Source organism: Schistocerca piceifrons, chromosome 2 (assembly GCF_021461385.2).
Source record: "Schistocerca piceifrons isolate TAMUIC-IGC-003096 chromosome 2, iqSchPice1.1, whole genome shotgun sequence".
Classification (NCBI taxonomy): domain Eukaryota; kingdom Metazoa; phylum Arthropoda; class Insecta; order Orthoptera; family Acrididae; genus Schistocerca; species Schistocerca piceifrons.
Window position 1 is genome coordinate 737960416 of NC_060139.1, and position 144179 is coordinate 738104594.

Genomic DNA, 144179 nt, shown 5'->3' on the forward strand with positions numbered 1-144179 from the left:
CTAGGTACTGACACAGATTGAGGTTGTTCATCAGGTGTCATTTCTATTATATTCACATTCGGATATTGCCTATTATGATCTCCAAACTTTTGCGGTTGTTGTTGCTGTTGCGCATTATAACTTACCTGTCGGTCGTAAGGTATGCTCCAATTTTGACCTGGTGGCTGCTGTGGTAAAGCAGAGTTTGAATGAAAGTACTGATCGTTACGAGTCCAACCTTGATGCTGTCTTGGCTCGTAGTTATTATTATTTCTATTTCTGTTTGTGTTTTTGTTATTACCTTTGTATCCGTTGTTACCGTTGTAGTTATTACCGCGGTGCCTTTTGTATGGATTGCCGCATGAAATGTTATTACTGTTGTAACTATTGTTTGTATTGGAATACGCGTGTTGATTTTGATTTCCGTACTGAGACGGCATGTGAGTTTGCTGTTTTTGTTGTACCGCGTATCCAACTGTGGGCGCGCCAGAATTGTGTTGGCAAGCCTGCATGTTTTGCATACCACTAGTGTAAACATTGTGGCTGCTGTTTTGCTGCGCGAAGCGCTGATCTTCAAGTAACATGTCAACCGAATCTAAAGCTGTTAAAAAATAATCTGAATCGTCATCCGGGATATGTAGGAGTTTTTCTTTAATGTTGAAAGGCAATTTGGCCTTCAACGCACGGAGTATATCACGCGTTGCGACTGGTTCGTCTAAAAAGTGTCCCATGTTCAAGTATTTTTCAAAATATCTGCGTAAGTTACCATTTTTACTGTTAAAAGTTTCAGGTTCTAAAATTTGTCTTCTGAGTCGCTCCTGGACGGATTGCGACCAGAATTTGTTCAGAAAAGCACGCCCAAACTCACTGTACGTGGTACATACGTCAGCTTGACTGTATGCCCAGACAGCTGCATCGCCTTGGATGTAACCGACAATATATGAAATCCTTTTCCGGTCACTCCAAGTGCGTGGAAATGCGTTACTAAAAGATTTAAGAAAAATCACCGGATGAATGGTTCGTTTTTCTGGGATAAAAATCTGAAATTGCCTGTGTTTCATTAAGCTTTCATCTTCCTTCACATTGTGATATGGATTTATTCCACTGCAATTACTGGTATGTTCAGCTGGCGAGTAATTACGATAATGTTGCTGTGGTTTACCATGATAATAGCTTGTGTTTGTGTTTGCACATCGTGGTATGTGTTGTAGTCGTGGTGTGTTTTGTTCTTGTGTATTTGTCGTGTGCGGAATGTGTGTATCATACTCGAATGTATATTGGTTTCTGAACTGTACATTTTGACTGATATTTTCGTTACATTCAGACTGTAGTTGATCGGTGAATTGTCTCATGGGTGCAGTGACGGATTGTACTGCGTCACTGATCAGCTGTTTGTTATTAATGAAATTCTTTATTAATATTTTGAAAATGAGCTGTGGCATCTGATTGTAAGATGTCAATCAGGTGTTGTTCAACATCGTCAAATTTATTCTGCACGTCAGTAATTCGTCTTTCTAGGTTGTCATGTACTGAAGGATATGTTTGAATTTGTTCAGTAAGAACTTCACACGTGACATTAAGGTTTTTTTACTTGTGTCTGTAAAAGTGCTACGTCAGTTGTAGTCTTTTCTTGTCTCGTATTAAGCTGGGAAAATTTAGTACTGAGTTCGGTCATCTGTTTGGTCAGTGTGGCGTCTGTAAGTTCCACACGTTTACACAATGTGTCACTACCTATCTTGATTGCCATGAGATCAGATTTGATTTCGTCATTTTGTGTTTTTAACTGTTCATTTTGTGTCTGTAATTGTGCCTTTAAGGTTGCCATGTTTTCGGCGTTCTCTTTCCTTATGGTTGCCATATTTTCTGCGTTTTGTTTCATTAGCATTTGTAACATGTCGGCAATGTTTACCGTTTGCAAGGTCTCTGCCCCCGCCGCGTCATTAGACGTGACGTCATGCATTAACATGGGCTCTGATTGAGATTTTGAAATTTTTGTAGTGGACGGCCTATTGTCAAAATTTTCGTCAACACTTGCGTCAATGTTTGATGAATCGTCACTACCGGTTGCTGTCGTAAAGTCATTTTCTAACACTTGTCTCACGTCCGAGTCGGATTGCGTCTGAATAGTACGTCCTTGCTGTTCCATTTTTGCGTATTGTTTTCTAGTTATTACCATGCCACACGTGATATATGTTTCAAGAAAATTTTTGACACTGATTTTAAAATAAAATGTAGTTGAGCATGAATCGCTCGTAGCAACAATGGCTGTCTGTTAATTTAAAAATATAAACTGAATTTGAGATTATTGGTAATGGCTGCTGGCCATGTTACATGATATCGTACAGAAGTCGGCCATATTGTACACTCGTGTATTGGTATTGTTGCATACGTTATTGTTTAGGGAAAAGTACTGAGAATGAAATTTATCACTGAAACTGTTATGCGGAAAAGAAACACTACAGAATTTACTGAAAAGCTAATACACTGAATTATACGTCTGGTCAAGCCTACCAATGCAAAGATGCTGCGTCTTACCTTATTTTGCTGGAAGTTTCATTGCGTCTTCCCGCAAAATTTCAGAATTGGAAAATATCTTCAGATTTTGTTATCTCTCATACATTGACGTCCAGATCCAGAAAGTTGATTTTTTACATGAAACAAAGAGAACAATGTAACAAATGACAAAATAACAAGTCCTGTCACGGTCGCCAATATAAAATAAATAAAATATTGTTATTTAAATATTAATTATTCTATCTGTATGATGGTGATTGGGATTGCAATTGTATTTGCTTATCTGGAACGTGGACGTTTAATTATTCGGTATCAGACGCTTGACAATGGCTTTTTCGTAAAGGCAATGTTACTTGTAGTTGACCGTGAAATAAAACTGAATAATCGGACTTCGTAATTAAATCGTTTCCAAAGACTGCTGCGGTAGGTGCGGACTCATAATCTAAATCTCAATATTACAATAATTTGCCAGCCATGCCAATACGTCGTACAGAGGTGATTGTCTACTAAACATAAAAAAGTTACACAGTTAGTTAAATCAGATATATTCAATGAATAAGCCTACAGTTCATAATCCTACTTACTTTTATAAATATAAATTCTTTACAGAATCGAGTGCCTAGTGTGGTTGCAACTCGCAGTATTCTTCTATAACATGAAATATGGCGGTGTGCCAGACAATAAAATAAAATACGTGCTTCTCGCACCACTTCAACCAGAGCTCTCCTTTCTTAATCAAACATAAGAGTAACGTAATTGTGCTTTTGTTTTATCAGCGACACAGCGCTGCAGTTGTGTGCCATAGGCTTTATTTATTTGTCACTGATTATTTATTTAATTAGTATTTCGTGTTTCCGCGGAAACTCACGCTCGGCATGCAAATGTGCCTTTATAGTTGGGTAACCAACCCCAGCGGGAAACTGGGTCAGCGAGCCGACTGGATGTGGAGGACAGTGGAAGGCAACGGGAAACCACCACTGGAATTACTTCCCTAGACGTTCATGGGATGGACCTCTTTGTACAATATTCTGGAGGTAAAGCTTCCCCTCAATCGGATCTCCGGGAGGGGAATACAACAAGGACTCCAGAGATTAGGGCAAATGGAAAAGGAAGGAAGGAGAAGAAGAAGGAAGACTTATTGAGGATTGGGACTTGGAATGTTTTAACCCTTCTCCAGGAAGGGAAATTAGAAAACGCCAAACATGAAATGGCAAGAAACAAATTGGTTGTACTAGGAATGTGTGAGGTGAGATGGGGGTGGTTGTGGAGAACTAGAAAGTGACGACTTCCGATTGTACTATTCAGATGAAGATAAAAATGTAATGTATGGGGTTGGAATTTTGGTAGGTAAAAGACTGAAGGACAAGGTTATCAAGGTTGAATATGTTAGAGGAAGAATAATGATGATGTGACTGAAAGGGGGAAAGAAAGACTTAGTTATCATCCGGGTATATATGCCAACAAATAATCATTTAGATGAAGGGATAGAAGAATGTTATGAGACGATAGAAAACTTAGTAGAGAGAGAGAGAGAAATGAAATTCATGTATTGTTATAATAGGTAATTGGTATGCCGTAGTTGGCGAAGGACCAGAAGGAAAAGCTATGAGGAAATTTGGACTGGGAAATGAGAGAGGGCAAAGATTGTTGGAATACTGCAATGACAATTTCATAGTAGTTGGAAATATTCTATTTGATATCCACAAAAGACGACGGAATACTTGGATATCTCGATTTGACAACAAAAGATATCAAATTGATTACATAATGATACAACAAAGATACCGATATTGGCTAAAGAATGTCAAAAGCTATCCAGAGGCAGATATTTATTCGGATCATATATTAGTAATAGCTGAGGTTCTAGTTAAATTGAAAAGAACCTGGAAAGACAGAAGAGAGAGCACATTAACTTTGAGAAACTGAAGGACAAAGGAAATTGTGAAAAATTAGAGAATACATATCCTGAATACATGATGAAAGGACAGGAAACGGAATGCACAGAAGGAAGATGGGATCGTTTTAAAAACGGGATAAAAAAAAACAGCTAAGGAAACGTTGGGAGTCAAGTAGAGGAAGAAAGTAAAGAAAGAATGGGTATCACCAGATATGATTACCAAGGTAGATGATCATAGGAAATGGAAAACTTTAAACACAGAAGAAGGGAAGCGCAACTACAGGAGGTTAAATAATGAACTATGAAGGGAGACCGAAAAAGCAAAGGAGAAATGGCTGACAGAAAAGTGTGACAAAATAGAGAATTTAGAGAAAGAAGGAAAATATGATTTAATGTACAAAGAAGGAATGGATTTGACATTCAGGGAAAAGAGAAACAACGATGGACTAAAGGAAGTAGAGGCAGCAGACGGTAAAATGGTGAGTGAAACCCAAGAAATAATGAGAAGATGGGAAGAATATATAGGACGGCTATACGCTGCAGACAGCCGACCAAGTGAAGAAGACCTTGGGATAGAAGAAGAAGATAAAGTTGCAGATGATGACAAAGGAAATGCAATACTAACTAGTGAGATTGAAGAATCTATGAAGGAGATGAAAAACGGAAAGGTGATGGGAATTGATGAGATTCCTGCGGAACTGATAAAGTCATTGGATGAATAAGAGAAAAGGGAGTTGATTGAAATGTGTAATCAAATATACATGACAGGAAAATGGCCCAAGGACTTTACAGAAAGTTTCTTAATACCTATAGAAAAGAAAAAGGACAGCATAAAGTGTGAGGAACATAGAACAGTGAGCCTGATTTCGCATGCATCCAAAGTCTTGCTGAGGACGCTCAACAGAAGGCTATATGGAAATCTGAACTGCATAATAGGAGATGAACAATTTGGTTTCAGGCGAGGAGTGGGAACTAGAGGTGTCATTGGGCTACTGAGAGTGATAGGGGAGAGATACATGGAGAAGAAAAGGAAGGTGTATGTTGTGTTTATTGATCTTGAGAAGGCTTTTCACTGTGTCAGATGGGACAAACTGATGGGAATCCTAAGGAAACATGGCGCTGACAGGAGGGTTAAATGACTAATTAGAAATTTATATTTGAACCATAGAGCAAGAGTAGGAATAGGAACTGTAATGAGGGAAGAAATTGAACTGGGAAGAGTTGTAAGACAAGGTTGTTGTCTGTCACCAAAACTGTTCAATATATACCTGGAGGAAATTATTGGTGAAAGTTTTGATGGAAGGAGAGGAGTTTGTACAGGGGATCGGAGAGTGTAGTGTATAAGATTTGCAGACGACATGGTTGTGATGGCAGAGAGTGCAAAAGAGATGGAACAAGTGTTAGATGATCTAAACACAAAATTAGAAGAACATGGAATGAAGATTAACAAGAAGAAAACGAAAAGCGTGGTAATTGGAGGAAAGGGGAGAAAATGCTATATGAAAATAGGGGTAGAGGAAATAGAGCAAGTGAATAACTTCAGTTACTTGGGAAGTGTAATAATGGATTATATGTATTGCTCAACAGAAATTAGGAAAAGAATTGCAAAGGCAAAAGAAGGGTTCTAGAGGAAACAGAAATTACTTTGTTGATCACTAAACAAAGGTCTGAGGAAAGGACTAGTCAATTGATACATCTGGAGCGTTGCACTATATGGTGCGGAGACCTGGACACTGAGGAAGGAAGATGAAAGAAGACTGGAGGCACTACAGATGTGGATATGGAGAAGAATGGAAAAAGGGAAATGGGAAGACCGAGTAAGGAATGAAGAAGTATTAAGAAGAGTTGGTGAAGAAAGAAACATGCTGAATGTCATCAGAAAGAGAAAACGGAACTAGACTGGACATCGTTTGTGGAGGGACTGTTTATTGAAGGAAGGAATAGAAGGAATGGTGGAGGGAAAAAGGGGGAGAAGAAAAAGAAAATATCAAATGTTGGACAATATCAAAGGAGGCAAATATTCAAAAATGAGAAGACTGGCTTGGACAGACAATAGTGGAAGAGGCTTATCCTATGACAAGACCTGCCGTAAGGCAGAATACCATACATACATACATAATCTGTGAAGCAGCAACAGCATTATAAATGTCACATCCTATGCTCTTCTCTGTGCCTTCCAAATACTTCATCAGAGACAGTCCCCTTCCTTTCTTTCTTAGCGCTTCCCCTCCAAGAATATTAATGATGAAAGTGTTGTCTAATGACATATCTACCAAATTTTATTTTTCTCTTTTCCATTTCTTTTAGTAAGCTTTTCACTTCGTTGACTTCCCTTAAGACTTCCAGTGTAGTTTTTCTTTCCGTCCGGTTGTTTGTCGTCATTTTCCGCCATATCCACATTTTAGTAGCTTCAAGTTGATTCCTTTTCAGTTTGCCCAGAGTCTAACTTTCACTTCCAAAGAGCAGTGTATTCCTTACAAACGATTTTGCAAACCATTTCCTGACATATGTTTCCTAATTAAAATATCTTAAGCTTCTGTTGTTCTCTGACCTTTTTTATTATATGCGGTATATTTTCAAATTTTTTTATTGGAATTTCGTTGAAGATTGTTTTAGGTTTATCTATACACTAGTAATAATCCGTAAGACCGTCTTGTCTGTTTGCCTTTGAACACGCTAATCCCCGAAACTACTAGACGAATTCTCATGAGGTTTTCGGTTGTAACTTGAGCGTAGTTTGGGACACCGTATAGCGTTCAGTTCTTCAAAATCGAATTCCAAGAAAAAACAAAAAGAATTCCTGATTTAAAGTTTTACTGAAACTTCCTTGTCAGTATGTCCGGACACGCTAATCTTCTAAACTACTAGGCCGACTTTTTTGGGCTTTCACTGTTAGCTTCAGCGTGGCTGGGAGCACCGTATAAGCTATACTATATTTCATCAAAACTGAATCATGAAAAAAAGATATTCATATATATTACAAAAATATATTTATGTATTTATGTGCGAGTATGTTCCTCCGAAACTACTGGACCGATTTCAACAAAGCTTGGTACACATACCTCTTACAGTATGGAAAAATCACTGTGGGTGTAGGAGAACCTACCAATCAAAGGAGTGGGTGTGAGGGTGGGGATGAAAAGAATTGTAGGCCACGACGCACGAATATTCAGATTTTATTCATCCAGTATTTGAGAGCGAGAGCACTTAATAACTTACAACGAACTTTACACATGATATCAAACATTTAATAAACATTTTCTCGTTGAAGGCCCGCCCCTCCCTCCCACCATCGACCTCCTACCCCCCACATAATGATGAAAAGAAAACAGTTTACCGCTTGTCACATTTTTTCTATTCATTTTCCCATGACGTTTTAATCTGTGCGTCTTTACTTCCACATGTATTCTAGACACATTTTTTAGGCAGTGTTCACATATGTCATTGAATGCGCCTGCAAAATTATATCTATGTACGACTCAAACTACAGGCTATATGACGTCATAAACAGTGATATGCGTGAAGAACTGCCGCAACTTCCATTACATGTAAAATATTACTAAGGCGCTTAATCGATTTCGATGAAATTTGATAAGGAGATATCTTGAACCCTGAGAAAGAATATAGGCTTCTGTAGATAGTATGTGGTACGAGACACTTACTGATTCGAAGAATGTGAAGCGAATTGGGGAAAAATATTTACTCTTTGTAATAGCTACTCAGTCCTTGAGTTTTGAACTTTATTATATTTGTGAGAATGCTTTTGAAGATTGATGTGTGCTTCGTGATACGACTAAGGAAATGAAAACAGTGTTTATAAAATCTTCATTGTGGTTATTCCCCACTTCTGGACTATTTGTTGAATAATGTATAGTTGCTATCCACACTGCTCATTATTTGAGAACGAGAGAACTTCGTGATTTGCAAGAAACGTTACACATTCTTTCAGACTTAGGCCAATTAGTGCGAGTACAAAATTATATCATTATATGACATTAAGTTCAGGAGATGTGGGAGAGGAGGTGATGGACAGAGAGAAGGGGGAGAAGGAGATGAACAGAGAGGGATCAGAGCAGATGGGTAGAGAGAGGAGCAAGGAGGAGGTGGACTAACTGATCTGGAATAAACATATACCAGGGTAACGTCGAGTACTAATACAGGTGTTTCGTTTTAAATCATGCTCCATTACAACCTATTGTAATATAGGTATCTACTGTGTGTGTGTGTGTGTGTGTGTGTGTGTGTGTGTGTGTGTGTGTGTGTGTGTGTTTGCGTGTAGAGTGTTCTTTGAAAGTTGCTTTCCGTTAGAACGTTCAAAACAGGGTACTAGCGCAAACAGGCAGCCTGGATGGCTGACTAGAGGGATAAGAATATCTTGTAGAACAAAGTGGCAATTATACCAAAACGTTAGAAAGAGTCAAAATCTAAATGCAGCAGCCCGTTACAAACTGTATTGTTAGGTGCTTAAAAATGTTATTAGAAAGGCAAAAAGTATGTGGTATGCAGATAGAATAGCTAAGTATCAGGATAAAACCGTATGGTCAGTCGTAAAGGAAGTGGCTGGTTTGCAGAGACAGGTCGAGGATATAGAATCAGTGCATAGTGGGAATGTCCGTGTTACTGATAAGTCGCATATATGTACAGTATTTAATAACCACTTTCTGAATATAGCAAGTGAACTAAATAGAAACCTAGTCCCCACAGGGAATCGTATAGCGCTGTTAGAAAAAAGTGTTCCGAGACTGTTACCTGAAATGCTCCTCCATGATACTGACAAGAGGGAGATTGAATTAATAATTAAATCACTAAAGACCAAGAACTCTCATGGATATGACGGGGTATCCACCAGAATACTGAAGTATTGTTCTATGTATGTTAGCCTAGTACTTAGCCACATCTGTAACTTTTCCTTTAGGAGTTGTCGCATATCTGTAACTTTTCCTTTAGTAGTGGTCGGTTTCCTGGCTGATTAAAGTACTCGGTAGTGAAGTCACTTTATAAAAAGGGAGACAGGGATAATGTTGACAATTTTAGACCTATTTCCATGCTATCGGTATTTGCTAAAGTTGTCGATAAAGTTGTATATACAAGGTTACTGGAGCATTTAAATTAACATAATTTGCTGTAAAATGTACAGTTTGGTTTTAGAAATGGTGTAACAACTGAAATGCTATATTCTCTTTTCTCTGTGAGGCTTTGGACGGATTAAATAAAATGTTGCGAACGCTAGGTGTTTTCTTTGATTTAACGAAGGCTTTTGACTGTGTTGACCACAAAATATTACTGCAGAAGTTGGACCATTATGGAGTAAGGGGAGTAGCTTACAACTGATTCGCCTCTTACTTTAAGAACAGAAAGTTGAAGGTAATTCTTCGCAGTATTGAGAGTGGTAGTGATGTTCAGTCCCAATGGGGCACTGTTAAGTGGGGTGTTCCCCAGGGGTCGGTGCTAGGGCCACTGCTGTTTCCTATTTATATAAATGATATGCCTTCTAGTATTACAGGTGATTAAAACGTATTTCTGTTTGATGATGACACCAGCTAGGTAGTGAAGGATCTTGTGTGTAATATTGAAACAGTATCAAATAATGTAGTTCATGAAATAAGTTCGTGGCTTGTGGAAAATAATTTGATGCTAAATCACAGTAAGACTCAGTTTTTACAGTTTCTAACTCACAATTCAACAAGAACCGACATTTTAATTGGACAGAATGGGCATATTATAAGCGAGACGGAACAGTTCAAGTTCCTAGGCTTTCGGATAGACAGTAAGCTGGTGTGGAAAGCCCATGTTCAGGATCTTGTTCAGAAACTAAATGCTGCTTTATTTACCATTAGAACAGTATCTGAAATAAGCGACAGTTCAACACGAAAAGTAGTCTACTTCGCATATTTTCATACGCTTATGTCGTATGGTATTATTTTTTGGGGTAATTCTTCTGATTAAAAATGGTATTTTTGGCTCAGAAACAGGCTCTTCGAGCTATATGTGGTGTAAGTTCGAGAACCTCTCGTCGACTCCTATTCAGTAGTGTGGGAATTCTGACATTGCCTGCAGGCTATATATTTTCTTTAATGTCGTTTGTTGTTAGCAATATTAGCTTATTCCCAAGAGTTAGCAGCTTTCACTTAGTTAATACAAGGCAGAAATTAAATTTGCATGTGCAACGCACTTCCTTGACTCTTGTGCAGAAAGGAGTGCAGTATTCTGCTGCATCCATTTTCAATAAGCTACCACAAGAACTCAAAAATCGTAGCAGTAGCCCAAACACTTTTAAGTCTAAACTGAAGAGTTTCCTCATGGCTCACTCCTTATATTCTGTCGAGGGGCTCCTGGAAGAGCTTAAAAATTAAGCAAATTCCAGTGTTACATTGTTGATTTTCTTTATTTAAGCTTACGACTTGTCGCCTGAATATGTTTCTTATATTTCATTTTATCTGTTTCTACTATCGTGTTATAATTTCATGTATTGACTCGTTCCATGACCATGGAGACTTCTCCTTAATTTGGTCCCACGTAACAATAAATAAATAAATAAATAAAAAAGTGGTGTGTAATGTTTCTGTTGCATGGCGATGAGAGAAGCAAGAAGGTGAAATACGGTGCCGCGCATACAAGTATACTTCTCGCGAATAACACCAAGGTGGCCGCCAAGTTTCACATCCCCAGCCGAAGGAAGGATCATCATCAACAGTACTTCATGAGTACTCGGCATGTATAGCATAATTTTCTGATAAATGGACTTGTCACGCACTTCATAATAAAAGCCATTCCTACTACCTTACGATGTGTGGCGGAGGGTACTTTGTGTGTCATGTCTTTTACTCGTTTCCTGTTCAGTTGCGAATGTTGCACGAAAGAGCGATCGTTAGCCAGCCTCATCGTGAACTCGAATATCTCAAATACAATTTTCGTGGTCTTTTCTCAAGCTATATGCAGTAGGTAGCTATACATTTGTTTACTCGTCTAGGGAAGCAGACTCCCGGAATTTTAATTGCAAACCTCATCGTGATGCATAATGCCTCTCTTGCAGGTCTGCCACTGAAGGTGGCCGAGTAACCCCGTCACTCTTTCGCGCTTACTAAATTAACCTTTAACGAAACCTGCTGCTCTGGTTTAGATTCTCTCCATTCCCTCTGTCAATCCTATGTGGTTCCGATCCTAGAGTGACGAATAGTCTTCAGATGCTCGTCAAGTGAGGTTTGAAAATTATTTTTTCGGTGTAGCTGTCAAAGTTGAGCCAAAAAATTTTTATTTGTAATGTTTAGTTTCGAGCTGCTTTGTCCATTGTCGAACCATAGGCTATAAAGTATACATAGTTCCTATATATATATATATATATATATATATATATATATATATATATATATATATATATATATTCCAGAAAAGTGACTTAACATTACATAACTTCATTTTAAACCTTAACGTACATTTCCAACTGTGCATACATATGCAATAGTTATATCTCCTCTTTATTCACATGTCTCAAATAGCGGTGAACCATTACCTCTGTACAGGGAAAAGTGCTGTACGTTATAACATCTTAATCATTCATCGTATCACTGTAATTTTAAATTTGTGGAACTGTATCTAACACCTTTCATAAGTCAAGGAAACGTCATCAACCGGGCGACGTTAGCTACTGCTTTCTGGATCTCGTGGAAGAGCAGAATGAGCTGGGTTTCACACGGTCATTGTTTATGCTGAAAACTCAACATGTGATATACATGGTCACATGTGTCCATCTGTCAGATGCCTTAATAACCACCTTTTGCAGCGCAGACCGCTGCAAGAGGTGAAGAAATTCTGAAAGGTACCATGCCGGCTCCAAAACCTTGGCCAGATGCGCTTTGTTTCTCGGTTGTGGATCCATAGTTAAGGCATTACGATCGAGATGGCACTACAGATTCTCGCTTGGGCTTAAATCCGGGGAGTTTGGTGACCAGACGAGTACAGTGAACTCATTCTGGTGCTCTTCGAAGCACACGAGCTCAAGTTGCATTGTCCTGCTTGTAGATGCCATCGCGCCGTTGAAAACAAATTGTATATAGCAGTCGACATGGCTCCCGAGGATATATTCGTCTATTACACATCTTGATGAGACACTGCTGATAGCTCCTTCGCTCATCTGGTGAGTAAGTTGCTCAACAGTTGCACATCTATTCGCCCGTACACATCTCCGCAGCCGTCATTCATCCCTGTCATCTATGGCCCGTGGTTGACTCGGCGCAGCACCATTTTACCGTACAGGATATGCTTTTACTAACGTGGCACGTAATCAGTTTGCTAACTTAGCCCTTTCGGAAATGATTCCACCCCTAGCCGGAAAGCCAATGAACATGCTCTTTCGGACGTCAGATAGACTGCTCAATTTACGCATTACGACAAGGATAGCAGTGTTATCCGCGTCTCTCCGACACGCTTTACGTACTATCCATTGAAAGTGCTGCCACCTGCCTTCTGTGAGTGTTTATTGCACGTCTGTAGTTACTAATTGCATTTCTTATTTCTGTTATAGTATGAAATTAGTAGTTTCATTTTGGTGGACGTTGGTATATTATTCCATAATTTTATAATATTCATTAAATACGTTACCAGTATTTGTAGGACCTTGAATTGTTCTTTCTTCGCTTTTAAAAAAGAATTTATTGTGTCTTACTTTATTTCTATCACATTACTATTAATAACTGCCATAGTGACTTGGTTGGTTCAAATGGCTCTGAGCACTATGCGACTTAACTTCTGACATAAGGACATCACATACATCCATGCCCGAGGCAGGATTCGAACCTACGACCGTAGCGGTCGCTCGGTTCCAGACTGTAGCGCATAGAACCGCACGGCCGCTCTGGCCGGCCATAGTGACTTGGTTTTGCTACATTCCTCTTTGATAGTTTATTGATTTTCTAGCTTCTGTACTGTTGTTATCACTTTCCAGTAGCTTCTTACATGCTGTTTTAAACTTGCAATTTGCTTTGCTGCTGTTGAGCTTTGTAAGAGTTTGTAATGATTTCCGTGTATCTTGAGTGACACTTGTATTTGACTTTACCTAATATTTTATTTTCATCATTGGAATGCAACATATAATTTATATTTCTAGAGCAAAAAATGTTAGTTAGATGCTTTGTTGAAAATAACTTGCTACAACTTCTCCCAAGTTACTTACTGTACCATAAAACTGAAAATTCTATTGTTGTTATTATTCTGTTCTTGTGACAAAACTGTCATTAATTTTGCAGTTTCTATTAAGGACGTTTTAAGCACAAATTTAATTGTGTCTTACAAACACGATGTCTGGCAACTGATCATAATCATCCTTGTTCTGTCATTTGTGGCTCATTTAGTGACAAAACTGCAATTAATTTCAGTTTTATATCTTTTGACGTGCAACCCTTTTCACTTATACTCCACCACACTTTCAGCTTTGCTTACAAAATCACCTTATCATTTCAAAATTTGTAATTATAATATTGCATTTTTCTGTTTCTTTTAACCAATGCTCAGTATTGCAGATCACAGAGATTCCGATAGTCTTCGTTTATTAGCAACTCTAATCTATCTTATTTACTAATTAAACCTTGTAGATTTTTGTGAAGTAATATTAAAAAGCTATGGATTCTATGCACAATGTTTATGTTAGTAATTTCTTGGTGCAATCTGACATTAGAAACTCCTTCACTGCTGCTACTACTGTTAGTTGTCTTCTTGTCAGTTGTTTCGATGCTGATGTTGGTTACACTGCTGCACTGATCTCTGCTTTTAGCATAAAAACAACTCCAGATCTCTTACCTTTACAAATATTTGACTAGAGGTGACGTGAAGCACTCCTAATGTGATCTACTAACTTTTTCTGCCCTAACCTATTGAGTTGAGTTGTTGAGACTATCTCTACCGATAGCCCCAACAGGTATCAGAGAAATGTGAACAAAGTAATCATTGTCATTTCTAGCTCAGCATTGTCATGTTCCACGGATTTTATGACGAGTTGCTTATTATTATCATCATCATCATCTTGGACAGTTTCCAGCCACTGGCTGGGTCTGTCGGGAACACAAGCCTCTCCACAGTGTTCTGTCTTTCCACCATTCCCCCTCTTCCACCTTCGTCCAGTTCTCTCCTCTTCTCATCACACATTCCTTCACTCCCTTCACCCATCTATCTCTTGGTCTTCCTCTGGGCCTCTTCCCCTCCAGTTGCAGATCAAACATCCTCTTTGGAATTCGTCCCTCATCCATTCTCTTCATGTGTCCATACCACTGCAGTCTTGATTTTTCTATCCTGTCCTGTACTGGTTCCTCCTTTAGTCTTTCCCTCACATACAAATTTCGCAATCTGTCTCGTCTTGTTACACCCAACCTGCTCCTCTGGAACTTCATTTCACTAGCCTGTATTCTACTTTTGTCGCTTTTGTGCATTACCCATGTCTCACTTCCGTATGTCAATATGGGGACAAAGTAGGTTCGGTATATAATTCCCTTGGATTTCTGTGGCACCTCCTTGCTCCAAATAAGCCCCCTAATGCATTTGTAGAACTGCCCTGCTTTTCTGCATCTTTCATTTATTTCCATTGCGTTTCCCCCCTTACTTTCAATCACGCTTCCCAGGTACTTGAAGTTCTCTACCACTTGTAGTTTTTCCCCTCCACAAGTTATATCCACATTTGGCCTATTCTTCTTCCTTGTTGTGACGATTATTTCACTTTTCTTTGCAGAGAAATGCATTCCATATTGTGCTGCCGTTGCCTCCCATGCATCTAACTGCCCTTGCACCTCCTTCACGCAATTTCCCCATAACATCAGGTCATCGGCAAAAAGCACTGCTTTCATTTTATGATCTCCAATTGCATCTGATACTTGCTGTAGGATTTCATCCATAACAATAATAAACAATAAAGGCGAAAGTGCACTTCCCTGTCGCAGCCCATTTTCCAGCTTGAACCATGCAGTACGTTCCCTCCCCACTTTCACACAACTCTCACTTCCCTCATACATTTTTCTGACTTTTCGTGTAATCTCTTCATCTATCCCTTTTGCGTTCAGCACATCCCAGAGCTTGTCCCTACAGATACTATCATACGCCTTCTCAATATCCAAAAAGGCCATGATTAAGTCCTTCCCGTACTCATAGTGCCTTTCCTGCAGTTGCCTTACCGCAAATATGAGGTCCGTTGTTGATCTTCCCGGTCTGAAACCGTACTGCTCCTCTTGCAGTCTACTTTCAATACTGCTTCTTATTCTCTTCTCCAGCATCTTTTCATAGATTTTTCCACAGTGGCATAGCAGGGTGATTCCTCTGTAGTTCTCACATCTCCTTTTATCCCCTTTCTTGAAGATCGGGACTATAATTCCTTTCTTCCAATCCTCAGGAATTCTGTTCTCCTTCCACACCACCCTCAGCACTCTGTATAGCCACTGGGTTCCTACTTCTCCTGCTGCTCGTATCATATCCACTGTTACTTCGTCCCAACCTGGTGCCTTGCCCCCTTTCATCCTCTTTATGGCTTCTTCCACTTCATTCCAAGTTAGATCATCAATTTCCCCACTATTATAATCGTCTGCTGCCTTAGGCTCTCCATCGCTGTTAGTTACCTGCTTGGCAGCATTCAACAGATCTTCAAAGTACTCCTTCCAAATCTTTTTGAGCTCATGCATTTCCTCCACAACTCTTCCATTATTATCCATGATCCTCAGGCACTCGCTTCTGTCATTCCTCTTATTTCTTACCATGGTGTAAAGTACTTTTTTGTTCCCTTCACTGTCCTCTTCTAACATTCTTGTCCATTTTTCCATCCACTTCTTCTTCTCCGCCCTTACTATGGTCTGTGCCGCTTTCTTGCTTTCCTTATATTTTACCCTAGCTTCCTCTGTTCGGGTCTGGAACCATTCTCTGAAGGCTTTGTTATTTCGAAGTACTGCCTCTTTACATATGTTGTTCCACCATGGGGTTTCCCTACTTCTCCTCTTTGTGTTAGTTCTTCCGCACACAGTCTCAGCTGCCTCAACTAGAGCCCTCTTAAAATCGCCCCATTCTTCTTCCACTGTTCTCTGATCTTCCTTTGGCAGCTTCTTCCTGATCAGTGTCTGGTACTGGGTCCTCCGTTCATCCTCTTTCAGCATCCATGTCTTCAACCTTTTCTCCTGTATATCTGTTGCCCTCGTATCTTTTTTCTCTCTTAGGGTGGCTACCAACAGCCGATGGTCGCTGTCTAAGGCCTCAGATGGTATGACCTTAACATCTGTGAGGCTGCTCATCATCTGCCTATCCACTAGTACATAGTCTACTACTGAAGTTTGGGACCAGTCCCCACTGTACCAAGTTATTTTGTGACTACTCCTCTTCTTGTACCACGAATTTGCGATCGCCAGCCCATTCCTCTTGCAGAATTCCAGCAACAATTTTCCTTCTCTATTTCGGTTCCCCCAGCCCTCTGGTCCCATTATCTCCTCGAATCCTTTCCTGTCTGTGCCAACATGTGCATTGAGGTCCCCTATTATAATCTGATTTCCTCCATTTAGCTGCTTTTGCATGTCATCTTCAAATTCCTCCTTCTCCTTTTTTGTACACCCCACCTGTGGGGCATATGCTTGGATGATTTCAATGCTTTTTCCTTTCACCCGTACTCTGGCTTTTATCATTCGATCATTGATACCTTCCACCTCCTCCTGCAGACCCTCTCTGACCACTATTGCCACTCCATTTCTTCCCCTCTCATTCCCTATCCAGTACAGTTTACATCCTTTACTTAGTGGTTTTTCACCAACTCCTCTCCACCTAGTCTCAGCAAGTCCCAAGATGTCCAATTTCCTCCTTTCCATCATTTCTACAATTTCTTCTAACTTCCCAGTTAGAGTCCTTACGTTTAAGGTGCCCAGCCGTAAACCATCTCGTAATCCTTTTCCATTGCTTGGTCCGTTTCCTTTAAATCCGTTCCGTGATCCGAGGCATGTTCCCTTTTTGAAAGCAGTTGATTTATCCACTACTGGCTTGCTAGGCCTATCGCAGCTTCACCAGAGCCCCGTTAGCCGTCACGTTTCAGGGTTCCCATAGGGCCTTCTCAGCTACCGTAGCGGTCCTGGGGCACACGAAGTCCCCGCTGTACATCGCCCCTAAAGGCAATCCCCTACTTTGTGCCGTTGCCCATCTCCCACGACTTGGACGAGGGGTTGGACTTATGGGAGATTATTATGTCTAAGCAAATTAACAATGTACACATTGTATCAAGTTATACCCAAGGCACTATCTTTGGTACAAACGCTGTTCCTGTCACACTGTTGCCTGTCCCAACCTACTATTGCAGCTTGGTCCTCCTTTGTGTATTACTTAGAGTGTATAGGCCTTCTGTCATATGTCTAAGACTTGCAATAGGTTTGAATATTCTGGTGACTCAGAACGCTGTAACTAGCATTTCCTGTAAATGTGGGCTTTCACCACATCCATGGCTACTACCAGACAGGGAAAGTAAAACACTACCAGACTGCAGCAATTTCTTCTTAACATCTCTAACTTCTTTTTTATTTTATTTTTTTCACACAGATAATGTCTGACGTACGTTTTCTACTCCCTATATGCTGTAGTCTATCTACCGTTGTGAGCTTACAAGTTTTATCGATCCTCTACACTCGCGGTCACAAACTGAATGCGGTGGAAGGCAGCGCTACTACGCGACATGGAGCAGAATTGAAATGAATAAGGAATTACTCATTATGCTTGGCAACAAATTACTTTCATAACGTTCAGTTACTGCGAGTCTCCCCCCGACTATAACGTCGTTCTTTGGAGAGAAGAAATGCTTAAAGAGTTGCCATATGCCCCACTTATACCACTATTACGCCTTTTCAAAATAATCTATTTTATGATGGCATTAAGCCCTAAGTTGTGGTTAAGTAGAAAGGTTATAGAGGGAATGTTCGGAATCTGAGGTTTCCAACGTCCATGAGCAAGGCTGAACGAAGTGGAGGCTAGTCATCAATTGCTAGGAACCTGGGAGCAACTCCACTTTTGGATAAAGCTAATTGTAATAGTCTGGAAAGGGACACACTGAATTCCTTAATGATAACTGATTTGGCAAGTGAGATATTGACCAAAAAATAGGCCTTTTTCAGAATTTTAGCCCAATAACGAAATAGAGACTACATAATAATATCAGCAGTTCAGACGAGTGCCTCATAGGAGAGAATGCACTTTGTGAAGTTACAGCTTGTTATGTAAAGAACTTAAGAAGTATGAATATTTGGAGTGTGTCACCCTTAAGAGGTCAGAAAGAAGGACACTTGAAAAAATTGTACTATTAAAATACTTAAATTACAATGGCAAAATAATTATATTTTCATTTTGTAGTAGCTCTAAACAAACTTTCGAAGATATTGTTGAACACGATGGTCAGTTACAACTACATCCTTTGAAAGGTAATACATTGCAAAGCAGTGCATTAATATGCTACTGGACACTCATTCCGAAGGACGGTGATTTAAACCCAGACGACAAATTCAGATAGGGATTTTCCGCAGTATCTCCAAGACATTTACACTTAATCTCGTGATTGATTTTTTAAAGTATGATGTTGTTCATTACCTTGAGGACTACAGGGAGACCCTGGACGTCTGCTATACTGAACGTATGACCCATGACCTGAAACAAAGGAGACAGTTAGAAGAACTGAGAATACGGCAAAATGCCGATGATATACTCTTACTACCACAAAGAAGAGAGTCCCTGGAAAAAGCTGTTAACCCTTTCGTGACTGAATTTTTCGCACATCGCTGTAAAACTTCGCTTTTTGCTTTTGTAGTGGATATTGAGTCAGGCAATGTTTCTAAATTTTCATTGTTGTTTACAGTTTTATAATTATTTTAAGTGGAATTTATGTGTCCTGCTAGGCTCGAGGAGCAATAAATGGTTCTCTACATTTATTCCTCCTTGAGCCCAGTGGGACATACACTATGTGATCAAAAGTATCCGGATACCTGGCTGAAAATGACTTACATGTTCGTGGCGCCCTCCAACGGTAATGCTGGAATTCAATATGGTGTTGGCCTGCCATTAGCCTTGAGGACAGCTTCCACTCTCGCAAGCGTACGATCAATCAAGTGCTGGAAGGTTTCTTTGGGAATGAGAGCTCATTCTTCGCAGAGTGCTGCACTGAGGAGAGGTATCGATGTCAGTCGGTTTTCAAAACATCCCAAAGGTGTTCTATAGGATTCAGGTCAGGACTCTGTACAGGCCAGTCCATTACAGGGATGTTATTGTCGTGTAACCACTCCGGCACAGGCAGTGCACCATGAACAGGTGCTCGATCGTGCTGAAATATACAATCGCCATTCCCCCAAATGCTCTTCAACAGTGGGAAGCAAGAAGTTGCTTAAAACATGAATGTAGGTCAGTGCTGCAATAGTGCCACGCAAAACAACAATGGGTGCAAGCACCCTCCCAGAAAAACACGACCACAGAATAACACCAACGCCCCCGAATTTTACTGTTGGCACTACACACGCTGGCAGATGACGTTCACCGGGGATTTACCAGACCCACGCCCTGCCGTAGAATCACTACATTGTGTACCGTGATTCGTCACTCCACACAACGTTTTTCCACAGTTCAATCGTCCAATGTTTACGCTCCTTACACCAAGCGAGGCTTCGTCTGGCATTTACCGGCGTGATGTGCAGCTTATGAGCAGCCGCTCGACCATGAAATTTAAGTTTTCTCACCTCCCACCTAACTGTCATAGTACTTGCAGTGGATCCTGATGCAGTTTGGAATTCCTGTATGATGGACTGGATTGATGTCTGCCTATTACACATTACGACCCTCTTCAACTGTCGGCGGTCTCTGTCAGTCAACAGACGAGGTCGGCCTGTAGGCTTTTGTGCTGTACATGTCCCTTCACGTTTCCACTTCACTATCACATCGAAAACAGTGGACCTAGGGATGTTTAGGAGTGCGGAAATCAGGAGTACAGACGTATGACGCAAGTGACACCCAATCACCTGACCACGTTCGAAGTCAGTGAGTTCCGCGGAGCTCCCCATTCTGCTCTCTCACGATGTCTAATGACTACTGAGGTCGCTGATGTGGCGTACCTGTCCGTAGGTGTCAGCACAATGTACCTAATATGAAAAACGTATGTTTTGGGGGTGTCCGGATACTTTTGATGACATAATGTATATGCCCCATTTAAAATAACCTCTTTACTAGGGATTATGGTCTGTGAAATGAAGAGAGTAAACCATTAATACGTTAAATAAGTTTAATTTTTCAGAATATGGCTGAATACATGGTGGTACTTTGCCGTAGCTACATATGAAATTAGTCATCCTTTTCTTCCACGTGTTGCATTGTATGAATCGCCTCCTTCTTCTCCTTGCTAAAAAATGTTTTACAACGTTACGTAAGTGCAAATTATCATCCGTAGAAAACGGTGTGTATCTGCAATAAACTGGCAAGGTAATAAGCCAGTTACCGTGTTTTCATATCGTCATCTGCTGAAAGATACAAGTTTCGTGACAATAAAATCCAGCGATAGCACAACCTCAGCTATATTCTGCCTTGCATCCATAACAGAATACGCAGCTGTAATGGGAGCTGTAGATCGGTTCTACCAGCCTTTGAGAGAATGATATGCCATTGGCAGTGGGCACTTAAGTGGTGACACCGTCATTTTTATTTTCTTTTGGGCGTTGCAGTAGTAAAGTTTCATCATGTCGGAGTGTAATAATGGAGAAAAATGCGACCAACTTTTTTTTCACGTTGCTCTTGTAAGGCTGCTTTCAACTCTGAGAAATATAAAGAGAAGGGGAAGGCAAGCAAAACAAGATGCTGTTTTGGAGTTTCCCACTTAATATCAAATCGAGGGAAATAAAATAAGAGTATAGCACCGAATAAAGTACATAAATGTAAAACTTTAGACGGAAATATGAATAAAAGGCACAAGAAGAAACTCCCTACAATCTGGCCATAAGACAAAACCATTAAACAAATATTATTTTATCAATAACTATGTGCAAAAATCTGTATGTTTCTAGCAATCTGTGTAAAAAGAAACAATAATTACTTTTACTGAGCTTATCTATTGCAGACAGGAAAAAGTTACATAAAAGCGCAAAAACACAAGGCACCCAACTCACAACTGAAGCAGTAAACGATATCACACGCGTTAGCAGCCAAACCATGAACCTGTTGACTTCAAAGAGTCGATACATTCAAAGTTAGAAAACAGTACCACACAAATTGGGACTTTCATATCATTGTGAATTGAAAGAAATACATTTGTAGATGGGATATATATGTACCGATGGTCACAACAGGATTTACAATTTGGAAGAATAGTCCCAGTAAAACGACTTGGTCATAATTATCGTATGGAAAAAGCAGTGAAATTCAGGAGAAGAAGAGCCTTGACAAAGAATGACAAATTCATCTGCAGGGAACAAGAAGTGCAAATAGTGAAAAGAAACGGATACCTACGAATCGCACATGGACGATAAATAGTTTGGACAAGAAGAGAATAGAAGCTTTCGAAATGTGGTGCTACAGAAGAATGCTGAAGATTAGATGGGTAGATCACGTAACTAATGAGGAGGCATTGAATAGAACAGGGGAGAATGGACCGGTTGGTAGGGCATGTTCTGAGGCATAAAGGGATCACAAATTCAGCATTGGAGGGCAGCGTGGTGGGTAAAAATCGTAGAGGGAGACCAAGAGATGAATACACTAAGCAGATTCAGGAGGATGTAGGTTGCAGTAAGTACTGGGAGATGAAGAAACTTGCACAGGATAGAGTAGCATGGACAGCTGCATCAAACCAGTCTCAGGACTGAACACGAATTGCACAGCAGGTGATAGGCCATACACCTTTTTCAAGTACACTGAATTAAAGTTAGTAAGAACGATGAAGCCAAGAATTTAGACAAAGAAACTGAAAGTAGTATCTGGAGAAACAGACTTCAGACTATTCAACATAAAGGCTGTGTCGATTGCGTTACGCGGCATATATCTTGTATGGAGACACCTCAGATACTCAGTTTCAAACGACTAGAGTGAATCAACTCATAAGACATGAAAAGAACGCTGTGCTTATCAAAATACACTCAAAACAGAGTAACTTACATAGTGGCAGACAGAGTCTACTTACTGAAGACCTGATGTTAGCTCATAAATTAATGTCAACCCCATAAAGCACCATACTCCTCCAAGACAGACGGTAAAAATCAAAAGGCACAGACTACGGACTGATCAAACAACGAATGGAAGGAAGGCAGGTTCAAGTTACACCACCTATAGAGGCAGGCGTCAGACCCTGGACTGCATCACCGAATACGCTCAACCAAGGGATAATAGAACCCCACCAACATTTTCAAGTGGACCATATGCGGAGGATTCACCATGCTGTTGCAATTCTACCAGAGATGGCAAAAAATTTGAATGATGAGTTGAACGCAATAGATGATGTCTGGTGAAGAGGTCACAAATGTTACATATTAATAGGAAAACTTGCAGACAAATGTAATGCAGTGATGTGGAGCTGAGGGAATTAGTAAATGAGAAGCGGAAACAAAACTACGAGTTTTGTTTTTTGGACCCAAAATAACTGATGACGCCAGTCTTAAAGACACATGAAATGTAGAGAAGTGACTGCAAGGAAAGCTGTCTTAAAAATGAGAAACATAGTAACATCAAATATGTAAGTATTTCTGTTACTATCTATTTCGATTGTTGCGGTATTGAAGTGAAACGTCGACCATAAAAGGTGAAGATAAAATAGGTCTTTTAGAATGGGATATAACAAAAGAACGGTGCAGATTTTTATTCATGGTGGCTGTTTATGAGCGATTATTTATCACACCCAATCGTCACTGCAGTCATAATAACCAACTGGCTCAAAAACTACTAGTTAGGAACATCATCGAAGACAATGTCATTAAAACTAAAAAAATATTCGTTCACATGATAATAGTTCGTAACAAAAGAACTTTACTAAATGCTTAAATATGAGCCGCTTGTCTAGAACGGCATTAAAAATGTATGCGGAATCAAGTACATCATGTAAGTGTTTTCTGTAAACCATCCTCATGAAGTATCATCCTGTAACTACTGAAATTACGTAACGTCGCCAGAGTTCCAGTAAATACACTCAGCTGACAAACGTCACGAACGACACAGTGGCCGAGAGCCTTCATTTAGCACCCGAGAGCACCAGAGTTTGGGTGGTGTTGTCACTGCTAATAGACAAGCAATACTGCGTGAAATAACTGCAGAAATCAATGTGGGACGTGCGATGAATGTATGCGCTACGACAGTGCGGCGAAATTGAGCAACATGGGCTATGGTATCAGACGCCTTTGCTAACAGCACGTCATTGCCTGCAGCGGCTCTCCTAGTCTCGCGACGATAACCGTTGGACCCTAGTCGACTGGGAAACCGTGGCCTGGTCAGGTGAGGTGAGTCCCGATTTCAGTTGGTAAGAGCTGATGGTAGGGCTCGAGTGTGGCGCAGACCCCACGAAGCCGTGGACCCAGGTCGTCAACATGGAATTGTGCAAGCTGGTGTCGGTCCATAATGGTGTGGGCTGTATTTACATGGAATGAACTGCGTCCTTTTGGCCAAATGAACCGATCACTGACTGTAAAATGTTATGTTCAGCTACTTGGAGACCATTTGCGGCCATTCATGGGCTTCATGGGATTTTTATGGATGACGATCTGCCAAATCATAGCGCTACAATTGTTAGCGATTGGTTTGAAGAACATTCTGGACAGTCGAGCGAATGATTTAGTCACGCAGATCGCCCAACATGAATCCCATTGAACATTTATGGGAGATATGAGAGATCAGTTTGTACACAAAATCCTGCACCTAGTCCGCAACTCGTGGTCGTGCGGTAGCGTTCTCGGTTCCCGAGTTCGATTCCCGGTGGGGTCAGGGATTTTCTCTGCCTCGTGATGAATGGGTGTTGTGTGATGTCCTTAGGTTAGTTAGGTTTAAGTAGTTCTAAGTTCTAGGGGACTGATGACCATAACATCCCCCTTAGGGATTCACACACCCTTTTTTTTTGCGTCGCCTTGAAGGTAAAAAAAAAACCTTCACCGAGTGTCTTACCACAAGCTGAAAATCGTTTGCTAATGTCTAGTATAGTTTCAAAATAATTAAAGTCTTAAGTTGTGAAAAAAAGTGCTCAGAGCCATTTGAACCAATCCTGCACTGGCAACCTATCTGCAATTATGGACGGCATTGGAGGCAGAGGAATTCCAACAACTTGTTGAGGCCATGCCGCCTCGAGTTGCTGCACTACCCGGGAAAGACTTCCGACCCGATACTAAAAGATACCGCTTGACTTTTGTCACCTAAGTGTAAATCCAGCTTAGGAGAAGGCTAGCTGGTGGAAGAACAAAAAAGTTTTATTCGGCATAATAATAGAATATCACCTATTACATAACGTCGCTGGGATTCCGTTAAGTACCTGCCACCTGAGGATGGGTCAGCCGCGGCTCGAAAGCTTTCTAGGGAAGAACAAAGTGTTTTTGAAGCACTACAAAGTCTGCAAAGCATTCGACACATTAACCACAGTCGCAGGTTCAACGTCCACAACGGGTGAGACAAACTTACTGTCTCTTCAGTGGTACGTTTATATTTTTGCACACCATTTTTCATTTAAGTAATAGTTCGTTGTTGTACGTTGTCAAATTTTCTCGTTCTTTTTGAGGTGAAAACGGAGTATCAACTGAGAAGGACGAAAGTGGAGCAATTACGGGTGCCAAGGTACTCCAGTAGGTGACCGACAAGGGACTAACAGGTTGGTAAAGTTCTTACAAGAACCACTTGCATATCCTGTTGGTGGCTGAAGCGAATCCTGTCAGAGCTAACACGCCACAGCCAGGGCCGGCAGCTGCCGCACTGGTCTGATCCCGCCCTGCACTGCAAGCGCCAAGTTTTGCCTCGAAAACTCCCACACTGCCACTTTCAATATTCTGTGTACTTTTCCACTAACGTAACAAAATGTGTGCCTCAGTCGACTGACACATAAAACTCAGATCAGTCAACACATACAGGAGCTACGGAGTACCGTGGTTTACATTTGAGAACTGCGTTTTCGACAGCAATTAGTCAAAGGAAATTTATATTATCCCTTTATACCATTACGAACATGAGAAATGTTACATATATATTCAACAGCCTGACAAAACATGCTGAATGTTGTTGTTGCTGTAGCTGAGTTTAAAACTAAATTTTAAGAAGATCTGCTGGGCAACTTCCATTATTTCACGGAAAAGTATCTTCACAGAAACTCTTAAAATTAATCTATTACACAATAATGTGATTGATATTACACCGTTACTACTCTAATATTTCATAATGTAAAGTTATTAAAAGCGCTCATAAATTATTTTCAAAACTTTATACTGGATACTAGCAAACGATTTTCAGCTTGTGGTAAGATACTCGGTGAAAGTTTTTTTTACCTTCAAGGCAACGCAAAAAAGTGTGTATGAATCCCTAAGGGACCAAACTGCTGAGGTCATCGGTCTCTAGACTTACACACTACATAAAGTAATTTAACTACCTTACGCTATGGACAACACACACACCCATGCCCGAGGGAGGACTCGAACTTCCGGCGGGAGGTGCCGCACAATTAGTAGTGACATGGCGCCTGCAACCACGCGGCTGTCGACGCAATTTTGACGAAAAACTGAACTTGGAAACCTCATAAAATGTGTACGCCACAGGAGAAAGCTCAGTGTGGGACTTAGTTCATACACACGACGTCAGATACCCAAATGCAACGAAACTTTCGAGCACGTTATGGAAGCTAATCACCGTAGTATTCGCTCTCGGCTTCCATCATTTGTGGAGAAAGGTAGTGTTCTTAAAAATCGGGCGAGTTTCGTCCATCTGTTTCAGACGCCAACGTGGACAAGATACGGCAGACTTCTGCAAGGAACCCGACAAAATCGGTGCTTACGGCGGTCAGAGAGTTGGAAATGAGAATCAACAGTGCGCAGTGTCCTGCGTAAAATGTTAGACTATATCACTACGAGGTGCAGCTGCTACGAGTATTAAAGTCTGCTGACAAATCACAGTTTGCAGTGGAAATGCTCGGCAAGACTGACGCAAACAACGACTTTTTGGAAAAGATTTGTTTCTCCCATGAGGCAACTTTCCATGTATACGGCAAACTGAATCGTCATAACTTTCGTATATGAGGTTCACAGTATCCTGATGTTATACAGGAAATGAGAAGAGATAGTCCGCCGGCCGGTGTGGCCAAGCGGTTCTAGGCGCTTCAGTCTGGAACCGCGCGACCGCTACGGTCGCAGGTTCGAATCCTGCCTCGGGCATGGATGTGTGTGATGTCCTTAGGTTAGTTAGGTTTAAGTAGTTCTAAGTTCTAGGGGACTGATGACCTCAGATGTTAAGTCCCATAGTGCTCAGAGCCATTTTTTTGAAGAGATAGTCCGGAGATAAATATTTGATTAATGTTTGGTGGGGACTGATGTACAATTGCAAGATTAGTCCAACATTGGACCTTTTTCTTTTTCATCGAGTCTGCTGTTAACGGTGATGCTTACGTGGACAAGTTTATTGCAGCTTGATGTTATATTTCAGCAGGATGGGGCACCGTCCCACTGGTCCCTAACTGTCCGTCAGTTTCTAGATGAAAAGTTTCCGGACAGATGGATGCCCGCCACTATCCCCTGACCTCACATCACTAGAGTTCTTTCTGTGCATTTTTGTAAGGGATCTTGTGTACCGAACCAAGGTTAGAGCCTTGCAGGTCTTGAAGGCACCCATTCGCAACGCATTTGAAAACGTCACCGTGGAGAGACTGTATCTTACATGGAGAGAAAGGGGATTGCGACTATAAATTATCCATTTCACTGAAAGTGCAGACGTTGATGACTGTGAATGAGGAAATTTAACTTTATGAGTTACCTAATCACATGTCAAAAGGAATTTCTTAATATCTAGTATCGTTTTAAAGATATTAAAGTCTTAAGTTGCAGAGATAATTTATGGCCATTCTGTGTTATGCTGCGCTAACATAAAACGTACATCCTTGCAATCCCCAAGTATTGTGATGTGATTGCCGTCGCTATGATAACAGCTCAGCATAGCGTCGTTGAGATGCTCTTCCATTGCAATCTGCCAACCCCATGCACAGTATGCATCCTGGCCAACACTTCATCAGCAAACTACCAACATACAGCTAACACTACCGGAGAAACAAAGTTGGGACAGAACACAACAGTAATGAGTGGAAGCTTCAGGGGGAGGAATGAAGTGGGCATTACTGTTTACAGCAAGTGCCGCGAGGAAAGAGAACAAGTTTGTTTCCAAGTAAGACACACAGCGCATAACATCTACATTTGTACTGTCACACAAATGTTTTCAGTGCAGTCTACTTACAATAGGGACAGGAAATCAATATGAAATGAATTTTTCCCATATCGAACCACCAGAGAACTCAAGTCCGCCATGCCAATATACTCAGATAACATCTCTGATATATTTCCATATCTGGCCGGAGTGGTTCGGGTTTACCGTGTATCTCTGACAACTGGAAATTTTACCGTGAGTCACACTGATTTTCTGAATGAGTGATTTTGACGTGCTTTACTATGCTTGCTACTGTCGGGGGTAGTACGCCATTGCTTTTTTCCGATGCACAGTTTAACGTACGAGTAAACAGTCGTGACACTCACTGTTGTTACGTCTGGCACTAGCGCCGCTAGAGGCGAGAAAGCCAACTGTAAGATCACTGATTGTTTATAATTGTTTTTATATTTAAATAATGAAATAGTTATTGTATTTTTTCGTTACATGTAAACTATAGTAAACTGTCAAGAGACATGAATTATCGTAAATTAACGAGGAAGAGCGGTTCTAGGCGCTTCAGTCCGGAGCCGCGCTTCTGCTATGGTCGCAGGTTCGAATCCTGCCTCGGGCATGAATGTGTGTGATGTCCTTAGGTTAGTTGGGTTTAAGTAGTTCTACGTCTAGGGGACTGATGACCTCAGATGTTAAGTCCCATTGTGCTTAGAGCCATAGAGCGGTAGAAACAGCCGAACCCGCTGATTGAGAAACATAAGTTAAGCTGTAACTTATCCATGAATAAATACTTTCCAGTATGTTTATAACTGCAACTTACTCCACTGACAACAAGAGAATATCAACTCATACTTCACGGAAGAGATTTATGTCGTTGTCTGTTCTTATTGTGATAGGCACTTCATTCGACTGGTAAAAATTTTGCGTTGATTCTGATGAATCGCACATTCTTGCACTTCACACGACTTTCCAATCCACAAATATTATTGTAAATGTAACTACTTTTCCTTGAAAAGCGAATATTTTGAAGATGTTTGCCGTTCGTGGCTCAGATGCAGCAACAATTGTGGAATTCGTTTCTTCTGTGTTGCGAATAGTTTTAATGCCTTTGACGTTTTATTACCACTTTTGTGTCGTTTTCCTCAGCCACAGTTATGGTGTCTCATTGTCTGCTTCAGATAATGTAGATACTGCAGTCCATACAAGATTCCTACGATCCACATTCATTATTAGACTGGAAGTGGAGTGAAAAACCGTTGTTGAGTTGATACACAACGTTTTTCTGAAAAAAGTCAAAGATTGTGCTGTTCCCTAGGCATTATTTTGCTTTTAAAAGAAAATGTCGTTCATAAATAAATATCTGTAGGATACAACAGTATTTCAAATTAAATGTTCTGTAATGTACTTTTCCATACAGCCCAAGGTTCTCAGAAAGTAAAGAAAGGCAAATGCGGTGTCATGTTTCAGTTATTGTCGATTTCTGTGGTACTACATACGCTTCCCATTGTAAAAACTGTTACAGAACAGTATAAAACGATACTATTCGCACTCATCCGATATCGTATTCAGATGTTTTAAAAAAATGAGGAGAAGGGTACTGACTTTATGTGTTAGGCTGTGCTCCGAACTATGAACTTACGCACCAAGCTAGTTACAGCGATACCTTCAGTGTAACCTGGACTCCGATTCACGGTGCAGCTCGGCACTATCCGCGACCTGTTTTGCCAGAAAGGTACATTAGTCGGGCTCCGGACATGATCATCATTAAAAAGGACCACAGTACGCTATTTTTTTACTCTGAAACCTTTTCGTATAAACAAAATTGCAGATCTGTCGGGCGATCGTAGAAACATCGATAAAAGCTGATTGTTTGGGAAACAATTCAACTTATGTCTCTTAAACGTCAGAGAGCATAGCTTTAAATTTTCATGTAAACGGTGGTTAAAATGCCTTAATGAAACTTGTGGCTGGTCATTAGAGGGCGGCGAAATGCAGTAACTTCCCAAATCAAATGAAAGATAAAAGTTAAAACTCTAAGACTTATGTAAACTAGAAACGGTACGTTTTCTGACAATGGGCTCAAAAACTACATCCAAAACTGTTTACTAGAATTTCCCTGTCTTCCCGAACGTTTCGGCTTAGTTCATGTTATGCCACTCGACGCATAGGAAGCGTTTCTTTTGTCATCATTCTCTGATATTTGCTATTACATAATGATATCGAAAAACGTTTTCTTATTTTTACTGTTTTAATCTAGGAGTATCTTGTTAATAGTTCTACATTTTCTGTTATGGATATGAAGCAACCATTAACGGCCAAATTACTACAAACTCTTGCTATATAGGAGGTGCAGCCTCGCCGGGTAATCGTGGCCAGGTTTCATGGACAAAATCTGCGCCGCTCACTTCTAAACAGTGTAGTACTTGGCAGCGGACTGCTGACTGGGATGAGAGAAGAGGGGAGGGGAGGGGAGAGTAACGTAGCAGAACTCGTGCAGCAGTTGCGTACGCTGGTAGTAACGATCAAAGCACCTGTCAGCTGGGCTCAGTGATGTAACAGCCTCCCCAGAGCTGCATTTCCTGTGAGCTCCCACGATGTCTACTTGATCCATCATTTACTTCAGAAAAGCAGTCAGAAACGACTCCGTCCTTCTACTGGGAGCGCACAGTGAGCTTCCTGTCATACCACGAACGGATATTGCGCAACGCTTACGTAACTACGGATCACAGCACAGGCTGATATTCTATCAAACTTCTTTTTATAGCAGCACAATTAATATTTTTTAAAAAAATGAGATGCGGTAAGTAGATACTCAGTAAATTTCCGTAGAAGGTTTTAATTTCTTTAAGGATACTATAAATAATTACATGTTCTAATTGCTATCGAGATATCCACCCTTATATCGACTGCTTTACGTGGATTTCTTCGTCCACTGTCCTCAATCTGACCACATCAGCTATGACTCTTCTTGTGAATTACTCTCTACGAAACTAAAGGCATTGTCGAGCACTACTTCTATCAATAGATAGCAAACAATTCGTCTTCCGTCATATGTAAAAGAAAGAAATGTGATGGAATCTTGGGCCATCACACACTCACTTTCATCCAGCATTCTGCCAGCCAAATGATTTCGTTAAAGTTTGTGACGCTACTGATGACATCTTCCCTACACAACAAATGACTGAAAAAATTTACACAATGCCGCACCATACACGTTGCATATTTAGATCAGGAGAAGGATTCCATCATTTCCAGAACAGCAAATTATGTAAGATTTCCATTCCCACAATGTTCTTGGAACAATATGCGGTACATGATCACCCATAGGTGCATGTGATTTTCAGAATTCCTGCTCAACAGCTAGCCAGTGGGGGGTACATTAGATCAAATATCAAAATATGGCAGTTTTTGATGATCTGTGTCGTAGACATTAGCTCACGCCATCTGTGACACGAGATACTTTGAACCTTGATTTTGTTGTTGTCCTCATGACTGCCGCTGTCACAATTCCAGGTATGGTATTAGTGACGTGCCGAAGCATTATGCGGTCGGCGCCACGTCTAAATTCGTTCAAATGGTTCAAATGGCTCTGAGCACTATGGGACTTACTGCTGAGGTCATCAGTCCCCTAGAACATCACACACATCCATGCCCGAGGCAGGATTCGAACCTGCGACCGTAGTGGTCGCGCGGTTCCAGACTGTAGCGCCTAGAACCGCTCGGCCACCCCGGCCGGCTCTAAATTCGTCACCCAGTCTTAGTTGAGGAGGAGATCAGTGTTTAACGTCCCGTCGGCAACGAGTTCATTAGAAACAGATCACAAGCTCGCATTAGGGAAGGATGGAGAAGGGAAACAGCTGTGCCCTTTCGAGGGCTTTAGAGAAATCACGGAAAATCTAAATCAGGGTGGCCGGGGGGGTTTGCATCGTTATCTACTGAATGCCAGTCCATTATGCTGACAACTACACTACCCCGCTCGGTCCCAATTTTTGCGTGTTTTACTTCTACAATTTGGATAACTTTGAATCTCGTAACTTGGAAACACATAAAGATATCAAGACAATTTTCCAGACTTTTCGACATAGGTGTGTTAGGAATATATTGTAAAAGTCGCAACCGTTTTATGTGCATAGCTGTCTTGGAATCCACGGCTCGGTTTTGGTACGAAAAATTGTAAAAAGGCTTTTCTTGTTTTCTAATGAACCGTTCAAGAACTAATGACGCCTTCTCAAATCCCATAAGAGCCACCGTAGACCACATCCAATTCGAAAAAAAGGCCCACCCGATATGCTCCATTTGGCTAAACTGGAGGAAGAGTGTAATATTCATACACTACTGGCCATTAAAATTGCTACACCAAGAAGATGATAAACGGGTATTCATTGGACAAATATATTATACTAGAACTGACATTTGACTACATTTTCACGCAATATGGGAGCATAGATCTTGAGAAATCAGTACCCAGAAAAACCACCTCTGGCCGTAATAACGACCTTGATACGCCTGGGCATTGAGTCAAACAGAGCTTGGATGGCGTGTACAGGTACAGCTGCCCATGCAGCTTCAACACGGAACCACAGTTCATCAAGAGTAATGACTGGCGTATTGTCACGAGCCATATGGCGATGACAAATACACGCTTCCAATGTGCGTTCATCGCGATGTCGCCAAACATGGATGCGACCATCAAGATGCTGTAAACAGAACCTGGATTCATCCGAAAAGATGACCTTTTGCTATTCGTGCACCCAGGTTCGTCGTTGAGTACACCATCGCAGGCGCTCCTGTCGGTGATGCAGCGTCAAGGGAAACCGCAGCCATGTTCTCCGAGCTGATAGTCCATGCTGCTGCAAACGTCGTCGAGCTGTTCGTCCAGATTGTTGTTGTCTTGCAAACGTCACCATCTGTTGACTCAGGGATCGAGACGTGGCTGCACGATCAGTTACAGCCATGCGGATAAGACGCCGTTGAGATCCAGTACCCGTGGTCTAGGGGTAGCGTCTTTGATTCATAATCAGAAAGTCTTCGGTCCCGGGTTCGATTCTCGCCACTGCCCAAATTTTGATAAATAATCAGCATTGGCGGCCGAAGACTTCCGGCATAAAAAGTCAGCCTCATTCTGCCAACGACCCTGTCAAAGAGGGCGGAGCAGCGGATAGAGGTTCAGGGCACTCTCTTGTCCTAGGGGTGGGAAATTGCCCCTAAAGGCGGAAGAATCAGCAATGATCAACGACATGAGGATGCAGAAGGCAATGGAAACCACTGCATTAAAGACACGCAACGTGTATCCACAGGACATGTGGCCTGTAATTGAAGAAGTGTCATGATGATCTCTCCACTGGCAAACGATTCCGGAATTGTCCCCCATTCGGATCTCCGGGAGGGGACTGCCAAGGGGGAGGTTACCATGCGAAAAAGATTGAATAATCAACGAAAGGATAACGTTCTACGAGTCGGGGCGTGGAATGTCAGAAGCTTAACGTGGTAGGGAAACTAGAAAATCTGAAAAGGGAGATGCAAAGGCTCAGTCTAGATATAGTAGGGGTAAGTGAAGTGGAAGGAAGACAAGGATTTCTGGTCAGATGAGTATCGGGTAATACCAACAGCAGCAGAAAATGGTATAACAGGTGTAGGATTCGTTATGAATAGGAAGGTAGGCAGAGGGTGTGTTACTGTGAACAGTTCAATGACTGGGTTGTTCTAATCAGAATCGACAGCAGACCAACACCGACAACGATAGTTCAGCTATACATGCCGACGTCGCAAGCTGAAGATGAACAGATAGAAAAAGTGTATGAGGATACTGAAAGGGTAATGCAGTATGTAAAGGGGGACGAAAATCTAATACTCATGGGTGACTGGAATGCAGTTGTAGGGGAAGGAGTAGAAGAAAAGGTTACAGGAGAATATGGGCTTGGGACAAGGAATGAAAGAGGAGAAAGACTAATTGAGTTCTGTAACAAGTTTCAGCTAGTAATAGCAAATACCCTGTTCAAGGATCACAAGAGGAGGAGGTATACTTGGAAAAGGCCGGGAGATACGGGAAGATTTCAATTAGATTACATCACGGTCAGACAGAGATTCCGAAATCAGATACTGGATTATAAGGCGTACCCGGGGGCAGATATAGACTCCGATCACAATTTAGTAGTGATGAAGAGTAGGCTGAAGTTCAAGACATTAGTCAGGAAAAATCAATACGCAAAGAAGTGGTATACGGAAGTACTAAGGAATGACGAGATACGTTTGAAGTTCTCTAACGCTATAGATACAGCAATAAGGACTAGCGCAGTAGGCAGTACAGTTGAAGAGGAATGGACATCTCTAAAAAGGACCACCACAGAAGTTGGAAAGGAAACTGCGAAGAAACCATGGGTAACAGAAGAAATACTTCAGTTGATTGAAGAAAGGAGGAAGTACAAAAATGTTCCGGAAAAATCAGGAATGCAGAAATACAAGTCGCTGAGGAATGAAATAAATAGGAAGTGCAGGGAAGCTAAGACGAAATGGCTGCAGGAAAAATGTGAAGACATCGAAAAGCATGATTGTCGGAAGGACAGAATCAGCATACAGGAAAGTCAAAACAACATTTGGTGACATTAAAAGCAACGGTGGTACCATTAAGAGTGCAACGGGAATTCCACTGTTAAATGCAGAGGAGAGAGCAGATAGGTGGAAAGAATACATTGAAAGCCTCTATGAGGGTGAAGATTTGTCTGATGTGATAGAAGAAGAAACAGGAGTCGATTTAGAAGAGATAGGGGATCCAGTATTAGAATCGGAATGTAAAAGAGCTTTGGAGGACTTACGGTCAAATAAGGCAGAAGGGATAGATAACATTCTATCAGAATTTCTAAAATCATTGGGGGAAGTGGTAACAAAACGACTATTCACGTTGGTGTGTAGAATATATGAGTTTGGCGACATACCATCTGACTTTCGGAAAAGCTTCATCCACACAATTCCGAAGACGGCAAGAGCTGACAAGTGCGAGAATTATCGCACAATCAGCTTAACAGCTCATGCATCGAAGCTGCTTACAAGAATAATATACAGAAGAATGGAAAAGAAAATTGAGAATGCGCTAGGTGACGATCAGTTTGGCTTTAGGAAAAGTAAAGGGACGAGAGAGGCAATTCTGACGTTACGGCTAGTAATGGAAGCAAAGCTAAAGAAAAATCAAGACACTTTCATAGGATTTGTCGATCTGGAAAAAGCGTTCGACAATATAAAATGGTGCAAGCTGTTCGAGATTCTGAAAAGAGTAGGGGTAAGCTATAGGGAGAGACGGGTCATATACAATATGTACAGCAACCAAGAGGGAATAATAAGAGTGGACGATCAAGAACGAAGTGCTCGTATTAAGAAGGGTGTAAGACAAGGCTGTAGCCTTTCGCCCCTACTCTTCAATCTGTACATCGATGGAAATAAAAGAAAGGTTCAGGAGTGGAATAAAAATACAAAGTGAAAGGATATCAATGATACGATTCACTGATGACATTGCTATCCTGAATGAAAGTGAAGAAGAATTAAATGATCTGCTGAACGGAATGAACAGTGTAATGAGTACACAGTATGGTTTGAGAGTAAATCGGAGAAAGACGAAGGTAATGAGAAGTAGTAGAAATGAGAATAGCGAGAAACTTAACATCAGGATTGATGGTCACAAAGTCAATGAAGTTAAGGAATTCTGCTACCTGGGCAGTAAAATAACCAATGACGGACGGAGCAAGGAGGACATCAAAAGCAGACTAGCTATGGCAGAAAAGGCATTTCTGGACAAGAGAAGTCTACTAATATCAAATATCGGCCTTAATTTGAGGAAGAAATTTCTGAGGATGTACGTCTGGAGTACAGCATTGTATGGTAGTGAAACATGGACTGTGGGAAAACCGGAACAGAAGAGAATCGAAGCATTTGAGATGTGGTGCTATAGACGAATGTTGAAAATTAGCTGGACTGATAAGGTAAGGAATGAGGAGGTTCTACGCAGAATGAGAGAGGAAAGGAATACGTAGAAAACACTGATAAGGAGAAGGGACAGAATGATAGGACATCTGCTAAGACATGAGGGAATGACTTCCATGGTCCTAGAGGGAGCTGTAGAGGGCAAAAACTGTAGAGGGAGACAGAGATTGGAATACGTCAAGCAAATAATTGAGGACGTAGGTTGCAAGTGCTACTCTGAGATGAAGAGGTTAGCACAGGAAAGGAATTCGTGGCGGGCCGCATGAAACCAGTCAGTAGACTGATGACCAAAAAAAAAAAGAGATCCAGTACGGCGTTCCGTATTACCCTCCTGAATCCATCGATTCCATATTCTGCTAACAGTCATTGCATCTCGAACAACATGAGCAGCAATGTAGCGATACACGATAGGCTACAATCAGACCTTTATCACAGTCGGAAACGTGATGGTACGCATTTCTCCTCCTTACACGAGGCATCACAACAACGTTTCATCAGGCAACGCCGGTCAGCTGCTGTTTGTGTACGAGAAATCGTTTGGAAACTGTCCTCATGTCAGCACGTTGTAGGTGTGTGAATGCTTTGGAACCTTGTGTGAATGCTCTGGAAAGCTAATCATTTGCATATCACAGCATCTTCTTCCTGTCGGTTAAATTTCACGTCTGTAGCACGTCATCTTCGTGGTGTAGCAATTTTAATGGCCAGTAGTGTATTTTGACTCTGTACTTCAGGACAGATGATACTTCTGTTGGATGTGTAAATGGGTAAATGTGTATCCATAACAACTGACCCTACCTACTCATCACCAACAGAACCCGAGGAATGAGCTCCGGAACATTCCCGTTTCTGCGCGCGGCGTTTAGGTATATGTAAGTTAGCGCATGCCGTCGCATGCGTACCGAGTTTTTCAGTGCTGTAGAAGGTGGTGGGCTCTGTTGGCTGTATAGTGCCTGACTACTTACTGAACTACCATATTAACTAAAGATCAGCAGACTGGTTGTTTACGAGGGAGTGCTGAAAACTGACGTCCCCGAATCTTTTATATGGAAACTCTTGAAGTCTTTTCAACAGAGAAAACGTTATTAACTTTCTACATCTTAATTCATCATGTCTACGTATTTATTTATCGACACAGTCACGCAGCAACAAATCCATTTCTCCCAACGAGAGATCAGTTTATTGATACCGTCACTACAGAATGTTTGTTGACGGGACCACAACCTCACCTCTGCTTGCACCACTTCAGCACTACCGAAGTGAAATCCTCGGAATTGTTCTTTAAATTTCGAAAGAGTTTAAAATTGAATGAGGCCAAGTCCGGACTGTATGGAGGATGGTCGGTCACACTGAACCCTAGGTGTTGGACTGTTGTACTCATTTGTGATCTGACATTACCATGCTGAACAAGAGGGTGCTCCATGAATGGACGAACTAGTCGAATTCGAAACTCGATCACAGCACGCTGTTTCTCACTGCCGACATAATGGTATTGCACACCGCCATGTTACACCATACAATTCGTTTCCCTCTAGCGGCACAGGGCTAGAAACATGTAGGCATCAAGGACAAAGAAGCAGACTGTTAATAACATTTGTTTTATTAAAACGCCTTAAGAGTTTTCATATACAAAAATTCGGAGGCATTATTTTTTAGCACGTTCTCGTATAATTGGTGTATAGTAAAAACATTATTTGCTACACATACCCGAGTATATTTACCATATTTGTGATAGTGCATATTTATTATAACACTGGCGACACATTTTATACTATCTTTACATAAGGCGTAGGTTCTCCTGATATACACACATACATATAACAATTGTTCACGCTATACCTTGTATTTTTACGTATATGCAATATTATACATTATCGGCATCAAAAATAATAGTTATGTGACGAGCTTTAGTGGCCAGTCGGATTGTATGTACGTATATAGAGCAGGTGCTGTGTGCTGAGAAGAAGTGCAAAATAACAAGTAACGGCAGATTATACCTTCAAGGACGACGGTTCATCCCGCGTCCGGCCGTCCTGATTTAGGTTTTCTGTGATTTCCCTAAATCGCTCCAGGCAAATGCCGGGATGGTTCCTTTGAAAGGGCACGGCCGACTTCCTTCCCCGTCCTTCCCTAATCCGATGAGACCGATGACCTTGCTGTCTGGTCTCCTTCCCCAAACAACCCAACCCTATACATTCTAGAATAGTACATGCTACGCCTCGGTCTGGGCTGTAACTGAAAGTCACAGACTGAATACTTGGCGGCGGCTCTTACATTCGAAACGTCCCAAATCACGAACCGAATACACAGAAGATGAACACATTTTGATATCTTGGATCCTACTTACAAGTGATGGAAGCATTTTGAGTGATGAACGAGACACATTAAATCAGCCTACGTGCGATAGAAGGGGTTGACAGGATGCGGTATGTCAAGAAATTTTAGCATGGTCGAAGTAAGGTCAAGGCTTTGAATACGCCAGTTACCATCAGTCGATGAGTCAACGGGAAGGTGCCAGTGTACGACCAACTCTTTGGCGAGTGTACTGGGGCTGTTTCATATTGCCCCATGTTATTTCTGACCATTAACATGAACGTGCCATAGGATCCACACCATCAGCCGGATATTTTTTCTTAGCCCTTTGGTTAACAGCTGTCATATGGACAGCTTTCATGTGATCTTGGTTGTCACCACTTGAATACTCTTACGCATATGATTGCGCAAGTTTTGACAAACACCATAACTATATTGTATGTACAACTCAAGTACATTTTATTTGTGTGTTTCCTTTTCGTTGTGCTGACAGACAGTGTTTCGGCACGCCCTTCACACTAGATGGTCTCCCGCCCTGTTGTGCAATGTATGGCGCAGTGTGCTGGGCAACAACGGTGACGTCTGAGAGACACTTGCACGCTACAAATTATGTCACAGTTTCTGGCAGATGTTTTGCAGGACAGCCTTTAGTTGTATTGACATGTACGTGTCATCAGAGCAGTGTATTCCACGGTGGTCAAAACTGTGATATTTATGGCAGGTGGCAAGTGGACGATCCAAGCAGAGATGGCATAACACCGTTAACAACGAAATGATTTTAGGTCAGACAGATGTCAATGCGGTATGCTGTAAAAGGTGACGTCCCTGGTCGAGGGAGCGAACGCTGTCACGAACGTGAAGAAGCAGAGGAGCTGTGGAATATGTCACTAAAAATCGCCCTCTGTCTGGCCATCTTCTCCGCTTCCCTTCTTCTCCACGTTATCACTCTACCACAACAGCAAGTTGCTGGTCCTTATCCCCACAGTATTTCATTCCAGATTGTGAAATGTGTGCCAAGTTTGGATGTAATCTGTCCAAGGATTTAGAGTAGTTTCTTATCCACAACTTTGTCCGCATAAGCATATGTCGTACATATTTCATATGTTTCACACATATCTGTGTAGATATATCACCTGTACCATAGCATATTTCGCCCTGGAGTTTCGTATAAAACCAACTCAATGTATTATGACGTCATACCTCCTGAATTATAAAATGACATAATTTTCCATGTACACTAAGCGTCATATACAGGATGATTCACAAAGATATGCAAATATTTTAGTACGTTATTGTACAAATAAAACTAAAGAAAAAAGTTCATGTTAACATAGGTCAGCAAATGATTAGTCAGGAGTTACGGCTAATAATCGATTTTGCCTGGAATTTAACAACTTCGCTAACACGAAGCGATCGCAAAACTGTACGAGGTTAAAGTAAAGCATTTCCATTTATTTCGTTGTTATTAGTCTGGTGAATTTAATAAAACATGTCCCAGACGTGTATCTGCAGTAGTTTTCCAGAACATCCAGAGAAGCAAAGATTATTATACAATTAAATTTGTTGACTTTCCATTAAGAATGTAGAAACGTTTATGTCATTGTTGGCAACAGTTAGCGAGTTATGAACTCGGTGGAGACATTTTTGAACATTTATTGTGAACGAATTGTGTAATTGTATGTACACTATACAACTTCCTTAACGGTGAGTTTTGTTTTTTCCGGTTTAAGATGAATTCATGTGTGCTATGGTATTAATAAAAGCATGTCATCTGACACGTTCATGCAGTTACAGTCAACGTTATTAGCATCATTTTTCCAAAACTAAATTATCTACAACTTCTGTTGAAAACTTTGTGCAGCTGTCTGGAATTTAAACAAAAATTGGGCCAAGTAGTGAATAAATTAAAAATTTTACGAAATTACTCTGGATGTTCTGGAAAACTACTGCAGATACACGTCTGGGACATGCTTTATTACATTCAGCAGACCAATAAAACAAAATAAACGGAAATTGTGCTTTACTTCAAACTCGTATAGTTTTGCGATGGCAACATATTAGTGAAGTTGCCAAATTTCAGGCAAAATCTTTTATTAGCCCTAACTCCGTAACTAAAAGTTTGCGGACCTATGTTTATATGAAATTTTTTCTTTAGATTTACTTGTGGAATAACATATTAAAATATTTGCATATCTTCGTGAATCATCCTCTATGGATACCATATGCGAAATGTGTAGCGAGTACAATTAATAGTAAAGAAGAAATAAATTTGTACGTCATGCATGAATCGGCAGTTTTTCACGCATCTCGGCATTTATGACGTCGTATCCCCTGAGCTATTTGTCGTACAACGATTTAATTTTGCAGGTACATTCAGAAGTATATGTGAATACTGCCTGTAAAATGTGTTGCGAATCGAGTTAGTAGTACAGAAGTAATAAACCAAAACGTCATGCCTGATACGGTAGTTTTACTGCAAGAATAGTGAAAATATAGTAAGCGATAAATATTTATCCTTTGATCACTTTGTTGGCATTTTTCACGGAGATAAAGTTTCGTAAAGGTTTCAAATGAAGGGTAAAGTTTGTTGTAAGTCACTAAGTTCTCTCGTTCTTAAATAATGGATGAATAAAGTCAGGGTAATTGCGCGTCGTGATCTGCATTTTTTTCCACCCCCACCTACACCCCTTTGATAAATACAGCGATTCTTTTCGAACAGTAATTTACATGTGTACCATTTTTGGTTGAAATCTGTCCACAGGATTACGAGGAGATGTGGTCCATACATACATTCACAGATCGTCCATATTTATAATATTTATGTATCTGATATGGGTTGAACCTCTGACATATCTCTAGCACCACGCTCGGAACAGTGTCTTTGTTAATCCCTTCGTCGATTATTTACCTGCATGATTTTCTGTGCACCAGACTTAGAATTTCAGATACTTCTTTAATTTCGGTTTTCTCTTTTCTATTATTTTTCATCTGCTTCGCCCCTTAAATCTTTAAACAGAATTGAGACTACTGCGCCTTAACATTTAGTTTCGTCGTTTGCGCGAACTGCATCATTCTATTTGTGCTCATTCATATCTGTTCCTGTTGTGAAATAGTTCATGAGTTCACGCAGTTTTTTTCAACATAAAATGTAATCAACGTTAGTGGTAATCAGCACCGATATATAGAATTCAAGTCCTCCATTCGAGTTCCGGTCTGGTATATACTTTTAATCTGCCACGAACTTTCATAGATGTTAATCACTAGGCCACCTTTCAATGTACGTATCATACAAGACGCCAATGGAAGATGATGTTTCGACTCAGAGCCGGCAGTACCTGAATTTGTTAATAACAATCGCCTAATTGAGAGCTAACGTCGTGAAATATAGAGGACTAGAAGAAGGGTCACGCGAGTTATATCATGAACATCTTGACACAATGTAATTCCCTTCTCAGGCAAGGTCTTTACCGACAGAATAATCTAAGCACAGCTCACGACTGTGAAAACGATACTATTGGAGGTGACCAAGCCATTTATCCGAAATATTCTTTCTTTGACTGTGTTAATCCTGTAAGATATTAAGATAGGTAGATTTCCTGCGAAGTTGTGGAGTACGAGAGAGATAATGGAAAAAGTGAGGCTGCGATAGCGCGTCGCTGATCGTACCTCGATAGCTCAGTAGTTAAGAGCATTGCGCTCGAAAGTCAAGATTCCGTGTTCGAATCCTGGTGCTGGTACATAGCCTCTCTGAGCGTACTTTTACAGCAGTTCATTCCCGGCGCTCGTCTTGTGCAGTCGGTCGGAGCAGCGCTGAGCTCGATTACTTTTGTGTCCAGTGGCGCACGAGCTGATACTACACCACCAGAGGGAAATCGCCGATTGTAGTCAGGTACACACTACACACTATGTGTGTGCCTGTGTCTTCGCGAGTTCATGAGCTTAAAGTACGAAGATCGACTTCGTAATGTGCAGAATCAGGCGTAGGGGTTGTCAAAACTGCGTAAATTCAAAGAAAGTACTCGCAATTTTAATAGGTAAAATAAAGAACAATCGTCTTCAGTCAGAATCGTAATTTTGCACTATGCATTTCTAGCCCTTGGGACTCATTTTCAGGTACCTTGGCAGTCTATGTCATTTTTTTCATATTTAGATTAATTCTGGTAAGATTAAAATAGTGTGTTACATCTTTTAATGGATAAAATTAAATTGTAAGACGTTCTCGCGACAGTATTGGTCATAAATCAAGCAACGGATGAGTTAAGAATTGCTGAAGTAGGAAACAAAGTATCAGTAGAAGCACAAGGAAAGAATAAGAATAATTATAAGACCAAGAAAACACCAGAAAATGGAAAGCAAAAGCAATACAAATGGTAGGTAAAAGAGAAAAAGAGGTAAGTTGTAAGAGAAATAGGCGTAAACGCACAGGGGAGCGAAGAAAACGGTAAAAGAGTGGAACAGTGATAGAAAGAAAGAAAGCAAAGCATAATGTAAAAGATGATATCCATACAACATCAAATACAGTCTAACTTACAGATACTGCGTCTGGTGAACTATACAAAATACATTATATAGAATGTGCCAAGAACAATCTGAAGCAAGATGGAGTGCTTGCGATGAACGTGAATAATGTGTCAGTAGTTTCGAACAGAACCATAGAGTGTACTACCTCGTATACGCAGCTCTCTACCGCATCCAAAGGCCCAGAAAGCAAGGCAACTCGTGTTCAAGACATGGAGTCTCTTGAGCCCCCTGAACACGTCGCATCGCATCGCACCTCATGAATGGCCTCTATCATCGAACATGATTGGTGTCGAACGGGATCGGCGCTAATCCAAATATCTCAACATTGTGATGAAGAGTTCTCTGAGTAACATTATCTACAAACATTATCTGGTGTATTGTTCCCTCACCTTCAAAGACCACTGCACAGAGACACAAATGAAAGTCTGTGCTAGGAATACATTATTAGGAAACTGGCCGGCAACAACTGGGGAGCAAATTCACATTTTCTCCGTACATGTGCCCTTTCTTTGTGTTTCTCCACTGCCGAATATGCAGCACCTGTGTGGCAGAACTCCAGCCATGCCAAACAGCTAAATATTGCCCTAAATGAAACAGGACGAATTGTAACCGGCTGCTTGCGCGCAACCCTTGTTAACAAAATCTACTACCTAATGCCCGTAGCACCTCCAGACATCCGAAGGAGAACGGCAGCTGAAGTACAAAGAAAGAAGCAGGACACGGACCAAAGACACCCCCTGTTCGGAAGAGAACATCAACCAACAAGACTCAAATCGAGAAAAAGTTTCCTCCAACCCATCCAATTCAGAAAACACCTGAAAACCGTAGGATACAGCTCTGGCATAGCTCATCATCAGAGAAATATTGGGACAACCCCACAGAAGAACTTGCTGCAGGTCATCATCTCTCATACGAGACATGGAAGATCCTCAGTAGATTGAGAATTGGAGTTTCTCGGTGTAAGGTGAATATGAAGAAATGGGGATACATCTCAGTGGACGAACTGTGTGAGTGCGATGAACCTCAAGACCACCAGCACCTACTGACCTGCAGGAAACTATCAGAATCTGTTTCCGTGGACGATCTGGAGGCCGTGTAGCGGGATTCTGGGCAGCACATAGAATATAAATGTACACATATACTTTGTTATCATTGTGTATATATTTTGTATATGACGTATTAGATATAATATGTTCTATTCTGGATATATATAAATAAATAAATAAAATACTAACATTATCTGCATGAAGCTGTATCAGAGCGATTTCTTTCACCCGTCAAGTGCTTAGTTTTCTATCGAAAATTTTGCTCCATCTATTGTATTTCTTGTACTTGCGAATTGGTGAAACAGGAGAAAAATGTATTATATGGTTGGGAGGGAGACTGGGTAGAGGAAGTTAATGTGACACCATAACAAGATGAAGAAGTCGGGAGTTCAGCTTCATCGCTGGAAGGTTGGTGATTACTGCTGCTAATCATTGGAGAGCTTCACCGATTTCGAGAAGTTCAGTGACGTTAGCTGTTTCTCAGGAAGAATCTCGTAATTATTGTGCAGGAAAAAGATCGGTGATTTGCAGAAAGTAATTTGAAAGACTTGAGCCTCGTCAAGGGATAAAATTTCCTCCAGAGAATGATCTGATACACGAGGTGGACTCCCTTGTTTGCTAGAAACCTAACAGCTAACTTTCCTAAGCAATAAGTCAGTGTATGGAAGCCGGCAATGAGCCATTGCGTGCGATTTATCAATCACGTTTTTGGGAAGTGAGTGAACTTTGCTGTTGTTCAGTAGGTGGCATCTTTGGTGACAGTCACCAGGAGATGGCGGAAGACGCATGGATATAGAGGCGCGCGTGCTCGGTAGATCTCTGTGGCAACAATGCTGTTACAGCGGTAAGAAGCGGTAGTGCTTTAGTTTGCAAGCAGATTGAGCGGGGTGTCTCGGCAAGAACAATCAGCTGTGTTTCCGGGTTTGGTCTGGTGCAGGAAAGGGCAGTGCGGAGAGCTCTGTCTCCGTCGAAAGCTTAAATTATTGGATGGTGTTCGCTAGCCTGAGACATAGCGGAAGGTCCATGCACTGCTGGAGCTGGTTCTCTGGCAATCGGTTAACTCCCATAATCACACTAAAATACACAAGCAAACATTACCTCTACAGTGGTGCACCTTGGGAGGGACCGTTGCGAGAACGCACGGAATTTGAGCCGCATATACGGACATGTACTCAACCACGCTGTGAATCCCACTATGGTGTAAGGCCAGCTTACTTCGAACAGAGAACGGTGAACATCTGACTGTCAAGAAGTTATCAGCTTCGTTCGAGGGAACCTAACAGGCTATATCACCCTGGTTTCTAATCTGTCGTATTGTGATTTCATGAGAGGACACTGAGAGTGTAGGGCAATCAAATCTGTTTTAGAATAAAGTGTGACACCAAGTAATATGTGTTCCGTTACGTTGCACATAAGAAAATGTCGCCATATACCAAAAGTCGCTGGGCAGTAGTTCTGAGTGCTGTTGCGATTAAATTCTACTACGATTGATCGATACTTCTTTGATTCTGGCCTGAAATTTCCCGAACCTTTAGGAAATTATTCCAAGCAACTTATCGTAACGTTCGGTGACTCATTCAGCTGTAGACATTGTGTGATAATATAAATATTGTCTTCAAGTCTTAAATACTTCCAGCTGTTGAAGTCAGAACGGATTATGTTATTCTATTTTTAGGACGGGTTATTTTATTCTATGTTTGTATCAACTGTGTTTGTGCTTATAAACATTGAGTTATTGGTATAAGCGCAGATATTGTGATCATTGGTACCCTAATTTGTTTCCAATTCAGTGTGATAGTTGTTTTTTCTCTGAATCTAACAGTCTTACTGCAAACACATCACAACATTTACTACAAATGACGTTTTCTGGACAGTCGTAACAGCACCACTACACCTGTCATTATAGAACAATCGTTTTGCATCCATGCATCCATACTTCTGCATCTGACCGTTGGGAGGGGAAAATAAGCATTAATGGATTGCTCTTGACACATGTACTTGGAGATCAAGTAAATACTGATGTAATGTTGTTCAGTACCCTGACCTTACTCACTAATAAAAATATGCCACTTATACCCCTAACACCCTGAATATTTGGCGTGTTCCATGTGGCCTATTTATTGTGTTGTAAAAACCTTGAAACTATAAGCAGTTATGTGGAGTCTGTGGCGTACACTATAATAAACAGAGGTGGTTCGTTGCCGGCACATTGTAGCTGGGGTCTTCACTTTGTACAGCAGAGCATGCATGGCTGCAGGTTATGGAAACTACAGTGGTAAACCTTACATTCTGTTTTCTTTGAAGAACATCTTTTAAACATTGAAGATTTATTGTTTTAAAGCTCATCCATCATCATTGAGTTTTACGAGTTTAATTGACGAAACAATTTATGTAAGTATCTTCAAGTTATTAACTGTGAATTTAATAATTGCTTTTCGCTGAATCTGCTTTTAATGAAATTCATTCTGCTCATACTTATTGTTACCTATCGTCTATTGCAGACGTGCTGTGTTTTTAAAGCTGTTTCCACACACTGAGTTTTTGGCTATTTAAATACATTTTCAAAAGTATTATGACAGGTATTAAAACCCAGCACCTTACTATTCCACCACCTAGCTTTCTGTCATTTCAGATATTCTTGGTTATAAAGAAATATTTAGAATAGCCATTCAGAGCCAATATTTCAGATGTCATGCTTCAACAACTGTGTTCACTGACACTACTGTAGACTAATGTCAAAGCGATTGACAACCTCGTGAAAGGAGAGCTGTTTGGGTCCAACCAAAGATTTCAGCTTACGTGACAAAATAAGAAACTCAATTTAGACTGCATTACTCCACGTACTGGTTGTCGCTGATGTGCTCTTCAGTCTGCAGACTGGTTTGTTGCAGCTGGTGCACCTTTCCATGCTAGCCTATCGCGCGCAGTCCTCTTAATCTCCGCCTAACTACTGAATCCTAGAGCCATTTGGACATGTTTACTGTACTCCATCCATGCCGAACGGTGTGGCCGAGCGGTTCTAGGAGCTTCAGTCCGGAATCGTGCGACCGCTACGGTCGCAGGTTCGAATTCTGCCTCGGGCATGGATGTGTGTGATGTCCTTAGGTTAGTTAGGTTTAAGAGTTCTAAGTTCTAGGGGACTGATGACCTTAGATGTTAAGTCCCATAGTGCTTAAAGCCATTTGAACCATTTGAGCCAATTCCATCTATAAATTCTACCGTCAGCCCCATCCAACACACACACACACACACACACACACACACACACACGCCTCTCCATTGAAAAACTGATGAATTGTTCATGCCTCCGGATGTGTCCTGTCAACCGATTTCTTCTTTTAGTCAAGTTGTCCCAAATTGGGTACAGTACTTTCTCATTATATACTCGAACTCCCGTGTACAAATTTCTTCTATAGGTCCATATTTCGAAACCTTCTGTTTTCTGCTTCTCAGAACTGCTTATCGACCACGCTCTACAGCTGTACAAGGCTGCAATACATTCAGATACATAAAAAACTACGTAACGTTTATGTTTCTCTTCGATATAACAAATTTATATTCCATAGAAACTCTTTTATTGCTACAGCCAGTATGCGTTTAATACCCTCCCTACTTCGATCACCGTCAGCTAATTTGCGGCCCAAACAGAAAAACTCATCAACTACGTTGAGTGTCATCAACATCACCTGATGTAGAAGTAGAACATAAAATTATGCGGCTTTCGTTTTGTCACGCATCTATTCAAGACTTCAAATAATGTATTCCTGTCAACAGTGTCGAATCCTTTCTCTCAGTCTACGATAAGTCGAAGGGTCAGTATGTCCTCGGGTGTTACATTTCTCTGTAACCAAAAATAAACTTCCACATGGTTGGCTTCCTCGAGTTTTACGATTCTTATGTAAATAATTCGTGCCAATGTTTTGCAACCATGACTGTTTCAACTAATGGTTCGCCAATATTCTCACCTGGCTTCATCAGAATACAAATTATCATGAACTGGATGTCTATGGGTATTTCACCTGTCTTGTACATCTTGCAAAGTAGTTTTCTAATACTTTGCTGTCTCAAGTATGTGAAGGGACGTCTACTCCAGAGGACTTGTTCCAATTTCGGGCTTTAGAGTTCCGTCTAATTCATCTTGTAATATCATCTCATATCAGATTCATTTACAACCGTTTCTCTTTATACAATATATTCTTCAAGTTCGCTTCCGTTACACAGACCCAGCATGCATTCATTAATAGCTGTGGCGGCTGGGCCCTTCCCATATAGTCACAAGCACTCTGCCAATGACCTCACCAAAGGAGCTGCCAGAGTTCCTGGGCACAATCTTGACTCTAGGGTGGGAAACTGTCCCTAACAAGCAGTAAAATGGCCAATAATGGTGTGAGGATGCAAAAAGCAATAGAAAGCACTGCACTGAAGACTCACAATGTGTATCCAGAAACCTGTAAACTGTAATTGAAGAACTGACGCGATGATCTCATCGTTGGAAAAAGATTCCAGATTAGCCTCAATTCGGACCTCCAGAAGAAGACTGCCAAGATGGCGATAACCATGAGAAAAATATTGAGTAACCAACAAAGAGAAAATTTTCTACTTGTCGGAAAGTCGAATTTCTGAAGTTTAAAAGCGCTAGCTAGAAAATATGGAAAGGGCAATGCAAATTCGCAATCTAGATGTAGTGAGGATTAGTGAACTGTCGTGTGGTGAACCTATGGATAACTGGCTGAAGTATATAAGCTAGTATCAACAGCATCAAAAAATGGTACAACGAAAGTAGGATTCGTTATGCTGGAAAGGTAAGACAGAGGGTGAGTTATTCTAAACAGTTTTGTGATCGGTTTGTTTTTATTTGTATCGTCAGCAAGCCAAACCCAGCCACAATAATTCACATATACATGCCGACGTGACAAGCAGAGGAGAACGTCGTGGAGAAAGTGTATGAGAATATTTAAAGTCTAATTCAGTCTGTAAAGGAAGCTGAAAATGTAACAACCGTGGGTGACTGGAACGCAATAGTAACGCTAAGAATAGAGAAAAGAATTTCAGGAGAATATAGGGTTGGTAACACGAACGAGACAGTAGAGCGGCTAGTTAGCCAATGCAATAAATTTCAGATAGTAAAAGTGAATACATTGTTCTACAACCACAGCGGATGAAAAGACCCAAATTGACAAGTAGAGTTCAGTTGGATTACGTCATCGTAAGAAAGAGATATCGAAAGTGGTATTGGATTGTAAAGCATACTCATGAGCTGACACAGACACGGATTTAAATTTACTATTGATGAAGAGTAGACTGATGTTTAACAGTATCGTCTTGAAGAATCAATATGAAAAGATGTGGGATACTGAAGTGCTGAAGAATAATGAGGTATGTTTTAAAGTCCCTGTGGCTACATGAACAACGATAATGAACACCACAGTGGGCAGGTCAGTTGCAGAGGAATGGAAATCTCAACAAAAGGGCAGTTACAGAAGTTGGAACAGTTGAACATAGATACATTAAGGCTGCTGCAAGGAAAACTTGGGAAACTGAAGAAATGGTTCAACAGAACGACGAAAGAGAACTACTCAACCGTTCAGGGAAAGATATAAATACAACAATACGTCAATACGAATGAAAAAACAGTATATGCACAGAAACCGAGTCGAAATGATTGCAGGATAAAGTGAAGAAGTCGAAAAGGAATTGTTTGGAAGGAATGGTACAGTACACAGGAAATTCAGAACAACCTTTGGTGTAGTTAAAAGCAGGGCGGTAACATTAAGACTGCAATGAATTTTCCACTGTTAAACGAGGAGAGGACTTGTTTGACGACGTGATCAAGGAAGAAATGAGAGTTTATATGGAAGACATAGGGGATCCAGTATCAGCCAGAGCTTACCAGAGTTTTAGAAGACTCGCGACCAAGTAAGGCAGAAGGGATAGAAAACATTCATTCTGAATTCACAAAATCATAAGGGAAAGTGGCAACCAGAAGAATATTCAGTCTGGTGTGGGATGGGGACATACCATCAGACTTCCGTAAGAACATCATCCACACAATGCCGAAGATAGCAAGGGCATATGTATGTAAGAATTAATTAATTCATCGAAGTTGCGTACAAAAGTAATAGATCGAAGAATGGAAAATAAAATTAAGAATCTGTTACATGACGATTAGTTTGGGTTTCGGAAGGGAAAGGGCCATCGAGAGACATTTCTGACATTGTGGTTAATAGTGGAAGGAAAACCTAAGAAAATGAAGACACCTTCAAAAGATTTTTCGATCTAGAAAATGCGTTCGGTATTGTACAATGGTGCAAGGTGTTTAAAGTTCTGAGAAATATAGCCGTAAGCTATAGAGAAATAAAAACAAAACCCAAGAGGAAAAAAAAAAGAGTAAGATTAATATCCATTGCTGAAGGATATCTGTGATAAGATTTCCTGAGTATATTGCTCTCTCAGTTGAAGCGAATAAGAATTGCAGAACTTATTGAATGCAATGAACTATCTATTGAGGACAGACTATGTATTGAGAGTAAAGCGTAGAAAGACGAAAGTAACGAGGATTAGGAGAACTGAGGTTGGTGGTAAGCTGAACATCGAAGTTGGTGACCACGAAGTGGACAAAATTAAGGGATTTTTATAGTAATGGTTGAAAATCCTCGAAGTCAAGATCGCAGATAATTTTTTTATTTAGTTTGAGCTACACAAGCTATATCTTCAGATCGAAGATATAAAATTTACAGGTGATAAAACAGCAACGAACAATAGCTTTTAGGAATCATATTATAGATTCCAAAATACAAAACTGCACAAAGTTGAAAATCATGTAAAAGTAATTACAGTATGCATATCATAAAAACATTCTTGATTAGTGTGACTGCCATGACGGCTCAACACATCGTTAGAATCTTTTCTAAAAATTGACAATTTCCTTATAGGAATTACAATCATCCGGTCTTCCGAGCGCTGTTGGCAAGCGGGGTGCACTCAGCCCTTGTGAGGCGAACTGAGGAGCCTACTTGATTGAGAGGTGGCGGCTCCGGTCTCGGAAACTTGACATACGGCCGGGAGAGCGGTGTGTTGACCACATGCCCCTCCATATCCGCATCCAGTGACGCCTATGGGTTGACGATGGCGCGGCGGTCGGTCGGTACCGTTGGGCCTTCATGGCCTGTTCGGGAGGAGTTCAGTTTTAATTATTTTTCAAAGGTATACAAAATACTATTACGAGCAATGGTTTATGATACAATTCACAATAGTTCCAAAAAATATATAGCACCAGTACTTCCAGGTTTATGATACAATTCACAATAGTTCCAAAAAATATATAGCACCAGTACTGCCATAAAATACATTACATAAAATGCGTTCTTCTTATTCTGTGGCACTTTCAGGTTGGGTTGACCAAGAAAATAGTTCTGTGTAGAAATACTTGTGCTGTTGAGGAATGTAGGGTTCGATTTTCTTCAAGTTTTCAATCTTTGATGTTTTGGTGGGAACTTTCCCAGAAGAGTACGATGGTGATGATGGCGGAGCAGGTGTCATTTGAACTGAGAGCCATGAAGAAAGTGTGGCAGACCAGATCATTTATTGTCGAATACCCCTTAACCTAACCCTTTCCGTCATGGGAATAGACAAAGTGATAAAGAGTACTAATTGAAAACTTAATTTTCATTTCCGGGTGTGCTTTTAGTCTCTTCAGAGATAGCATACTTTTTGTAGTGCAATGGCCACCAGCTTTTGAAATCCAGAATTTCTGTTGTTGCCACTTGTTTCACCACAAACTTTCCTGGTACAGAACTCTCTACAATATGACAAGCAACGTCGCGCTCTGAATAGATCCAATCAATTTTTTTGAGACTTTTGCGATGATTCCAAAATCACGGTCACAAGGTAAAAAAATGTGACCTCTCACAGGGAAAAACTGTTGTATTTTCTTAAATCGACCTGTCTCTGTGAGTGAGAGAAGATATCGAGAAAGTGTCTGATTTTTGTTTTGGACTGCGCAGTTATCTGAAAATAAACGGAGTTCTGTTTCATTTTGCGGTACCTCTTATATAAAACCTGATAAAAAAGAACAGACCTCAGCTGGGGATTTTCTGCGATTCCCTTCATGGTACAAATAAAATATACTCTTCTTTTCTTTAATGTTACTGATGTAGAATATACTAACACTAATCTGCCTCAAATAGGAAAGCTCCTGAACTGGAATCTTTGGTAGGGTTAAGTTCTGCATGTGGTCAATTGCGATGGACAAAACATGGCTCTCTTTTTTTTTACCCCTCTACAGATAATTCATGCTATAGAGTAGAATATAACTTCCTACTCCTGCGTTTATGTATTAATAGTTTGGCTGTAGCTGTCCTTTTAGCAACCTCATTAAGATGAGGGGCTTTAAATTTCTGGTTAAGTTCTTCACAGGTACAAAATACATCTACTTGAATGCCTACCAAACTTGTAGCCAAAACTCTTCTTAAAATCATTACAGTGTGTGTAGTATGAGACAGTTCTGAATTCAGGACATTTCGTTCTGAATAGTTTCCACATTGTTTTTATTGATAGCTGAGGGCTCGGGTAGCATATTTTGTCCTGAGAATAATGCGATTCATACAATGGGAAAGATTTAATATGATCGTGAATCGCCTCATGCATTTCAGGTGCAAGACATCTGGTAATACCTCCACCTCTCTTATGTTCTGGAGTACATCCAGCCAGTTTTAAATCTCTGAATCTTCTGCCTCACTTTTCACTCACAGAAAATCTGAAAGAAAAGCTTTCATGCACACCTTCGTTCGATCACTTCCTACAAGAATGTGGCAAGAGAAAGTAGCACTTTTCACTACCTTGGGATTAGTTCTACCCTCTGGTCTTCTCTGTTTTTCACCTACATCAATCAAGCCTTGTAGATACAAATCCTGGGCATTCTTACTAAGAATATTGTAAAATTTTGAAAACACATCCAAACAGATGTCTTCCCCCGGATTGTCCAAACACTTTCTTGTACATCTAACAGAAGAAAGAAAAAGAAAGAAACAAATGAGTAATTGCTGCAGTAAACACAACTAGTACATGGTCGTTCTGAAGAAGATGGAGGCTACCATTTAAAACAGTTTTGGTTACCTGTCAGTAATATTGTTATTAATTTTTTTAATTATAAACATAAAATATAGCTTTGAAACAATAATGTATTGCTAAATCATTAACACAAAAACGGAACAAGATAATGGAAGCAAAATGGCTTACCTGCAGGAAAATTCAGGTTTTTTAGCCTCAACAGTGTTGCCTCTGTGGTTAACATAACCTTTACCTTTGAGTCGGGCTGCTTTTACTTTGTTTACGTTACATAATGGCGGATTTGCACCACGTTTTCTTTTGTATGATTTGTCGGCGTAATCACCACTACACAGGCTATCAATGTCACTCATTTCATCGTTTGAAGTGAACTAATTGTCAACAGAACAGCAATGGAACAAAGGCTGCATATCACATGTTAGAAAATAAGCGGCAAACTGAAACAGCTGTTTACAATGCTGCCAACAGATTTTTTTAAAGAGGCGGAAGTCAGTGACATACGCCCGTATTTTTATTAAAAAAAAACCTGCGATCTGTAGGCTGGGATTCTCACTCAATGTGAGGCATTAGAAACGCCCTTATAGAACTAACCGATAGGCATATCAGTGGGGTTTCTGAAACAACCAAAAATTGAAAATCGGTGGAACGATGAGTTACGCCCCTTCAAAAAACTCGATTGATATGGTCAGCGCACTACACTTCCGCCCGTTGTGAGTTTTCGTGACTGATGTCGCTGCTTCTGAATCAAGGTGCTCTAAACTGGCCTCACAAGTGCATATTGAACCCCACTTGCCAACAGCACTCGGCAAACCCTCACAGTGACCCATCCAAGTGCTAGCCAAGCCCGACAGCGCTTAACTTCCGTTATTTGATGGGCAACTATGCTACCACTGAGCTAAGGCCGTTTGCATTTTTCTATGGCAGACAAAATGTAATTTTAATGTTTCTCAAATGCCACCACGAATTAAATAAGAACATACGCTGAAGAAGAGGGAAGTTTTGGTTTCAAGAGGAAATTTAAGTTCTTGGTTAAATTTAAAGAAGAAGAATTTAGTTTCTTAAGGAAACGCGAATAAGCGGAAGGAAGCTAGCTGATGGAAGCATAAGCTGGCGAGAGCAAGGATGGGGTGAACGGAAGATGGGTAAAAAAGAAAAAAAGACAAAAAGAAAAAGACAGTTAAGGCAGGCGTTCTAGAGCAGCAGAGCATCCTGGTTTGGGTCCTGGTCCGGCACAAGTTTTCAATTTTTGCCATTGCAGTACCGTAGCGCCCTTTGCGGCTCGGAAATTTGGTATGATATCCCACCTACCCATTTCCCTTTCTTCCTATTTCAGAAAATGTGCTCTTAGTATTTATACCGGTGCTTCTCCTTTCTGAAAAGGTATTAATTTTTTTACACGTTGCATCTGTCTTTCTCATAGTCGTTGATGCCTCTACAGTCTAACATCTCTCTTACAGACAATCCTGCTTTAACAGTTTATACGTCCTGTCAGCTTCACATTTCTGAGCTCTGTATTACCTTTTGTTAACTTCATTTACTGAATTTTTATATTCTCTCTTTTCGTTTGTTAGATTCGATATGTCGTGCATTATCCAATTATTTCTTCTGGGCCCTATTTTTTTGCCTGTCCACTGTTACTTTCAATGCTTCATCACTGAAGACTTCCCACTCGTTGTCTGTTGCGTTCTCTACCTTCTCTAACGCTAACTTTAAAATCCTTAACAGCCTCTTTCTTTTTCAGCTTACCCAGTTCCATCTCTGAAGAAAAGTTTGCTTTAGTCCGTAGTTTCTACTTGTTTATTTAGCCTAATGGCTACTGGTTTCAGTAGGCAGTAGCATCCTCAGGTACCCTCTTACTCCTAGCACGCTGTCGTCACTCTCGCGTTCCAAGTAGATCTTTTAGTTTTAGTATTGTTTTCCTCGGTGATCCACTGACAGTATGTTGCGAATATGTAACAGTCCCATCTCCTTAAAGTTCTACCTTTCTGTAATTTCTTTAGATTTAATCTGCATTTCATAATTCTTAAATTATGGTTGGGGACAACACCTCCCTCACGAAATGTTTTTCAGCTGGGGCTTCTAAATCTCTCCCTTACAGTTATGTTATTTTTGTAAAACACTTCGGTGTCGCCAGTCGTCTACCAAGCAAACAACTGCATTTACGATTTTTATACCTAGTTTTAGCAGTGATTGAACTGTGTTCGGCGCAAAATGCTATCAAGCGGATTCCACTTTCATTTCGCGCTTCCAGTCCATCTTCTTCTACTTGTCACGTAGAAGAAGATGTAATTAGGTGAATGACGAACACTAACTTCAGTTAACGAAGGTTTACTCAGCACTTGCATATACAAGAGCGCGGATCGAACTGCTTCCGGCCAGAACATATACAGTATGTATACAACTACAGAACATTCCACTACAATGGTTCTTGACATCCGTGGATACTTCTAGAGCGTACTCGAACCGAGTATAGAAATTAAAATCGGACAGTGCTGATGAGTTTTGAACTCACGATCCTACAGGTAACAGCTTAGCATCGTAACCACGACACCACGATGCTACTCAACTTCTTCAGTGACATTGCTCCCTTCTTGTGGGAACAGCGTCTCGATGTTACGTCGCGTTATTCCGGGAACGAGTCATCGGTCCTGCATACTCCGACTCCCTATGACTGATGCTCGCCCTGGCGGTGATCTTCTTAGAATTTCTTTTGCCGCTACGCTCTTCGTCACCTTTCCGCATGTTGCCTGTCGCTGGAGCTTCGAATATTACCTGGGTTGCAGATTCCTTCTAGGGATTCATTCGAAGGAGGTGGACAATATCTCTGATCTTTTGTCGTCCTGTGTCGGAGTCGAAATCTTCAACTTCATCAGTAACATCAGACAACTGTCTTACAATCTTATAAGATCCAAGGTAGCGCCTGAGGAGCGTCTCAGAGAGACCAGTCTTCCGAAGAGGAGTGCAGATCCAGACGAGGTAGCCAGGTTGGTAGACAACAGGGCGGTGGCTCACGTCATACCTTCGGCGATCGTTTTATTGAGACTGCAATGTGCAGAATCGAGCGAAATGCTGAGCTTCCTCAGCTCTGGTTAACACCTGGCCTATGTAGTCATCGTTCACGTCATCAGGATGTAACGGAAACCCTCGTGATGACTGGGTGTTGTGTGCTGCCCTTAGGTTAGTTAGGTTTAAGTAGTTCTAGGGGACTGATGACCATAGATGTTAAGTCCCATAGTGCTCAGAGCCATTTGAACCATTTTTTTTTGTAACGGAAACACAGTGTCCATCGTCGTAGTCACCTCACGACCATGCACCAGGAAAAATGGCGTAAATCGAGTGGTGTGCTGTTTGGAGGTGTTGTAGGCAAACGTCACGAAATGTAGCACCTCATCCCAGTTGTCCTGCTGAACACTGACGAACATTGACAGCATGTCGGCCAAGGTCTTATTAAGGCATTCAGTAATCCCGTTAGTTTGCGGATGGTAGGCAGTCGTCATGTGATGAGTAATGTAGCACCGACAGTTTATCTCTGTAACAAGATGCGATTGAAGAACTTTCCCTCAATACGTAATTAACGACCTTGTGGCTCCGTGTTTTAATACAATGTCTTCCACGATGAATTTGGCTACCTCGGACGCTTCGGCTGTTTTCACGGCTTTTGTAATGGCGTAGCGTGTCAGATAATCAGGGCAAACAATAATCCATCTATTGCAACTAGCAGACGTTGGAAATCGTCCGAGGAGGTCAATCGCAACACGCTGGGAAGGCGTTTCGGCTGGTGGAATTGGTATGAGTCGGTCAGGTGGTTTCTGAGGAACTGCCTTTCTCCTCTGGCACTCTCGAAAGTGCGACACATAGTGACGGACACTCCCAAATAAACCTGGCAAGAAAAATCTCTTGCGAATTCTATCGTAAGTCTTAATAAATCCCAAATGTCCGGCCTCAAGTGTGTAATGGAATTTCTGTAGAACATCCGAGCACATGTGTTTAGGAATCACTGGTACCCACCTCTTTCCAAACGGATCAAAGTTTTTCTTGCAAAGTAGTCCATTAACTACCTTAAATTGTCCTTTCACATCCTCTGATCGATTTAAGGAGAGCATAATTTGAGATATCTTGGCGTTCTTCCTCTGCTCAGCATAGAGATCCTGGCCTGCAGCGAGACAGTCACTATCTTCATCAAAGTCTTGATGGTCTTGCACAGTAACTTATTTCTTGGAGACAGTGGGCATCTTGGTGTTTTCTTCCATTTTTGTACACTATGGTAATGTCATACTCTTGAAGACAGTGCCCAACTTGGCGTCGTCCTGTTGGATGCTTAAGATCTGTCAGCCAACAAAGTGAATTATGGTCTGTAACAACTGTGAATGGCATTCCATCAAGATACTGTCGAAATCTGCACATGGCCCAGATCACAGCAAGACATTCTCTTTCTGTTGTTGAGTAGTTTCTCTCGGCTTTTGTAAGTGTCCTAGAAAGAAGGATAGACTGTAACCTTCTCTTTTCCATTCGAAATTTGCACCAGAACAACACCGATCCCATACCAACTGGTATCTGTGTGTAGTTCTGTATGTGCTCTCTCATCATACAGACAAAATACAGGGTCAGTCTCAGACCTTTTCGCAGCACATAGAAAGAACCTTGTTGAGCACCACCCCAGATAAATTTAGCGTCAGCTTTTAACAACTTTTGGAGTGGCCTGGCTGTGATACAAAAGTCTTTGATAAAACGACGGTAATAATATATCTCTAATACTTCTAGGAATAGGAAATTCCGTTATAGATCTCACCTTTTCTGGGTCTGCCGCACAGCTTCGTTTGACGCAAGGTGTCCCAATATTTTGATTTCTTTTGCTCCAGAGAGACACTTTCTTGGATTAAGTTACAGTCTGCCTTGTTGGAGACACTTAAGAACGGCCCTCAGTCTTTTTATATGTTCATCAAATGTCTCTGAGAACACTGTAATGTCATCTAAATAACAAAGAGACATCGTCCACTTTTGATGAAGTAGAAGATTAACCATCATCCGTTCAAAAGTTGCTGGTGCATCACACAAACCAAACGGCATTACCTTAAACTCATACAGGCCCTCAGGGGTGATGAATGCAGTTTCATCACGATCACCCTCATCTACTTCCATTTGCCAGTATCCCAAGTACATGTCCAAGTTGAGAAAAACTTAGCCCGCTTCAGACAATCTAGCGTATCGTCAATGCGTGGAAGAGGGTAAACGTCCTTTTTAATTATCTTATTAAGCTTCGTGTAATCAACACAAAAGCGCCAACTGCCATCCTTCTTCCTGACGAGGACCACTGGTGACGACCATGGGCTCTTTATCATTTTCTCTACCTCGTACCAAATTATTCGACATTCCGTTGCTGACACACGATATGTTCTCTGGCTTATTGGTTGATGGTCTCCAGTGCTAATCCTGTGCTTCACCGTCGATTTGTCTAATTTACTCTTCAACTGTGGATTGAAGCATTCAGAGAACTCTTGAAGAATGGCAAGTAGCTTCTTCTGTTGTTCCTTAGTGAGATCTGGTGATAGTCGAGCTAGAAGATCTCGTCTCGTAGTTGTAGCGCTAATTTCAATTGACGGCTCAGCGTTTGCTACAAACATGCGTCTTGGAAGGATCTGTTGTTCTCGGTGACAGTTAACTATCCACAGTTCACCGAATCCGTTCTTAAACAAGACGACAGAGGCTCGGATGACCAAGTTATTCTTCCGTGGTATGCTTCTTTTACATTCCACTACAAGATCCATGGGTTGATGGGTTAATGAATGGCATGACACGGGACAGTTACCTTTCTAGCGTTAACTGCAGGAATGATCACTTCATCCACACATAGTCTCCACACACTCGGATGTTCATCTTCCTGTCCACAGTATCTCTTCTTGTCTAGCATATTCTTCGAGCGACCACAATCTGTAATTGCCTGAGGAACTTTCAAAAAGTTCCCTGATCACACTCTTGTAAGACGAAGAATTCTAAGGGCTGTGTATGGATACATCTTCCTGTAGGTTTTACATATTACCCATTAGCCACCTTCAGCAGGGATGTTTTTCTGACTACGAATATAGTGTTCTGCAACTGGCGACGGTAAATGACTGAATATAATGGTCCAGAGTCCACAAGAACTTGGGCTGGTCGGCCATCCAAGAGGATATCGATTTAGTTTCCTATCATTTTTGTAGTGATCGACGGCGGAAGATTTTTCTCTTCGGCGGCCTCACCTCCTAGGAAGGTCGCACCCTTTAGTTTTCCAGGTTGCGGCGGCTAGGCGACCGGCTGGAGCTTCTATACGGCGATAGAGACCTTAATCGACGTGTTAGGGAGCGTCCTCTCCAGCGGCTAGCTAGCGGCGATGGTGACCTACGTCGTCCTGCACCCACATCTTCTTGTTCATCTTCGTCGTCCCGGAGTTGGCATTGGCTGACGTCGGTCTGCTGTCTTCTGGCCCGGGCGTCATCAAATATCCACCGTCTTTCTCGACAATAGCGCACCATATGTTCCGGTCGTCCGCAGTGGAAACATACTGGTTGGTTATCCTGGGTCCTCCAGACGTCAGTCTGCCTTGGTGCCCAAACAGGTCCCTCATGTGGCACTGCAGCAACGTAACTCCGCATGGGTCCCGACTTTTTCACCTTTTTTTAATGGGAAATGAAGGACGAGAGATTGGTTCCAATGTCTGTTCCACTTCCTCCCATATGACCTCTTGCAGTGTCTCGGTTTTTTGTTCGCAGTGCAATCCAAGTGCCTTCTGAACTTCCTCTCTCACTACCTGACGAAGAACACTTGTGAAATCAGTTGCTTCCTCCATCACATACATCGATACGACGTTTGGAAGCTGTTCAAACTTCTTGCGTGTATTTCTTTTTCGATGCATTGTCTCGATATACTTGGCACCATTTTATAAAGTCGTTTGCTGTCGAAACTTCCTTCAGGAGTAAGACATGATACATGTCCTCTGCAACACCCTTCTAAGAGCCACTATCTTACACAGCTCCAAGACGTCTTGGATGTAGGATGCTGTAGTTTCTCCTGGACGCTTTGCCCTGCACTTTAATTTATCTTCAGTCTTGCACTTCTGTCTTTGTGTGTCGCCGAAACTTGCGCAGTTCCGCCTGGAATACTTCCCAGCTTGTGAACTTCTCCTCGTTGATCTCATACCATTGCTTGGCAGTGCCCTCCAAGTAGAAAAATACGTTAGCCAAACACATGGTGTCATCCCATTTGTTAAATTTGGCTATAAGCTATACCTTCAGCCACTTGTTTGGATCTTGGCCATCGTCACTAGAGAACCCGGAATGATATCTCATGTGATGGCACACAGTTGCTGTCATCATAACGTCCTCTTCTCCTTCTGTCTCCGGTAGATTGCGATCTGTTGAAAATAGCTCGAACTCGGGTTTCTCGCCACGTAAACGGCGACTCTGTCGTGGCCTGATGGGAGCCACTGTGTCGTCGATAATGTGCGCTATCACAATTTCCAAAACCCAGCGTCTCCACCAGAATAATGTCACGTAGAAGAAGGTACAATTAGATGAATGACGAACACTAACTTCACTTAACGAAGGTTTATTCAGCACTTGCACATACAAGAGCGTGGAGCGAATTGCCTCTGGCCAGAACACATACAGTTTATATACAGCTACAGAACATTCCAATACAATGATTCTTGCCCTTTGTGGATACTTCTAGAATGTATTCGAACAGAATATAGAAATTAAGACTGTACAGTCCAGAGCAGTTTTGAACTCACAACCCTCCATGCAACAGTTTAGGACAGCCACCACTACACCACGGTGCTACTCAGCTTCTTCTGCGACATTATTTATACTCTACCTTTTTCAAGTATTGCATTCTAGTTCCTCATTAGAATTAAATTTTTCTCTCCTTTGACTCATACTTTTAGCTCATCATATATCTTTTTCCACTCTCTTTATCACTTGAGAAGCTAGTAGTCATATAAACTTATACTACTCAAATGTTTGTTCGCTTCGTCTCTTCGTTGGCTACTATAATGAATTCACCATGCTCATCAAAATATCCACGGGTGTACTGCCGGTCTAGAGTGTCCAACGGGCACAATATTTCGGCGATCATACATGTCGCCATCATCAGGTGAACTGACGGACTGAGCTCCTGTGAACGTGCCGGCACGGAGATCCGTACACTATGGCTGCTCAGGGGGAACTGGTTTCGGTCGCGGCGGCGGCCATCGAAATTCGCCCCAATGACGACCTCATAAACCGTGACTGTGGCTATAATCTTAGCAAGGCTTGGGAATCAGCGATTGGGTTAATCAAGAGTAAGTCGAGCAAATGTATAGTTGTGACGACCACGGCGGACAGAGCCATCACACCGACGTCATCTCAGACGCCGCCGCAATCTGTTCCACCGCGCGACCGTGGCACGGGGCGCGGACGGCGGAGTGAGCGCGCCGCGGGCGGAGGGTAATTAAATCGGCCGCCGCCGCGACCGAACCCAGTTCCCCCTGAGCAGCCATAGCGTACGGATCTCCGTGCCGGCGCGTTCACAGGAGCTCAGTCCGTCAGTTCACCTGATGATGGCGACATGTATGAGCGCCGAAATGTTGTGCCCGTTGGACACTGTAGACCGGCAGTACACCCGTGGATATTTTGATTATCAAATACGCCGGGAGAAACTCAAGAATCACAATACACCATGCTGTTCATAGTAGCCGGCCGGAGTGGCCATGCGGTTCTAGGCGCTACAGTCTGGAGCCGGGCGACCGCTACGGTCGCAGGTTCGAATCCTTCTTCGGGCATGGATGTGCCTGATGTCCTTAGGTTGGTTAGGTTTAATTAGTTCTAAGTTCTAGGCGACTGATAACCTCAGAAGTTAAGTCGCATAGTGCTCAAAGCCATCTGAACCATTTGTTCATAGTAACTTACCTGCATTCCTATTTCCTTACTCAATATCATATATAATCCTTTACTAATTCCATTTGGTTTTGTATTGATAACCATGTGACGGCCACATCAAAAGGTGTGTTCTTGCTGAAACCACTCTTCCCTAATTACACTGAATCTAGCATGAAACTCTCCATTTCCCTTTTAAATTCTCTAACCCATCTACCTGATTAAAGGAGCTAACATTCCACACTCCAACATGTAGTAGGCCAGGTTTCTTTCTACAAAAGATAACGTAGGCTGTTTTTTTTTTTTATTTTCAGACCTCTTCTTCGTTTCATCACTTACAAACAAACAGACTATTAGAATTTCAGGAAAAAACTGGATGATTTATTCACGAGGAAGAGTTTCACAAATTGCGCAAATCACTGGTCCACTGGCACTTAAGTAAGCAATTATTCGGCTTGGCATTGATTGGCTGATAGTGTTGTCTTGCCGAGGAATATCGTGGCAAATTCTGTCCAATTGGCGCTTTAGATCGTCAAAATTCAGAGCTTGTTGGAGGACCCTGCCCATAATGCTCCAAACGTTCTCAACTGGGAGGAGATTCCACGACCTGCCTAGCCAAGGCGGGGTATGGCAGAGTACGAAAAACATCAGTAGAAAAACTAGCCATGTGCAGGCAGTTTATCCTGCTGAAAGGCAAACGGAGCGTAGAATATCGTCAACGTACCTCTGTGCTGAAAGAATACCGTGGATGACAACCAAACGGGTCCTGTTGTGAAAATAAATGCCACCTCAATCCATCACTTCTGACTCTCGGGCCATATGGCAGGCTGTAGGTTAGTATCCACCACCACTATCTGGAATGTCTCCTGATACATCCTTGCTGCTACTCTCAGTTGGAAGTGGGACTCATCACTGAAGATACACTCCTGGAAATGGAAAAAAGAACACATTGACACCAGTGTGTCAGACCCACCATACTTGCTCCGGACACTGCGAGAGGGCTGTACAAGCAATGATCACACGCACGGCACAGCGGACACACCAAGAACCGCGGTGTTGGCCGTCGAATGGCGCTAGCTGCGCAGCATTTGTGCACCGCTGCCGTCAGTGTCAGCCAGTTTGCCGTGGCATACGGAGCTCCATCGCAGTCTTTAACACTGGTAGCATGCCGCGACAGCGTGGACGTGAACCGTATGTGCAGTTGACGGACTTTGAGCGAGGGCGTATAGTGGGCATGCGGGAGGCCGGGAGGACGTACCGCCGAATTGCTCAACACGTGGGGCGTGAGCTCTCCACAGTACATCGATGTTGTCGCCAGTGGTCGGCGGAAGGTGCACGTGCCCGTCGACCTGGGACCGGACTGCAGCGACGCACGGATGCACGCCAAGACCGTAGGATCCTACGCAGTGCCGTAGGGGACCGCACCGCCACTTCCCAGCAAATTAGGGACACTGCTGCTCCTGGGGTATCGGCGAGGACCATTCGCAACCGTCTCCATGAAGCTGGGCTACGGTCCCGCACACCGTTAGGCCGTCTTCCGCTCACGCCCCAACATCGTGCAGCCCGCCTCCAGTGGTGTCGCGACAGGCGTGAATGGAGGGACGAATGGAGACGTGTTGTCTTCAGCGATGAGAGTCGCTTCTGCCTTGGTGCCAATGATGGTCGTATGCGTGTTTGGCGCCGTGCAGGTGAGCGCCACAATCAGGACTGCATACGACCGAGGCACACAGGGCCAACACCCGGCATCATGGTGTGGGGAGCGATCTCCTACACTGGCCGTACACCACTGGTGATCGTCGAGGGGACACTGAATAGTGCACGGTACATCCAAACCGTCATCGAACCCATCGTTCTACCATTCCTAGACCGGCAAGGGAACTTGCTGTTCCAACAGGACAATGCACGTCCGCATGTATCCCGTGCCACCCAACGTGCTCTAGAAGGTGTAAGTCAACTACCCTGACCACCAAGATCTCCGGATCTGTCCCCCATTGAACATGTTTGGGACTGGATGAAGCGTCGTCTCACGCGGTCTGCACGTCCAGCACGAACGCTGGTCCAACTGAGGCGCCAGGTGGAAATGGCATGGCAAGCCGGTCCACAGGACTACATCCAGCATCTCTACGATCGTCTCCATGGGAGAATAGCAGCCTGCATTGCTGCGAAAGGTGGATATACACTGTACTAGTGCCGACATTGTGCATGCTCTGTTGCCTGTGTCTATGTGCCTGTGGTTCTGTCAGTGTGATCATGTGATGTATCTGACCCCAGGAATGTGTCAATAAAGTTTCCCCTTCCTGGGACAATGAATTCACGGTGTTCTTATTTCAACTTCCAGGAGTGTATTTCTATTCCAGTCAATGAGATTTCAGGCCGAAGACGTGTCTTGAGACATCCCAGACAGTGATTGGACTCCATCTTCACTGTCTCCCACCATACGGCCCTCAGCCAGGAGGGTCTAAGCTGCCATTTCCTTTCATAATTGGACCCCTTAGGTCCTCACTCTCGACGTCCTTGCAGGAAGCGGTATGTCAAGAAATTGTAATCCCCACATTGTTTCCAGGCATTAGAAGCCATGCTCGGCTTACATTTCAGAAAGCTAATGCCCGCTTGAACATGGTGAGATTTTCTGCTGTCTTCGTGCTTGCCAAACCATACCTTGGTGTTCAAAATGGCTACGCATGGATGGCTAGAGGACAAATGTAAGGATGTAGAGGTTTATCTCACTAGGGGCAAGATAAATACTGCCTACAGGAAATATAAAGAGACCTTTGGAGAAAAGAGAACCACTTGTATGAATATCAAGAGCTCAGATGAAAACCCAGTTCTAAGCAAAGAAGGGAAAGCAGAAAGGTGGAAGGAGTATATAGAGGGTCTATACAAGGGCGATGTACTTGAGGACAATATTATGGCAATGGAAGAGGATGTAGATGAAGATGAAATGGGAGATACGATACTGCGTGAAGAGTTTGACAAAGCACTGAAAGACCTGAGTCGAAACAAGGCCCGGGAGTACACAACATTCCATCAGAACTACTGACGGTCTTGGGAGAGCCAGTCCTGATGAAACTCTACCATCTGGTGAGCAAAATGTATGAGACAGGCGAAATACCCTCAGACTTCAAGAAGAATATAATAATTCCAATCCCAAAGAAAGCAGGTGTTGACAGATGTAAAAATTACCGAACTATCAGTTTAATAAGTCACGGCTGCAAAATACTAACGCGAATTCTTTACAGACGAATGGAAAAGCTGGTAGAAGCCGACCTCGGGGAAGATCAGTTTGGATTCCGTAGAAATGTTGGAACACGTGAGGCAATACCTTACGACTTATCTTAGAAGAAAGATTAAGGAAAGGCAAACCTACGTTTCTAGCATTTGTAGACTTAGAGGAAGCATTTGACATTGTTTACTGGAATACTCTCTTTCAAATTCCAAAGGTGGCAGGGGTAAAATACAGGGACCGAAAGGCTATTTACAATTTGTACAGAAACCAGATGGCAGTTATAAGAGTCGAGGGATATGAAAGGGAAGTAGTGGTTGGGCAAGGAGTGAGACAGGGTTGTAGCTCTCCCCAATGTTATTCAATCTGTATATTGAGCAAGCAGTAAAGGAAACAAAAGAAAAATTCGGAGTAGGTATTAAAATCCATGGAGAAGAAATAAAAACTTTGAGGTTCGCCGATGACATTGCAATTCTGTCAAAGGCAGCAAAGGACTTGGAAGAGCAGTTGAACGGAATGGACAGTGTCTTGAAAAGAGGATATAAGATTAACATCAACAAAAGCAAAATGAGGATATGGAATGTAGTCGAATTAAAACAGGTGATGCTGCGGGAATTAGAGTAGGAAATGAGACACTTAAAGTAGTAATGGAGTTTTGCTATTTGGGGAGAAAAATAACTGATGATGATCGAAGTAGAGAGGATATAAAATGTAGACTGGCAATGGTAAGGAAATCGTTTCTGAAGAAGAGAAATTTGTTAACATCGGGTATAGATTTAAGTGTCAGGAAGTCAAATCAAATGGTTCAAATGGCTCTGAGCACTATGGGACTTAACAGCTATGGTCATCAGTCCCCTAGAACGTAGAACTACTTAAACCTAACTAACCTAAGGACAGCACACAACACCCAGCCATCACGAGGCAGAGAAAATCCCTGACCCCGCCGGGAATCGAACCCGGGAACCCGGGCGTGGGAAGCGAGAACGCTACCGCACGACCACGAGATGCGGGCTGTCAGGAAGTCGTTTCTGAAAGTATTTGTATGGAGTGTAGCCATGTATGGAAGTGAAATATGGACGATAAATTGTTTGGACAAGAAGAGAACAGAAGCTTTTGAAATGTGGTGCTACAGAAGAATGCTAAAGATTAGATGGGTAGATCACATAAATAATGAGGAAGTGTTGAATAGAATTGGGGAGAAGAGGTGTCTGCGGCACAACTTGACTAGAAGAAGGGACCGGTTGGTAGGACATGTTCTGAGGCATTAGGGGATCACAAATTTAGCATTGGAGGGCAGCGTGGAGGGTAAAAATCGTAGAGGGAGACCAAGAGATGAATACACTAAGTAGATTCAGAAGGATGTAGGTTGCAGTAAGTACTTGGAGATGAAGAAGCTTGCACAAGATAGAGTAGCATGGAGAGCTGCATCAAATCAGTCTCAGGACTGAAGACCACAACAGCAACGTCAAATAACTGCTTGCATGAATGCCATCGGTGGACCAGCACATTAGTACCTTGGTCAATTTGTGACGTCTTTCTCTTCAACAAATTATCATTTTTTTCTGAAATTGTAATCATTTGTTTGTCTGTTCATGTACATCACACCTGACGATTTGTTTTCCTTTCGGATGATTCCTACACCGTGCGTCTTTTCTTTTTTTTCTGATTTTTTCCCCTTAGATTGTATATGGGGAGTGTTCATGCATGGGCAAAGCCAGAGATTGAAAGCTTCATGTAAAGCCTGGAATCTAAAACAAATTTGGCACACACGCTGCTTACTAACAAGAGAGAAATGCTGTGTAAGTAAGAACCAGCAGCCTCTAGTAGTGGTAGAGGTGATACAGTGAAGAGGGAATGATTGAGGAGGAGATGGGCAGAGAGAGGGGCAGGAGGGAAACGACAGAGCGAGAGAGAGAGAGAGAGAGAAGAGAGAATGAGACGATAGAAATAGGAAAGAGAAGAGCCAGACAGAGGGACGAGGTTGGAGAGTGGGTGAGAGCAAATGGACTAATAGAGGGTGAAGGAGAGTGAGTCGATGAGGAGGAGGTATCAGAAGGAAATTGGCGTAGAAGGGAAGGAGGAGATGAACAGAGGGGAAAGAGTGGGTGGACGAAGAGGGGAGGACTAGATGGACAGAGAGAGAGAAGAGGAGGAGACGTATAATGGGATGGAAGGAGCTGCACTAATCGAAGACTGGAATGAATCCAGGTAACACCGGGTAGTCAGCTAGTTGTAACATTCAATCTGCATTCAGTGATCCATTGCTCAATTTGATGGTATCTTGTAAGACAATGCATAATCGGCACGGACGAAACAAGACAGTAAATGCGGTAACTTAAAGAATTACACCTAAAAAGCATGAAAACGGTACTGAAGACAAAAAAATACACATTCTACTCCAGCGCTGTTTCGTTGTATGTCAGAAACGCTGAGGGTAGTCATTGTCCTTGCAAACATTAGTTGTGTGTCTGTACTACTCGTACTTCCAGTTCATGTCTGTGTAAGAGTTCAGCATCGATAGAACTTCGACGGACCTGTTAAAGGTGGCGCAGCAGCCAAACCTCATTGCATTTGACACAGCTAAATATGTCTCAACTCATTCAGATGTGGAAAGAGGTGACCCAGATCACGCAGTTTTTATCTGAGATATGTAACAGGTATTTTAAAAATTCTAGAATAAACATGTAATTATCTCAGTGAAATGCAGATTGTGTATTTATTATTCTATTTACCTAGGGATACTCTAGGTACATAAAATGCTCCAGTTCAGTGGACTTACGACATTCCTTCAAGATGGAATTCTGCATCCCCGTCACTACACCACTGTCTGATAACGTGTTAGATCCCACAAATTTTAAGAGACTCTAGATGTTTGATTTCTAAAATTCTAAAAAAAAGGGTTACCAAACCCTAGAATCACAATTCATGTTTCTGGTGAATGTTGTCCTGATCTGTTGAAATACGGACTAGTCATAGACGCTTCTAGATATTATATCTCTTTGCAAAAGATTTCTGAAACACTGTGAATCTCTTAACATACACTGGACTTGACCATCTTTCAGTTCATTTTAAGAGCTTAGAAATTCTTGCTGCAAACCTACGCTTCCGTTTCTCAAGTTTCATTTGTTTCGACAGTATTCTGTCACCACTAGTCTGTCAAGTCCATCTGTTATCTTATCAGTTGTGGGAAATTCATGTGGTCACAGAGTGTTTTAGAAACAACACAGCGTTGTCAGTTTTCATGAGGTTGCGATAGCGTCGATTTAAGAACGGGTTTGTACAGAAGCAACCATGTGTGGCGGAGTCCCACAAAAAAACAAACAGGTATCTGAAGTCTTAGCCTCGACAAGAGTCTCAGGCTGGAGAGCTGCACAGGAAGTAGCCACATTTTTGCTGACATTCCCAGACGTTCCTGAACATCCAGTATTAGTCTGCAGCTTTCATGGTCAACGTACATGAGAGAACTGGAATGAATCTGTCGCAGTTGTGAGGCAACGTAAAGTGACTGAGACAGGTGGGGTTCTGTAATACAGTGCTTTCAACAGAAGCACACACATCTGTGACCTCTGCGTATGTGAAATGCGTATGAGAAGGCACTTGAAATCGAAGAGACGACCCCTTGTAATCTCCGCACTCTCTTTGTTAATTACGAAAATTGTGGTCAAAATAGCACACGATTTGGTAAATGTACAACTTAATATAAAAACTGTTGCCAGACACGTCTAATAGGTGATTATACATCACTCCATTTACTACCCTTTGACCAAATTGGCTTCAAAATGGATATCCTAGTACATGAAGAGAATTGCGAAGAACTACAGCATTGGGAAACAAAAATATCAAAACACAATAGCTAAGTAAGTGTTAATTGAGAATTAACTAAACCATATGCATTAAATGAAATTAAAATCATTTGTGAATGGTGTCCTCGCAATGGGTAAAATAAAATGAAAGTGATTTTGACAAAAACAATTTGTCACCAAACTTCATAAACGCTTGAATTATAGTTAACGATATATTCACTGAGGTCACTGAATAGCAATATATACTTGTAGAGTAGTACCACGTGCACGAGTTGTAGAAGGGCAGTGCATTTTTTGAGCTATTATTTGTACTAAAGAGATTCAAGAGAAATGGTTTCCGACGGGATTATGGCCGTTCGACGGGATCCTGAATGCGGAATGGTAGTCGGAGCTACACGCATGGGACATTCCATATCAGATATCGTTGTTTATTTATTATTTATTATATATCCATTATTTAATATTCCGAGGTCCACAGTGCCAAGAGTGTACCGATAATACGAAATTTCAGGTATTAGTTCTCAACACAGACAAGGCAGTGTCCGAAGGCCTTCACTTAACGATCGAGAGTAGCAGCATTTGCGTAGGATTGTCGGTGCTAACAGACAAGAACTCTGCATGAAAGAACCGCAGACATCAGGGTGGGACGTACTACGAACGTATCAGTCAGGACAGTGAAGCGAGATTTAGCTTTACTGTGCTATGGCAGCAGACGACTGACGCGAGTGTCTTTGGTAACAGCACGACATTACCCGTAGCGGTTTTCCTAGGCTCGTGACCATATCGCTTGCACTATAAATGACTGGAAAACCATGGTCTGGTCAGATGAGTCCCGAATTCAGTTGGTAAGAGATGATGGTAGGATTAGAGTATGGTGGGATTCCACGGAGCCATGGACCTAAACTGTCAACAAGAAATTGTGCAAACTGGTGGTGACTCCATAATGGAGTCGGCTATGTTTAACTGAAATGGACTGAATCGCCTGGTCCAAATTAACCAATTATCGACTGTTCGGCTGCTTGGAGACTGTTTGCAGCCATTCATGGAGTTCATATTCCCAAGCACCGAATGAATTGTCAACAGGGAGCAGTTGTTCGTGACCGGTCTGAAGAACATTCTGGACAATTCTAGCGAGTGTTTTGAACACCTACATCACCTGACATGAATCCCATCCAACATTTATAGGGTATAACTGTAATCGCCTAGCAAAGGGAGGTCCGACACGATATTTGGAGGTAGCATATGACTTTAGGCACCTCAGTAAGAGATATGGACCCATCGGACTCTCATAGAAATTTAACATCATACGTGGGCACCCTCAAAGTGGGAAAGAAAAAAAACCGCAACACGAAGGAATTATCAAAATAGGTCGGAAATCGGCAGAGGTGATGATCGTATGTAGATAAATAAATGATAACAATTTCATAAAAATTGGATGATTTATTCAACAAATACAGCGTCATAAAAAGAGCAAGTCAATAACGCATCGGTCCACCTCTGGTCCTTATCCAAGCAACTACTCGATTTGGCGTTGGTTGACAGAGTTGTTGGCTGTGCTCCTGAGGGACATTGTGCCAAATTCTGCACAACTGCTGCATTAGATCGTCAATATCCCGACTAGGTTGGAGGCACTGCCTATAATGCTCCAAATATTCTCAGTTGTGGAAAGGTTCGGCAACCTTGCCGGCGAAGGTGTGGTTTAGCAAGCACGAAGACAAGAAGTAGAAAATCTCATACTGTGAAGGCGGGCAGTATCTTGCTGAAATGCATCTCAGTATGGCTTGCCATGAACGGCGACAAAACGGGAGAAGAATATCGTCGACTTACCACTGCGTTGTAACTAAGGGTGCCAAGGATGACAAACAAAGGCGTCTTGCTGTGAAAGAAGAATAGTACATCCGTCCGTCACTCCTGGTTGTCGAGCCATAAGGTGGGTGACAGTGATGGTTGTGTCCCATTGTTGTTCAGGGCGTCTGTAGACACGTCCTCAACCTGGATTCTCATTGACCGGAGTAGAACTCTCTTCAGTTCTTCTTTGAAGTGTCTGGAGGGCCCTGCACGGCGGTGGGGTAACAGCCTCACTGTCGCCCGCCAAACGGCTCGACAACCAGATGTGATGCAGTGATGGCTTGGTGTGCCATTTCTTTTCACAGAAAGACCCCTTTTGTTCTCACCCTCGGCAACCTTGCAGCACAGCGGTATTCTGTGCCCCTTTTGTTACCGTACATGGCAAGCCATCCTGAATTCACATTTTAGCAAGATAATGCACGTACGCAGCGAGATTTTCTGCTGCTTGTCTTCGTGCTTGCCAAACCCTACCTTGCCCAACAAGATAGCCCGACCTCTTCCCAGTAGAGAACGTTTGGAACATTATGAGCACGTTCCTTCAGATCTTGAGATTTTCACGATGTAGCGCGCCAGTCGGACAGAATTTGGTACGATATCGTTCAGGAGGACATTCAACAACTCTATCAATCAATGCCAAGCCGAACAACTGCTTGTATAAGGACCTGAGGTGGGCCAACCCGTTATTGTTCAAAAGGTGTGTGAAATCTTATGGGACTTAACTGCTAAGGTCATCAGTCCCTAAGCTTACATACTACTTAACCTAAATTATCCTAAGGACAAACACACACAGCCATGCCCGAGGCAGGACTCGAACCTCCGCTGGGACCAGCCGCACAGCAACCCGTTATTGACTTTCATAGTTCGTGATCCACTTTTTCTTGACTGAAATTGTAATAATTTGTTTGTCTTTGCATGTAATCATATCTACCGATTTTTGTCTCATTCTGGTAATTACCTTCTAGAGTGTCTGCTTTTTTGTTTTTTGTTTTTGTCTTAGAGTCTTTTACGTAAGTGTCATTGGACTGCAGTGATAAAACTCTACGATAGCACCCATTTAGATTCACATTAACGATTATAGTTCGCGAGAAATTTACTCAAATAGTTCTATTTCACTGCAGCACATAGCGACATTCAGCAAAAAGTAACATCAGCTCGTTTCAGTATTTAACATCCATCGAAAAATAAAGTTTTCTCAGTATGCGAACCGCTGTCACCCACGAATGATGAAGTAAAACACAGTTCAACACATCAGAATATCGAGCGCTGAAAGATATCGAACACCTAGAGAAACCCTTGACTAAGACCAAAATGTTACTGCGAATGTCGATCTGCCGCGCAAGCATATGTCGTTTACACATCGTGTTTCACTACTATTATTACAGGCTTCTAGGGTTTAGAGGAAGCTCGGTGGATGAGGGTTTGATAAGAAATTCATCCGGAAATGTACCGTTTGGATGTAGAATACGTTTGACAATTGGATCACTTTCAGATATCGCGTTTCACGCCACGCCACAAACTGAGAAGACGTCGCCGTCGCCAGTCCCTTCTTTACTTACGATACCATTTTTGTCACGACGAGCTGATATATTCCTAACTAGGAGGGTTAGCTGTCGTGCTCCTCGGACGAGTAGCGTTTTCGACTTTGAAGTTGATGTTGTTCATCACATGGAAGAAAAAACTGGAAAACGTATACGTCAAACGTTGCCCTTGCTCTTTGCTCCTGCAGAGCACACACGTCAGGGCTCGATGTCTCCGCTGTGTGAGTACCATTTACCGAGAGACTTGGCAGTTATCCTATCTTCAAACTTATTTACATCAATATGGCACCTTTTCGAAGATGGGTTCCTCGTCACAACTTAATCTACTAAGCGAACTCTGCAACATCTAGAAGCCTGTAAGAGGAATTGTGAGACACCCTGTACACCAAAGCTGACATCACCTCCCTGTCCCCCAAATCAACCAACCAACCAACCTCATTGTTTTTTTACTACCACTATTCAATGTATACACACTGAAGAGCTAAAGAACTGGTACACCTGCCTAATATCGTGTAGGATCCCCGTGAGCACGCAGAAGTACCGCAGCTCGAAGCACAGTGATTCAGAACGGCCTAATCCCTGGCCAAAAGTCGATAAGTGAGAATAATAATTCCAAAATTTCCAATTTTAGGTTTTTGAATTAGATATCAAAATTATGAAACTCAAAATGGCGGACAAAAATGACGGACATTTTGGAAAAATATCACTTTATCGGTCAGAAAATTTGCACGTATAGGTTTTCCGGGTCACTGATTACGAATTTGATATCAAGATTAAGAAATTCAAAATGGCGGTAATTTTGGAAAAATTATCACTTCATCGGTCCGAAAATTTGCGCCATTGGGTTTTCGGAGTCGCTGATTGCGAATTTGATGTTAGACTCGTGACATTTGAAATTCCATACTGAAAAACCATTTTGTAGAATATGTAAATTTCTATTTTATTTTACGTACATAATTCCATACAATACATTGGATTAATTAAAAATCATAATATGGGGCAGATGGATCCGTCCGTCGTGCATGTTTCGATTTCTGCTGAGGCTAAGCTACCATTTGTGACATTGTCTTCTGCTGTTTCCAGTAAAAGTTCTAGTACATCAGAAGGTAATGGTGCGCTATTTCTCATTTTTAATTTTTAAAGATTAGTTATCAGTGGGTCCGAGTTTCCAAGAAGCCGACGAGAAACCTCAGTCATTGTCTTCTCTCGCGTACATTTTCGAGAAAAATTTTCGCGGTACAGACGAGTGTCCTCGTTCCTCGCCTCTTGAGAGTCCTCGGAAAGTTGCCGATTGGCGAGACACTCACTTCAATTATTGGATAGCCATGAATTAAAACGGTATGTACCAATGTTGGCATCTGGTACCCGGAATATAGCTGAACATCTCGTTTCGCGTCGTCTAAGCAATAAAACTTGAAAACTTGAACTTTTCAATATGTACAGTGAAACCGCTCGTCATTGTCTGCAAAATTACTTTGAAACTTGCTACGAATTTCTCGTCTAAATTCAAAATTTGTGTTGTTAAGGCAGCTTTCTCAAAAAAAAAAAAAAAAGTCGAGCTATATTGCCATCGTTTGTACAGCATAATCTTTGATTAGGCTTATCAATATTTAAACCTAAAGCAGTTTTAAATTTCTTTTGTTTTTTTTTCCTTGAGATCTTCAACTACTTTCTTTTCATCCACTGATCGCGCCTGCCATTTACTCGTTCCGTCATTCAGTTTGTGTGCAGTATCAAGCATCCATTCCATAAACCTTATTCACGCATGTGAGGAAGAAATTCCAAAATTTAGTTTCGAGCTATCACATTCTGTATGTTCCACCAATTGTAAATTGTTGAAATTTTTCGACGTCAAATTACATAAATAACATCTCTGCGCAGATTTAGTGTCATTTCTATTTTATTTTACGTACATAATTCCATACAATACATTGGATTAATTAAAAATCATAATATTGGTCAGATGGATCCGTCCGTCGTGCATGTTTCGATTTCTGCTGAGGCTAAGCTACCATTTGTGACATTGTCTTCTGCTGTTTCCAGTAGAAGTTCTAGTACTTCAGAAGGTAATCTTTCCATCTATCATTGTAAACGATAAGTCATATTTTACTGCAACGTTAATACCCTCCGTTACTGTAGCGAATGTGACGAGAGATACTGTCTGCTTATCAACGATATTTTTTTCATCAACAATTGACTGCACGGTTTCATTCAAAAACTGATAATCCTGCGGTCTGCAGTAACGGGATGAAGAAGGCCTTGGGTTCTTCCAAACGATAAGTTGCTGCTCAGATTTGTCGTCTGAAGCTAGCATTTGTAACGGAACAACTTCAAAATTAATTTCATGTTATTCGTGAAGGAACACTTTGGTGGGTAACTACGAGATTTAGCAGCTAATATTTTATGATAACTCTGATAAACCGAGCTGTCCCGGACCATATTGTACGTTTCTTTCGTCATTTTAAGGCTTATTATCAAGTTTAAAGCAACATCTGTGCTAATTTCTTGACGTACTTGGCTAGAACTTTGTGCAAATGCTAACTGACACCGAGAGGCTCCGCGTAGGAGAGGTGGTTGTAATATCCTTGAGCGCCTTTGATGCAGCCGTTGAACGATTCTCTTCGGTCGTCGTTGGTCCCGTTCTTGCAGGATCTTTTTCCGGCCGCAGTGATGTCGGAGTATTGTTTTACCGGATTTCTGATATTCACTGTCGTGAAATAGTCTTGCGGGAAAATCCTCGCTTCATCGATACCTCGGAGACGCTGTATCCCATCGCTCGTGCCCCGGCTATAACAACATGTTGAAACTCTTGATAATCTGGCATTGTAGCAGCAGTAACCGATCTAACAACTGCGCTAGATGCTTGTTGTCTTATATAGGCGTTGCCGACCGCAGCGCAATATTCTGCCAGTTTACATACCTCTGTATGTAAATATGCATGCCTATACCAGTTTCTTTGGCGCTTCACTGTAGATAGACCTGTTTGTTGTGGTCGTTCCCAGGTTACAAATCAAATTCTAAGTCTATTGCTTTCTAGTATTAATAAAATACTGATTGCAAACATTTTACAACGTTTATTTGCAGAAAGAAAACATGTTAATAAGCGTAATGATCCAATGGGCCCGCAGCGTCAAAGGTTTCTCTTAGAGACGTTATGAAATAAAATCCAGCTTCCTGCTATAGTAGTTTAATGTCTTGAATGCGGTGGATCAGTTGCGATTACATTGCCAGCTGCAGACCATCTGTGGAAGTACGATAATATTTTTTTATTTTATTGTAATGTTGCTTAATCGTATTTTTGTATGTACAAATTTGATACTTCGTCCCTATATCATCAGTGGTCGCTGTAACTCTGTATTGTATTACAATGTAACGCTGATTTTGGTCTTTCGCCACTCGTGTGTGAGGCCCTAACGAAAACGGATGCACAAGGATCGCGTGACAGAAGGGGCTCAGCTCCTGAAAGCCGGATAACCAGGCAGGCGCGAAGGCCGCCGAACAGGCGCTGAAATTGCCTACCGCCAAGGTACTCCACTTCCACACATACTCGCATGCAACGGAAGGTTGTGTCATTAAGAGAACACTTGCTGAAATGAAATACGTCTGCGTAAATTTTTTCGATATTTAGTGTCACATGAACCAGTAACTTTACACTAACTTTAAAGCTACCAATCCGAGTTTATTGCCACTTTAAACGTCTTCACACGCTAAAAAATACGCCAAGTTACAGCAATATTAAGAATTAAGAGTTACGCTGATTTCATTAACAAATTAATTTTGTGGGATCCTGATGTGCTACAAACTCAAACGAGGTAGCAAATGTAAAACGCATGTTTCTGCTATAAACTGTGAACGCTATGCTTAGATATACTACGTAAGTGATTTTAACTCTTCAAACGATAAACAATTTTCATTTAAACAAATTAATCCACCACAATATAGGCATATCCGTTACCTGTTTCCTGTCTTACTTATTCTACAATATTTAGTTTTTATAGTAATAATGTTATAACCAGTTAAAAAGCGATGTGAATACGATGCTTTCTGGGGTACCAGGTGGAACGTCACGAAAAGGAGGATTCGAATGACTTGCAACTTAATTTTTTGTGTTAACTTATCAATAGGAATGCGTGTAAGCTATTATAAAAAGCATATTGAACGGACTATCGCTGCCAAGACAGATATTAATCCCACACCACCGCACTAGTGCAAGTTTGTATGCCAACCATGTCTGCAGATGGCGAAGAGATTCAAGAAATGCGTGATGAAATAAAAGAAATAATTCAGATAGTTAATGGAGATGAAAATTTAATTGTGATTTGGGACTGGAATTCGATAGTAGGAAAAAGGAGAGAAGAAAAAATAGTAGGTGAATGTGGACTGGGGTAAAGGAATGAAAGAAGAAGCTACCTGGTAGACTTTTCAACAGAGCGTAATTTAATCATCGCTAACTGTTGGTTTAAGAATCATGAAAGAATGGTGTATACGGCTTGGTTCAAATGGCTCTGAGCACTATTGGACTCAACTTCTGAGGTCATTAGTCTCCTAGAACTTAGAACTAGTTAAACCTAACTAACCTAAGAACATCACACACATCCATGTCCGAGGCAGGATTCGAACGTGCGACCGTAGCGGTCACGCGGTTCCAGACTGCAGCGCCTAGAACCGCACGGCCACTTCGGCCGGCTGTGTATACGGGAAAGAGGCCTGAAGACACCCGAAGGTTTCAGACTGATTATACCACAATAATGGAAGTACACAGATTTTGGAACTACATTTTAAATTGTAGGACATTTCCAGTGGCGGATGTAATCTCTGGCCACAATTTATTGGTTATGAACTGTAGATTAAAACTGAAGATATTGCAAAGAGGTAGGAAATTAATGAAATGGGACCAGGATAAGTTGAAAGAACGTGGGGTTCTTGAGAATTTCGAGGGAGGTTCAGGCAACGACTGACTAGAACGCGAGGAAACAGTAGAAGACGAATGGTTAGCTTTGAGAGATGAAAATCAAATAGATATAAAGAGAAGACCTAGTAGAAACGGAGCGGAGTAGCTCAGTGGTTAGCACAATGGACTCGCATTCGGGAGCGCGACTGCTCAAACCCACGTCCGGCCATCCTGGTTTAGGTTTATAGTGATTCCCTATAATCGGTTGAGGCAAATGCTGCCGGGATAGTTTCTTCGAAAGGACAAGGGCGCTTTTCCTTCCACATCCTTTCCTAATGCGAACTTGTGCTCCATCTCTAATGCCTACAATTATGAATATATTTCCAAAATAATATTTCGGAACTGCATTAGGATCCGACTCAAGAATTACAAAAAGAAGTCAGGTCAGCCATCAATAGCGCAAAATTTCTAATCAAACCTTTTCAGAAGAAAATGCTTATCAACATAAACCTTCAGCCCCCAAAACTTCGTCTCAGTTTAAAATTCACAAACCTAACCAGCCGATACGGCTGATATCTAATAGTCATTCTCTTTCGAGAACAATTATTGCATTCCCAATAGTCACTCCTTAGTCCATAAAATAAAAGATTTAGAATGCAGTTCAGATACCAAGTTGTTTTCATTAGACATCAAAACTCTTTATCCTAACGTTCCTGTACAAGAAACGCTTACAATCGAAGAAAAGAAATTACGTCATTTCTCATGAATCTCATCACAGTCGTAGTCAAGTACAACTATTTTGAATTTAATGAACAACTGTACTAACAATCCGACGGTCTCACTATGGGAAATCCTTTAGCTGGTATTCTTGCTGATATTTTAAACTCTCTAGAAGAAATGTTTTCAACTGTTTTTCAGCTGCAGCACTAGACGTTCTCTCCTATTTCAGATACGTTGATAATATTTTAGTCATCTAAAAATGACCTGCTGATGCCATTGATATTATTTTCAATGTCTCCAATGAACTTCGTGAGAAAATTTCTTTCACCTTCGAAATCGAAAATGTGGCCCACCACTTAAACTTTCTTGACTTGACGTTTACAGTAGAAGAAAATAAAATCTCATTCAGAGTTTTTCGTAAAGAAACATATACTGATCAGTTCGTACCTGCGTCTTCCATGCATCCACAATCTCGTAAAAACGCTTTCTTTCACTCTGCTATTCACCAAACTACTTATATTCTACTCTTGGAAGAAAAATTCAATGATGAAATCAATTTACACAAAACGGTAGAAGTTAATAACGATCATGAACCTGGTATAGTAGGTGACATCCTTAAAAAGAAAACTGTTAAAAGAGTTACTACGCTCGGCACCTCTATCACTGAACCTCACCCAAAAAGAATGTCTTTCTGTTCCTTTCTTGAGACCCATCTCCTATCAGATGCAACGCATTCTTCCTAATAAATACAACTGTAACGTTGCCTTTTCTACCAATAATAATTTGAAAAAAATCTTCATTCATAATTTAAAATCGACTCGTTCTTCTGTAGAAAGATCGGGCATTTGTAAGATTTTCTGCGACACCTGCTCTTCTTACAACATAGGACGAACAGGACGTGCCTTTACAACCAGATATAAAGAACATCATTTTTGAAAAAGTGGCACTAGCACCCAAAATTCGTCTTTTGCCGACCACCAGCTGTTCACGATATCAACAGTTTGCACACCGAGAAGAAAGGGCTTAGATTAGATATTCTTGAAGAATTAGAAATGTTTAAACATCTTTCACGAAATGATAGCCTCATTCTCAATGAGCACCTGCAGTTGCATAGTAAATATTTCTTCAACGGTATAAAGCCGTTTCTTGATATTTAATTTCGGGTTTCCTCGCGCAGTTAACGACATGTTTTTTCCATCTAAGTGAACTCATAATGGTTCGTTTATTAAATGGTTTATTGGCTGTATTTCGTGTTATGTCGTTTTCTGCAGGCTGTGTCATTCAGCCCTTCTGTATTTTCTATAATGATGTTTTCATACTTTAAACTGTACTTCTAAGCTCTGACATAGACAAAATCTACATCTACATCTACGTGATTACTCTGCTATTCACATCCGCTCTCGAACGGCACGCGGGAAAAACGAGCACCTAAATTTTTCTATACCAACCCTGATTTTTGTTAGTTTATCGTGATGATCATTTCTCCCTATGTAGGTGGTTGCCAACAGAATGTTTTCACAATCGGAGGAGAAAACTGGTGATTGAAATTTCATTAGAAGACCCCGTCGCAACGAAAAACGCCTTTGTTTTAATGATTGCCACTCCAATTCACGTATCACGTCTGTGACACTATCTTCCCTATTTCCTGATAATACAAAACGAGTTGCCCCCTCCTTTGTACTTTTTCGATGTCATCCGTCAGTCCCACCTGATGCGGATCCCACACCGCACAGCAGTACTCCAGAATAGGGCGGGCATGCGTAGTGTAAGCAGTCTCTTTGGTAGACCTGTTGCACCTTCTAAGTGTTCTGCCAATGACTCGCAGTCTTTGGTTTGCTCTACCTACAATATTATCTAAGTGATCATTCCAATTTAGGTTATTTGTAATTGTAATCCCTTCGAATTTAGTTGAATTTACAGCCTTCAGATTTGTGTGACTTATCGCGTAATCGAAATTTAGCGGATTTTTTTTGGTACTATGTGAAAGTGTGAAGTTACACTTTTCCTTATTCAGGGTCAATTGCCACTTTTCGCACCATACAGATATCTTATCTAAATCATTTTGCTAGTCGTTTTGATCATCTGATGACTTTACAAGTTGAAAGGTGGCTACACTGTGCCACTGCGCCAGAGAGTGCGCCAAAGAGTACTATTAAGCCGCCTCCACAGTGCGTGTTTAGAGTTCGTGGCAGTCAGTGGTTGTCGAGAGTTCATGGCAGTAAGTGCTTGTGAAGAGATCGTAGAGGACAGTTTTGTCGAGAGCTCGTGGTTGTTGTGAAGTTGGAGCAAGATGTTGTAGTAAAGAGTATAGTTCCATGTCTTATGCAGTTATTTGATGGGAGAGATAGCAGATGTTATTGTAATGAGTGCATTTCGTCAATATATATGAAGGTAAAATTTATAATGTTCCTTTATTAGTTGTGTATCTGAAATAATGTGTCACTACAGGTTCAGTCAACAAAGCATCTGGCTCGTGTTCTTGTATTAGAGTGAATTTTGGTTTTCTTGCGTAATTATAGTTTTTCTAAATTTCTTTTGTCACGTCGGTATAATTGGTATTTAAGAATTCTTGTCTTGTTTGAGAAGAACCGTGCCAGATGTGGACGTTGAGTCACACTCCCACATACAGAACAGTTACTTTTATGCTTATTGGTTTTGTTGGTTTTTTAGTTGCTGGGGACTTAATTAATTAACTGTGTTTACTGAAATTTTCTTACATTGTTCTCTGCAGTCAGATAGCGTAACAATTCTAGTCAGGGCCAACCGATTACGAGACTTACGTAATCGGACAGACAGCTACTAAAATCATTTTCAATTATATATATTAAAATAAGCCCCCATGCACGTGGCGACCGCTGCTTCGGATCGTCCCTTGGAATTTTTCTGATTGTGAAAATTGTAGACTGTAGTATTGTTGTAGTAATTTTGAGTTTAGTGATTGTAGTCTGTATTGAGTGTGTAGATTTGGTAATTGGCATTCTTCTAATGGTATTTTTCAAAATTTAATTTTTATTGCCTTGTATACGCGTTTGACAAATTAGTGCAGTTATTTCAATTGTTCGATTGATCGTGTCTGAGGGAGACATTTCATGTGAATAGTATTGTTGGAGATAAAGAGTCACGGTGTGTAATTTTCGTACAGTGACGAATCTTTCGTATATTTTGTAAATGATTACACGATCAATGAAAAAGGCAAAAATGATGAATAGTGAGAATAACGAAATTGTTGACATGGCGAACTCGCCAACACAGGAAAACAGTATGGTGGATGATGGAGTTCAAAACAATGTAATAAGTCGGGAAAATAGTCCAGAACCATTTCAAAATTTTTCTCAATCAGAAAATTCACAGAATACGAGATTAGCGATAGAAGATCCTGAAATAGTATCGAACACAGATAGCTTTATGGCTATGCAGAAGGAAGTTAGTTTTGTGGGAAATGTTAGGGGCGAAAGGAATTTCGAAAAAGTTAGTACGGAGCAGTTGATGAGTGCAATATTAAATTTGGGATCACAGTTACGATTTGAATTAAAAACAGAGATAGGAACAATTAAAACACAGATGGGAACAATGGAAACACGGTTTGGATCTGAATTAAAAACAGAGATGGGAACTTTACGGGCTGAATTAAAAACTGATATGGGAACAATGGAAACTCGGTTAGGATCTGAATTTAAAACAGAGATGGGAACTTTGGAAACACGGATAGATTCACGAATAGGGACATGTTTCAAAAATATGAAAGATGAATTAAAGAAAGAAATTAGGGAAGAAGTACAACCGATTCTGAATTCTCACAATAATAGATTAATTGCAGTAGAAATCAGACAAAGGGAACAGGATAGAGAACAGGAAGAAAGAGATCGCGTGATAGTACAGAATTTTTCAGAGTTAAATTTACAACGTGCATGGGGGCTTATTTTAATATATATAATTGAAAATGATTTTAGTAGCTGTCTGTCCGATTACGTAAGTCTCGTAATCGGTTGGCCCTGACTAGAATTGTTACGCTATCTGACTGCAGAGAACAATGTAAGAAAATTTCAGTAAACACAGTTAATTAATTAAGTCCCCAGCAACTAAAAAACCAACAAAACCAATAAGCATAAAAGTAACTGTTCTGTATGTGGGAGTGTGACTCAACGTCCACATCTGGCACGGTTCTTCTCAAACAAGACAAGAATTCTTAAATACCAATTATACCGACGTGACAAAAGAAATTTAGAAAAACTATAATTACGCAAGAAAACCAAAATTCACTCTAATACAAGAACACGAGCCAGATGCTTTGTTGACTGAACCTGTAGTGACACATTATTTCAGATACACAACTAATAAAGGAACATTATAAATTTTACCTTCATATATATTGACGAAATGCACTCATTACAATAACATCTGCTATCTCTCCCATCAAATAACTGCATAAGACATGGAACTATACTCTTTACTACAACATCTTGCTCCAACTTCACAACAACCACGAGCTCTCGACAAAACTGTCCTCTACGATCTCTTCACAAGCACTTACTGCCATGAACTCTCGACAACCACTGACTGCCACGAACTCTAAACACGCACTGTGGAGGCGGCTTAATAGTACTCTTTGGCGCACTCTCTGGCGCAGTGGCACAGTGTAGCCACCTTTCAAAGTTGGTAAATGACAGCATCATCTGCAAACAATCTAAGACGGCTACTGAGCTTGTCTCCTATGTCGTTAATATAGATCAGGAACAAATATAGGCCTACTAAATTTCTGTTTTACTCGATGACTTTCCGTCTATTACTACGAACTGTGACCTTTCTGACAGGAAATCACGAATCCAGGTTAGAAGACGCTTGTGAGGAACGGTGTCGAAACCCTTCTGGAAATCTAAAAATATGGAATTAATTTGACATCCCCTGTCGATAGCACTTATTACTTCATGAGTATAAAGAGCTAGTTGTGTTTCACAAGAACGATATTTTCTGAAACCGTGCTATGTGTCAATAAATCGTTTTCTTCGAGATACTTCATAATGTTCGAATACAGTATTTGTTCCAAAACCCCACTGCAAGTCGACGTTGGTGATGTAGGCCCGTAATTCAGCGGATTACTCCTACTTCCCTTGTTGAGTATTGGTGTGACTTGAGCAATTTTCCAGTCTTTGGGTACGGACCTTTCTGTGAGCGAGTGGTTGTATGTAATTGCTAAATACGGAGCCATTTTATCAGCATACTCTGAGAAGAACCTGACTGGTGTACAATCTGGACCGGAGGAGGCCTTCCCTTTATTAAAGCGGCTTCGTTACTCCGAGGATATCTACTCCTATGTTTCTCATCTTGGCAGATGTTCTTGATTGGAATTCAGGAACATTTACTTCGTCTTCATTGGTGTAGGAGATTCGGAAAACCGTGTTTATAACTTTGCTTTAGTGAATAACGGTACGTCACATAAATATTGACATTTTTATCGGTTGTAAGCAGTGAACAATATTGTGAAGTGTTAAGAATGAACCAAAAATTTTTTGTAAACTCTTAACATATTTTATGATCATAATGAGTATAAAAGATACAGTTAATGTTCAAAAAAAAAAAAAAACTGATATGCAGCGATAATTTAAAAGTAGCATCTTTATTTAAAAATGTCTATGAAAATAAAAAAGGAACGCTAAGAGACGCGATTGTGCAGCCTAGGAAGACGGACTTACTTCATGGTACACACACACTGTTTTGTTTCGCGATACAGAAGGCAGCCATTGAGCGGCTACACATATTTTATGTAAGTTATTCTGTATTCTGCTAAAATAAACCAATTATTGTTAACACAAAATGAATTTCTTTGTAATAGTTGTCACGTCAAATGGTCGCAGCGGCCAATTATTTTTAGTAAGCATTTTTTTAGTAATTTGCGTTGCGGGAAGCTCATCTTCCGATGCAGCCTCTGGTCGGCCATTACGCGCCGAAGTATTAATTTATTTTTCAAAGTGTTAACAGTAACCGTAAATGCGAGATATGTTGTTGTAAGAACCTTTCTAAATTGCTACAGATAATTAATTTAACGTTAAAGTTCATTTTTTAAATTATACAGATTCCATGAGTTCAGTAAGTTTTTTCTTGGTCGCTCCACGGCAACAATCGAAATTCTCTCGAGCCTTGCTTTGCAATCAATAAACAGAAATTAACAAAATTACATTCAATTCAGTTAACGGCAGCTATATTTTAGTCATCACGTTCAAAATCTAAAGTTGGTACATGAATAACAGCGGTCCTTCAAGAACCCGTTTCATATTTACTTTTGCGCGTAAGTGAAAGTGATAAGATAATATCCCTGAGAGAGAGAATCATGCTATAACAAAAAAATTCACCTTATAAATTATATATATATATATATATATAACGTAACGAATGGCGCCCAACCACGTGTGCGCCAGAAATTTTATGTACCAATATTAAGTACACAGAAATTGACTGAGATATTGTTGTCCGTTTAGAAAACTATATCTAAAAGAAAATTTTTTGTGTATGTAATTATATGTATGTCAAATTAATGCCATATACGTAATCTATTTTCATGTACCACAAAATACAAAACTTGTATGAGATCCAACCAGTGAAGATATATGGACATGAAGCTGACTAGATGCGTACCATTGTCTCGACTGAGATAAAGACAACACCAAGCAACAATAACTAATAAAGGCTTCTAAGCTGGAAACTAAAGGAAGAAAGGATCCGGGGGCCATGCACTGTGTTTATCTTCTTGAGTTAAAATTTCTCTGAAGTGCTTATTCAATTTCTTTTAACGTCAGCGGTTAGTGAAACAGATTCATTTACTACTACTGAAAAGAAATCAGTGTTAGAATTCTGAGACAGTGATTAGCGTTCTGGATTTGAGGTCACACAATCAGCTGCTTGAATCTAATACATGCTAGTGCAGTTGATTGCCAAAGTAATGTTTTAGCAGAAGTAAAATTTTTCGCAGTGCAACGGAAATATTAAGAGTGCGAAAGTGTAGCTGTTAGTTTCAGTAGTAATAGTAGTAGGTAGCTTCTTTGCTTTACTTCATTTCAGTGTTTTGTATGTGCTTTGTGTAGTTAGTATATTTTGTGTGTGTGTGTGTGTGTGTGTGTGTGTGTGTGTGTGTGTGTCATTTTTGGGGGGGAAATAGATTTTGTGTGTACTCGTGTCTTACCAGTCATGATTAATACTAGTCTAAATGGTGAAGGCACGCAAGGACAAACGGTTAGAGGGCGAAGATCTGTCAGGCTATGACACAGACGAAAATTTACAAGAGTTTCCCGTGAGGAACTCACCCACAATGACAGGTTCTCAACTTCCAAAACCGGAAGCTGAGCAACAAATGGCTCTGAGCACTATGGGACTTAACATCTATGGTTATCAGTCCCCTAGAACTTAGAACTACTTAAACCTAACTAACCTAACGACATCACACAACACCCAGTCATCACGAGGCAGAGAAAATCCCTGACCCCGCCGGGAATCGAACCCGGGAGCGGTAAGCGAGAACGCTACCGCACGACCACGAGCTGCGGACAGCTGAGCAACCTGAAACGGACATAATATGAGTCACTGATCAGGATCAAGCTCAATTGAGCATTGAAATCCACTCGATTACTGTCACAGGGAAGAAGAATGCTACTGCATCGACAGCAAATGTTGAAGTACCTGTATCAACGACCGATTTTCCACAATTAGACATGATAGACAAGCAACGGGAGCAGACATTAATTACAGAAGTTAAGAACATTCTAGCGGAAGAGCGTCTCGAACGAGAGGAAAGGCAGAGGCAAGAACGCCGCGAACGCGAACGCAAGGAACAGGAGCGTGATGCTCAGTTTCTTCAGAAAAAGAGTGATGTTCGAACAACGTGACAAGGCGGTTACAGCATAAATTTCACGTGAATTTGATGTAGTAAAGCAGCAAGCGACATAGGCACCCCACAGAGAGTCACACCATTATATGAGCGCAATAGTCAAGCAGACAAAGCTCAGTATGTACTGATAAACCAAGTGAACTACATCGTCAATGCAGTTGACCAAGTTTCCGGCTTGATCCGTTATTTGCCGGTAAATGTAAGCCGAGTGGGAAAAGCTGACTGCGAGAAAGTACAACCGTACTCGCCAGTCAATTGTTAAGGTACTGTCTCCGCGAACGGGGAGGTAGTGCTACCAACTGTAGCGCAAGTAGAGCACGAGGAATCACTATTAAAACACAGGCAGTTCCAGACGTTTAATGATGAGAAAAAGAATGTCCATCCGGTAATCTTTATAAAAAGTTTCCGGAATGTACTCCCGGCATCATGGACTGAGCACCAAAAGGTTCAGTTTGTGATCTCTTTCATCACAGGCGACGCGGCACCGTGGGCGATGGAAATCGCGGAGTAGTGTCCGTCGTTGTCTGAATTCGAAAGTAAATTTCTTGCCAGGTACTGGTCCAGGTCTGTTCAGGAGAGTCTCCGCAAACATGTGTATAACCCGGAACCATTCAATCCCCGTTCAGGTAACTTGAGAAAATATTTTGAAAGATACCTGAACAAAACGAGATACTGGGACGGACCCATGCCTTCCAGGGAAATGGTAAACTACCCATAACGATAAGAGAGAAGCTCGTACACGTCCCTGACACGGACTTGGAGTTGTTTATGGCAACCATAGCCTCCCTCGATTTAATACACGAGGAGCCCAGGCAGGGATATCAGGGGAGAACAAACAACGGACAAGCGAACGGTAAAGGAAAAAGCCAATCCAATAATAGCCCTCGTAAGAACGGGTATTCAAAGAATGACGAATATTCGCAATGGGAAAACTTCCCTAAAAAAGGAAATACTATGAATAGTGTGCCCACTGTGGATGGTCACTGGCACAGCACTGGATACAATACGTAGCAGCATGGCCAGTCAAACCCGTCTTCACCAAAAAGAGGTGGAGCAAACTACAATCGTCAGAGACGAGGCGAAGGGGGAGGAAACTCCAGCTTCGTCAATAAAAATATGAGTACTAACAATGAGCAGTGGCAACGGGCAGGGCCAGCAAAGTGGCAGGCACATCAAAACATGTCGTCAGGTCATGTGCCTGTTAATCACATCAATGTCATCCCGATGCCACCGCCTCCACTCAGACTCCGAACAGTCACAAGTGTATGCACCGCAGTGCACGTCACCAACTGTGACTGATAATGTTCGAATAACCGATGTGTGTGATCACGTGTCGGCAGGATTCGACAGGCCGTCAAACTCTTGCCGACCTCTTAGGCCCTTCCCAGACGGTCGGCAAGATGAAAGAGGGGGGCAGGCAGAATGTGGGGGTGAATCTGCTCCGCTACAATGACGGATGCGAAATGAAAGATGAACTGACAGTTGATCGCATCCTGCGGACCAACAAGAAATAGGCAGGCTGCCTTTGTGGCAAAGATAAATGGGGTCGAAGTAACAATAATGTTGGATACAGGGGCGAGTGCTTCTTGTATTGATGAGCAGTTATTCAAGTGCGTGGATCGTGTGAAAAAGTTACCGAGCCTGCCTACGGGGCAGGGTGCTGCTAATAAAGAATCAGGTGCAGGCAAAGATTGCCCTGGAAAACGAAGCTATACTATGCTCATTCCTAGTGGTCAAAAATCTCACAGTACCTTGCATCCTGGGCCTTGACGCGCTTAAGGAACTGAAGACAAAAATTGACCTCTCCCGAACCAGATGCACCTTAACCTATCTAAACCGACAAATTGATCTGGCATTAATGAGGACTCCGGACGCGTATGTGAACTACTGCCGGAACGTCCGGGTAACTTTACAGGATCCTGGCGCGTTGAATCGCAACAACTGTGTTGTAAATCAAGACAGCAGCGAACCGGACCCCGGTTGGGAACGGGAAAATGCTATTATTAATCAACATATTGCATTAAAAGTAGCCGAATCTTGGTACCTGAGCCTATCACAGCAATCTGACTTGAGCCAAGTGCTGAATCAATTAGTAAAAGTGTTTTCAGAAAAACTGGGGATAATAAAACAGTAGGAGTTCGACATGCAAGTAAAACCTCACCAAACTTTCTGCCATGCCTCCTATTCAATACCTTGGTCGAAAAGACAAACCGTGGGGAGAGAAATTCATAGAATGCTGCGGTGGCAAATAATAGAACCGTCAACATCACCATATAGTAGCCGGCTGTTAGCGGTTACAAAAACAGACGGCAGCGTTCGGCTGGTGTTCGACGCGCAGGATATTAATAATATAATAATACCTGTTCGGCCCCGGCGGGAAAATATAGACGAACAAATTCAGAAATTTCAAGGTGTTAAGTACTTAACAAGCCTCGATTAAAAAAGTTCGTACTGGCAGGTCCCGTTAGCGCCAAATTTAAGAAAATATACCGCGTTTATATTAGCCGGTAGAAGCTATCAGTTCCAAGTTTTACCCTTTGGCCTGAGTATAAGTGCAGCTCTGGACACCGTGTTAGGACCTGACCTTGTCGAAAAGGTAACGGTGTACGTCGAAGACACTCATCGCCACAGAAACCTGATCTGAGCACATGGAGATTTTGTACCGCGTGCTGCCAGGATTTGCAGCCGTGTCGGGGTTATTGCCAACCTCGAAAAGTCAAAATTCGGCCGGCAAGAAATAAAGTTCTTAGGACATATTATTTCTCCGGTGGGGATTCTACTTAACCCGAAGAAGCTGTAAGCGATAGAGGAGATGCCATACCCCAAAACGAAAAAGCAATTGAAAGCATTCCTTGGAATGGCCTCCTTTTTTAGGCGGTTTTTACCGGCGCAGTTGCTAAACAGTGAGGACTTACTAGGTCTGCTTAGAAAGAATCAGCCGTGTAATTTTATCGAAGAATGTAAGAGAGCCTACGACCAAATTAAAGCCACATTAGCGAAAGCAGAAATCCTACACCAGCCTGACATGTCACGAGATTTCTATCTAGCAACAGACACATCTTATTGCGGGCTGGGATGTTGTTTATTCCAAGTAGACAACAATGGCCGGCAAACAGAAGTAAAGATAATAAGATTTTCCAGCCGAGTGTTAAATTCATGTGAGTGGTCCTATTCTGCAACTGAATTAGAGGCGCTTGCAGTAATTCGGGCCTTGAAGAAATTTCACTGCTATGTATATGGCCAAAGAGTCGTAATCTTTTGCTAGCACCAGGCGCTCAGCTATGTGCTTGCGTGCCATTTCTTTCATAAGTGACTCACGAGGTGGATTTTAGCTCTACAGGACTATGAGTTTCAAATGAGGCATGTGAAAGGACCGGACAATGTTGTGGCAGACGGGTTGTCTAGATTACGCCGAGCATTACCAGAATTTGCAGGGCTTGTGGAACAATCTACAGACTTCGTTGGTACTGGGAGATTCCATCCGGCGGAACAAAATATGTGCGTATGCGTCGAGAGATCGCACACATGCAGCATGATGATCCGTTGTGGTGTAGAATAATGGATTCTTTAAGCAATGATCCGTATGGGGAACTTGCCAGATTATATTTGACACAAAATGATATTTTGTACCACCGAAGGAGTGAAACATCTGAAAGCTGGTGTGTGTTCTACTAACACAGTAGGTAGAGAATTTAATATGGTACACACACGATTCTTGGGGACACTTTGGCGGAAAGAAATGCGCAGACTTATTGTCTAGGTACTGCTACTCCCAAACGTGCATCGTAAGGTGAAGGCTCTAGTGAGAACTTGCCTTATATTTCAAAAGGCAAAACCGTGCACTCGTAGCGCGAGACACGAGCTACACCCAATAGTGCCGACAGCACCAGCACAGATTGTTGCTGTTGATGTGACAGGACCCTTGCCGATAGCAAGAGGCGGGTTAAAGTATGTTGTAGCAGCCTTGGATATTTTTTCAAAACATTTGAAGTTGTATCGTACAAAATTGTCTACCACAAAATCAATAGTCAGGAAAATGATATCAGATTACATACTGAAGGTCGGAAAGCCGATGACCTTATTAACTGACAATGCTACTTATTTTAAGTCACGACTGGAAAGTGTTTGTTTGGGAATATAACATCAAGCATGTTTGTGTGTTATTGTATAACCCGAGCGCGAACCCAGTGGAACGTTGCTTCCGCGACTTCAACAGGTTTGTCCGCACATATGCGGAAAATCGTCAAACGAAGTGGATTGAGTTAGTACCTCAATTCGAGAAAATACACAATAATATACCCCATGAATCCACTGGGTGCACACCAAGTGAACTCATGACAAAGGATTCACCCGACGAGGAGTGGTTAAATCCTTTGCCACAAACTCCACGAGTTGTAAACAGAGAGCAGAAGCTACAGCAAGCCCTGCTCGCAATGCAACACAATGCAACCATTAGGAAGAAGAAGTATGATCGCACATTAAATAAACTCTACACGTATAACAGAGGAGACTTGTTGATGCTCAAGAGTCATCCCAAGTCGTCGAGTATCAAAGAAGTCAACAGAAAGTGGCAACTCTTGTATACAGAACCACATAAGATTTTAGAGATATCATATGACGGGTGTTACCTGCTGGCACACCCGGGCACAGGAAAGATAAGAGGAGTGTTTCCGCACAAAGACTTAAAACCGTTTATATACAGGGATACGTAAGGGTAAAAGTCTAAAATGTGTAGTGTGTAGAGGTAGATGTAAGTTGTATGCCTAGTTAGTAAGATTTATTTCACGTTTATTTGATTTTATACTTGTGCTTGTTAGATATAGAGTAGTTGCTAAGTGTATGTATGAGTGAGTTATGACAGAAGGAGAATAGTGAACTTAAACAAGTGCCGTGACAGAAAAGAGATTAGCAAATGAATCTGCGTTGGTGTGACTTAAGCAGTTTTCCAGTCTTTAGGTGAGCGAGTGGTTGTATATAATTGCTAAATATGGAGCTATTTTATGAGCATACCCTGAGAGGAACCTGACTGGTATAAATCTGGACCGGAGGACGCCTTGCCTTTATTAAGTGATTTAAGCTGCTTCGTTACTCCGAGGATATCTACTTCTATGTATCTCATCTTGGCAGTTAGCTATTTTAAATAGATATACTTTGCGTTTCTTTTTGATGGTTGTAGGTGTTACGTTATTCAGCCTAGCAGCAACTGCCTTGTGGTCGCTAATCCCTGTATTCGTCACAATACTCGCTATTTGCCCAGGATTATTTGTTACTAAAAGGTAAAGTATGATTTCGCAACCATTTACGCTTCGAATGGGTTCATGAACTAATTGTTCAAAATAATTTTCTGAGAAAGCATTCAGTACAATTTCTGATGACGTTTTATGCCTGCCGCCGGCTTTAAATGTATAGTTTTTCGGCAAATCGAGGGTAAATTAAAGTCACCGCCGACTATAGTTGCATGAGCGGGGTACTTATTTGAAATGAGACTCAAGTTTTCTTTGAACTGTTCAGCAACTATATCTTCTGAGTCGGGGAGGGGGGGGGGGGTATAACGATCCGATTAATAGTTTAGTCCGACTGTCAGGTATAACCCCTACCCATACTATTTCACACGTACTATCTACTTCAATTTCGCTACAAGGCAAACTACTTTTGACAGCAATAAATACTCCACCACCAACTGTATTTAATATATCCATTCTGAACATTGTTAGACCGTTTGAAAAAATTTCGGCTGAACTTATTTCCGGCTTTAGCCAGTTCTCTGTAGCTACAACTTATTTGAGCTTCATTGGTTTCTATTTGGACTTGGAGCTCTGGTTCTTTCCCAACACAGCTACGAAAATTTACAACTACAATACTAATCGCTTTTACAACTACCCTACTGTGTTTTACCTGCCCACTTTTAGACAGACGTCCCTTCTGTGGTTCCCTGAGACCCTCTAACCTAAAAAAAATGTTACATTATCTGCCGCTGTCAAACAAAATATTGCTTTTTACGTCATGTACTGAATAATGTGCATCATAATATACGTCTGTCTTTATTTGAATGCTAAATAGCCATCTTGTTCTTGTGGCTACTAGATGGCACTCTCGGTGCAATGTTCACTTGCCCGCTGTTGTTAACGCGGGCGCCTCAGTTTGATGCTACCTGTAGCTCGACATACGCGAGCAGCCCGTAGTGACTCGCTTTCCACGCATTCTACTTTAAAATTGGACTAAAGCTTTTTCGCTTAGTATTTGTTTTACACGTGACGTGTAAGTACTGCTTTTTTTCGTAGTGTTAATCAGTTTTCAGTCTTCAAACTGTATTTCTATGCTTTTACATAAGCAAAAAATTACCGTGTCTACTGTTGTCAAATAAAACTTTGCCTGTTAGTTCATGTACTATATACTGTCCATTTTAGCTTTCAGCTGTCAATATTTTAAATGGTAAGTAGCGTACTTAAATTCATGGCTAGTAAATGGTACTCTTGGTGTAATGTTCACCTGCCCGCACTTGCTAACGTGGGTGCCTCAGTCTGTTGCTATCTGTGGCTTTATAAGTATGAGCAGCCCATAGTGGCTTGCCTTTCCCATATTCTTGTCCAATTTTAGTGACTAAAGCCTTTCTGGCTTGATATTTATTTTACACGTGACATGTAAGAACTGTTTCTTTTTTGTACTGTTAGTCAGCACTTACACTTTTATATAAAAAAAAGTTTTCCCATAAATTTGTACTTATGTTAGACCCTATTTAATTTCTGATGAAGGCACTCATAGAAGTGTTGAAACCTGGTCAAAAGACTAAAAATTGCGACCGAGGGCTTATTTAGGTTAACTTTGACCTTGTTGTCGATGGGACGTTAACTCATCTTCTCTTCCGCCTAGCAGCAACCCTTGGATATCGCAGAGGGTGTTGAACTTAATTAATGAAAGGAGAAAATATAAAAATTACGCAAATGAAGTTGCTGAAAGGGAACAGCATATCTAAACAATGAGGTTGACAGGAAATGCAAAATTGCTACGCAGGAAGGGTTAGAAGATAAATGTAACGACTGAGAAGCATTAGGGGAAAGACAGATACCGCCTACAGCAAAATAAAAGAGGACTTTGGAGAAAAAAGAATCAGCTGTATGAATGTCAAGAGTTCATATGGAAAAACTCCTAAGCAAAGAAAGCATATCTGAAAGATGTAGGAAATATGTTCAGGGAGCTGAACTTGAAGGCAACACTATGAAAAAGTAAGAGGACGTAGATAAAGATCAGGTTAGAGATGCGGTACTGTGAGCAGAATCTGACAGAAAACTGAAGGATGAAACAAGGCCCCTGGAATAGAGGGCACTCCGTCAGAACTACTGATAGCCTTGGGAGAACTACGAATGACAAAACTATTCCAACCAGTGCACAAGATGCATGAGACAGGCGAAATGCCCCCAGACTTCATGAAGAAGGTAACAATTCCAGTTTCAAAACGAAACGGGTACTGACAGGTGTGAATATTACTGAACTATCAGTTTCGTAAGTCATAGTTACAAAACGCTAACACTAACTCGTTGCTGAAGATTGGAAAAACTGGTAGAAACCGATATCGGGGAATACCTGTTTGAATTCCGGAGAAATGTTAAAACACATGAGGCAGTACTTACCGTATGACTTCTCTTAGGAGATAGGTTAAGTAAAGGCAAATCTACGTTTATAGCATTTGTAGACTTAGAGAAGACTATTGTCAGTGTTAACTGATACACTCTCTTTATTATTCTCAAGGTAGCAAAGGTAAAATACAGGGAGCGCAAGGCTATTTACAGCCGGTACAGAAACAAGACGGCTGCTATAAAAGTCTATGAGAACGAAAGAGACGAAGTGTTCCACAAGGGAGTGAGATAGGGTTGTAGGCTTACCCCGATGTTAATCAAACAGAACAATGAACAATCAGTAAAGGAAACGAAAGAAAATTTAGAGTAGCAACTAAGTTCAGAGGGAAGAAATAAAAACTTTGGTGTTTGCCGGCTACATAACAATTTTGTCAGAGACAGCAAAGGATTTGGAAGAGCAGTTGAACGGAATGGGCAGCGCCTTGAAAGGAGGATATAAGACGATCATCAACAAAAGCAAAACAAGGAAATGGAATGTAGTCGAATTAAGTCAGATGATGCTGAGAAAATTAAGTTATGAAACGAGAAACTATAATTAGTAGATGAGTTTTGCTATTTGAGCAGCAAAATAACTGATGGTAGCGTAAGTAAAGAGGATAATAACGTAGATTGCCAATGACAAGAAAGGCATTTCTGAAGAAGAGAAAATTGTTGACGTCGAATGTAGTTTTCAGTGTTACGAATTCTTTTCAGAAGGTATTTGTGTGGTGTGTAGCCACGCATGGAAGTGAAACATGTGAATTAAAAACTTTAGACGGAAGAATTGAATCTTTTAAAACATGATGCTTCAGAAGAATGCTGGAGATTAGTTTCGTAAATCGCGTACCTATGAGGAGGTACTGAACCGAATTGCAAAGAGAAGATATTTGTGGCATCACTTGACTAAAAGAAGCGATCGGTTTATAGGACTCATTCTGAGACGTCAAAGGACGATCCGCTTAATACTGGAGGGAAGTGTGGGAGGCTAAAAATCGTAGAGGGAGACCAAGATATGAATACAGTAGGCAGATTCAGAAGGATGTATACTGCAGTAGTTATTCAAAGATGAAGATGCCTACATTGCATAGAGTAGCATGCAGAGCTGCATAAAACCGATCTTCGGGCTGAAGACTACAACAAAACCTTATAAACGTTATCGGGTTGTATTCCGAACGGCAGTCAGGTTGGTATCCCACAGGTGTTCGGGGCGCATCCAGATGCTTCTTCAGCCTTGAATCTCACTGACTAGAGTAGAATTGTCTTCCGCGATGAGTCCCGCCTAAAACAGACCCCCGATGATCAGAAAATACTTCTACTGAGACTGAGCTTCCGTTTTAGCAAGACAATGTCCACCCGCATATGGCGACAGTTTCTATGCTTGTCTTCATATTTGCCAGAGCTGACCAAAGCCTACAACATCACAGGAACTTTCCCCAACTTAGAACGTTAGGAGCATTAATAGCAAGACCCTACAACCAGCTGAGGTTTATGACGATGTAACGTACCAGTTTGACAGAACTAGGACCGATATCCCTTAGGAGGATATCCAGACATCCAAGAACTCTATCGTCCAATGCCAAACAGAATAACTGCTAGCATAAGAGCCAGGAGTCGACCAACTCCTTATCTACTTCAAGTTTTGATGCTTGTTCTCTTGAATTTTACTGAAACTGTAATCATTTGTTTGTCTGTACATGTGCATCACATCTATCGATTTTCGATCCATCCGGATAACTCCTTTGTGGTGGGTCCTTTTTTTTTTTTTTGTCTTAAAGTGAATATACCGGGTGATCAAAAGGTCAGTATAAATTTGAAAACTGAATAAATCACGGAATAATGGAGATAGGGAGGTAGAAATTGACAAACATGCTTGGAATGACATGGGGTTTTATTAGAACCAAAAAAATACAAACGTTCAAAAATGTCCGACAGATGGCGCTTCATCTGATCAGAATAGCAATAATCAGCATAACCAAGTAAGGCAAAGCAAAGATGATGTTCTTTACAGGAAATGCTCAGTAAGTCCACCATCCATAGTCGAGGAATAATGTTGTGAACTACACTGTAAAGCATGTCCGGAGCTATGGTGGGGCATTGGCGTCGGATGTTCACGATACACTTGCGACTTCAGGTAACCCCAAAGCCAATAATTGCGCGGACTGAGGTCTGGGGACCTGGGAGGCCAAACTTGACGGAAGTGGCGGCTGAGCACACGATCATCACCAAAAGACGCGCGTAAGAGATCCACGCGTCTAGCAATACTTTGCTTTTTTTGGTTCTATTAAAACCCCATGTCATTCCAAGCATGTGTGTCAATTTTTTCCTCTCTACCTACATTATTCCGTGGTTTATTAAGTTTTCAAATTTATACTGACTTTTTGATCATCCGGTACTTGAATACCATCAGCCATATTAGCCACATCGCAACAACGCCTTTCGTTCACACGACGTCTCCAATGAAATGACAACTGTTACTGTTACTCGAATACTATTCAGACTTGATTCGACCACTCTTAAGTTACTAATTACAAGAAGTTTTCACAGAGGATGCTATTTTGTTTCGGTTGACGGTGGAATATTCCACTGCACATACCTTATCAGTCTCAAGCGACACCGTAACAAAGTGTAAAAAAGTGAGGTTATTGTTCTAGGAGATGAAAAGTTTTCTGTAAAAAACAAAGATAATTTGCCTATCCATCTTGGGTGAATCGTAATCAGCTATTGATTACTGCACAAACTGCGCCGGGGCATAGCTGTATTATAGGTAGGTATAACACTATGATGGGCTGAAAATTTCTCCTTTTTGTGTTTACAGGTTTTGAATATTATTTCTGTGTTTGAATGTTTTATTTTCATGCTATTATGTGGTTTATACTTCAAGTAAATTCGTTGTCTTCAACTTACAGTGTAATTTCTCGTATTACTGTTAATGTTGTGATTTTTCCACGTTTTCTGGAAAACAGAGCTCTTAGCAGCATCTCCCATGATGAAATTCGTTGTTCTCGTACCCAAAGTTTATGGTGATCAATTGACAGTTACATTACCCGAAGTAGTGCTTATATTTTAGTAAGTGGATTAATAAGTGGCTTGACATTGTAAGAATCTATTTTGTAAAACAATATTCCCTACGTTTCTTACTGAACGAGGCCCTTGCATTTAGCTTAACGATTAGTGACTGATCATGGAAGACAAAACGTTGCTATCATAGATGACGTTCTTAATCACGTGCCATTGTCACTTCTTGGCTAGTATTACATGACGAGTACACTTCATATCACTGGTTGGAATCTACGTAAATTGAAATTCCTCACAACCCTCCTTGGAAACCCCTATTCATACCATGCCGATGGAAAAAATGGCAAAACCAAGAATGACTTGTGGGACACAAACGAAAGCTGGTAGCCGTGCTTCTACATTTCAAAGATGATGTCTCTTCAAATTTTGCCCTAGTCACGCAGAGTGGTGCTACCAGCGTCAGTATGAGGATGCAGATCTGGTTTGTTTTAAGTACACGCTGTAGTGATTGCGTGCGTTACTTACCTTCGAAATTGGACGTAGTCAGTTGATGTTTGAGCCGACAAAGGCGCCATTATCAGCACCTTCCTGAGTTTGAACGAGGGCGTACAATAGGGCTACTAGAAGGTAGGTGATCCTTCTGCGATATTGCAGAAAGACTTGGCATGAATGTAGCCATTGTACATGACTGCTAGCAGCAGTGGTCACGAGAATGTACGGCCGCGACGCAGCCGGGCTCCGGGAAGCCGCGTCGCAGTGCCGAGAGCGAAGACCGTCGTGTTCAGCGCATGGCTCTGACCCGCCGTACTGCATCTACAGCAGCAACTTGAGCACAGGTGAAACCACAGTGAGGCAATGAACTGTTGCAAATCATTTACTTCAAGGACACCTCCGAGCCAGATGGCCTGTACGATGCATTCCACTGACCCCTAAACAACCGTATTTTACGACTTCAGTGGTATCTTGCGAGAGCTCATTGAACAGCTGGGTAGAGGCTTGTTCTGTTCTGCCTCGGTTCCAGTGATGGCGTGTCTTGGTAAGAAAGGAACCAACTGAGGGCCCGGCCATTCTGTCTGAGCGCTAGCCACTCTTGACCTACTCCTGGGTTTATGGTCTGGGGTGCGATCTCGTATGGCAGTAGGAGCAATCCCATGTTTATCCCACGTGCCATGACTGCAAAACTGTATGTCAGTTTGGTGATTTGACCTGTCTGGAAGCCATTCATGAACCGCATTCCAGTGGATGTTTTCCAACAGGATAACGCTGACTCACTATCGCTGTTGTAACTCAACATACTGTCTGGAGTGTCAACATGTTGGCTTAACCTGCTCGACCACCACATATGTCTCCAATCGAGCACATATGGGACATCATTGGACGACAACCCCAGCGTCGTCCACAATCAGCATTAACCGTCCCTGTATCGCCGACCAATTGAAACAGGCATGGAATTCCATCTCACAAACTGACAACCGGCACCTGGCATCTACGCATGCACATTTGCGTGCTTACATTCAACATTTTGGTGGTTACACCGGTTATTAATGTACTACCATTTCGTATTTCGAATAACTTATCTCGCGCTCACATTAACCTGTGATCATGCCACCTTCATACTTAAATATGTTTCCTAGACAAATCTATTCCCCACTTTTCATTACTTATTTGCTGTTGCGATTTTTTTTCGTCGCTGTAATAGAAGCAGCGAAAAGGGTGCAACAGAGTATTTTCCTTTACAATCAAGTTATTTTAGAGCTTTCAAACGCTAAGCAACGGACATTTCTTCACCTTCCTGCATTTTTGCCTATTTTATAGCTGTTAAACGTTCAGCAACGGTCATTTCTTCACCTTCCTGCCTTTGGTGCGCGCATTTTCTTTGGATAGTAATATACCCATGTCTAACAAGCGAGATAAATTGAATACTACATATTTCTCTGTAGACCTTTATTGTTAACATTCTCCTAATTTGCGTGTTTCATCGTCCCAGTATATGTTTTCTTTAGCAATATATGTACAGGAAAATGCAGTAAAGACTTTCGTACTCACCTGGTTTCCGTGGATCCACTGGCGTGTCTTCTTTCTTGATCGGCAATTCCCCATAAGTTGTCCTTCACCGAACACTAATACATAGTTTTACGTTTTGGAAACGTAAAACGAAAGATGGTGAAACCATAACAAGTGAAATATGACTGCCACATGCGTCGTTTACTCTGAAACATAGTAACGAGCCGCCAGGCACTCAATCAATAACACAGTACTGTTAAGGTCGTTGACCAACAGGGATGGAACTACAGCTTTTTTGTTCCACGTGTGTTTCTACAAGCACCGCTGATCACTCATAAAAAATGCATGCACGTGGTTTAGTCGCCTATAATAATCGCTTCGTAGATCAAGCATTTCTAACCCCTCGATGAAGTGTATAATATGAGACTCTCACAAATATTTTGGCCGATCACACAAGACAAAAAGGCCCTCTGGTATTTAAATAGCATCTACAGGCGTGTGAGAAATTTAAATAATTCTAACAAATTGTGAAAGCTTTTGATAGCCGGTTTCTTGCTGAAGGACATGTCTTGCAGTAGGCAAGGCACAGAGATTACAGCACTCTGCAACCTTCTGAGCCCTGCTTCGGCACATACGGAAATCTTTACCGTTTGTGGACGGAGAGAAATGTCGTAGAATGAAAGTAGTATCTATTTGAGAATAAACTGTTTCATACTAGAATTTTCCAGTATACATTGAAGGTAAATAGCTGGAAGGTACAAATTTCAGTGTAGAGTGGATGTTTAACACTAAGGAAGTCCAACTTCTCTACCACTGCGAGGCTAACTGTTACGCACAATAGTAGACTGTATGAGTCACGTGTGTAAAATTTACAGAATGGGTTGTGCTGGTGTGCTTTTTATACGTTTTTCGTTCATCACAGTTTCTGAGAGCTATTAATAAATCAGGCCATTGCTAGTCTTGTAATCTTGGTAAAACAACTCATGTATGAAACAAGATCGCTCTTTTCACTCGCAGTAATCCGTTGATTCGAAAACATGAGGAGGCATGGATGTGCCACTGCAGTGCAGTTTGCTCTGATTTACTTACATTTTTTTCATATCCATTTATTGTGTTAGTTACATTAGTTAGTGTGTTTCGTATGTAAAGCATATGTATTTAAAAAAGCTGATAAAAATGCTCTTAAAGCCTTCTTAAGAGACAGTCTTCACTCCTTCCGATCTGATCATGTAAGAGTAGGAAAGATGTGGAACGATTTCAAAGAGATAGTACCGACGGCAGTTGAGAGATATATAGCACATAACTTAATACGTTATGGCACTGATCCCCCATGGTACACAAAACGGGTCAGATCGCTGTTGCAGAAGCAACGAAAAATCATGCCAAATTTAAAGGAATGGTTCAAAATGGTTCAAATGGCTCTGAGCACTATGCGACTTAACTTCTGAGGTCATCAGTCGCCTAGAACTTAGAACTAATTAAACCTGACTAACCTAAGGACATCACACAAATCCATGCCCGAGGCAGGATTCGAACCTGCGACCGTAGCAGTCGCTCGGCTCCAGACTGTAGCGCCTAGAACCGCACGGCCACTCCGGCAGGCTTTAAAGGAATGCAAAATCCTCAAGATAAGCAAAGTTTTGCGGAAGTTCGAAAAATAACGCGTACTTCAGTGCGAGATGCTTTTAATAATTTACACAATGAGACTCTTTCTCGGATTCTGGCAAGAAACCCAAAGGGATTCTGGTCATACATAAAGCACACCAGTGGCAAGACTTAATCAATACCTTCGCTGCGCGATAACAACGGTGAAGTCACCGATGACAGTGCTACTAAAGCAGAGTTATTGAACACTTTTTTTCCGAAACTCCTTTACCTAAGAAGACGAAGTAAATATTCCTGAATTCCAATCAAGAACAACTGCCAAGATGAGAAACATAGGAGTAGATATCCTCGGAGCAGCAAAGCACCTTAAATCACTTAATAAAGGGAAGGCCTCCGGTACAGATTGTGTACCAGTCAAGTTCTTTCAGAGTATGCTGATACAATAGCTCCATATCTAGCAATTATGTAAAACCCTCGTTCATGGAAAGATCCGTACCTAAAGAGTGGAAAATTGCTCAAGTCACACCAATACCCAAAAAGGGAAATACGAGTAATCCGCTGAATTACACGCCCATATCTCTAGAGTCGATTTGCACTAGGGTTTAGGAACATTTATTTTGTTCGAACCTTATGAAGTACCTCGATGATAACGATTTATTGACACGTAGTCAGCACTGATTCAGAATATATTGTTCTTGTGAAACAGAAATAGCTCTTTATACTAATGAAGTAATGAGTACTATCGACAGGGACTGTCAAATTGATTCTATATTTTTAGATTTCCAAAGTCTTTCGACACCGTTCCTCACAATTGTCTTCTAACCAAACTGTGTGCCTGTGGAACATCGCTTCACTTTTGTTACTGGATTCGTGATTTCCTGTCAGAAAGGTCACAATTCGTAGTAATAGACGGAAAGTCATCAAGTAAAACAGAAGTAATATCCGGCGTCCCCCAAGGATGTGTTATAGACCCTCTATTGTTCCTGATCTATATTAACGACATAGGAGACAATCTGAGTAGCCTTCTTAGATTGTTTCCATATGATGCTGTGATTTATCGTCTTGTAAAGTCATCACGTAACCAAAACGAATTGCAACATGATTTAGATAAGATATCTGTATAAAGAAAAGTGTGAAGTTATTCCCATGAACACTGAAAGAAATCCGCTAAATTTCGATTACGCGGTAACTCACACAAATCTAAAGGCTGTAAATTCAACTAAATACTTAGGGATTACAATTACAAATAAGCTAAATTGGAATGATCACATAGATAATGTTGTGGGTAGAGCAGACCAAAGACCGCGATTCATGTGCAGAACACTTAGAAGGTGCAACAGGTCTGTGTGGTGTGGGATCCGCATCAGGTATGACTGACGGAAGGTATCGAAAAAGTTCAAAGAAGGGCAGCTCGTTTGGCATTATCGTGATATAGCGGAGATTGTGCCACTAACATGATACGTGAATTGGATTGGCAATCATTAAAGCAAAGGAGTTTTTCTTTGCGACGGGATCTCCTCATGAAATTTCATACTTCGGTTTTCTCCTCCGATTGCGAAAACATTGGCACCCACCTACGAAGGGAGAAATGATCATCACGATAAAATAAGAGAAACCCGGGTTGGTGTAGAAAAATTTAAGTGCTCGGTTTTCCCGCACGCCGTTCGAGAGTGGAACGGTAGAGAGACAGCAGGTGATTCAATGAACCCTCTGCCAGGCACATTATTGTGAGTAGCAGAGTAATCACTTAGATGTAGATTTAATATGTGCAATGTCGGTGAACTTTGTGAGACACCCTGTAGTTGTGCCAAGTGACGTTGCTGGGTAGGAACAAAGGTACTTGGCTGCTGGCTAATACAGCAGAGGCGGGCAGTACGGCTTGGCAGCGTAGTAAGACTCACTGCGTGCAGGTGGCAGCACCTTACGGTGCCTGTCTGTTGCAAGCAAGAAAGTGACTGTTGTCGGGTGTTGCGTGGACAGGGTACATTGTGTTTACATTTTCTTTAGTGTTCACAAATTGTCGTGCACGTTGACTTTTGGTAAAATGCTGTTCGAAAATAGGGAAGAAATTTCATAAAATCTGGAGCACGTATTTGAAACTGTAAACACAATTTTCAGTTTGTCTTTTGCTTTCCGTATATACGTTTTTCTTTCCAATTTCAGCCGGGTACTGTGATCCTCACAAATTTCTGGAGTTGCAGGCAACACGAATAGAGTGTTATTATTTTACTTTATTTTCTCACGGACCCATGTGCAGAAATAAGAAAAAGACGGAACACAGGGAACTGATTGACAAGGGAATCAAAATGTTTTAATATCATGAAACTTGGGTTACTGCTACCATAGAACGATGCAACGTACTAACAACTACATTATATAGGAGAATTGCTTATACTGAGCAATCAGCTTGCTCACTTGAAAGAGGACTTGGTAGAAAGGTCTAAAATATCTGAAAAATTTGTACATTTATCTAATGCCACTATATGGAAATACTTTCTTCAGCACGTCCATAAATTTGAGGGAATATTGAAATTATCACACACATTTAACAATGGAACGAATGTGACAAAAAAGATGCTTTGTTGGAAAGACACACTGAGTGAAGATAAACAAAACCGCGATTTTCTAGTTTTGGGTGATGCGTAGGGTTTAATGGATTCGTTTTCATGAGGAATCCCACGAGGAACTGATGTCGGAGAATAATCTGCTAGTACAAAAACATTGAATTGAATGTGGTGAGAGTTTACAGTATAACTGAACTCAGTGTTATGTATGTGTGAGCTGTATGGGCGAACTTTATACGTATGTATATGACTAACTTTCTCTGTTGTATATTCATAAAATTAAAAACAGAAAATGTGTGCAACGCTCTTCAGGAACACTGAGCAACATTTTAATCTTATCTGTTCCAAAATTAAAATGCCTTGCACTTGAGAAGAGTTCTGTTTATTCAACGTCGTCATCATATCGCGAGTGCTACGTATGGCTGCTTTGCTTCTTACTTCCCATTTTCTGACTCCTTCTCTTCAGTCCCTTTGCTGGAGGCCTATGGCCACTGTTGGCTATGGACAACGCCCTTCCAGGTTTTAGGTATGAGTCCTCTCTTTCTTCTTCTTTGCAGACTCTGTTACCAAATTAGTTTTAACCACTTGTTTTCATTCTCGGTCCTGTCACGTAAATGCACCCAGCGTCTACGTTAGACATCAACGTGCAGTAACCTCCCACAGACGGCAGGTGGCAGCAGTAGCAATGGAGGATATATGAACCGCGCCGGGGGACACGGTCGTTGTTGTAATGCAGAAAAGGAGCGATTTATCTAATGTCCAAAAGGGCATGATCATTGGATATCGGGCCAATGGCAGAAGGATTTTCGAAACAGATAAGTTTGTAAACAGTTCGCGTGCTGCCGTGGTTAAGTATATCGTGCATGCCAAAATGACTCCAGCCAAAACTGGCGATTGTGGTGCACCATAGACAATCGACGACAAGGGTGAACGATGGATACGGAGATGTGTACTGACGAATAGACGCGCAACTGTTGAGCAATTGACAGCCCAAATGAACCAAGAAGCTACCATCAGTGTCTCCATCACGACTGTTCAGCGAACATTGCTGGGTATGGACCTCCTCAGGCTTCTGACATCTGCTCACATTAATGTGACTGGAAAGTTTGGATATCTCAGCTCAGTACCTGCTCTCTTTCTGCTGTATCAGTCACTGTCAGTTATGGACCTGGTTACTACATTATCCTTCGCGCGGTCTGTCCTCGAAATGCTGCTTCATCTTCTCCACTCCTTCCCCTATTTCTGTCTCTCTACAAGTCTCATGTCTATGTAACTTAAGTAGCATCATTTTCAACAGTGCGTTTATAGACTATTCCCTTCGTCCTTATCGTTGTATTTCTATTCCAGAGAACAGAGTTATCTCATTGCACATTTTACTTGGGCTATTTTGCTGTTTATATCACCTGTACTTATACCAGTGGATGACACCGCTGTTCCCAAGTACCCGAAAGAGTCATATCTTTTCATTTATCTCAGTTCGGATTTAGGTCTTCTAGACTTATTTCTCCTACTGCTAATAATAACTTTGCGTGTTAATTGGTAGTCTACTGTCTGCCTGTCCCTTCTCCAGCTTGCAGCTGGCGTCGTCCGTATCTCCAGCAGCAGTAAACTTGATTGTTATTGAGGGCATGAGTGCTCAACTTCTTATAATCTAAATGCAGTCTCATCCCCAGCAATTTTTTATTTATTTTGTAAAGAAATTTTTGCAACAGCAAATACTCCCTGTAAAATACTGCCATTGTATGGATATCCTCAATGAATTTAATAACTTTCGACCGCTCTTACAAGAACGAGCCCATATACCCACGACAGATTCGTGATAAAGTAACGTGTACCATATGAGAAGTAGGAAAACCTGCCTGTGTCTGGCAGATACTATAGATAATCTCATTAACAGAAATCAGGAGAAAAAAAAGGAAGATTACAGAGACATCATAAGATCATTTACTACATAAGTTCGTGTGAGCCATATTTACATTCAGGAATGATTGAAAGATTCGCCCGAGTGGCTCGCAAACTATAATGCGAAGCACACCTAAGTTTCTGTCACCGTCTAGCTTTAACATTCAAATTACCCACACTACTTGGCCTTCCACAAATAAGCTATAATGTTGTGGCTGGCCACGGCCGAAACGCAATTTGACACGGGCTACGGCTAGCCCGTATTTCATAAAGTACAACACACAAATAAGTAAGTTTCGCTAACACTTATATTACTAAAACGCTATCACGGAACTCGGTATCAGTTGCAGGGTGCTTGTCAAACGGTTTCTGGGAGCATCAAAAATATTATTTCAATATTTCGCGCAATTATTGACTGAATATAAATATGTAAAATACTGTCGTAATCCACTCATTAAGAGGTATAATCTTATGTTAAAATTTAACACAATAAGGCAAGTATTACAGTTATAAATAGCGTGGAATATATCCCCAAAATCGAAAGAAAACACAAGTAATGACCAACAAGAGAAAAATGCCAAAGTCAGAAAGTTGTTAACTCTTATCGAAGCAAACTTTCAAACAGCTTAAGCACTGTAGGTAGCAAATTCAGAACATTTGTTTAAAGAACATATTTCGAAATTAAACTGTGCAAATGGACTGTAACGAGAATTTAAAAATAGCATACTAAATTATGCAAATACTGGGGCCAACAATGTGTGTAAGAACACTGAATTCCGCTACTGTATAAGCACGCCAGTTATTTTGATTCTGTAAGTCTTCAGAACAGAAGTACGTTCTCTGAAGAAAATGAAACTGCGCAGATGTTACCCATGGAACACTGGGAAAGGTATCTGACGGTATAATCATTTAGTACTGTGTGTTGAATTATGTCTTCCAACACTGCCTACTACTAGATGGTGGTGTACATTGTCTGCTTCCGTTGGATGCATGTTGGCCGGAAGCAGCCACTATCGTTCCCTTTTGTGTTCGCAATTGCCAAGTATAAAATGTCCACCAACATTAACTCTTACTTCCTTACTCTCACGCTTTCAGTACATTCAGAATCGCATTAATCTCCAGAACGTTATACGGAAAACAGTGTTTTTTTTTTATCTTATTCTGTCCGCAGCTCGTGATCTACTGATCAGCGTCACTGCCTCTAGATCGCGGGACCTTGTGTTCGGTTCCCCTCCGAATCATTTCATTTGCAAGAAAACCATTTGTTGGAGTCTATTTGCATGCTCCAATACTGAGTCTAATGACTGTATTCTTGCACTTATCTACTTTCTCAATGCTATTGTGTGTTACTCAACCATAACACAGGCATCCGTAGTTCATATAAGGTACTGATAGATTGCAGAACACTGTTAGTGACAAAATTCAACTGTGCATGGAGAAATCTAACTGGCGAGAAGTCCAAGAAAATCATGCCTTGTCTCAAACTTACTGTTATCACAAAATCTGACTATAAACTCGATGAAAAACCGATTACTTTAAAACTACAATTGGTCCCTGTGAAATCTAGTTGAAGAAAGAGTCAGTTTTCTACACTATTTTTCTTACCAGGGTCACACGGGATAACGCCGTGCAAACATTCAACGAAACTTCAATAAGGGTTAAGCTTTCTCTGAAATCACGTAATTACAATATAATCAAAGAATTACAAAAATTAAACTTCAAATGCATAATCTTCTCTTAAATATAATTGCAAAATCTAATTCTTAAATCCATTTTGGTGTCACAGCTAAGTTTTGCATATTTTCCCTCTGAATTTTGTTAATGTAAGTATGTAGAAACAGACACTGTAAAGTGCTCAAACGAGAGGTATAAGCCGGCAGTTATGGCCGAGCGGTTCTAGTCGCTTCAGTCTAGAACCGCGCGACCGCTACGGTCGCAGATTCGAATCCTGCCTCGGGCATGGATGTGTGTGATGTCCTTAGGTTAGTTAGGTTTAAGCAGTTCTAAGTTCTAGGAGACTGATGACCTCAGATGTTATGTCCTATACTGCTCAGAGCCATTTTGAGAGGTATAAGACTATGGGGATATATTAACTGTATCAGAGATACCAGAGCTCTAACCATAAATGTAATCTGTAAATCGACAAAGACCATCGACGTAAGTGAATATGTAAACTATTGTACAAAATCCTCGATCTCGCTTTTTGATCTCATTGCCTTCTTATTTATTTCGCTTGTTTTGTTAGCTTGCTCCATTCTGAATTGCGCTTCTTTTGGTTGACGTTATTTTATATGGGTGTTGAGCATTAATTGTGATCTGGAGAATGAACATTTAATGACATTCCATGAATATTTAAATATATAGGAATTATATAAAAGTCTTGTGTCCACATAAAACTTTTTTTTGTTTTTCCGTAGCAACTATCGATTAGTCGATCTAATGACGAAATGTAAATGTGTGTGTCAGTTACCTTGGATGTATTGTTAAACTCTTTTCTTATTTCATATAAAATACCACTTTTTTCTGTTAAGATTAGCAATTGTGGAATAATTAAATACGGAAGCTTTTCTTTTGTTAAGCGTAATTTGTACCCACCATTTTATGCGTGGCTATTTTTTGTCTTTGAATGCAGATAAAACCTAAAATCATTTTTACATTTCGAAGTCCGATTATAAATTAACATATTCTTTCCCAAAAGGAAACAGCATTAAATTTCACGGTCTATTTATAGATTACCAAATGAACTGTCTTCCGAGGTAACAGTGGACAGTAGCTATTTTAATGTTTCTACTGAAATTGTTTCATAATTTACGTTAAAGCAATTACAGTAGAACGAAATTGCTGATTATTTCAAGACATAATTTATATAAAGTTACTTTGTTTACTTCTCAATTATTTTACGTAACTTCATTTTAACAGAGGCGGTGACGTTAAATTGGCGACCTCAAACGAGGTCAACCAATGAGAAGAAAGAATATTATTTTGAGTTGTATATTTAGTTTGTAAAATATCATTTTTCTAATTGTATTATGTATTCTTTGTTTCTTGTATCCAAATTTGTTTGAGACAATAACATCCAGTAAAAAATGAAAAGGCAAGGGAAGAGAGAAAAATGAGCATAAACAATTAAAGAAATACGCGATAGCAGATCACAAACTCGAGATAAGGAAACCTATGTTTAGAGAGTATAATTCTTGTGCTCCGAAAACAGAATTGACAAAGTTCATGTGCCTTGAATTTGCCTTTTTAGTAATATAAAAATAAAAGCTTGTGAAGATTAATTGAAAGTTACTTGCCACAATATGGTGAAGTTTTGCTAATGTGAAGACATAACATCGAGGCGCTGCTGGATTTTTTTTTTTTTTTTGTAGAATTAGTGAATCAGAAAGTAATTTTTTGTGTAATAGAGTTTGTTGTAGGGAAAATGAATATTTTTATTTTAATAATTTATTCGAAAGAATCTGTGGAGATGGGTAAAGTCAATAAAGTTCTGATAACTTCGAAAGAGGATATACCCAAGAACGGTAATCAAATGTCGAGGACTGGCACACTCCTGGTCAAGAAACCGAAGGAACAAGTTTCGCTGTGAGTAAGTAATGTAGATTTACCTGTGTAATCCCAAGAAGACACTGAATTACCTTGTTCCTGATCAGGTCCATTTTCCGAGCTCTGCATAGGAGTATCCACACTGATACAGAAAAACTTCACCCAACTTGATGAGGAACAAACGGTACAAATTACTACGCGTATTCAAAATCAGATGGGTGAAAAGATTAAACATTTTGCTAATGAGCGAACTGTGCTAATTAGTACATGTATCAAACGGAAAATGAGTGATGGTTTTAAGCATTTAGCAGAAGAACAGTCCGCTCGAATTATTAGACTGAATGCTAATCTAGAAACAGTCACTAATGAGTTAGCAAATATCAAACTTGCGTGTAAAGATTCACCAGAATCAGTAACGCAATTGACATCTGACACAAAAGCATTGAAAGATACCCTATGTGAATTATAGAATTCTGTACAACGTATGTCTTCGCATTGTAGCCAGATGAACGTTGAATTTGTTACCTGGTTACAGGACACAGGTGAATAAGTTACTGAGGTTTAACTGCACAAAGCGATAGAATTAACAAGCAGTTTCTTAACTGATTGCACGAAAAAGATGCCGAAGTTAATCCAAGGGAATGAAACATTAAAAATCGATTTACGTACAGTAATGCAATACTCAAGTGCAGGTGTTCTGACCGATCGTCAAGAAGATAACGATGAAGTCAAAACCGAATTAATTCAAATTAAATCTATGCTAACCCATGAACTTCCGAGATGGAAACAAGATATGGAAGCTCACTTGAAAGAGTTGCAGGTATAGATGTCTGCTGCATGCAGTAATGCAGGCGAGGTTTCAGCAGCGGTAGCCAGCAACGGCAGTGAATACTTTGCTTCACCGCGACCTAAATCTTGCATCAGGAAGTAAATCATGATCAAACCCCAATAAAAATTACTCGCACGGCGAGATAGAGGTGGCAAAAAGTTTTATCCAGTATATTAATGCAAGTAGGTCTTCTAAAGCATCGTCAGGTTCAAGTGTATATACCCAATTATAAAGGAGGACTTCATCCAGTAATTTCCGTAAAGAGCTTTCTAGGGGTGCTGCCAAGGTAATGAACAAACACTCAGAAGATACAATTTGTGGTTTTAAAAGTGTTCAGGATGATGGTACACTCTAGGGATAGGAAATGGTAGATCGATGTGAAACTTACGATCAATTTAAAAGACCTTTTATTACCAAATACTGGTCTCCATGCATTTAAGATAGATCATGTAAAGAAGTTCGTTCCCCAGAAGCTTATAATAGTAAGCAGGGAACTTTACGTAAATGTTCCTAAAAGTACATAAACGACACATAGTATTGGGATGATCCACTATCGACGAAAGACGTATTCCGAATGCTCAAGACAAAACTGCCTCTGAACCTGCAAGAAAAGTTGTTTTATGCACTGAAATTTACATAGAACGATTCATATTAGTAGTTGATTCAGTTTACCTGATACAGGGGAACACGAAAACATGAACTCATGGCAATGGTCACAATAATGTTAAAGAGAATCAACAGCGATTTAATAAGAATAATAATGATAATAATAATAATAATAATAAACTTAGTTGTAATCACAGTAGTAACGGTAGATACACACTCAACAAAATTATAGACATAACTATGCTAATGATGGCACTAACAAGCCACCGTTTGACAAAAAGAGAAGGTACGATAATAGGCACACTCCTGGATACCGAAATAATAATAAGACAATAGTAATAACAATATGAGGTCAGATGCTTGGCCGGGTAACGTCCAAAGTAACTGGAACAGAATCCTGAGCCACAGAGCAGTGCTCCGCAGAATCAAAACCAAAATCAGAGCCAAAATATTAACTGTCGTAATCCTTAAGCTGAAACATCGGTACCTCAGGTTCGACGTATATTTTAAACGCCGAATATGGCAGCATTCCAAAAACCATCATCACTGTTTTTCAGTATCTTCGTTTTAATACGTGCCATGTGTAAAGTAACATTCAACAATCAGTTAGACTTTGTTAGATTAGTGATAAAGTATGTTATTTAGAAGTGATCGCGAAATTGGGCGAATGTCTGACCGCATGTTTCGCATTACGTGTAACAATTAGGTAAGTGCAACGGAAGACGTGTTTCCGATTACTACATGTTTTGATTTCGATTGCATTGTCGGATTTTCATATTCTGTAGCATATTATATATGCCTGAACTTTTGTTGTGTATTAACTACAGCATGGAGAAACTTTCTGAGGGGAATTGAGTGTGTGCAGTCGATCAAAAATTTTGAAGATTCGTTAGAAAACTAATTACTCGACATAGGTAAATAGGAAAATGAGAACGGCGATGACATTTTTGACGATTTATGATTCTTTGTTAGCTAATGGTTACCAATAGAGAGTGATATTGGTGAAAAAGTGCTCTGTTGGAAGAGGAATTTGTTGTTACCTGTACAACAGATAATTACTCACAGCAAACACAGAAGTTTTATGACAATGGTAATTTCAAATGGAAACGCTCAGTCTGTTAGAGGGCGAAGGACACCAAGCACAACACTTTGAAACCAGGATTCAAAGCGAAAGTCGAATTTTGGCTCAAATGCCTACTAAATCTCATGTGTAGAAGAATTTACTTGCTGACGACATGCCAGTGGCATACCAGGTGTGGTGTGGGAAAGAAGACATGTGTGAAGTATCCTGCGCCAAAAAAGAAAAAGCAAAACGGCGTATAAGTGCACCAAATGTGGCCTGCCAGTTGGCCTGGAATGTAATAGGAAGATGTGCGTCGACTGTTCAAACGTCTTGCAAATTCATATTTTCACTTCATTTGATTGTTACCTTCTTCTACATTTTGTACAATCTTTCATTTATATTCATGAACATCGTGCCTGGTGTAACAATACTAACAGTCATTCAAAACTCGTACTAAGTGACTGCACATACTTACGATCTTTCATGTTCATTTTGATAAATGTTATCAACAAAGCTTTTATTAGTGCTTAATTGTATTGCATCTACTTGTAATATGAAATAGTTGAACATTGACTTAACTTTTGGCAGCTAATGTGTAGTCAGGTGGCAAAACACATTATGAAGCCTACGAGACCGCGTGTTTCAGGTTATGCACAATGAAGAGATGTTTAGGGTTAAGGGATAAAACAGTAGTAACAATCCGAAATGCAGAACACAAAACCAACGGGTCATACTTATTGAAGTTATCGAAAGTAATCATCCATCTACCATCAATTCAACCAAAACATGCCCTCGGATATTGATTGGGAATAGTGTAAGGGACAAAACTACAGAACATATCAGTTCCATCAGATATAATGAAGGTAAAGATATACATGACAAGTTACTTTGTGATGAGAACATAGATGCGTCAGTAAACGTACTTTCCCTGAACGTAGTTAACTAAATATCTGAAAAGGGCACACCCGCAACATTAACAGTTCAGAACTGCAGAATAATAGATACCAGTGGCACTACATCGAAGATTGTGAGCTGGTAGACGCAGGTGGAAATTGTTACAGAAAATGGAGCATTTAACGGCACATTCCTAGTTTTGGAGAATCTGTCGACCAGCTGCATATTAGAAATAGAATTTCTACGAGAAGGGCACACAAAAATTGGCTTCTCTGTAGATAAGTGCCATGTTAAAGTGAATGGTAAATAATTTGTTCTACACTTGATTTACACTTAAACTAAACCCTGATTTAGACTGACGAGGCTCTGGCGAACGAGTGACTCCCAGGACAATGAGTCCCCGTCTCCCTTGCCAATAGCTGATAGAACTTAGGGCACTCTTTTCCTCTAGAGTTGGAAAACTGGCCCTAAAGGTGGAGAAACAATGAAGGGCATAAGGATATAGAACGCGCAGGACAACGACCGTATTAAATGCCTTATTACACGTCCTAGTAAACATCGTGGCTATGCTCATGGCGAAATGGGCACCTGGAGTAAGTTCCTAAATCGCATCCCCGGGAAGAACAGTTACGAGTACAGACATGAAGAAAATCAAGTGGGAAGAAAAAATAAAAGTGGCAACCTGGATGTAAAATCAATAAGGAGGGAAAATACACAATACAATTCAATAAATGGATAAGAGATACTTGGAGTTAACGAGATGCGATGACTAAACACGTGAGGTATTGACATAAATGGACAAGAAGAAACTGGAAGTACGAGCATGGAGTCGGTGCAATAGTATCAGTGAAACTAGCAAGATGTCTCAAAGCTTCGTATCTGTATCAGCCTGTATAATGTTGTTGCAGCTGAGTGGTAGCCCTTGTGATATGAATATAATACAAGTGTACGCCCCTACAATGGGCAAGGGACATGAAAAGACAGAAGAATTTTATGATAACATAAATGGAATTTTGAGAAAACTTAACAAATATCAGTTGACAATATCAGGAATTCTAGAGGGGACGATCTCGAAAATTTTGCGCGGTCAAACGATCTAGAGATTATGGACACCTGGTTTAACTTCCATCTAGAAGACTGCATACATGGAAGTCTCCAATGGACATATCTGGGAACTGTGTGAGAAACCAGACTGATTTCGTACTAGAAAACGAATGTTTCAGGAACAGTTACACGTTAGTAAAAACCTATCAAGGAACAGACGGAAACTCTGATCACACCCCGTTTGTAGGAGTTTTTAAAGTTAGAGTGAGGAGACAGAAAAAGCAGATCTACAATTTGAGAAAAATGAAAGACCCGATAGTAAAACAGAATATACAAAAAGAACTCAGTTCGGCGACTAACACAGAAGACATCACAAGTAATAATGTCAATTTACAGTTAACAAACAACAGTATGTTGTACAGTAAATATAAGAAAAGTACATGAAACCAGAGAGAAATAAGTGGAAGCTGTGGATGACGAATGAGATGTTGAATCTAATGGGGGAAAGGTGATTAAAGAACGGAAACCCAACGTGGTGTCTCATCAAAACTGAACACCGTTTTATAAACTGGCATTCTGCTCCTCCTAGTGTATCTCCTACGGCGGTACGGCATGGCTGTGTGCTGCGTGCTGCTGCCTGCAGTCGACTGACGCAGAAACAGGAAGCGCGCCGAGCGCTCCATTCACTAGCGTCTTATCGCTACGTCACTTCCGCTGATAAGGTTTGATTTTTGCCCGACGCGGCCCTAGTAATACTAGGGGCCGCGTCTCCTGGCTGCCTCGGAAAACGGCTAAGTCCCGCTCAAGGCCAACCGCCTATAAGGCGGCGCACACAGCCATCAGAAGAAAATTTAGGGAGGCAAAAGATAATAAAAATTGGAGCAATGCAAGGGTATCGTGTTTAATTGAAGTAAATATGATAGTTTCAATGTACACAAGGTAGTCAAAGAAATAATAGGGAAATACAGGAAGAGTATCAGTGGAAAACTGGTGGATGAAGCAGGAAACTTGAAGTTGAATCGGAAGACGAGAAAAAGACATGGAAAAAATATGTAGAAAATTTTTTTCATGAAACTAGACGCGTTTTTAATTCAAGTGCAAATGAAATAAGTGGTACAAATATAATAGAAGTAGAGTTTCAATCAGCTATCAATCAGATGGACGGAAATATACAAGCAGAAGCAGAGTTCTTAAAACTGATGGATGAAAATCAAGTAAAATGGCTGACCCAAATTTTCAGTCAAATTTATGCATCTGGAAACATTCCATTGGAGTTGCTGAAAACAGAATTCATTACTCCGAAAAAAAAGATATCCCTTTTCATTATAGTGGTCCGCCAGCCACGTCCATCTAACTCCTTACACCACTTTCTTCGTGTTTAGTTAATATTTCAGTATTTCCGCGATATTTCATTCCCTGCTTCTGTGTGTGTACAGACGTAGTTTTCCAACTTTTGTTATCTTTATTTTCCATACTGTTTTATATTGTTTAGGGTATTTTTCCTGTGCTCATTGCGGTGTAACGACTTATTTGTAGGTTTTCGTTTAATATATGACCATGTGCAGACTTCGTCACCTACGTCGGTTACAACCCACTTCAAAAATGATTCATATTCTTTTTAAATTGTCATAGAATGGTTCTTGAACGAAACTGTAAAACATCAGTTGAGTCGTGTGCAGAGAATTACATCACTTGGGCCAATTGGTTTTCGTAACCTTTTCCCAATTTAAATTTCGTTTGTTTCTCCTCAGAAAATTATATCGACACCCATTATCTTGACCTAATCGATATCAAAATCACACATTAAATAAACTTTTTAGATTCAAAGTTTCTGCCAACGCTGTCTGAATCAATAATCTTGTCAAATATATTATTAATCCGTTCACATAACTCTTCATAAATAAATCTTCAAGACACGTGTTTCACCTTTAGTAACATACACTATTTTATTAGCTTCCTACACATACAGATGTGAACTTGAGCGTTGACAGACAGTGACTAACATCTCAATAAGATTAAGATCATTATGACGTCATTGTTGTACAAAAAGAGTATAAAAATTCATTTTTAATTTTTTAGAAACACGACGCAACAACTCGGTTCCAGGATCTTCTGTTGCTCCTTGGCTGTCGACCCGCGACGTATAGCGGCCAGCAATTTCCTCTCTGGTCGCGGCAACGAAGATGCTGTCCCCGTTCGTTGCGCCGATCTCTCCGTACATGAAACACATAAAAAAAATACAAAACTTTTAGATAATTCACATTTATTACAAATAATAAGAAAACACATAAACAAAAACTAAATTAAACTTATAGTCACCTGCAAACTGGGCTGACTTGGTGGATGGGTGACGTTTAATTTCGTCCCACTACATACCCCACCCACAAGCTCAGTTTGTCAGGTTTTAACCGAAATTAAAACTGTTCAATATACAATATTTAACTGTTAATACATTTTCCTCACATTTTACGTAACCTAGAGTCCTTGCTATTAGAGAGATTTAATCCTTTTAATACGATATTGTTGTGACTATTTATCATTTACTCTTAATTGTGCTCTTATGGTAATTCGTAACCGAATATAGGGAGATTGCTCCTCTTCAGTTAATAGTTGCTAATAAATACTAATTTAGTACGTTCTTTAACGTTGTACATTAGGACAGAGCGTTCAAATTGTGATAGATTAGTTTCAGTTTCATTTATTTACTAGAGTTATTCTTTTCAAGAATGTATATTACTAATAAGTTTCTCACAATAACTAATAGTACTATTTACTTTACGTCATTCTCTTCCCTAATGCCTTATTTAGGCCTGAGGTCAAGAAGAAATCAAGCAAAACTCTCTTTAGAATCTCGGCACGGCTTTCTTTACCTTCGGACACCTTGTTGGGTAATGGCCATTTATTTAGGAGAAACAAGCGAGAGAGCCCCGTTTAGTGTGTTCTATATTAACACTATTGCAAACCTCTATTAAAGGCACTCTGCTATGTTCTCGTGAGCCATATAGCTCTGGACGCCCATGGTCCCTAAAACTATTAACCATCCCCTTTGGTTCCTACTATCCGAGTAAATTTAAAATATGCAAAATTCCTTTTGACCTAAGAGCAAAGTTTCCTCCATATAAATCCCACTTTTTGGTTATCTTTCTCTTTTTGAAGTACCAGTAGATTATTGCAGAACACTTGTTTAAGCTTTCTGTTCTATTCTTTAAAATAATACGTAACTATCACGAAAAACTTCACATGAATAAACTATGAACGCTCTTCCGTATGTAACATATACTAAATATTAACTTATTTAGGAATGAAGAGTTTCATTTGATCAACACTATATAATCCTTTAATTACACCTGATGAAGGTTCCATAAGAAGTAATGCTTTGGGATGTACAATCTTATGTACAACATATGGACCTTCAAAGATAAAGAAGAATTTTCTACATTCCTTATCGATCTTAGAACTTTTAGGATGAGATCGTACTAACACAAGATCTCCTACCTGAAAGGAGGGTTCTATAGCCTGTTGATTATAACTTTTAATTCTCCGTTCGGCATTTTTTACAATCTGTTCGCAAACTTTTTCGTCTGGGATACATTGTTGGATCTCATTTACTGGTGGCCAAGGTAAAGCAGCTAGTAAAGGCTCACCTATAATTCGTTTGCCTAAAATTTCTATAGGTGATAATCCCGTCGTTAGGTGAGGCAATTCATTTAATATCTTTTCGAATTCAGGCATTAGTTTGGCCCACCGAGTATGTTTATGTGCACAATAAGTTCTACATAATCGTCCTAATTCTTTCATGACTCTTTCTACTAAATTACTTTGAGGGTGATATTTCGAAATTAAGATATGTTTGATTCCATATTGTCTTATCATATCTTGAAATCTTTGACTAATAAAGGCACTACCGTTGTCAGACATAAGTCGTTTAGGAATGCCCCAGTTAACAAAGTAATTTCGGGTGAGGCAGCGTATAACGCTTGCTGTATTCGCTCGTTTCAAAGTATACAGTTTCACATGTTTGGACCAACATTCCATTACAACAAACACATATGTGAATCCTCCTGAACTCCGAGGCAGAGGGCCGAAAAAATCTAATGACAGTAGATCCCACAAACCTCGAGGAATTACAGCATATAATTTATAACGCTTGGATTTGTTATTAACTTTAACCTTTTGACAGGTTTCACAAGCCCTAATAATACTTCTCACAATACGTGACATATTTTTGAAATAATAATACTTCATTAGATGTTTAATACATTTATGAATTCCGAAATGCCCGTAACCTTCATGAATATAAATAATTAACTCGTCCACAACAGTTTCCGGAATGCAGATTTTCCATCTCTGGTGTTCCCTCTGTGCTTTCCAATACAACAAGTCGTTAAAATATAACCACACACCCCGGGTGTTAACTGTTTCGTCCCCATTATTAAGGTTTTGTATAATTCGTAGAATAACATTTTTCTTTCCTTTATGTAATACGGTAACCTACTACATAGGACTCGTATTAGATGACTGTCAATAATTGGTTCTTCAATTAACTGAGCACGGTTTAAATTCCATTCAAAATAATTCCTATAACCTCTCCACCGTTTAGAATATGGAGGAGGGGCTAACAACTTTAAAGTTAAGTGTTGTTGTTTTCGTCTTGACCAATAATTTTGTTTAAACTGCTTAACAAAATCATCCCAATCCCTGAATTCAGTTCTATGCAGTACTGCCCACTCCGCAGCTTCTGCTTCTAAATGTCCTATTACAAATTGAATGCGTTTTTCATTACTCCATTTAGGAGATAATGATGTTTCAAAAGCTTTTATAAAGATTATAGGGTGCAGTTCGCCTCCTGGTTTGAATACAGGAAATCGACTTGCTACATTTGAATTTGTTGTTATGTCATCCAGACATTCTGCGAGAGAAATAGTCGGATTTTGTTTAGCTGGCAGAGACGGAGTTGCATCGGATTGGCTTGCCGTGACTGCCTTATTCGTATTGTTGCCATCCGTGCTAGCAAATTCGATGCGACTGTTGTCTCTGATTATGTTATTACCTCTGCTACCTGAAATGTTCTCGTTATTATCTAATTCCAATAATCGTTTAGTAATTTCCTGTATCCGCATTTCTGTATTGGATACGCGATTAGCTAATATCGATTCTTCACTGTGTTCACGATGTGAACGCTCTGTACCTTCGTCAATATTATTATCTTTGGCAGTCTCAAGATTACTGCATATCTCAGTAATTAAAAATTTCATGTTTTCGATTTCGGTATGGTCCTTTTCTACTTGATGAGTTAATGTCTCTAATTCTACATTATCTATTGAAGAAATCTCTACAGGTTTGGTAGAGACCTCTTTAATAGATTCCAATAATTCTCTACGAACAGTTTCCGTTTGCATAGAAAATTCATCTCGTAACATATTGTTATTTTTCTGTATTTCATTTACAACTAAGATATTGACACTATCTAGTCTGTCGGTTAAGTCAGTAATATCGTTTCGCATGCGAGCTTTTTCCTCGCGCGATTCCTGGATATGTTCTTCTAACCTTTTACAATTATCAGCAATCTTGTTACTAAGTCCTACTAATTTTTCCTGCATTTCAACTTTAGAAGACTCTATTTTATCACTTAATTCTCGACGTATAGCGGCCAGCAATTTCCTCTCTGGTCGCGGCAACGAAGATGCTGTCCCCGTTCGTTGCGCCGATCTCTCCGTACATGAAACACATAAAAAAAATACAAAACTTTTAGATAATTCACATTTATTACAAATAATAAGAAAACACATAAACAAAAACTAAATTAAACTTATAGTCACCTGCAAACTGGGCTGACTTGGTGGATGGGTGACGTTTAATTTCGTCCCACTACATCATCTCAAACTGTTTTTGCGCGGGTGCTGAAGTCCTTTCTGATGTGCGCCTATACCAAAATATCCACAACCACGACCACCACATTTGCCCAAAAAGCAAAATGCAAAACAATGCGGAGATTGTCGTAAAATAAACTTAATGAGCCATATCTTGAAACTGGTTTGAGGGTGATACAAAGAAGAATATATAGATTATGTGTGGAACAGATAGCCCTTATCAGTTTGGATTTGTTACCCCGTAGATACGAGAGAAGCCTTGTTTAGTGTACAAATATTGTTTCTTAGACGTAAAGATGCAATTAAAAATGTATTTGCTTGCCTAATAGATTATCAGAAGGTTTTTGATGGAGTAAAACACAACAAGCTGTTGGAGGTTTTGAGAAATATTGGAATGGCGGAAAAAGATCTGTGAATCATCCAGAACCTATACTGGAATCGAACAGTAGCGTTGTGTACTGATGAAGAACGTACTGAAGCACCCAAACTTTTTAGGGGAGTAGGACAACGATGTGTCTTGTCATCCATATTATTTAATATACACTCAGAATTCATATTAGAGAAGCCCTGGCAGATGTAGAAGAAGGGATATTGACAAACGGAAATAAAAACATTCGATATGTTAATGATACTATTGTATTCGCTGTCACTATTCAAGCGTTACAATTATTAATGGATAGGAATGTAAGAGTCAGCAGTCAGTATAGGCTTGAAATAAACACCACAGAAGACAAAACTGATCGTACGTAAGGAAAGTACTACAGGAGTACACTTAGTCATGAACCAAAGAACTATAGAAATGGTAAAGCAATGTACTTACCTTTGTACCATAATGAATTAAAATTGCGATAACTAACAAGAAATCCAGATACGCCTTGGGAAAGCAAGTAGTGAGTTTCAGGAAATGAGTGCTGTCTTCAAAAGCCATAACCTAACTCTAAGAAAAAAAATCAGATTTTTGCACTGATATGTATTTTCTGTCCTCCTGTATGGGGTAGACACATGTATCTTAAAATAAAAACACGGAGAAGAAGCTGTAGGCCTTTGAATAGTCGGATCTTATGCGTTGGACCCAGAGAGTGACAAGAATGAATACAACATACAAATTAATGAAGATAGTGAAATGCCGAAAATTGCAATATCTGGGACACATCATACGTAATACAAATAGATAAGATTTCTACAAAAATTATTTCACGGGAAAATCAACAGCAAAAGAGGTCCTGAAAGACGAATATCTTAGTCTGACAATTATTCTTCTTTAGGGCCAGCAGCATAATATGTGTGATAACAACATGATTGTTAGAGTAGATGCACCAAACAGCTGATTATAATAAGTAATCTGTACTTAAGACGGACTGTTTCGGCTTTATCGCCATTTTGAAGTACCTGCAATTACAATTTTGGTGAGAAAAGTTATGGATGTGGAAGTCGTTTATGTTAAAGCTGCTGTATCGTACTCAAGTCTAGATTGATGTGATGTCCATATTACGTAGTTAGAGTACTGTTTTATAACTTTCACTACTTTAATAAGATGGTAAATGATGTCGAGATGTTGAAAATAAAATGTTAATTACAGCATGACAGCAGTTTGACGGTTTCACTCTTAAAACGCTATATGTTCACAACGATTGCGCAAGTGAACAACGATATTATTTTAATAACTAAAATTTGTTACGATTTTCTTTGGTTATTGCATATGTTACTTCCGATTTATCCTTTTTCGTGTTCTAAAAGTTCAATAAAGTTTTTGAGGTAGTACTTGTATCTAAATTCTGTACATTCGATTAATACTTCATATCGGTATTTTCTTGTGTACATATAGATTTCTAATTCTTCAAGAATGTCCATTTCAGGACCTTTCAGTATTCCATGTAGAATCTGTAGTGCATGTTGGCTCGTATCAGCAGTGTGATTTTGATTTTTCAAGTGTAGAAAGAAGCTTATAACGTGTTATTTATATCTCACGTTATAATTTCTACCTGTTTAGCTGAAGTGAAAGCAATTACAGATGCCACATGTAATTTTATATGTGCCTGGGTTATCATATTTCAATGTTGTAGTGTGCTGGAACGTAATTTTATTCAAAGGTTGTTATTGGTTCGAAAGGTTAGTTGAATATTTGTGACTTTAAAAAGTGCATTAATTCTATTGGAGATTCTGCCAAAGAATACCACTGGGACGTATCTCATTTTCTGTGTCTATGATATTTCTCGAGTTAGGCATATCTTCCTTTGTATTGTGTTCTGCTTTGGTGTTTTCATTTTTAGCATAATTTTGTGATTATGTTTGGTGTCAGAGTCATTTGAATAGGCCATATAACAAAGTGTGTTAAGTTCTTTCTGAATAGCTTTTGCATTGGTAGGTCTTTAATCTATCAATCATTGAATGGAAAAATTCTAGTTTATGAGCCATTGGATGACAGGAGTTGGCATTTATAATATTGTCAGATGTGGAATTCCCTCTATAGATATCAAATCTGTGGTGATTATTATTTTTGCCAATTGTGAGGTCTAAGTAGTTAATGGTATTGTCTTTCTCAGTTTCCATAGTGAATTTACTTTTAGGGTGCAGTTGGCTGCGTTTTTGGTGGATATTTTCGATATCTGCGTTACTGTCATCTACCAACATGAGGTTATCATCTACATACGTAAAACAGAATACAATTTGGTTGAGAGTAGGCCGATCTAAGTATAAGAATTTTTCTCCCAGAGAATTTTGGAAAATATCGGCTAATGCACCTGCTAAGCTATTAAACATGACTACTTTATTCGCTTGAGTATAAATTTTGTTGGTAAATTCAATAATTTTGTGATGGTGCTATTTCCAAAAGATTTATAATTTCAAGCGTTTCTGCCATGTGTATTTTCTTATATTGTAATAGGATCCGTTTTATTATTTCGATCGTATCCTGTAATGGCACATTGGTATAGAGATAAGTGACATCAAATGAGATAAATTTACCATTACATGGTATTTGTATGTCTTTTATATCTCTTACCAGAGAATTTGAAATTTGATTCTGTACTTTTTGTTGAAAGTAGAAAGATTTGTTATTACCATTATACTTTTGCTTACCAAATGTGATGGGCTATTTATGCAATTAATTACTAGCCGAATCGGAACCGTCGATTTATGTGTCTTTGATTGGGCTCGTAATTTTTGTATAGTTGGATTCATTACTGTGTATGTTCTTTTTTCATGTTCAATGACATTGATACTACAGTTTTCAATGGCTTTCTTTATTGTAACTGCAAAACTTTTGGTAACGTTGTTTGCCAATTCTGTGATATTGTTAGATTCAAAGAATGACATGACCTTATCTATATCATCTTTTTTGTTAAGTATGACCTCACTATTCCCTTTATCAGCTTTTATTGCTATAGCATCATTTAATAGCAGTTTATGTTTTATGTTATTTAGAATTTTCCGTTCTGTCTTGGCCTGGTACTTCTATGCATCATGTTTTCTTAATTCCTTGTCTGTGATGTCTGTTTCATTAACTATAGCATCATTTAATAGCAGTTTATCGTATAAGTTATTCAGAATTTTCTGTTCTGTCTTGGCCTGGTATTTGCATGCATTCTGTTTGCTTAATTACTTGTCTGTAATGTTTGTTACATTAACTGTAATTTCATTCTCTTTTCTGTATGAGATATTTGCTACATCTATTGCAACCTTAGCAATGGCTATCAAATGATTTACAGAGTTTTTCTGTAGTGTTGGGGCTATGTTGTATTTCAGACCTGTTGTAAAGAGACTTGTTTCGTTATTTGTACATTCTGTATTTGTGAAATTTTCTAAACGTGGGTAAAACTAAAAATCGGATTCATATTCATGTGTGGGTTGCCGTATGTCATGCTGGATGTGTATATTTTTTGTGAATTTCTTGTTATGGATATGTCGAATATGTTTGCTTTCCATATATATCTATGTACAAACTGTTCACTATAATCAAAAGGTAAAGTTTACACTGTTATTTAACCTTAGATATGATATTTAGAGTTCTTGATCCGCTGTTTCTTTTCGATGTCATTTGTCCTGTATTTCTTGTCTTATCCACGATCTTGCTGCATAGTTCTTGATTTGAGGTACAAGATCTGGTCTTGCTGTCACTTTTGTGTAGGCATATGTGGGAACGATATTACATCGAAGACAACGCTTATTGTATTTTATGCCTTCAATTATCTTCACCAGTTTGATTTTGAAGTTAATAAAACACAGAATATTCCCTTTTAATTCATAAGACGATATCGTCAATAGTTTTCCTTCTTTAGGGCCAGCAGCATAATATGCGTCTGATAACAACATGAGCATTAGAGTAGAGGCCCCAAACAACTGCTTACAATAACTTACCTTTACTCATGACGGACTGTTTCGGCTTTATCGCTATTTTAAAGTACCGGAAATTGCAATTTTTCTGAGATCAAGTATGGATGCCAATGTCATTTGCATTAAAGTAACTGTGTTGTACTCACTTCTAGATTGATGTGACGCCCATATAGGTTCGTTAGTGGACTGTTTTATAACTGTGATTGCTTTAATAAGATGGTAAATGATCTCAAGATGTTGGAAATAAAATGTTGATTGCGACGTGACAGCAGTTTGACAGTTCCACTCTTGCGACGCTATGTGTTTATAAAGACTGTGCAGATGAACAGTGATATTATTTTATTTACTAAAATTTGTTACGATTGTCTTTAGTTGTTGCATACGTTACTTCTAATTTATCCACTTCCGTGTTCTGAAAGTTCAATAAAGTTTTTAATGTAGTACTTGTGTCTAAATTCTGTACATTCCTTTAATATTTCTTGTGAGTATTTTCTCGTATACATAAAGATTTATAATTCTTCAAGGCTGTTCATTGCAAAACATTTTGGTATCTATGCAGAATCTGTAGTGCATTTTCGATCGTATCAGCAGTTCGATTTTGATTTTTCAAGTGTAGAAAAAAGCTCGACTGATTATATTCGTTCTCTCTAAAGAGGTTTGACATCCTTAGATGCTGCTTCGGTATGTCTTCAGCAGAACTATTCCATATTATTAGCAACAAGAGGAGAATAGCCATCATAGTTGTCAACATCTGAACCGGATAGGCACCAAAAGAAGATGAAGACTCCTCATAAAAATCTAAGAAAATATATGCAGTGATCATGAAACTTTCATGACTTTCTAAGTTGTATGTATTAGCAGTACATATGTTGTATTTACCTAGAATATATTAATAGTACTGTTATAAAACCTTTTGTACAGTAGAGAAAGTTTTTACAGTTTAATGGCGTTTCAGGTGAGAGATAAAGACAAAATAATAGGTTAAAGATAAATTGATTTGCTTGTGAAGTACAAAAGTGGAAATGCTAGATAAAGGACTTTTGTTATGCCAAGTGTCTGTGGAGTAGCAGAAAATCTTCTTAAGAAACAATCTAAGTGGTTTTACAGAAAGCAACAACTGGTAAATGTCATTAGTAGTCTAAGTTTCAAGAACATCCAGTAGTCAAAGTTTTGTAGACATTCTGCCTAGGATTGGTATTATTTATGTTTGTATATTTTATGGATGTGTCTTTTAGTATGTAAGTTAGTGCTGAACATGAAAGTACTTTATGAAACAAGAATGTGAACTAAAGAATTTAAATACCTAATGAAATGAAGCTAAAAGTGTCAGTGTAGTAACTTTTGCTCAAGTACACAGAAAGTATACCGCAATTTTTTTTGTGATATTAAATGAAGGAAGATGTGCAAATACCTTAGTTCAAATGCAGGGGGTTCAGGTCATCAACTTTAATAATTTTGTACCTAAATAGTGAGCATTTTAATTTTTGGTGCCATTTGTGGTCTTTGGACATTAGTTTTCTTCTGTAAGAGTCAGATTTTGTGATTTGTTCAAGGTACGAAGATTTGAAAGAAAACTCTTGAACAGAGATTTTCTTCAGTTAATGAATTCACGTATGTAAAGCACGGCCACTCAGTACAAAGAAACGAGGCTAAACCTGCACACACCACGGCTTGTAATGCTTATAACCAAGAATTATTGTAATTAATGTACATACATATTAATTAATTCACATTATATGCACATCAAGTTGTTTGATGAAATATCTGAGTTAAAAGTCTATACACGTATCAAAAAGAATTCTGTCCTGGACTTCATACAAAGCCAAAAGCGAATAGTTTCCACATCACAATGGTCTAATTAAAACACTTAATGTTATCCAAAGTTTATAGTGGAACCGAATGTCTAACCCAGTGCTATTACACATTTTCATAGAAAGCAATGGTACATGTAATTTGAGGGGAAAATAACAAGGAACAGGGTTACTTTACTAGTGTCTTGTTGAGGACAACTAAGCTAGTGCTGAAAATGCTGAATAAAATTTACACTATCCTTAACTGATTTGTAGAATTGCATGAGCGAGTGCAGAATCATATGTAAAAATTCCTGTATGAAACGCGAATATATGCTTTGCCGAACTCAAAACGCTACGACGCGAGTGAAATAGTGTGTACCACAAACTGCCGTTTCCACATGATCAGAGCCTTGTTTGACAATGCTCCGCACGAGACTCTTGATGCTGCCGTAGAATGTCAATCACGTGATCCTGCAGTACTCACAGTAATTCAAAGTGTAACTGACGTATATGTGCTCTAGTATGGGCACTCCTTAAGTGCAAATAGTGGTAGCATAACGTAAACGACATGTCAACTGTGATCCATACCAAATGTAGAACACAGCGATTTTGGTGCAGTATCAATATTCTTTTGTACGTAGACAATAATACCTGGAATGAAAACTGAACTGAAACGGTAATGTAGACTAATAAATGAAAGGATCATGCCAGAATAAGAAACTGTCACTATAAACGAGAAAGCTAACAGAATAAAGCATCCTTGTGAAAATATAAAAACATATTTTCATCTAACACATCGCAACTCTCTACTACTATCGTAGTACAATGTACTAAACCCATGAGATGCCTGGCCTGTGGGACAACAAAACCTGGCCATCCTGTATCCTGTTAGCCACGTACGACGTCCTGGACTGTTTTCATGTGTTCCTATCCGCTTTCGAGGGTCCGGCCGACGAACTGCAACCTAAATGGCGAGCCGCCATTCCTTCAATCCATTGCGTGACTCAGCAGCTTTTCAAATAAAAATTATTCTTCCTTTTACATAGAAAAATTAATTTCATTACCGGAAAGAGAACAAGCCAAAATATGTAACTACTTATAACCACTATCACCCTTGAAATGAACAATACAAGTAGAGACGATCAATCAACAATATTTAATGAAATGCAAAAGCTTTTAACAAAAATATGACGGTTGACGTAACTCTACAAGAGCTGGCAGCATTGGTATGCGGCAGGTACTGGCTTGTTCCGTAGCCTATTCTCTACAGCTTCAGTTGGCGGGAAGCCTTAGCATTGAACGGTTGTGTTCATACAGTGTAAAGTATGGAACCCTGCTAAGATTTTCGGTCAATGCGATTTAAGCAACATGCAGTCATTGAATTCTTGACAGCAGAAGGTATCACCCCAAAGGAGATTTATCAGAGAATGAAAGCAGTCTACGGTGATTGTGTTGATGTGTGTCGTTTGGCAAATAAGTTCAAGGATGTTGAGGCGCGAACATCTGACCTGCGTGCCAAACAGAGAGTTGGACGTCCTGTGACAACCATCACCGAATTTCACAAGCAAATTGTTGACAGACTAATTCAGGACGATCGTCGTATCACTCAGAGGGAAACTACAAGCCCAATCGGCATTTCACAAGAACGTGTGGGTCACATAATTGCTTTGCTTGGCTATCGGAAGATCTGTGCACGATGGGCACCCCGGATGCTGACTCCTTAAATGGAAGCGTACAGACTTAAAATTTGCCAGGAACTCCTCTCGTGTTACTAGAATGAAGGTGACGCCTTTCTCCATTCAATTGTGACAGGAGACGGAACGTGGGTACACCATCACGACCCGGAAACGAAACGTCAGTCAATGGAAATCGACACAAAGACTCGCCCCAGAAGAAGAAACTCAAGACGCAGACCTCGGCCGGAAAAATCTTGGCCACAGTGTTCTGGGACGCAGATGGTGTTATCGACGTTGATTTACTTGATCGTGGAACAACAATAAATTCAGAGCGTTACATCACAACGCTGCGAACTCTGAAATGGCGGTTATCAAGGTTCTGAAAGGAAAAGGGAAATGTTTTCCTGCAGCATGACAATGCCAAACCACACACTTCACGTGTCACCACAGCAGAACTTCAGAGACTGAATCTCACCACCTTACGGCATCCTTCATACAGTCCAGATTTAACCGCGTCTGACCTCCATCTGTTCCCTAAAATGAAAGATGATCTGCAGGGACATCATTATGCTTCTGATGAAGACATTCAGAGAACTGTGAGACTGTGGTTGCGGGAACAGAGTGTCGACTTCTTCCGTAACGGGTTTAGAAAACTTGTTTATCGTTGGCAGAAATATATCCAATTGGCTGGTGATTATGTGGAAAAGTGCATATTGGTAATTAAAAATCATATTCTAAGGATTAATTCTACGTCTCTTCATTAAAATATTCCCATTCAAACCCAATTAACGAGGATGGAGGCATTACTTTCCATTCAACCCTCGTATCACCAAGAACTGGGCAAATTTCTGTGCAACTAAGCTATCTGAAATTTTAAAAAATCGTGTTTATGAAATATTTTATGATGCTAAGTCTGTATTTTTTGTATTGTTACATATTGTCATGTTTGTATGTTGTATAATATTTTATGTTGCTGTGTCATTTTTGAATGGATTTATGAATATAAAATAGAGGCGGAACACTCTATGTCAAGCCCTGGTTTTCGCCTCGTTTTCCATGGGACTGCGCCTGAATAGGTGGAAGAACAATTTTTAAGTTAGAACACGGGCCTCAGTCCAGCGCGAAAATGTAAATAACGGAATGCCTAAACAAATTACAAAGAGTCACTGTCAGTTAACTGAATGGATGACATGCAGTATCAACAGAGCGATGAAAGACTCATGAAACTAAAATTTAAGACTCATAACCTTGAACTTTGCCAATGACAAGTAAAGTAAACAGTGTATTGTGTAAGCCCAACATCCAAGAGGGGTTATATGGTGTCACAGCGGAACTTCACAAATTTGTTCCTTGAATTTCGTTAGGGTAAATATGTAGAAACAGACGCTGTAAAGTGCGCGAACGAGAAGTATAAAGCTTTGGGGATATATTAACTGTACCAGAGTTATAGCCATAAACGTAATCTCTAAATGGACAACTATCGTCGACATAAGTGATTATAAAAGTAATTGTATAAAGACACCTGATCTTATTTTTTGACCTCATTGTCCGCTTCTTAAGATCGCTCACTTCGTTAGCTTCCTGCATTCTGAATCGCTATAGATTTGATCTGATCTTAATTTAGTTGAGTATTCAATTTTAATTCACATCTGGAGAACAAAATTTTAATCAGATTCCGCAAATAATGAAATGTATAGAAGTCATATAAAAGTACTATGTTCGCAGGCAACAGTTTCTGTTTTTCCATCATAACTATCGATTAGTCCCTGTGATGACCAAATGTAAATTTCATATAAAATACCATTCCTTTTCTTAAAAGATTAGTAATTGTTGAATAATTAAATATAGAAAAGTTTTTGTTTTGATCCACTTAATTTTCAAGTGCCACTTCATGCACAGCTTTGTTTTTAAATTCCGATAAAACCTGCACTCATTTTCACATGACGAAGTCTGAATGTAAAACAACCTTTTCTGTGAGCCATAGCTATTTTGAAGTTCCTACTGTAATTTTTTAATAATTTACGTAAAAGCATTAACAATAGAATCAAAGTTATCTTTAACGTGGCCGTCACTCCTAATTATTTCAACTCAGAATTCACATAGAGTTGACATTATCATTCCTCAGTTCTTTACTTAACTTCAATTCATTTAATGAGAGGTGGTGAAGTTAAACTTATAATTAATTTTTTATCGGACTTCGTAATGCTACAACGATTGCATTTTCTATCGGAATTTAAAGACAGAAGATAACTGTGCATGAAATGGCGCTTGATAATTACACAGACCAAAAGAAAGGCTTCCGTATTTAATTAGTCCACAATCACTAATCTTGTAAGGAAAGGAGTCGTATTTTAAGTCACATAAGAAATTAATTTAACAATACATTCAAAGTCATTGAGACACACACATTTGGTTATCACAGTGACTAATCGATAGTTATGATGGAAAAACAAAAAAGAATGTTGTCTCTGAACATAATACTTTTTGTATGATTTTTTACACATTTAATTATTTGCAGAATCTGATTAAACATTTATTCTCAAGAATTAAAGCTGTACACCTGACTAAATAAACATCAGACGAAAGCTATTGCAATACAGAATCGAGCGAGCTAACAAAGCGAGCGAGCCAAATAAACAATGAGATCAAAAAGTGAGATCGAGTACTCTTGTTACAATGGCTTATACAATCGCTTATGTGGATGACCTCTGTCCATTGAGAGATTGCATTTATGGTTATAGCTCTGGTAACTCTGATACAGGTAACATACCTTAAGGTTTTGTACTTTTTGTTTGCGCACTTTATAGTACCTGTTTCTACATATTTACCTTAATAAAATTCAGGGGAAAAATTTGTTAAGTTCAGCTGTGACACAATACTTTTGTCTAACAATGATCGATGAAACCTGACAAAAAAAGAAACAACAGAAAGATTCATGATTTGGGTGCCTAATGAACCAAGACGTGTAAGGTGGCAGGACATTTTACCTCTCATATGTGCTTCTCCACGCCACAAAGATTCCTTTCATACGGCACGTGTCGTACTTGGGATTTAATTGGCTTAGTTTTCATAATAAAGAGTACAGTGAACAATGGGCACATACCTGACTTTGGTATTAATAGTCCGAAATTTGACAATGGCGTCTTCCTCACTAACAAGAAAATTTCAACATCACGAAGAGGATGAAAATATCTTGTATTCCAAGCATTTATAAATCAGTTTCAAGTTGGTTTACCAGAACATTGGCCCTTAGCTCATAAACTAGACCTTATTTGTGCTCATATGATTTGTGCAATTCCAGAAACAATGCAAAGCGTAGCGTTAACCAGCAAATCATAAGATGAGTTTTGATCTTTGTTTCCTGTTACTGGTACAACTAAAGCACAGAATAGATTCAAATATGAGCTGCTTTAGAAGATATTATACGAAAATTCTGGAGAGAAAAGAACAGTAAAATTATATGAGAATATGGCGAAGAAAAATTAGTAGCTAGATAATCCGTATAGCTATGGAGAATTGACGCATCTCTGTACGATGAAGCTCCCATTACAGCATCACAAGTCACTGGTAGGAAGAGGAGGAGATAACGTGCAAACCCTTAAAGGAATTCTCAGTGCATTAGACTTCATATTCAGTGAGGGTAATGCACGTAACAGAGATCAGCGAGAAAGTAACAGTGATAGTTCGAGAAATGGGAACGGGCACAACGGGAACAATTGTAGTAATGAATCCAGGGAAGAGCTATGGTGGAGTAAATTGTAACCTACCACGAAATGGCAATGGATATAGCAACGGGTTCTACAGAAGTAATAGTAATAACAGAAACGGTAACAATGACAACGGACCACGTGGTTTCCAGCAACGTAATCCGAACAATTTGAACACGAGCAGCCCTTTGGGTGAAAACGAACCACAACCTTTGGTCGAGATCAGACCGTCCATCTGAGGTAAACATCAAAATTGACTATAGTTCAATTCTTTTATCTTGGCGGCTCGCGCATGCCCGCCCAGACGCTGGAGATTGCTGCGTTGCCAGTTGCATACGACGCACGCGCCAAGAGAAGCAGCGCCATAGTATAGCATAGTTCGCAAGCTTACGTTTAGGGGGGAGCGCGCAGTTCATGAAGTAAAGCCACCGCGGCCGCATTAACCCTTTCGCTGCTACAAAGACGTGCTCCCTGCATTCCGCGCTGTGGGCGATTTTCTCACTGCACTGCTCGCCTGTGCAGACACATTGTGTTCCGACTGCTTTGACACTCTTTATCATTCGATTCCACAAAAACTATTTGGCTCAAAAATTAGATTTTTACCTATCTTCTTGACTGATACCTTCCCCCCATAAATGACTTAATTTTGTTTCGATGTTCAACACAGTTATTATGCAGCATTAAATACAGTAAACCATTGCACGAAATTTTGAAGAGTTTGCAGAGGTACAGTCCATAGAGTATACTTTCCGGATGGTCGATTTTAGTTGCCACAATGTTGAGAATGAAATGTGGACAAGATACCTATATATTTCATTTAATTTAAGTACCACATAAGTGTTGTATGTAATATTGAGAAATATTCCACCTTTCGCGACTGTAACAAAAGTTTTACTTACACTGGGCACGTTTGGCTTTATTTTAAAGCACTTCAATCAAAAGGAAGTAGACAAAATACATTAAACAAAACTGTGGACTTACAAAAACATTAGGACTTGAATATACCGTCTGTCAGTGAAGTGCTCAGAGCTATGTCAAATATAATTTTGTGTGTGGCACACACAAACAGCATTTATTTGCTAAAACACTGATGAGCCAACACAAACGTTGAATATTGTGCTACCGCAGCACAAAACTACGAAAGGTGACTTGGCAATGGAGGACACAAAATACAGTCCTCTTATGATGCTTCAAAAGAGAGACACGCGTCTGGTCCAAATAAGTCGCTTATTACAGTTGCAGAAGAGGGATATATTTCAATACCATTGGTAAAACTGCGACTGTGGAACAAAAACAAGAAATGGAACGTGAATACCATTGTGTATGTGCCATACCTTTCACCGATGGAAGTGCTTTAAAATAAAGCCAAACGCGCCGTGTGTAAATAAAACTTTTATTACAGTCGCGAAAGACGGAATATTTCTCAATATTACATACGACACCTATGTGGAACTTAAATTAAATGAGATATTGTTATACAGTAAATATTATATGAAATTTAGGTATCTTGTCCACATTTCATTCTCAACATTGTGGCAACTAAAATCGATCATACGGAAAGTATACGCTATGGACTTTTACCTCTGCAAACTCTTCAAAATTTCGTGCAATGGTTTACTACATTTAATGCTGCACATCAAAACAAAATTAAGTCATTTATGGGGGGAAGGTATCAGTCAAGAAGACGTGTAAAAATCAAATTATTTGGACAAATAGTTTTTGTGAAATCGAATTATAAGTGTGTCAAAGCAGTGGGAACACCATGTGTCTGCACAGGCGAGAAGTGCAGTGATGACAAAATCGAGCACAACGCGGAATGCTTGGGGCACTTGTCCGCAGCAGCGAAAAAGTTAATGAAGAGGCAAAGCACTAGAAATTTCATTCAAACGAATAAAATTCGTGAAGTAAGGCACTCCAATATTGTTTTTAAATAAAGAAAATTTTACGCACCGCACAAGGTTTGAACTCATAACCTTTCACCTTCACCGTTCCGCTACGTCAGCTCATCGAATAGTTTAACTCCATAAGGAGTCTAACACCTCACGCAACTACTTATACACACTGTTGGTATGACTATGAATTACTCACGCTTCATCGAAGTACAATAGGAAATAGACAATTACCGCTGTTCTTTATTGCGAAAAAGCAGTTCGTGAGAATGAAACAAACACCTTTCCTTGCTATCGCCTGAATTAGGAGTCTTATTGCTTGTTTGGTTTAATTAATAGAATATGAAGCAGTTGGTATAAAGAATGCTTTTTCCAAACTTTCTATAAAAGAAAGTCTGCTATAAAGACATTGCTTTTGTTCTATTACTTTATTTATGACGGAACGTTTCTAAAACTGAAGACACTCGTCCGTGCTCTGCACTGCAGTCGAGATCTGGCAACGTCGTTCTCTGTTCATTGGCTGACTGTGTTTTGTGACGCCAGATGCGCAGAACGAACCTAAACTCGGCCGCCAAGATATATGACGCGCACTTTAACTGTGGAAGTGGAGAACCAGGAGGCTAATACACGACCAAATGAAAATTGCGGAGTTGCCAGTAAACAGATTAATAGACTCGTTTATGATCAGGAAACGAGGAAATAATACCAAACGTGAACAGATAGATCGAAAATCACAATTAGCATGTTCGGATACTATTGATTTGTATTCAACCGATGATGAAGGTGAATTGCCACTACTAAATGTAACATGACCTGAAGAAGTCGTACTTAGAGAAGGAAAAACAAGAGAGACGGTTAGCTTTAAACCTGAATGGAAAAATATACCAGCAATATAGTAGTTCTTATTAATATGGTACTCGGAGCTACTTAGAAAGAGAACAAGAATATTTTAATTTGCTGAAACGTAGCCTTAAAGATAATGATATTAAAAAAATATTTTATTCTCTGTATATGAGACATAAAGGGCGAAGTAGGTAGCGCAAAGAACGGCGAAGAATGAGTGTACATCCTTGTATGCTTAAGTCATAAGTTATTCTGAGCTGCAGACGTAAGACGTTGCTATGTGACGGCATCGTGAATTGATTAATGGTTGTAGTAGACATAATACCAAAAGTAGTTTACGAAGCTGAAGTTGAAAGCTGTCCTATCAAAGGACGGGGCGTGTTGGGAGACCTTAGATCCACAAAGTTTGAATTGAGGAAATTGGAGGATGAAGTCCTGTACGCAGAATGCGAGCGAACCATTAAAAATATTTCGGCTCATAGCAAAGGGGCACGACATCTCAACATTTTTATAGTACTCGACAAAGATATGAGGAGCTCTGATAATGATTAATAGGTATGACAGGATGGGGAGTGAGCGGTAATTTTGACGGCCGAAGTGGCCGAGCGGTTCTTGGCGCTTCAGTCTGGAACCGCGCGACCGCTGCGCTCGCAGGTTCGAATCCTGCCTCGGGCGTGGATGTGTGTGATGTCCTTAGGTTAGTTAGGTTTAAGTAGTTCTAAGTTTTAGGGGACTGATGACCTCAGAAGTTAAGTCCCATAGTACTCAGAGCCATTTGAACCTTTTTTTTTTTTTTTTTTTTTTTGAGCGGTAATTTTGGATTGGTGTCTGGGACCACCACTCGTGCGGTTCGGCGATAGGTAAGTCATCATCTGAGGGAGAGAGACGTTGACTAAGAAGTAGTAAGCCTGTGACGTTTTAACTTTCTTGTGGCATCAATAGTTCTCTGTTCTGAGGGCGAAGAAATTAATGGTCATTAAAGTTGTACACATAATTAATGAGAAGTACCTGCACATTGGCACATGTATCTTCCGAAAATAATTGCTGCAGAAACGATAAAGAGGCAAGGAAGAATTAACAAAGGTACGTTAAGTCAACCACATGTATTCGAATGATAATTTGAATAATAATTTTGAGATACCTATTGACTGAAAGAAAAAATCTAATTGATACGATAAAACACCTATGTTTCGTAGATTTATGTTTCAGGGGCCAACAGGAAAGATAGAGTACTGACAGGAAACTATAGTGCTGTTATAGCGGCAAAGCCCAAGCCATGAAAGAGTTATATTACTAAGCATCACCGTACTGACCTTTCTGTAGAATTAGATTATAAGGTGAAGGGAAAAAAAAAGATTGGCAACCATCTGCATAACGTGACTATATGCCTATTGTAAAGGCCGTTGGAGGACGACACGTAAAGGTAGGGTTAAGTTATTATAGAGCAGAGCTTAAGAAAGACAAAAATTGTAAGGACGAGAAGTCAACACACACCACAACACAACACCACAACTGAACGGCAATCCAGAGACGGCATGAACTTTTAGCATCGGAAGATATGGCAGTGGAAAGGCCACAGAAAAAGAGGAGGCGAGCAGAGGCGCGACTGTAATTACCACTCATATTTTGCTCTTGCAGACAATTTCAAGACAGGCAGATAACAGGGGCAGTGGAATGTGAAAGCGGAGGCAAGAGTCAGGCATGCACAGGGGCAGCAAAGCTGTTCGGCAGGCAGCTTATACCTGATCAGCGAAGCAGCCTAGGGCCTTGAAGCCATTAAGAGGGTCGCTCGCCTTGATAAGTGGCAAGTTTTACGACGGGTAGTTCGTCAAGAGAGCGCTTACTTTAAACGAACTTGATTAAATTCGGAGGCTTTGTCACGTATTGGAAGCGTGAATGGGCTGCTGAAAGAATGTGTTTGGGCAAATATGCCGCAATAAGTCCTGTAATTACCGGGCCACACATCGTACTTCTGTATAACAAATATCCTAGTGAACCAAATCCACGAATTCTGTATTTTAATGCACTTCTCTATATCCCAGGCCAAAGAAGAAAGAAAATATAAGAGAGTAGAGGGGAAGATGGGGCAAGAGGAGAAGAGAAGACCATCACGAAAGTGGACAGAAAGCAGTTGGGCTAGAAGCATAAAGAATTTACCTTCCCAAACCCATCCTAGAATTTTAATCATTAGTATGAGATCAGGATCACTAAACTACACTGAAACAATTTATCTGAATGTCGTATCCATACTGACAGCACATTTTTCCATGGTTATCTACACACCATTGTCCAACGTTATCAACTCCAATACTGAATTGCTAGAAGTACTACGGGGCGCCACCAGCTGATATCTACGACCCACACAAGAGGTGAACCGATGATTTGCTGAACCACTCTGCTAATGAAGCTCATTTCTCAAGGCACTGTCCACGGAGGCCAAACGTAATCCAAGTACACATTCTAAGCTGTCGCGAACGCTGAATTCGTCGATCAAACTTTTTCGCTCACCATTTTCTAAAGACTGTAGCGCCAACAGTGGCAGAGAAATGCATTTTTATGTGATTGTGAATCACAGACGGTTAACGAAAAGCAAAAATGTTCAAAGTGTTGAGTCATGAACAGTGCAACACCATATGAGTGTCACCAAAAAACAAAATTCTTGTGTTCAACGGTGAAAAAGGATTATCTGTCTGAATTATTTAAAACAAATCTTGTGCTTATATACCACTGAATTTATATGTGTGTACTCGTATTTGCCTTTCTTGTCGTTGAAAACATTTCTGAGCTATGTATATTTTGAATTCATGTGATCTCATGTTTTGTACATTTGTAGTTCGTGTACATTCGCTGTAAAAGATATGCTTCTCTCTTGCATATATTGTGTATGCTTATATGCTAATAATTGACATAATTAATTTTCGTATGTATTTGACATACACCGACAACAACGATAAGAATGGCTGAGGATAGATCTCAGTCTAGGAACACGTAAAGTCTTCTACTTCACGAAAACTCATGGAAATTTTCGACTGGTTACATTCAGAGGACAGCCGTGTGTTATTAGGCGGACAGGTAGAAGACACGTCACGTGCAACAGCCGGCCACTAGTGTCACTCACTTCAGAACTGCGAAAGCTTGGAATAATAGATAGAATTCTAAGAGTAATTGCTACCAGTCCCTCACGTTCAAGACAGCCAAGACATCGAGAGGTTTAAATTCGGATAAGTCACACAGGTGGTAAGAAATATTGCCCAGTTGCAGTAGCTTAGTTTTATTTCTAACAGAAATTCATTTGAGATTTCTAGCTATTTATACTATTGTCATATTTTTTCATATTAAGTTTTGTTAATTTTGATAAAGATACTTTTATTGCCTTATATTTTTGGGACAGTATCTTCCTATACTGTACAGCATTTTCCTAAAATTACCATTTTCGCTACCTGAACCCGAATGTTTATGTTAATTTATGTAATAAGACTGTTTGTCCCCCTTCCCCATTGACATAATTCAGCTACACTGACAACAGTTGCATCTCTGATGTATTAACACGGGGCATCTCCATACTTTGTCAGGGCCTGGGCTCATAGGCTTAATATTGTCTTTTTCACAGCACTTCTTGCACGCTAATTGGTGGGTAGATTACAAAAAAATCCTGAGCACTGTCCATGTTAGAGACTGTTAATTATCAAACCACTGCCGCAAGTAAAACTAACTTAATCATTATCTGTAATCCATTCTTCGCAGAGCGTATACTCGAACTAATGTAAAAATTAGTTCTTTTTCTCCACAATAAATTTTCCATTAATGCATAATATAATTTTCACGAAAACCATTGTTTGCTGCTTACTGCTACTAACCCGAAATTCGACAGTTCACATATAACATGGCAGCTCAACTACCTGTCTCATCTCCTCTCGATCAACAGATAAATGTGGCGCGCATCTTCGCAGAGTAAAGGAAGGTCGCCTTCAACTTATCTCTATGCAGCGAAGCTTGTCTGTCGAGGTTTTGAGCACGTGTCTGAGCAATTCAAACCTTACGCGTCTGATTCCAAACAAGCAAAACAAGAAAAATTCCTACGAAAATTTACACATGCACAGCTTTAAATACGTTGAAGAGGTTCTAGTTTTCAACAAACGCCTTCCAATTTTGTTTAATTACGTGTTTAATGTGGTGCGACCACATTGGTTTAAGATCGCTGCCGAGCCCTAAGTACTGTACATGACGACACTTTTGACAGGAAACAAAAAAGTTCTTAACCATGTATTTCTTAGTTCATGGAGCCTATGTCTATGCAGCAGTTAATTTATACAGTGATATGTTGAGGCACATGGTTACAATTTTTCTGTAACATGAAGGGCAATGTGTTACTTATAACCAGAAAATTTGAAACGTCCCCTTAGAAAAATTTATGAATGACTGTGCTGATAAACCTCTTACATTATTTGCTTTTCAAACAGCTGAGCAAAACTGAACGCACTCGGACGTTACTCTCTTTACTTATTCTGATCAACACTAAAGTGACACACAATATTTTAAGCGCAACACACTCTGACTTTCAAAAATCCCTACAAAAAATGGCCCTGACTAACAATAACCTATAACTTTCATGAATCACTTACCTCACAAAAATCTTCGCTACTCGAACTACTGCAATACAGCGAGCGCCACTACTGCCAGCTAAATAAAATATTATAACTACTGAAGGCACTAACTACTGATAGGCATAGTCAGCAATTGAAAGATTTTGATAACAAACAATGTATTTACCTTAATAATGTTCCAAGGTCATCATATACATATATATATATATATATATATATATATATATATATATATATACACTCCTGGAAATGGAAAAAAGAACACATTGACACCGGTGTGTCAGACCCACCATACTTGCTCCGGACACTGCGAGAGGGCTGTACAAGCAATGATCACACGCACGGCACAGCGGACACACCAGGAACCGCGGTGTAGGCCGTCGAATGGCGCTAACTGCGCAGCATTTGTGCACCGCCGCCGTCAGTGTCAGCCAGTTTGCCGTGGCATACGGAGCTCCATCGCAGTCTTTAACACTGGTAGCATGCCGCGACAGCGTGGACGTGAACCGTATGTGCAGTTGACGGACTTTGAGCGAGGGCGTATAGTGGGCATGCGGGAGGCCGGGTGGACGTACCGCCGAATTGCTCAACACGTGGGGCGTGAGGTCTCCACCGTACATCGATGTTGTCGCCAGTGGTCGGCGGAAGGTGCACGTGCCCGTCGACCTGGGACCGGACCGCAGCGACGCACGGATGCACGCCAAGACCGTAGGATACTACGCAGTGCCGTAGGGGACCGCACCGCCACTTCCCAGCAAATTAGGGACACTGTTGCTCCTGGGGTATCGGCGAGGACCATTCGCAACCGTCTCCATGAAGCTGGGCTACGGTCCCGCACACCGTTAGGCCGTCTTCCGCTCACGCCCCAACATCGTGCAGCCCGCCTCCAGTGGTGTCGCGACAGGCGTGAATGGAGGGACGAATGGAGACGTGTTGTCTTCAGCGATGAGAGTCGCTTCTGCCTTGGTGCCAATGATGGTCGTATGCGTGTTTGGCGCCGTGCAGGTGAGCGCCACAATCAGGACTGCATACGACCGAGGCACACAGGGCCAACACCCGGCATCATGGTGTGGGGAGCGATCTCCTACACTGGCCGTACACCACTGGTGATCGTCGAGGGGACACTGAATAGTGCACGGTACATCCAAACCGTCATCGAACCCATCGTTCTACCATTCCTAGACCGGCAAGGGAACTTGCTGTTCCAACAGGACAATGCACGTCCGCATGTATCCCGTGCCACCCAACGTGCTCTAGAAGGTGTAAGTCAACTACCCTGGCCAGCTAGATCTCCGGATCTGTCCCCCATTGAGCATGTTTGGGACTGGATGGAGCGTCGTCTCACGCGGTCTGCACGTCCAGCACGAACGCTGGTCCAACTGAGGCGCCAGGTGGAAATGGCATGGCAAGCCGGTCCACAGGACTACATCTAGCATCTCTACGATCGTCTCCATGGGAGAATAGCAGCTTGCATTGCTGCGAAAGGTGGATATACACTGTACTAGTGCCGACATTGTGCATGCTCTGTTGCCTGTGTCTATGTGCCTGTGGTTCTGTCAGTGTGATCATGTGATGTATCTGACCCCAGGAATGTGTCAATAAAGTTTCCCCTTCCTGGGACAATGAAATCACGGTGTTCTTATTTCAATTTCCAGGAGCGTATATATATCAGTTCATGATATCCAATATTACAAATTTAGTCTTTCTGATGGACACACGTCCAGATCGTAAACAATAGCGGCTATTCCAACAATGCCAACCAGCCACAGACTGCACACAGCACAGCCAGTGATTTCATACAGAGAGCTAGGTGACGTTACGAACATAAATACCTGAACAGCTTACTTACATAGCCCCCATGCTCCCCACAAAAATTTTACAGACTGTTTTGGGCAGTGGCCAATACAGATTTGAAAATTTTTTTCATAATTACAATAACAAAGATATCAAATACACACACTTATTGATACAATGTTGATCAAAAGCGAAAATGTTCTCACAGTCCATAAAGACAGTCCTGATGATTAATCAGAGTAAAATTACAGTGTTTTTTGCTCAAAGTCTGAGCAGTGAAAGAAAATGCACACGGAAGTAGTGGATTTCCATGCAGTCTTGAAGCAGTAGTGTTGTCCTTCCAACGGAAAGACATTGCTGACTCTTGACATCCAGACAGGTAATGGGCTACAACAGAGCAAACCCACAGCAGAGTCAGTCGAAGTTTTGAAGATTATTGGTAGGTAGTTCATCACAGAGCAGACCCACTGTAGTCCTGGTAGAGAGTACGATATTGGTGGGCCATCAAAGGTGCAGACCCACTGCAGTCCTTGTAGAGACGGCCAGCAGCCATCTGTTGCAACTGTGCAGGTGCACAAACACCATCGAAGAGTCTTGCGGATAATATATAAAAGATTCTAACTACTGAAGGCACCAACTACTGATAGGCATAGTTAGCAAAAGAAAGATTTTTATAGAGAACAAACAATGTATTTATATCAGTTCATGACATCCAGTCTTACAAATTTACTCTTTCTGATGGACACACGTCCAGATCGTCCGCTCTCCCCACATCCCCCACTACTGGTGGCTCACCTCCAACTGCGCAACGCCATGCGCTGTTCACATCCAACTTCCCAACACTACAATAGCGACTATTCCAACAATGCCAACCAGCCACAGACCGCTCGCAGCACAACCAGTGATGTTCATACAGAGCGCTAGGTGACGTAACCAACATAAAAACCTAAACAGCCTACTTACAAATTATATGTTTTACAGAAGGCAGTGGATCATAAATCCCACAATGCATTTCATTCAAATACACTGTCAAAAGGATAACGAATCAGGATTCCACTCACACAGATCGTTAAAACCGAATGGATCGCAATTTCATTCATACAGACCGTCAGAAAACGGAAAGGAACGGAACAGATAGGAATTTCATTCCCACAGGCGATTAATGAAGGGGACAGATCGGAATTTTGTTCACAGGAGCCATTAAAAGACTAAAATAAGTGACACCTCCAGTGTTGATATCCTCAGTAGCTGACATCCCCAGTATGTGACACATCCCGTGGCTGACACCCCGAACTGACACCCATGGCACACACGTACTTTGAGGTATTAGTGTTAGAATACTGTTTTCAAATGCAGTAGCTGACGTACCATAGGTTACACCCACTGCACATAAATACTGTGAGCTCCTGGTACGTCTTTGGAGAAATTTGTTTCAACATGGCTTGCTTAGAGCAATTTTTTTCAATTTTTACTGTCACATGGAAAATTTGTTACATGTTTTCTCTAACGAGTAGCTGATGGTTACAATTACGCTGCAAAATGGTGATGGATAGGGTGAAGCATCATGGCGTCTCCACTGTTTGATAGCAGATGATGAAAAACATTTTGCACTTTAAGACAGAGTTAACACCCCACTACAGAGTCAGTATAATATGTGGCTGACCTTGAAACTGTGTTGTTGAACGCATACCAAACCCTGTTATTTATCTGCGTGAGTGTGTATTACTATTGTTCAGTGTGCTATTTCATCAAAGTATGATGTTGATTTCATAGTGTGATAGCACGATTTTGCATTATCAGCAGAACATAACAAATGTTTTGAACTCCAAGGTGAAATTAGTACCCTAGGATGAGGGTCACAATAATTAATATCGGATTTAGACTGGATCTTTGACAAAAGTAAATATGGAAATAATAGTCTTTAATTTGGTAATGGAAGTGAAACATGGACGATAAATAGTTTGGACAAGAGGAGAAATGTGGTGCTATAGACTAATGCTGAGGATTAGATGGGTGGATCACATAACTAATGAGGCGGTATTGAATAGAATTGGGGAGAAGAGGAGTTTGTGGCGCAACTTGATTAGAAGAAGGGATCGGTTGGTAGGACATGTTCTGAGGCATCAAGGGATCACCAATTTACTATTGGCGGGCAGCGTGGAGGGTTAAATCGTAGAGGGAGACTAAGAAATAACTACACTAAGCAGATTCAGAGGGATGTAGGTTGCAGTAGGTACTGGGAGATGAAGCTTGCACAGGATAGAGTAGCATGGAGAGCTGCATCAAATCAGTCTCAGAACTGACGACCACAACAACAACAACTTTGGTAATTATCATCGACACAGGTACTGCAAAATGTAAATTAGATCAGAAATACTGAATATAAGTGCTTTTAAATGTCACTGAATAAATTTTTACGTGCTTTGGTGCAAAGATCGAATTATGCTCATCGACTAATGTGTAATTTATTTCAGTAGTGCCAGTAACCAAGCCATGTGCATTTAGTCAGATAATTTAAATGTGGAAATATTTAATTTGAGGGGGAACTCTGTTGCAAATGGGGCACAGATATCAAATTCTAGTTGTCAAAAAGTGCTGCTTAACCTGTCTTCTCAGTAGTGGCAGTATGAAAGTCATGTTTCTATTAATGATGTAGAACGATTAAGTTAGGACTGTAGTGCAAAGAGTGTTTTTTGCTCAATATCTTAAGTATTTTGAGAACTAATAGAATTCTATTCTTGTACAAATTTCGAATTTTAATTCAGGATCTGAGATTGTAACTGTACTTGTATGACTTCACATAACTTTACTTTTGGTGCAAAGTTTGTGTAGATATACTGAGCTTTCATTTCTGTCTTGTTCCACCATTGTATTTTCTGTTTCATCTCCACCATTGTCTTTGCCTATGTTGTATGCAAATATTTAGTATTATGAAGCTCTCCTAGTGTATTACAAAAATATAAATTTTAAATGGTACAGCACAATAAAGATCTCTCCAAACACATTCTTCTCCTCTTATAATAGGACTTGGTCATTTCTTTTTTCTGTGGCTATGTTGTGTGCCTCTAAACATGTATTTTGGTCCGTTCCATTAGATTTTGGACATTATTTAATAGTTGACTATGGGGAATATAAACTGTAAACGTTTTAGAGAGAATTGGCACCCTAGTTAAGATCGATAAATGTTTTATACTTCCTCAAAGTTGTTTTTATACATAACTTTGAGTAAGCCTAAATTATCAATATTTAATGATTATAGATTATCTAATAAAAAGCAATAATTGCCAATTGGTATCACTGATTACATTTTCTACTTTAGAAAATTATGAAATATCTTCTTGCCCAATAAATTAGTACGTGATAACTTGAATCATTACTGTAAAATTTGTAAAAACATCATCTGAAGACAGTTCATTCTATGAACCACCTATGATGTATCTTCAGAGCGAAATGCCAGCACCCTTTACGTAAGTTGAGAGACATTTTAGATGGGTAAATATCATTGTAAGAATTGATATAAACATAATGGGTGCATATTGTTGATGTATTATTTGACAAAATGTGGAATTAACAATGACATAAACATTGTGTTACTGATGTAGGTTTGCCAACATTGTATTTATTCAATTAACATAGTGACACTTATTAAGCATCATATAGCAATTTAGATATGGAGATATTCAATTTGATGCTCTGTTGTGCCTTATACCAAGTGCACGATTAAAACTGAACTAATTTCAATCTTCAAATCATTGACTGTAATTCAGACTGCCCCTTCATATGCTTATCTCAATATTTAAGGCAACTTGCGTTTTTGCCATTGTAAGCTAGGTCAGGTTCCTTTTTATACACCTTATTTAGGCCTAAAAATTGAATGTCAGATACATGCTGAGGATGTTATTTTTCATCCACAGGTGTGTTATGACAACTTAGGTGCGGAAATTGTGTGAATAGCACTCAGTTATAATGGATGTGTGTGTGTGTGTGTGTGTGTGTGTGTGTGTGTGTGTGTGTGTGTGTGTATGTGTGTGTAAATAACACTGTGACACTTGATAAGCATCACACCATAATTTAAATGTGCAAATATTTGATTTGTGGTCTCCATTGTACCTTACACCAAGTATGTAAGAGAGATCAAGTTGAGGTCGTTCACAAGCATACTTAACTTGTGAATTAAATCACTAGTGTCAAGTTACACAGTTATTATCATCATTTTTACGTGCTTTGGAACTGCCTCTTTCATTTTAATGGCCAATAAAATACCAGTCTGTCGTTGGCTTCTTTTTTTATTGATTGATAAATAACTGGCTGTGATTGACTGTGAGGGGCATGGCTTACCGACATGTTACTTTATGACGACAGAATGTTGTGGCATCTACCTGCCACAGTTAGAGTCTCCATCTGACATAATCCAAGGAAGGCCAGTGTGGAAAAGTAACCCGAAGTTGCTGTAGCTATACTAGTGTAACAGATCTACATAATTAGATAAATACAACTATTTTGTGGGCTAACAAATATGTTTCCCTGTATTTTTTTTTAAGTTTGAAAATCATAGTTGAGAGCTGTATGTTGAAAAAACATGAGTAGTGTATCTTTGGTTCTGTGTTTGCTGACCTAAGTGTTTAGGCAGAGACGTTCATAAGGTATAACTCAGCCAAAGTCGACAATAAACATAATTGTAATAAATTTCTGGGCAGAAACTGTTCAAGGGAGACGTTTGTGTATTGGGAGCAATTGGAGGCAGATGCATGATCACTTAGTACACGCAGGTATACATATCATTTAGGAGATTCGTATACTTTCTATGGCTGTTTCAGGGAGTTGTCTAAATGCTAACATGATTTGCTTTTCCCTTGTCCACTGCTTATTATTTCGCTCTAAACTGACGACTTAAGTGTTCGATTTTATGATATTTTCTTTGTGTACTGAATCACATAGTCATAGATTAGGTAGTTGTGGTGTGAGTCAAGGAAGTGTTTTTAATGTGCTTCCTTCAGTCTTTAAAATGCCACACAAGTGTTTGCCTGATGTTTTACAAGTTTGCGGATTTAATTGTTTGCTTTGCTGATGCTTTGTGCATCATTGAACCACATCTTCATAGCTCAATCAACTATGATACAAGTCAAGTAAGAGATTTTGTGTTTTTTTCACAGTTAAAAGAAAGTGTAACTGATGTGTTTTGTTTAACATGACTGAAAATTTGCATAGTTTCATTTTACTACATGAATCTAGAGGTGATCGAAGAGTTTGCGGTGATTCCAAATTCAGATACATCGCTGGGCTATCTTGCCCTAATGTGGACCAGGGTAGCTCTTATTGTGTGCATTATTTTTCGTTACATTTCTGTGGAGTGCGCGCCACTCGGTGGTGTCCTCGAAGCAACCAGTTAGTAACAGTTCGTTGTGTCACTGTGATGCCAACTGCTGCTCAAGTTGCTGCTGCTAATGCAGTAAGATATGACGGAGGCATACGCCGAACACGATGGTGTTTGCTCTCTGTAGTGCCACGTGGCCTTCCGGATACCGGTATTCTTGTGACCGTACCTTCTTGTGACCACCGCTGCCAGC